General features: G+C 42.4%; 4 protein-coding genes, 3 long non-coding RNA genes and 3 pseudogenes across 13 annotated transcripts; 7 read left to right on the top strand and 3 right to left on the bottom strand.

Annotated features, from left to right (window-relative positions):
• The first annotated feature begins 5,566 nt into the window (after nucleotides 1–5,566).
• Nucleotides 5,567–18,729, top strand: LOC141509957 (immunoglobulin superfamily member 1-like). The gene is made up of 4 exons (XM_074219862.1): nucleotides 5,567–5,827; nucleotides 6,405–6,507; nucleotides 6,880–7,167; nucleotides 18,350–18,729. Exons 1-4 carry the CDS (start codon nucleotides 5,567–5,569, stop codon nucleotides 18,727–18,729), a joined length of 1,032 nt encoding a protein of 343 aa, XP_074075963.1.
• A 2,158-nt stretch (nucleotides 18,730–20,887) lies between these two features.
• LOC141510036 (uncharacterized) lies at nucleotides 20,888–21,888 on the top strand. Its single transcript, XR_012474765.1, has 3 exons — nucleotides 20,888–20,976; nucleotides 21,076–21,113; nucleotides 21,738–21,888. It is a non-coding gene; the product is annotated as an uncharacterized LOC141510036 (long non-coding RNA).
• Nucleotides 21,889–25,198: 3,310 nt separating this feature from the next.
• Nucleotides 25,199–34,959, top strand: LOC141509952 (serine-threonine kinase receptor-associated protein-like; annotated as a pseudogene).
• A 12,041-nt stretch (nucleotides 34,960–47,000) lies between these two features.
• Nucleotides 47,001–52,234, top strand: LOC141510026 (T-cell-interacting, activating receptor on myeloid cells protein 1-like). Of its 3 annotated transcripts, XM_074219993.1 has the most exons (7): nucleotides 47,001–47,643; nucleotides 48,032–48,319; nucleotides 49,109–49,934; nucleotides 50,039–50,066; nucleotides 50,552–50,625; nucleotides 50,725–50,762; nucleotides 51,387–52,234. In XM_074219993.1, the coding sequence occupies exons 1-3, from the start codon at nucleotides 47,253–47,255 to the stop codon at nucleotides 49,339–49,341; spliced, it is 912 nt and encodes a 303-aa protein (XP_074076094.1). In that variant the 5' UTR covers nucleotides 47,001–47,252; the 3' UTR covers nucleotides 49,342–49,934; nucleotides 50,039–50,066; nucleotides 50,552–50,625; nucleotides 50,725–50,762; nucleotides 51,387–52,234. The 3 variants fall into 3 exon arrangements, with proteins under 3 accessions (XP_074076094.1, XP_074076093.1, XP_074076092.1); XM_074219992.1 differs by having other exon boundaries at nucleotides 50,039–50,625; XM_074219991.1 differs by having other exon boundaries at nucleotides 49,109–50,625.
• Nucleotides 52,235–61,861: 9,627 nt separating this feature from the next.
• Nucleotides 61,862–65,138, top strand: LOC141510032 (uncharacterized). Its single transcript, XR_012474762.1, has 4 exons — nucleotides 61,862–62,008; nucleotides 62,319–62,374; nucleotides 62,477–62,514; nucleotides 63,328–65,138. It is a non-coding gene; the product is annotated as an uncharacterized LOC141510032 (long non-coding RNA).
• An 8,291-nt stretch (nucleotides 65,139–73,429) lies between these two features.
• On the top strand, nucleotides 73,430–78,479 carry LOC141510035 (uncharacterized). The gene is made up of 3 exons (XR_012474764.1): nucleotides 73,430–74,317; nucleotides 76,983–77,058; nucleotides 77,403–78,479. It is a non-coding gene; the product is annotated as an uncharacterized LOC141510035 (long non-coding RNA).
• A 4,513-nt stretch (nucleotides 78,480–82,992) lies between these two features.
• LOC141509942 (phosphoglycerate kinase 1-like) lies at nucleotides 82,993–85,621 on the top strand (annotated as a pseudogene).
• A 3,659-nt stretch (nucleotides 85,622–89,280) lies between these two features.
• Nucleotides 89,281–97,352, bottom strand: LOC141510016 (T-cell-interacting, activating receptor on myeloid cells protein 1-like). 5 transcript variants are annotated; one of them, XM_074219960.1, is made up of 9 exons: nucleotides 97,275–97,352; nucleotides 97,012–97,047; nucleotides 94,466–94,753; nucleotides 93,689–93,988; nucleotides 93,013–93,300; nucleotides 91,639–91,668; nucleotides 91,392–91,487; nucleotides 91,040–91,092; nucleotides 89,281–89,801 (listed from the first exon to the last, which is right to left on the bottom strand). In XM_074219960.1, the coding sequence occupies exons 1-9, from the start codon at nucleotides 97,294–97,296 to the stop codon at nucleotides 89,694–89,696; spliced, it is 1,221 nt and encodes a 406-aa protein (XP_074076061.1). In that variant the 5' UTR covers nucleotides 97,297–97,352; the 3' UTR covers nucleotides 89,281–89,693. The 5 variants fall into 5 exon arrangements, with proteins under 5 accessions (XP_074076061.1, XP_074076063.1, XP_074076062.1 ...); XM_074219961.1 differs by having other exon boundaries at nucleotides 89,726–90,614; XM_074219963.1 differs by lacking the exon at nucleotides 89,281–89,801 and adding an exon at nucleotides 90,540–90,779.
• Nucleotides 97,353–102,178: 4,826 nt separating this feature from the next.
• LOC141509935 (3-phosphoinositide-dependent protein kinase 1-like) lies at nucleotides 102,179–111,704 on the bottom strand. The gene is given in 3 exon segments (XM_074219830.1): nucleotides 102,179–102,250; nucleotides 105,017–105,211; nucleotides 110,616–111,704. Coding segments are annotated over 3 exon segments (1,356 nt in total).
• A 22,691-nt stretch (nucleotides 111,705–134,395) lies between these two features.
• On the bottom strand, nucleotides 134,396–135,406 carry LOC141509926 (putative 3-phosphoinositide-dependent protein kinase 2 pseudogene; annotated as a pseudogene).
• Nucleotides 135,407–143,280: the final 7,874 nt, after the last annotated feature.

Raw genomic sequence — 143,280 nt, 5'->3', positions numbered from 1 at the left:
GGGGAGGAAACAAAAACTCTGGCCACCACATCCTGGGGTTGTCCTGTGACTCTGGTCTATCTCTCCCCTTCTTGTTGCTGAGGCGACTAAGGTCATATTGGAGCTGAGGGTTCAACATGCACCCCACAAGTACAGTCCTCCTCTGCCTTGGTGAGTCAGGGGAGGGGGGATGCAGTCCTGAATGAAGGGAAGGGATTTGGAAAAGCCTAAGACCAGAGTAGTCTAGGACCCTGGGGGGACAGTGTTGAATCTAGCGGAATCAGATCCAGGAACCTGTGTGTTGTCCAGTCTGCTTAGGGATAAAATCACTGGTGCACAGGGGACTAAAGTAGTTTCCGAAGGAAGTCTCTCACGCTGATCTCATTATAGGATTGTGTCTGCACCAGGAGATCCAGACACAGAAAGGTGAGTCCTTTCCCCCAAATGACCCTGACCTTCCTTCCAGTTCATTGTAGACTGTTGCTTGCCATGATATCTGGGTTGGGAGAGTTCTGTCTGGGATAGAGCAGTAGGCTAATAGGCTCGTAGGCTAATGCTTAGAGAGATTTTGAAGGGGCAAATGGGGGTAATAGGCAAACACTGAGACCCTCCAGAGACCACATCTCTTATTTCCTTCTAGCTACACTCCCCAGATCTTGCTTCTGGCATTAGCCTAGCTCTGAGCTCCTCCTGGGGTCATCTGAATCCCTGTAGGAGGCCAGGGTTCTCTAGATGGCCAGTGGTTCTGTCTCTGTAAGGACTCACATGTTGGCAGGAGGCAGAGAAGTCTGTAGCAGTTGGGGAGCCCAGGACACACAAGGTCCCAAGTAACATCATAGCTGAGGGATTCTACGGCATCTCCCCTCCTAGATCTCCCTATATTTGTACTATAAATGCCTTTCATGTACATGGAAGCTGGAAGGATGAACCCTCCACTAGAATGAAAGTTCCTTAAGGGCAGGGGCCATATGTCTTCTCTTCACCACAATTATTATAGTTTACTGATTTATGGCTTCATAGAGGGCTCGGTAGTTTCCTATAGTGGGTGATGATGGATGAGGGGCAATCAGTCCAGAACTAGTCCTATGAGTTAAAGGAAAGGGCTCTGTTCTTTGCTGCTGTCCCTCCATGACATCTGGGCTCCTTATGTAACCTGCTTTCCTTTCCCAGAGCAGATCTCTGTGATCTCTTAGAGACAAACATAAGGCTACAGCTTTTCCTTTAATCCTCTATGAATTTATTTCCCCACATGAAGAAAATCCCCTCATTCTGTACTTCCCAGAGTGCCCTTGGTCCTGGACCAAGCTATGACAGGACAGTGACTCTGGAGATCAAGGGAACTTTAGAGTTATAAGCTCAACATAATTAGGGAAATAATTTGAGCATGGTTACCCATTGTTAGAAAGTGTTGGAGTTAGGAGTTGAACCCAAGTCTTCTCTTTCAAAACCCAATGATCTTTCAGATGTCAGTAATTTGTTTAATGAGGAGGTTTTGTCCTTCAGCCTCCGAACTCTGTGAAGAAGAATGGGATTCACAGACAATCACTGACCCATTCTATCAGTTTTCATTTCATTTGAGCCAAAAGGTAGACTGGCCGCTGGGGGTAAATAAAAGGGTGACATTGTCTCTGTCTTCATCCAGAAAGATGAAGCATGTATTGGAGAGAGGCAGCAGGGAAGTGAGTTCAGCTCTAGATAGCCCCAGGGATAGGTTGCATAGCTCCAAACCAGGAGATTTCCAAGATTTTTCCAGGGGGCAGTGGACCTGTGAATCTGTTTGATGTCAGGAGACCATGGTTCTGAGTAGATACTAACTTTTGTTCAATCACAAGTTAGAGAGCCTCTTCAGACCTCAGTGCCTCATTTGTCAGATGAGAATAATGATTCTTGAGCTAGTTACTGTGAGGAAAGTATGTTTTTACATTTCAAAATGACATAAAAATGTGGTTGGTTATTATCCTCCTTTTCCTCATCTTCATCAAATTAAGACCAGAGATTTAAAGCAGGGGTGGGGAACATCCATCCTCAGGCCAGAAACCATTTGGTTTGGCACTGCCACAGCAATCACAAGTGGGACTGGAAATTCAATGAATCTGGCAGCTTTTTTGATCAAATAAGGCAGACTAATTTTTAAGTTGATTATTTTGTATGGTCCACAAATGATGTTTAATATATATATAAAATACAGATATACACACACAAATGGTGCTTGGCAGAAAAGAGGTGCCCCATGCCTGTTGCAAAGCCAGGTGGTCAGTAATCAGAGCAGACAAGACATAGGGGCAGACTGAGAAACTTTTGAGGAACTGGGAAATGGAGTATCTTGTTCATAGAACATCACTGGGTTGAATAAGATGTGTTGGGAAATAAAGTCTAAGAAGACTGGAAAGGCAGCACGGAGGTTTTGCTGATGAGTACCAAACAGAGCATTTCAGATTTCCTCATAAAGGAAATCAAAAATCAATAGAGTTTATTGAGTTTGGAGTGTGATATCATCAGGCCTGAAATTTAATTTAGTTGCTGAGTAGAGAATGGATTAGAGTGAGGAGAAATTGGAGGCAGACAGACCTCCCCCCATCTCTCAACCCCAGCAGGGTATTGCAAGAGTTCAGGTGCAAAGTAATAAGGGTCTGAACCAGGGGTGGTAGCAGCATTAGAGGAGAGAATTATTGCAGGAATACCCCTACCACCATGCTTCACTTCATTTCCTCCTCTCTGGTCACCCCCTTCACAACCACCTTTCAACGAATTCCAACTGACACCATGCCTTGCCCCTCTTTCTTCCTGTTGTGGAACTGAAGAAATACTGCAAAGGTGAAAACATCAGATCTTGTGAACAGCTTTGTTGGGTGGTGGTGGGAAAGATAATGAGGAATCCAGGATAGCTCCTGGAGTGTGAGCCCAAAAGACTGGGAAGGTGATGGTGCCCTTGCCAGCAACAGGGAAGGTGGAGGATTTGGAGGGAGGGTAATGAATTCGGTTGGGTGTGAGATATCTACTGGATGTTCAGTTTCAGATATACCATAAAGCAGCTAAGGATGCGAAATGGGAGGTCAGCAGAGAGGACAGTGTAGTTTAGGTAGATTTAAGAATTATTATCATAGAGATGGTCATTAAATGTGTGGCAGATGCTTATTGAGATAAAAAGAAGGGAATTTCAGGGAAGAGGGCTCAGAATGTCCATCTATGAAGATAGTAAGATGGTGGAGAAGCAGCCCATCTTTGATTCTGGAATTCTTAGTGGAGGGAAGTGAGATCAAAAGCTCTATTTTTCAATCCCCTTCTTTCCTGGAAATTCTACTCATTTCCCTGTGATAAGTAGTACAGTCAGTTTTTTTTTTAAAAATTACATTTATTTACACATTACTAAAATAGTCTTGTAATCCCCTTCCACCCACAAAGATAAAGAAACCTCATGAAAAATAATGTGAGAGAAAAAGAAAAAAATGTACTTCAGGCTGTTCAGATACCATTAGCTGTGACTCTGGTGTGGTTTGCATGCTCTATCATAAGTCCATCAAAGAAGTTGCTTCAATATTTTTTCCTACAGTTGCTATTGTTAATTGTGTTTCCTTCCATCCATTTCTCCCCACTCCCATTTATTCTCTTCTCTCTCACTTTTCACTTTGTCCCTCCTCAAAAGTGTGTTGTGGGACAGCCAATGGACAGCGGACACAGTGCCAGCCCTGGGACCAGGAGGACCCAAGCCCAAATCCAACCCCAGACATACACCACCACCCAACCTTGTGATCCAGGGCAAGTCACCCAACCCTACTGCCTTGCAAAAAAAAGGGTGCTGTATCTGACTACTCTCTCCCACAATCTCCTCTATTATCAACCCCTCCTCCCATCCCCTTTCTCTCCTTTTTTCCTTTAGAGTAAGGTAGATTTCTACACCCTGGTGAGAGTGTATGTTCTTTCCTCTCTGAGTCATTTCCAATGAGAATGAAGGCTCCCTCATTCTCCCTCACCCCTTCCACTCTGTTGCAAAAGCTCTTTTTTTGACTCTTTTACATGAAATATATTATCCCATTCTACCTCTTCTTCCCTTTTCTTCCAGTACATTCCTTTCCCCCCATTGACTCCATCTTTATGATATAGTATACATTCACATTCATATTTGCCTTGTCTATATATGCTCTTCTAACTAGTCTAAGAAATGAGAAGGCTCATATGAGCTATCACTATCATCTTTCCATGCAGGAATACATGCAGTTCACCATCATTAAATCTTTCATCATTTGCCCTTCCCATTCACCCTCTCTATGCTTCCCCCAAGTCCTGCACTTGGAGATGAAACTTCCTGTTCACCTGTGGGCATTTCAACAGGAAAGTCTGAAATTCCCCTATTTCATTGAATGTCCATCTTTTCCCCCTGAAAGAGGATGTTCAGTTTTTCAGCCAGATTTTTAAAGAGTTGCCCACAGGGAGGTTCCAGGATTCTTTCATCTGAGGCAAACACACAAATGTAGAAACTGGTAAAAAACACAATCAAGGAGAAAGAATTCTGCCACAGCAGAACCAAAGTCATTGGAAGAACATGAAGAAACATTTAATAGGTGGTTTCTAGGTCCCAAGGACTAAGAATATAGAAGAGAAGCAAATACTTGGCCTGCCCAAAAGGAACTTACTTTCTAATGGGGAAGACAACAAATACAGAGTAATGATGGGGACAGGGAAATCACATTTAGTCCAGAAGGCTACAGGGATGGTGAGTGGGGCCATAAATGAACCAACCAGGAACAATGTCGGAGGTGATTTGTTCATGGTTCCCAGTTCTACCACAGGAGGAAGGAGGGACAAGGCATAGTGTTGGTTTGGAATCTGTTGAAAGGTAGTTGTAAAGGGGGTTACTGGAGAGGAGAAAGCAAAGTGAGTTATGGTAGCAGGGGCATTCCTGCAATGATGGTCTAAGAGAGGCAGTCACCCATCAGGAGAAGGTTCCAGGTCAGAAGTTCCTCAGGGCACAGTGTATGGGGTGGGTTGTTGAGAAGGAGGGTGTAGAGGAAAGATATGAACATGAAGAAATGGGAAGATGGTGCTGGAGAGCAGTGGTGTGGACTGGAAGGAGGACAGGGATGGAAGGGCTTGGAGACCAAGAACCTCAGGAGCTCACAGTTCTTGTCAGGAGAGTTCTAGTCAACCGGGAGGCTTGTTCAAGATGGTCAAGATCCATGTCTCTGATAAGGAAGTGAGTTCTTAGGTACAGAAATAAGAATGAAGGGACAGTCAGGTGCAAAAGACCCAAGGGAATGCTGCCCAATCCCCTCCCTCTTCTCAATGATAACCCAAGATCCCACAATCACCCATAACACTTCTTAGCCTGTGGGTTAGACCCAGCTCTGTTTCAAAGACACAGAAAGATCTGGTAGAATGGAAGTCACAGAAGGGCCCTGCATTACTCTTCCCATCCTGGACCTGTGTCTTGATATTCTGAATTTGAGGGTAATGACCTATTTGACTTGCTGGTCTCCTCTCTCAAGAAACCCTTAGCAAACCTACAATCTTGGCTAAACCAAGCCCTGTAGTTGTGCCAGGGACTGATGTGACTCTCCATTGCTGGATGGCACAAGCAGCATCCGAAGAGATGACATTCACCCTGTTGAAGTCAGGAGTGCCTGTTAATGAGCAACAGGCAGAAAAAGAGGCTTCGTTTTTCCTGCCTTCTGTGAGTATCATAAATGCTGGAAGCTACAGTTGTTTTTATTCTGACAAGATGGACCCAAAGAAGAAGTCAGTGGCCAGCGATGCCCTGGATTTGGTGGCGACAGGTAAGAAGATGAGGCCTTTGAGGGATTCTGGGTTCAAATCTACCCCTTCCTTCCCTAACATCAGTGACCCAATAGAGGTAAAAGCAGTGTGTACAGAGATATTCAGCTAAGTTCTGGTCTCCCTCCAAGATTGGGGGCTGAAGGAGATGAAGGTGCCCTGTTCCCATCTGGCATATAGGGATAGGAAATGAGACTGGAAATTTGATTGGGGGCTAGAGTAGTATCAGAGAAGTTCAGGTCCTTACAGTTTACTCCAAGTTCATCCATCATAAAGAAATGAAATGAGTCTCAGAGCAGTGGACAAGACTGACCAAGGCTGCAGAGCAAAGAATTTGGACTCAGATAGGAACAAGGTCATTCTCCAGATTAAACAGTTGAGTAGCAAGAGAGATGCACCTTCAACTCAGGTCTCCTGTCTGATGGGGTTTTGTTTATTTTGTTTTTTTTTCTTTCCCAGGTTCTCTCTCCAAACCCACTTTCTTTGCCCTCCCCAGCCCTAAGGTGGCCTTAGAGGGAAGTGTGATCCTTAGGTGTGTCCTGAAACCTGCAACCTCAACCATGAAAAGTATAATATTTATTTTACTGAAGAAAGGAAACCCAGAACCTATCCGTCAATCTAAAACTTCAAAGAGATGGGTTGAATTTCCCCTCCAGTCTGTGAGAGTCCAGGATGCAGGGCTCTATACATGTATTTACTATGAGAACTCTGTGCCTAAGGCTTCTGAACCCAGTGAGTCCCTGAATATCTGTCTGACAGGTGAGGACATCAGGTTCCAGGACCCAGGGTAGAGAAGTTGGGAGTCACAAAAGAAAGACTCTAGGAGGGGGCATTATAAGGGGCTAGTGTCCCAAGTATCCTCCAGGGATGGAGTTGGGGCAGAGGCCTACTGAGGAGCTACAGGGAGATCTCAGTTGCTATCCCATCACTCAGAGTCCCAGGGATCCCTTGTAGGCTCTTTTTCCTCTGTGAATTCCAGTGAAAGTGAATTTCTAGAAGGGAATTGCCAAGGGAGGAGATAGGAATAGAGACTTAGAAAATGACCTGGGGGATTTTTTCTTGGTGTCAGTCCCAATCCCTTGTATTGACCTCTATGAGACTCCAGCCTATGGTTTTTTCTTTGACTTCCAGACTTCCTGACCAAACCCTCCTTGACTGTCCAACCCAACTCCAATGTGTCTCTGGGAGGGAACATGTCATTCCATTGCCAGACTTCTGCCTGTGGCACCAGATTCACTCTGTACAAGGAGGGAGAGGTGATAGCTGTGGGGATAGTCAATTCCACCCAGAACAAGGTTGAATTCCTCATCAATCCTGTGACCAAAAACCATTCTGGGAGCTACAAGTGTCACTATCACACTGGTGGGCACAACTCCATCCCATCCATGTTCAGTGATCCCTTGGAGCTTTTAGTGACTGGTGAGGAGGGACTGCTTGATAGAGCCATAGAATGGGGAAATAGGATGTGGGAGCAGAGTGTGTGTGTGTGTGTGGGGGGGGTGCTGAGACATTTCTGTAGTGTTGAATTCTGTCATGTCTTCAGGTCTGAGCCAATAGTTAGAAACCCAGGCAACACAACAGATTCCTCTTGGCCCACAATAAGTGATCATTGGTTGACTTATTTGCATTTAATGTGGTTTCTAGGTGAAAGTGATTCATCTTTTCTGGGAACAGGTAAGATTGATGGCAGTGGATGGTTCCTGGTTCCTGATGGTTTTGGATCTTGGTATAACTTTTCATCTAGACCATGTGAGGAGAATGGCAATGGAACATTTCCAAGGATTCCTTTGACAAGAGTATACCTAAAGCCTACAGTCTGAAAATTCCCCATTATTGCTTCAAAATTCTTTCTTCTATTTTCCCCTTTAAAACATTGGAAAAGCTTTGGGAAAAGAAACATTAAGAATACCATTCAGCTGAGAATTGGTCTAAGCCTCCTATAAAATTGTTTCAAATTATGAGAGAAAAGTCAAGAACTGTTCACTTCTTTTGAACCAGCCCAACATCTATACCCCAAAGAGACCAATCCATAAAGAAACATCAAATATGGAGGAAGTTATTCATAGTGGCACCCACCTAGGAGTAAGCTTCCCCCCCTCCCCACTTGGCATAGTGCAATCCTTTTGATCCATAATGCATGATTGTTGGTTTTCTTATCCACATTTAATCTGGTTTCTAGGTGAAAGAGATTCATCTTTTCCGGGAACAGGTAAATATTGATGGCAGTGGATGGAGTTTGGGAAAGACCTGGTTTCTCATGGTTTTGGATCCTGGTATAACTTCTCCTCTATGCTGTGTGAGAAGAGTGACAAATCCTTCCAAGGATTCCTTCATCATGAGCATATGTATGACCCACTGCCTGAAAATTCCCCAGGCCTACCTCAGAATTCTCTCTTCTGTTCTTTCCCTTTAATTAATATTTAAAGTGCTTTGGGAAAGAGACACTATACTATATCTGATAGCTGAGACATGATATAAACCTCATATAACACTGTTTGGAATTATGAGAGAAAAATCAAGAGCTGTTCATGTGCTTAAGTCCTTTGACAGAAATAGCTCAATAAGGTCAAATCATAAAGAAACATAGAACATGGGAGAAGTTATTCATAGTGGAACCCTCTTAGGTGTTAAAAAACCTCCAGATAACATATTGTATTATTTTTGAAAAAGTATGATTGTTATTTTATCCATTATTTAGTTTGGCTTCTGGGTGAAAGGAATTCATATTTTCTAGGAATAGGTAAGATTGATGGCAGTGGTTCTTCATGTTTTTGGATCCTGGTAGAGATTTTCCTGTAAACTGTGGGAGGAGAGCAGTAATAGGCACATTCTGGTGAAGGAGGGTCACTGAGGATTCCACTTTCAGACAATGGAAGTGTAAAATTGAAGTTTTTCTCAATCTCAGGAACATCATTAACCTCTGGAAACATTCTCATCATATGCCTGTGCTGTGTCAGCATCCTTCTCTTCTTGGTCTTACTAAGCTACTGTCTCAATCACAACAGTGAGTATTGGGGGAAGGGTGAAATCCCCTGGGGGGGTGAGTGAGAAACCAGGTAGATTTGAACTGAATCCCCTGAACAGTATCTGTTCTTTTTCTCTTTAAAGTGGCTGCTCATGGAGAGATATCAAAAAGGTAGAGAGAGATTCAGTTCATCTTCCCAAACTATCAGGAACCTATTCCCCCAAATGACAACTTTAACTTTCATCACTGGATCCTGGTACAAATTTTCCTCTAGACTGTGGGAGAAGAGTGTCCATGGGCATATTCTTGGTGAAGGGCCAATGAGAAGATCACTTTTGAACAATGGCAGTGGAAAATTGAAGTGCTTCTCAGTCTCAGGAACATTCTCACACTCTGAAAACTCTCTCGTCAAAATACTTGTAGTAACTCTTGTCGAGAAAAGCCTGTAATGGTGATTAGGATTAACATGTCCCTGATTTTCTCTTTCTACATAGGGACCGAAGACACCAACATCAACACTGGTCTCTCCATTCCATTCATTCTAGATCACCCCAAGAAGAAGTCACTTGTAAGTGGTCTGAATAACAAGGGGCATGGATCCTGGGAGTGTGGGGAGGTCTAATATTGGAAGTTTATAAGGACTTATGATAATTTCTCTTTTATTATAGATGAAGAAGTGAGCAAGATGGGAAAGACTAAAACAGTTGTGAGTCCTTTCTACTTTTTCCCCTGTACCCCACTGGCAGGCTCTTTCAAATAAAATGTAAGGGAGTCTGGAAGTTCCTAGGTGGGCATTCAGTGGGGCTCCATTTCCCACACCTGAGCCCATACTTACTCTCCTGTCCTTGTTCCCTTCCCTTGGTCATCCCTGACTGGACACTGAATCCCATCCTCATACTTGCTAGAGGGAATCCGGATTGTTCTTTGCCCTCTGACCATTAGACCCACTTCTGGATCTCTAATGGTAGTGGATCACTCATGGGGGGCAAAATCCCTGCTGCATCCCAAAGACTCCCAAAGATCTTGTTTTGTAGCTGAAACCTGACCACTTCTTGATCTTTCCATCTGTCCTGCAATTGAAATCTCAAGCATATGCTGCCTATACCAGTTTGGGTCTGAGCTCCCAGAGAGCAGAAACTCTGTTTCTCTTTATGTTGTCCGTTCTTAGCACCATCCTCTTAATAAATCTTAATCAATGCTTCATTAATCCACCTCTTCCTTGGGAACCTCTGCCCCAGTCTTCATACCAAACACTCAATTCTATATGCCTCCAAATCCATGATTCTCATACCTGATCAATCCCTCCCTCTTTATCTCCCTCTAATGACATTCACCAAGTCATTCATCTTTCTCTCAGATTTCCAAGGCTAAGGATTCTCAGGAAGTGATATATACTCAGCCAAAAATATCTACTGGATCTGAAAAGAATAGAACCAACATCAAGAAAGTTCCAGAGACCGGCCTTTATGCCACCATAGAAAAGCCTAAGAAGGGAGCAAAGAAGTCACAGTCTCATTTGAAAGGTCAAAGAGATTCACTGGAAAGACACAAAGGAACAAGAATCTGAGAAAAAAAATGGGTTAAGAATTCCACATTCAAATTCAACATTCCATATTCAAAAATTGAGTTTTGCTGTATGAATGAGCACGGGCCTCTAGATGCCCCATAGTCTTTCAGCTGCTTCTTCCTCATGTAGCCCATTCTTTATCTTAACAGGATCTTCTGGTAACTAGACCCCTTCTAGATCTCAGACTAAATGCTTCTGGCCCAAGCCTTGTTTTGTCGGCGCACTGGCTTAGGAAGAGCCACTGATCTTGTGGAAGCCCAAATATGCTAAAAGTGATTGATATCTTCCTTAGTATTGATTTGCTTAGTACCCATAATCCTAAGTGCACTTTGTCCTGTGTCTGAGTGCTAATGAAAAAGAGTTGAAGATACAAATGGAGTCTATCGTCTGTTCAGTGAGCTCCTCTTCTGCAATCTGTCTGCAGTCATTCCTCTCCTTCTCCCTCCTTTGGACACCAAAGGATCTATTCCTGCTTATTTGGGCTGCCACAGTGATTTCTACAGGATTGCTCCTTTCTCTCTTGCCATTTTGTTATGAACAGACCACTTGAGACCTTCTCCCCATGCCCGACTCTGATCATCTTCCTTTTTGTCTCCTCCTAGCCCAATAGTCATAACTCCTAGAGTAACCCTTCAGTGATGTGTTAGACTAAATTGCTGCTGAGGGCCCTTGTAAATATAACGCTGGTACCTTGCTGTCCACAGTCTGAAGGACAGGTATGTTACATTCTCACATCTCCCCAGGGCTCTCCAGTGCCCCTAAGAGAGGGAGAGGTATCAAATTCCAGCTCCCACTGATGGGATTCCTTCCATGGTGGATGATGAATGCCCTGCATCCCAGTACCTCTTCCTACCCTATCCTTGATTCTACTGAAAATAGGTATTTGCCAGTCCCATTTGTTTCTTGGGGAAGGATAATATGGGGAAGAGGAGAGTTTGTTATTTTTCTTTCCAGACCCCAAGTAATATCACTCTAGACTTTGGAGCAAGAAGGGGAGGTCCAGCATGTGTTCAAATAACTCTTACAATGTCACACAACTGATGCATCCTAAGTTTGCAATTTGCTGAAATGCCCATCTTTTTTCAAACAAAATGTTTTGCAACTGTGCCTTTCTCATTTGGTTTGTGTGAAATGGATTTCTCCAACCAAAGGGTTAGACTTTACATTGACTGCAATTCTCAGATTCACTCAAAGTTCTAATTTAAAACTCAACATTTATTTTCCCTCAAAACTCAAAACACCCAATATCTTTCAGGCCCTAGTGTTCACCTTCCACCTTGAGGGGGGTCTCCTGATTTAGAAAACCACCATCAATTGTTCCATTTCAGTCACTGAGTAAAAGGTCAAGACTAACAGTATGAGTCTGAGGAGTGTTCTGTCCAAATTGAGAGCAAACCCTTCATGATCACTTTTGTGGATGAAGTCATTTTAGTAGTGGACTCAAATAGCAGGCATTCATAGGAAAGCTTTGATTTCTACTTCACTTTGGGATCTCATTTAATCCTCACAACAAGCCTGGGAGCAGGTCATATTATAAAACATTCTTTGAAATTGCTTTATGATTTCAAAAATAAAGAAACTGAGGCAGAAAGGGGTGAGGTGAACTGCCACAAGTCACACAGTTGTGGGAATCTGAATAGGGATGGACCTCAGATCTTCCTGATTCTCTTCCTGCACACTGTCTCCACGATGACCCCTAACAAGAAACACCTAGGCAAGAGATGTGTGAACAGTGAGAACAGGAGGATGAAGAAAGGGCACTATTTCACTTGAAAGACAAGTCAATCTCAGTCAAATCTTTTCTCTTCTCCAATGGTTTGGAAGTAGAAAACTGTAGAAGTTGAGCAACTGGCCCAAGGACAAGTGACTTGCCCATGTGGATTCTACCTCTCATTTTACAACTCTAAAAACTCAGCCCTACTAAGTGCTTCTGAGTTGATCCCAAAATGACCAAATAAAAGAATGTGGCAGAAGGAACAAGGAAAGAAAGGCACCTCTGAAAGAATAGTTGATGAAAGTAAAAAATATTCCAAATCTCATAGTTATTTAATTGTCAGGGGTGGTGGTGGTGGTGGTGGTGGAAAAAAAAGCTCTGGCCACCACATCCTGGGCTTGGCCCCTGGCTCTGGTCCTTCCTCCCCTTCTTGTCACTGAAGCTAATAAGCTCATAGTGGAGCTGAGGGTCCAACATGCACTCCCCAATGATAGTCCTTCTTTGCCTTGGTGAGTTTGTGGGGGTCACAACTCTGAAGGAAGGAGAGGGATTTGGGAAAGCCTGTGACCAGGAAGTCTAGGATCCTGGGGAAAATAGACAATGTTGAATACAGACTGTCTAAGGAGAGTCAGCTCTAGAGAGCTGGATGTCAAAGGAGAAACCTCTCACACTGATCTCTGTTCTAGGACTATGTCTGTACCAGGAGATCAAGGCACAGATGGGTGAGTCTTTTCCACCAAATACCCCTGACCCTCCTTCCAGTTCATTCTAGACTGTTGCTTGCCATGAGGTTATCTGGTTGGGAGAGGACTGTCTGGAGCTAATAGGTTCATAGACCAATGCTTAGAGAGTCCTAGAAGGGGCAAATGGGATAATAGGAATATGCTGAGACCCTCCTGGAGACCACATCTCTAATTACCTTCTAGCTATTTTTTCCCAGGTCCTGCTTCTGGCATTAGCCCAGCTCTGAGATTCTTCTGGGACCATCTGAATCCCTGCAGTAGCCTGGATTCTACAAAAAAACCAATGGTCCCATCTCTGAAAGAACACATGTTTGGTTGGAGGCAGAGATATCCGTAGCAGTGGCAGAGCTCAGGGCACCCAGGGTCCAAATTAATGCCATAGGTGAGGGATTCCAGGGCATCTTCCCTCTCAGCTCTCCCAGTATTTGTACTGTATATGCCTTCCATGGTCATGGTGGCTGGCAGACAGACTCTCCCACTAGAATGAGAGCTCCTTAAGAGAAGGGGCCATGTTACATCCTTTTCTTTGTATCTACAGAACTGGAGATTTATCAGTCTCCATTGATTGGTAAATGAAATAACTTATTGACTGATTGATTGATTGAAGTTTCAATAGTTCCCTCTAACTGCTGGTGATGGGTCAGGGAGAATCAGTTCTTAACTCATAGGAGTTAAGGAAAGGGGCTTCTCTGCTCTTTGCTGCCATCTTTCCTTTCATGTTCTGGGCTCCTGATGTAACCTATTTCCTTTTCTTGGAGATCTCTATGATCCCTTAGAGACAGCCATAGGCTATAGTTTTTCCTTTAATACTCTCCGATTCTCTTTCCCTACATGAAGAAAATCCCTTCATTCTGTACTCCTTAGAGTCTCCTTAGTCCTGGCCAGCCTATGATAGGACAGTGGCTCTGGAGTTGGAAGGAATTTTAGAGTTATATGCTCAACATCAATCATTTTGTAGATAGAGAAAATGAATCTTAGGGAAATAATTTGAGCATGGTTATCCATGATTGGAAAGTGTGTGTGTGTGGGGGGGTTAGGATTTGAACCCAAGCCTTCTGGTTCAAAACCCAGGGATCTTTCAGGTGTCAGCATTTTGTTTATTGAAGAAGGTTTGTTCTTCAGCCTCCTGTCTCTATGAATATGAATGGCATTCAGAGACAATCACTCGCTCATCCCAACAGTTTTTATTTCATTTGAGTCAAGCACTAGACTAGTAACACTAGTCCCAGGACATCAGATCTCCCAGATTTTGCCAGGGGAGTGGATCTGTGAATTTGTTGTCAGGAGACCAGGGTTCCCACATGAATGGCTACGAACACCCGTGACCTTTGTTCAATCAGAACTTAAAGAGCCTCTCCAGGCCTCAGGTGGATCATTTGTCAGATGAGAATAATGATTCTTGAGCTAGTTACCAGGAGGGCTTGGTGTGAGGAAAGTGTGTTTTAAAATTTCAAAGTGCCATAAAGATGTGGTTTGTTATCCTCATTTTTCTCTTCCGAGACCGTAGATTTAAAGCAGAAGTGGGACGCATCCATCCCCAGACTTGAAACCATTTGGTTCAGCATGGCCACAGCAATCACAAGAGGGCCTTGGAATTCAATAAATCTTGGAGCTTTTTAGATCAAATACAGCAGACTATTTTTTTTTTAGTTTTTTTTTTTTTTGCAAGGCAATGGGGTTAAGTGGCTTGCCCAAGGCCACACAGCTAGGTCATTATTAAATGTCTGAGGTTGGATTTGAACCCAGGGCCTCCGGACTCCAGGTCTGGTGCTTTATCCACTGCCATCTAGCCGCCTCTAAGACTAAGTTTTAAGTTGATTATTTTGTATGACCCACAAATGATGTTATAAATATCCAAATGTCTCTTGGAGGAAACAATGTTTCCCAGCTGTGATGCAGAAGCAGAGTGGGTCAGGAGTCAGAGCAGAAAAGGCATGGATGGAGAAACGTTGGAGTTGAGAAATGGAAAGTCTTGTTCATGGAACAGCAGGAGACCACATCACTGGACTGAATAGGATGTGTTGGAAAGTAAAGTAAACAAGATTGAAAAAGAAGGAGGGGTCTAGGTTGTGAAGGACTGAATGCCAAACAAAGCATTTCATATTTACTCTTATAGGCAATCAAAAGTCAAAGTAGTTTATTGAGTACCGGGTGACAAAATTGCGTCTGAAATTTAATTAGGTGCTGAATGGAGAATGGATCAGAATGGGGAGAAAATGGAGGAGGGCAGAACCCCCCTCCTGCCCCCTCAACCCCGGTAGACTATTTCAAGAGTTCAGGTGTGAAGTAATGAGGGTCTGTAGCAGGGTGCTGACAGCATCAGAGTGGAGGAGAGAGGAGTATTGACCAAACTGCAAAGGTGACAGCCTCAGCTCTTGTAAAGAATTTGAGTAGGGATAGTGGTGGTGAATGGTATTGAGGAATCCACATAGCTCCTGGAGTGGGAACCTCAGGGACTGGGATGATGATGGTGCCCTTGCTAATAACAGGGAAGGTGGACAATTTAGGGGGAAAGACAATGAGTTCACTTAGGTTTCAGATGTTTACTTGACTGCCAGTTTGAGATATCCCATAAAGCTTTTAGGGATGTGAAAGAGGAGGTCAGCAGAGAGGAAAGTGCAGTATAGCTAATTTTGAGATTTAGTTTCATAGGGCTGATCATTAAATCCATGACAAGTGTTTGTTGAGATAAAATGAATGAACTTTTCAGTGAGAGGCTTCTGCGGCTCTGAGTGTCCATCTGTGCAGATGGTAAGATGGCGGAGAAGCATCCCAGCCCTCATTCCGGAATTCTCAGTGATGGGAAGGGAGATCAAAACCTCAACTTTTCAACTTTCTTCTTTCCTGAGAATTCTACCCATGTCCCTGTTCAACTTTTTTTAAAATTATTTTTTAAAGCAATGGGGTTCAACCTTTTTTTTTAAAATTTATATATTTAAGGCAATGCGTTATTTAACCAGTAACTTGCCAGGATGACACAACTAGGTAATTATTAAGTGTCTGATTATGGACTTGAACTCAGGTCCTCCTGACTCCAGGACTTGTGCTCTACCCACTGCGCCACCTTTTTTTATTAAAAGAGTTACCCACAGGGAGGTCCCAGAGACCTTTCATTTGTGTCAAACACATAAGCATAGAGACATATAAAAAAGGCAACCAAGGAGAAAGACAGAACTTTACCACATCAGAACGAAATCATTGGAAGACCATGTATGAATACAGATCATTTATGATGTGGTTTCTATGTGCCAAAGGCTATGAATAAAAAGAAAAACAAATTCTGTGCCTGACTCCATGGAGCTCACATTCTAATGAGGAAGTCAATACACAGAGAGAGGAGTGGGTAGGCAAGGAAATGGCATTTTAGTCCAGAAAGGGAGAGGGATGGTGAGTGGGGTCATAAAGGAATAGATGGACACAGTTCATCCAGGAACAATGGCAGAGGTGATTTGTTTATGGTCGCCAGTTACACAACATTAGGAGAGAGGGGGCAGGGCATGGTGCTGGTTTGGGGGCTGTTGAAAGTGCTTGTGAAGGGGTTAGCCAGAGAGGAGGATGTGAAAAGAAGCATGGTGGCCAAGGATTCCTGGGATGATTTTCATGGAGAGGCACCCATCAGGAGCATGGTCCAGGTGAAAAGTTCCTCAGGACCCAGATTATGGGGTAAGTGACTAAGGAGGAAATTGTGGAGAAAAGGTCTGGAGAGGAGGACATGAGAAGATGGTGCTGGAGAGCAGTGGTGTGAACTAGGCTGGAAGGGCTTGGAGACCAAGGACCTCAGGAGCTCAGGTGGCTCTTGTCAGGAGAGTTCTAGTCAACCAGGAGGCTTGTTCAAGGAATGGTCAAGATTCAGTTCTCTGATAAGGAAGTGAGTTCTTAGGTACAGAAATAAGAATGAAGAGACAGAGTCAGGCGCAAAAGACCCGAATGCTGCCCAATCCCCTCCCTCTTCTCAATGACCCAAGATCCCACAGTCACTCATAACACTTCTTAGCCTGTGTATTAGACCAAGTCTGTTACAAAGACACAGAAAGAGCTGGCAGAATGGAAGAGGGTCCCTGGGCCTCAGCATGACCCTTCCCATCCTGGACCTGTATTCCAATATTCTGAAGGTCAAGGGTGATCACCTATCTGACTTGCTGGTGTCCTTCTATCCCAGAATTCCTTAGTAAACCTACAATCTGGGCTAAACCAAGCCCTGTAGTTGTGCCAGGGACTGATGTGACTCTCCATTGCTGGATGGCACAAGCAGCATCCAAAGAGATGACATTCACCCTGTTGAAGTCAGGAGTGCCTGTTAATGAGCAACAGGCAGAAAACAAGGCTTCGTTTTTCCTGCCTTCTGTGAGTATCATAAATGCTGGAAGCTACAGTTGTTTTTATTCTGACAAGATGGACCCAAAGAAGAAGTCAGTGGCCAGTGATGCCCTGGATTTGGTGGTGACAGGTAAGAAGATGTGGCCTTTGAGGGATTCTGGGTTCAAATCGACCCCTTCCTTCCCTAACATCAGTGACCCAATAGAGGCAAAAGCAGTGTGTACAGAGATATTCAGCTAAGTTCTGGTCTCCCTCCAAGATTGGGGGCTGAAGGAGATGAAGGTGTCCTGCTCCCATCTGGCATATAGGGATAGGAAATGAGACTGGAAATTTGATTGGGGGCTAGAGTAGTATCAGAGAGGTTCAGAGATGGAAAGGTCCTTACAGTTTACATTCCAAGGTCATCAATCATCACCAAACAAAATGAGTCTCAGAGTAGTGGACAAGGTTGGCCAAGATGAAAAAAAAAGAATTTTGGATCTAGAGAGGAGCAAGGTCATTCCCCAGATCAAATAGATGTGTAGAAGCAGAAATGAGCCTTCACTCAGCTTTTCTGTCTCTTGGTCTGGTGGGGTTTTGTTTATTTTATTTGTTTTTTCTCTCCCAGGTTCTCTCCCCAAGCCCACTTTCTTTGTCCACCCTAGCCCTGAGGTGGCCCTAGGGGGAAGTGTGGTACTGAAGTGCATCCTGCCACCAAGCTCTTCCACTGAAATTATAGTGTTTCTTTTACTAAAGATGGGGAATCCAGAACCTGTCCAACTAACCAAAGAGTCAAAGAGATTGGTGGAATTTCACCTTAAGATTGTGAGAGTCCAGGATGCAGGGCTCTATAGATGCATTTACTATGAGAAGAAGGCCCTGTCCAGGGCTTCAGAACCTAGTGAGTTCCTGAATATCTGTGTGACAGGTGAGTGAGGACACCAGGCTCCAGGACCCAGGGCAGAGTGTTTGGGAGTCACAAAGGGAAGTCTGGGAGAGAGCATTATAAGGGACTATTGTCCTCAGGACCCTCCAGGGATAGAATTAGGGCAGAGTCCTACTGGGAGGTACAGGGAGATGGGAAGGAGACTTCAGTTACTGTCCCATCATTCAGAATCCAAGGATCCCTTGAAAATTCTTTTTCCTCCTTGTGAATTCCAGGGAAAGTGAGTTTCTAGGAGTAGGGAGAAGCGAGGAGACAGGAAGAGAGACTTAGAAAATGGTCTGGGAGATTCTTCCTTGGACCTTGTCAGTTCCAAATCCCTTATACTGATTTCTGTGTGACCCCAGTCTGTGGTTCGTGCTTTGGTTTCCAGGCTTCCTGACCAAACCTTCCCTGACCGTTCGACCCAGCGCCAACGTTTCTCTCGGAGGGAACGTGACATTCTATTGTCAGACATCTGCCTGTGGCACCAGATTCACTCTGCACAAGGAGGGAGAGGAGAGACCTGTTGGGACAGTCGATTCGAGCCAGAATGAGGCTGAATTTCTCATCAGTGCTGTGAGCAAAAATCACACTGGGAGCTACAGGTGTCACCATCACACTGGAGGGAGCAATTCCACCCCATCCATGTTCAGTGATGCCTTGGAGGTTTTAGTGACTGGTGAGGAGGCACTTCTTGGTAGAGCCATAGAATGGGGGAATGGGATGTGGGAGCAGTGTGAGAGGAGGCCAAGAAATGTCTGTAATGTCTGACTCTGTCATGTCTTCAGGTTAGAGCTAATTCTTCAAGTTGGTAGACAATTATGAGTTAGAACCCCAGGTAACACAATGCATTCCTCTTGGTCCATAATAAGTGATTGTTGGTTGGCTTATTCATATTAAATCTGGTTTCTAGGTGAGAGGGATTCATCTTTTCTGGATAAAGGTAAGATCAAGGACAGAGAATAGATTGAGGGAAAGCCCTCATTCCTCATGTTTTTGGATCCTGGTATAACTTTTTCTCTAGACAATGTGAGGAGAATGGCAATGGAACACTTCCAAGGGTTCCTTCAGCAAGAGCATACTTATAACCTACTACTTGCCAATTCTCCCCTAGCACCCCAAAAATTCTCTCCTCTATTCTTTCCCTTTAATCAATATTGGTAGCACTTTGAGAAAAGAGGCACCATAGATTCCACTCAGCGGAGAATTGGTCTAAGCCTCCTATAAAATAGTTTTACATTATGAGAGAAAAGTCAAGAATGGTTTATTTCCTTTGAATCAGAGGTCCTACAACTCAGCATATATATATATATATATATATATATATATATATATATATCTCAAAGAAGTCAATCCATAAAGATACAGCAAATATGAAAGAAATTATTAATAATAACACCATTTTAGCAGGTATCCCCCTCCCCCGATAGCACAATGTATTACTGTTGATCCTTGACAAATGATCATTGGTTGACTTAGCCATTTTTAATTGGGTTTCTAGGTGGAAGAGATTCATCTCTTGTTGGAACAGGTAAGATTGATGGCAGTGGATGCAGTTTGAGGAAGTCCTGGCTTCTTATCATTTTGTATCCTGGTGTTGCTTTTCTTCTATACTGTATGAGGAGAGGGGCAAACACTTCTCAGTGTTCCTTCACCATGAGCATAACTGTGATTAGTTGCCTGAAAATTCCCCATGAATACTCCAAAATGCTCTCCTTTAATCTTTCCCTTTCATTAGCATTGGAAGTGCCTTGGCAAAAGAGGCACTATAAATATAAAGTTGGTTGGAAGTATGAAAGAAAAATTAAAAACTGTTCATATCCTTTGAGCCAGAGATCATTGGCATATATACCTCAAGGAGGTCAATCCATAAAGAAACATTGAATATAGAAGACATTATTTATATTAGCACCTTCTTAGGAATAAAAAGAACCCAGCTAACATATTGCATTACCTTTGTACCATATTAAATGATTATTGGTTGGCTTATTAGTATTTAATTTGGTTTCTGGGTAAAAGGGATTCATCTTTCCTGGGAATCGATAAGATTGGTGGCAGAGGATGGAGTTGGGGGAAAGTTCTGGGTTTCTCTTGATTTGGGAGCCTAATACATTTTCCTTTAGACTGTGGGAGAAGAGTAGCAATGGGCACTTTCTGTGAAGAAGGGTCAATGAGGACCCCACTTCCAGACAATGGAAGTGGAAAATTGAAGTCTATCTCACTCTCAGGAATATCCTTAAACTCTGGAAACATTCTCATCGTAACCCTGTGCTGTGTCAGCATCCTCCTCTTCTTGGTCTTCCTAAGTTACTATCTCAATCGTATCTGTGAGTATTGAAAGGAATGGATAAATCCCCTTGGGGGCGAGTGAGGAACCAGGTAGATGAGAACTGAATCCCCTCAACAGTACTTGTTCTTTTTCTCTTTAAAGTGACCACTCATGGAGAGACACCAAGAAGGTAGAGAGATTCATTTCATCTTCCCAAACTCCTAAGAACCTATCCCCCCAGTGGCAACTTTAACTTTCATCCCTGGAACGTTGTACAGATTTTTCCTCTAGAGTGTGGGAAGAGAGTATCAATGACCATATTGTGGGTGATAAATCAATGTGGAGCTCACTTCTGGACAATGGAAATGGAAAACTGAAGTGCTTCTCAATCTCAGAAACATCCTTTCACTTTGAAAACTTTCTCATCATTAACACCTGTAATAACTCTACTTAAAAATCGCTTTTATTTATTTAAGGCTACGGGGTTAAATGATTTGCCCAAGGGCAGTTATTAAGCGTCTGAGGCTGGATTTGAACTCAGGTCCTCCTGACTCCAGGGCCAGTGCTGTATCCACTGTGCCATCTAGTTGCCCTCTTGTAGTAAGTCTTGTGGAGAAAAACCCATGATGAAGGTGATTAAGGGTAACATGCCCCCGATTTTCTCTTTCTATATAGGAATACAAGATACCAACATCAACCTTGGTCTCTCAATTTCATTCACCCTAGAACACCCCAAGAAGAAGTCACATGTATGTGTCGTCTGGGTAACAGGGGAACTGTATTCTGGGAGTGTGAGGGAGGTCTAATATTAGTTTCTTGTAAGGGCTTATGATCATTTCTCCCTTCAGATGAAGAAGTGAGCAAGATGGGACAGACTAATTCAATTGTGAGTCCTTCCTTGTCTTTTCTCTCCCCTATTGTTAGCCTTCCCTAAATGATATCTGGGAAAATCTGGAAATTCCCAGACAGGTAATCAGTGGGGCCCCATTTTCTACTGTCCTTACCAGAGTCTTCTCTAAATGTCCTATCCTTGCTCTCTTCCCTTGGTCATCTCTGGCTACACACTGAACCCCATCCTCACACAAACTAGAGGGAATCCAGAACGAACTTTGAGCTTTGATCATTAGACTCACTCCGGGTTCCCCATGGCAATGGGTCACTCATATAGGGCAATGTCCCTGCTGCATTCTAAGAAGTCCCACAGATCTTTATAGCTGAAGCCTGAACATTTCTCAATCTTTCCATCTGTCTTGAAGTTAAAATCCCAAGCATATACTGCCTATATCAGTTAGTGTCTGCACTGCTTGAGAGCAAAAGCTCCATTTCTCTTTATGTTGTCAGTGCTCAGCACCAACGTCTTAGCAAGTCTTAATAAATGCTTCATTCATCTACCTCTCCCTTGGGAGCGCCTAGTCCAGTCTTTCCAACCATTCATTTCCATATCCTCCAATTCCAGGATTCTTATGCTCAGTCATTTCTTCTTTCCCATTAATTTTCTCTTGTTTTCAAGGTTGAGGATCCCCAGAACGTGATATACACTCAACCAACAATATGTACTAGAGGCAAGGAGCAGAGAAACAACATCAAGAAAGTTCCAGAGACCTGCCTTTATGCCACCATAGAAAAACCTTCCTTGAAAGGTCAATGAGAAGCTTCAGAAAGACACAAGAGCAAAGGGATCTGGGAAAGGAAAGCACTGAGAATGTTGACATTCAAAAATTGAGTTAATGCTGTGGGGACGGGCACCGGCGGCTCCATGGACCCACAGTCTTGTGGCTGCCCCTTCCTCATGTGGCCCGACCTTTATCCCGACAGGATCTCCTGGGGTCTAGATCCCTTCTGGACTTCGGACTAAATTCTTCTGACCTAAGGCTTGCTTCATAGGCACCCTGGGTTTAGAACGACTAATTTCCTTGGAGAATTCCACTTATGCCACACTTCAGGACACATTTGATTGATTATCTCCTTAGTATTGGTTTTCTCAGCACCCAGAAAGCTTGCTTTGTCCTTTGTCTGAATGATAATGAAAAAAATAGCATCTATTGCCTGTGCAGAGAGCTCCTCTTCTGGAACCTGTCTATAATCTCCCCTCTCCTTCCCACTCCTTTGGACAGCAAGGAGCCCATTCCTGCTCACTTGGTTTGTCACAGTGATTGCTTATTTCACTCTTGCCATTTTATTTTTTTTAAAGAAAGATTTTATTTATTTTGAATTTTACAATTCCCCTCCAATCTTGCTTCCTTGCTCCCATCCCCCACAGAAGGCAGTGTGTTTTTTACATTGCTTCCATGGTATACATTGATCTAAGTTGAATGTGATGAGAGAGAAATTACATCCTGAAGGAAGAAAAATAAAGTATAAGAGAGAAAAATTGCATAAGAAGATATCAGTTTTTTTTTTAAATTAAAGGTAATAGTCTTTGGTCTTTGTTCAGACTCCACAATTCTTTCTCTGTATACGGATGGGATTCTCCATCATGGACACACCAAAATTGTCCCTGATTGTTGCACCAGTGGAATGAGCAAGTCCATCAAAGTTGATCATCACTCCCATGTTGCTCTTAGGGTGTACAAAGTTTTTCTGGTTCTCCTCATCTCACTCAGCATCACTTCATGCAAATCCCTCCAGGCTTCCCTGAATTCCCATCCCTCCTTGTTTCTAAGAGAACAAGTCATCCATCACATACATATACCACAGTTTGCTAAGCCATTCCGCAACTGAAGACTATTCCCTCAGTTTCTAATTCTTTGCCACTACAAAGAGGCCTGCTATGAACATTTTTGTAGAAGTGATGTTTTTACCCTTTTTCATGATCTCTTCAGGGTATAGACCTAGTAGTGGTACTGCAGGATTCAGAGGGTATGCACATTTTTATTGCCCTTTAGACATAATTTGAAATTTTTCTCCAGAAAGGTTGAATGAGTTCACAGCTTCATTAACAGTGTATGAATTGGTGCGGTTAGGTGGCATAGTGGATAAAACACCGGCCTCAGAGTCAGGAGTACTTGGGTTCAAATCTGGTCTCAGACACTTAATAATTACCTAGCTGTGTGGCTTTGGGCAAGCCACTTAACCCAATTATCCTCACAAAAACCTAAAAAAAAAACCCAAAACAAAACAGTGTATAATTGTCCCATGTTTCCCACATTCCTTCCTATATTGATTTTTGTTCTTTCTGATCATGTTGTCCGGTCTGAGAGGTTTGAGGTGATAATTCAGAGATGCTTTAATTTGCATTTCTCTAATAAGTGGTGATTCAGAGCAATTTTCTATATGACTATGGATTGCTTTGATTTCCTCTTGCCATTTTATTTTGAACAAGTCACTGGAGACCTTCTTCCCAAATCCATCTCTGATCATATTCTTCTTTGCCTCCTCATAGTCCAATATGCAGATATTTTGAAGTAACCCTTAGGGTGAGAGTTACACCAAATTGTTGCTGAGGGCCCTTGTGAATATAGAACACTAGTGCCTTGATACCCACTCTCTGAAATGCAGATATGTTATACTTTCAGCCGTCTCTTAGACTTCTCCAGGAGCTCTAAGGGGTTGGGATGTATCTAGCTACTGACCCTACTGATGGACTTCCATGGTAGGAAGGAGTGCACTGCATCTCAGTTCCCACTTTTTATCATAAACTTCATCCTATTGTGAGCTGACATCTACTAATCCCATTTATTTCCTTTTGAGGGATTGGAAGGAAGGGAGGGAACTCTTATCATTTTTCTTTCTATTCCCCAGGGTAGTATCATTCTAGACTTTGGAATCATTGTGGGGAAATCTAGCCCGAACTTGAAAAACTCTTAAAATGATATCAGTGGAAACATCCTAAGCTTGTACTTCAGTGAAAACTCCAACATCTTTTTTCAAACAGAATATTTTGCAACTCTGCTTTGCCCATTTGATTTGTGTGCAATGGATTTCTTGAACCAAAATACTAGAGCAATTCTTATATTCACTCAAAACTGTAATTTGACATGCAACATTAAATTCCCCTCAAAACACAAAATACTCAAGGTCTTTCAGGTCCTCGTTTTCATTCTTAGGTATGATATCCAATTCACCTTGAGGAGGTCTCCAGGTTTAGACAGCCACTATCAGTTGTCTCAACTCAGTCAATGAGGAAAAGGTCAAAGCCAATGGTAAAAGTCTGAGGAACTCAACTCTGGAGTTTCTCACTAAGTTGAGAGACATCTCTTTAAGATCAGTTTTGGGGGCTAAGTCATTGAACTGAAGTGGTCACCAGAGCAGCTATTCATGTAGGGCTTTGGGATTCACTTAACTTCATGACCTCATCTGTTCCTCACAACATTCCTGGGAGCAAGTCATTTTATCAAATGTTCTTTTTAATGGCTTTCAATCATGATTTGTAAAATGAAGAATGTGAGGCAGACAGGGGTGAGGTGAATTGCCACAAGTCACAATGATAGGAGTAAGTGAATATGGATGGATCTACGACCTTTTTGATTATTTCCACGTAACATTCCCTCCATGGTGACCCCTAGCAGGAAGCATGTAAGCAAGAACTGAGTGAAGAGTGAGAACAGAGGGCTGAGGAAAGGGCAGCATTTGGCTTAAAAGACAAATCAGTCAAATCCTGTTGTTCTGCAGTGGGTTTGGTAAAAGAGAACTGTAGAAATTGAGCCGCTGGCCCAAGAACAAATCAGAAGTTGGGTGGATTCCACACTCCATCTTATAACTCCAAAAACACAGCCCTCTCTAAGGGCTTCGGAGTGAATCCCAAAATAACTGAGTAAAAAAGAACATGACAGAAGGAACAAGGAAAGAAAGGCGCTTCTGAAAGAATAGTTCATGGAAGAAAAACTTTCCAAATCTCTCTAGTTCCTCATTGACTGGGGCGGATCTAGAAGCTCTGGCTACCACATCCTGACCTTGGGCCCCTGACTCTAGCCCCTCCTCCCCTTCTTGTCACTGAGGCTGCTAAGCTCATAGTGGAGCTGAGGGTCCATCATGCAGCCCACAAGCACAGTCCTTTTCTGCCTCGGTGAGTCTGGGGGGAGGGGGGAGGTCTGAAAGAAGGAGAGGGGTTTGGAAAAACCTGTGACCAGGGAAGTCTAGGACACTGGCGGTGGGGAAGTCAGTGTTGAATGTAGGTTGTATAGGCGGAGTTAAATCCAGAAAGCCGGATGTCATCCTGTCTGATCCATGAGGAAATCACCAGTGCAATGGGGAATAATGTAGTTTAGAAAAAGAGAATCCTTCTCTCATACTGATCTCCCTTCTAGGACTATGTCTTTACCAGGAGATCAAGGCTCAGATGGGTGAGTCCTTTCCCCTAAAATGGCCCTGGCCCTCCTTCCACTTCACTTTTGGTGCATTGCCCCAGATATTGGATGTCCATGATCTTGCCCTGACCTTATCTGCTTGGGGAGAGGGTTGTGGGACAGACCAGTAGGCCAATAAACTTATGGACAAATGGGGTAATAGTAAAACACTGAGACCCTCCTGGAGACCACATCTGGAAATCCCTGGTAGCTGCATTCCTCAGACTGTGCTTCTGTCATTAGCTCTGCTCTGAGCTCGTTCGGGGGCTGTGGGTATATGTATAGGAGCCAGGGTTCTCCAGAAAACCAAAGGTCCCAGATCTAGAAGTACACATCTTGGTAGGAGGCAGAGATATCTGCTCTGGGGGTGGGTGGCTGGGTAATCTCAGTAACACCATAACTGAGGGATTCCATGGCTTCTGCCCTCTGGGATTTCCCTATATTTGGATTGTTTATGCCTTCCATCTACATGGCGGCTGGCAGGCTGGATTCCTCACTGGAGTGTAAACTCCTTTAGGGCAAAGACCATGTGCTTCCCTTTCTTTGTAGCTATAGAATTTAATTCTGTGATTGGTAACAGTAATAACTTATTGACTCATTGAGTGAGGGTTCAGTCGTTTCCTATGGGCAATGACGATGGTTGAGGGGATTCAATCCAGGACTATTATTAATAGTTAAAGAAAATAGCTCCTTTTGCTCTTTGCTGCCCAGCGGCCCCTCCATGATATCTGGGTTTCTGATGCAACCTGCTTCCCTTTCCTGGAGTAGATCTGTGATCTCTTACAGATAGACATCAGGCTGCAGTTTTTCCTTTAATCTTTTATGAATCTATTTTTTTCCATTTTGGGATACCATCTTTGTGAAGGGGCATTGAAAAAATTAGAGTGTCCAAAGAAGGGTCCTTTCCTGTGTGAAGAAAACACTTTCTTGCTGTATTCCCCAGAGGGTCCTTCATCGCTTTCCACTCTTTGGCACAGTGGCTCTGAAGAGCACGGCAACTTTTGAGCCGTCTGGTGTAACCTCCATCACTTTGCTGATGGGGTAAATGAGATGAAGAGAAATGAAATAATTTCAGCAGGGTTCACATTCCAACAAAGTGTTAAGAGTCAGGATCTGAATCCAAGCTTTCTGCTACAAACCCGAGTGCTATTTCCAGTTTAAGAGATTTGATTTTCAGGTGTTCCCTTCAGCCTCCCTACTCTATGAAAATGTCTGGGATTAAGAGGCAATCACTTATTCTATCAGTTTCAATTTCATTTGAGTTAAACACTAGACTGGTTCCTGCTGGCAGTAAAGAAGACATAGTCCCTGCCTTCAAGGATCTTCCATTGTTCTTTTTATATTCTTGTTTTGTTTTTTAGCAAGGCAATGGAGTTAAGTGACTTGTTCAAGGTCACACAGCTAGGTAATTATTATTGTCTGAGGCTTTCCTGACTGGTTCATTATCTACTGTGCCACTAGCTGCTTGGTTCTTCCATTTTTTAGGAGTATGAAGCCAGTTTTGGAGAGAGGCAATAGGGAAGGGTGCAGAAGTCCGGATGACCCAGGGATTGGGTGCATTGCCCCAGATATTGGATGTCCATGATCTTGCCAGTCGTGGCGGACCTGTGGATTTGTTTGTTTTAAGAAGACCAGGATCCTCCATGAGTTTTGAACTAATGCTATGACATTATTTCAGTAAGAGGTGAGAGAGCCTCTGCAGGTCTCAGGTGTCTAATTTGTCCAAGGAAAATAAAAGTTCTTGGACTAATTGCCTTGGGGGGAAATTGTAAGGAAGATTCTTTTACAAATTTCATAGTGCCACAAAGACATGAGATCTCTTTTTTATTAGCCTCATTTTCCTCATTCTAGCAAAAATGAGACCATAGATGGCAATGTTTTGCTGATCTTCAAGCTTCTTGTAAAAATGAGCTAGCATCAAATATGATCATTAATCATTGTGTGAAGTCTTGGATGGTGGCAGGTTGTATGTAGGCTTCCTCCTGATACCACTTCAGATACTGCTGGAGAACAGTTTTCAAGGAATGATAGGGCTGAAAGCCAGTGTGTGGAAGGGTAAGGAGAGAACGAGAGAAGAAAAAGTGTAGGGATCTATTGTAGAAAACAGTTTTGAGGAATTTAGCTACAAAGGAGGGAAGATACAGGATGAAGGTCAGTGGGGGTGGAAGGATCAATGAAAATTTTTTCGAGGATGAGAGAGACATGGATATGTTGCTAGGCAGCAGGAAGAGAACCAAGAAAGGGAGAGAATGAAAATAAATGATAGAGGGGCTATACCAAGAATCAATAGGTTGGAGATTGGCTGTAGAGATTGGTATTCCTTGAGTGGGTAGAGTGGTTGACTTTGGTCAGTAATAAGGTCACCTCATCATATAAGAGATGGGTGAAGGAGCAGGGAGTGAGAGAAGGAACCAGGGTGTTAGGAAGTGATGAAAACAAGAACTCAAGTGAATGACTTCAATATTTTTTGTACAATGTGAAGCAAAGTTCTCAAGTTAGAGAGTGGCATAACGTCTGACCCATAGGTACTAAAGTAATGTTTGTTGAGATTAACCAAAGGATCTTTTCAAAGGGAGGCTTCGGGGACAAAGAATGTCCTTCTATTAAGATAGAAAGATGGTGGTGAAGTATATTTCCAGGCTTGATACTGGAATTCTCAGTATAGGGAAAGAGGATCAAAACTTCAACATTTCAATTCCTTTTTTACATGGGAATCCTGTCCAAATCCCTGTGCTAAACAGCTTAGCTATTTATTCACTGAATCATTCAACTTGAGGTCCTAGGTTCCTTATGTTGGAGGAAAATACACACACACACACTAGGGGCGGCTAGGTGGTGCAGTAGGTATAGCACTGGCCTTGGAGTCAGGAGTACCTGAGTTCAAATCTGACCTCAGACACTTAATAATTACCCAGCTGCGTTGCCTTGGGCAAGCCATTTAACCCCATTGCCTTGCAAACAAAACCTCAAAAAAAGACAATTAAAGAGAAAGTTTGAATTCTGACAACTCTGAACAAATCACTGAAATTATATAAATGAACAAAAAAAGCTTTAAATAGGTGCTTACTATGTGACAAGGACTAAGAATACAAATCAGAAGTGAATACAGTGCCTGCCCACAAGGAGCTTACATTCTAATGGGAAAGATCACACACTGAGAATATTCAGGGAGGGGGTGGGTAGGGAAAAGGTATTTTGGTGTAAAAGGCTACAGAGATGGCGAGTGGAGTCATACAGAAATAGATGGACACAGCCCATCCAGGAACAATGGTGGAGGTGATATATTCATGGTTCATAGTTCCCCAACAGGAAAAGGAAGGGCCAGGGTATGTTTCTGGTTTGGAGGCTATTGAAAGGTAGTTGTGAAGGGGTTGCCCAAATAGGAAGAAGTGCTGTTTTCTGCCATTATGGTCTGTGTGAGGCAATCACCACTTAGAAAAAATGGAAAGTGTAGAAGTCCTTGAGGACAGAATATGTAGTGTGGGTGGCTAAGGAGGAGTATCTGGACAAAAGGCCATAGGAAGAAGGTGCTGGAGGGCAATAATGTAGACTGGAAGGAGCACAAGTCTAGAAGCCTTGAAGACCAGGGACCTCTACAGCTCACAGGGTTTTCATCAGGAGCGTGGTAAGCAACCAGGAGGTTAATCCATGGGATGGCTATGATTCAAGTCTTTGACCAGGTTGTAAAGGCCTGTGGGATAGTGATTAGTTCCTTGGAGATGGAAATAAGTATGAAGGGGCCAGAGTCAGGGACTAAAGACTCAAAGATGGCCCCCAATCCCCACTCTTCCCAATGATGCCCCAAGTTCCCCAGAGGAGCTTTTAGCCTTGGTAAAACTCTGCCACATAGACACAGAAGATCTGTTAAATGCATGACTCATCCCATTCTGACCTGTCTCCTGAAATTCTGGGGTGGAGGGTGATCACCTACCTGACTTGCTGACCTTCTTCTCTCCCAGGACCCCTTAGGAAACCTTCAATCTGGGCTGAACCAAGCTCTGTAGTTGTGCCAGGCACTGATGTGATTCTGCATTGCTGGACAGGGCAATCAAGTCCACAGGAGGTAACATTCACCCTGTTCAAGGCAGGGATTCCTGAATATTATTCCCAGAAGTCAGCAGAAAAAGAGGCTAAGTTCCCCCTGGCATCTGTCAACATCAAGCATTCTGGGAGCTACAGCTGTGTTTACTCTGAGAAGATGGAGCCAAAGAGAAGTTCAATGGTTAGTGACACCTTGGATTTGGTGGTGACAGGTAAGAGTTATTCTGGATTCAAGGTCACCCCTTCCTTCCCCAATATCAGTGACCCAGTAGAGGCAAAAGCACTGGGTGCAGAGAGTCACCTAAATTCTAGTCATCTTTCAGGATCAGGGGCCTGTAGGGTATGAGGGTCTCCTACTGCAGTTGGAAGAAAGGGATGGGAAATGAATCAGAAAATGTGACTGGGGCCAGAGTTGAATCAGAGAGGTTCAGAGAAGGAAAGTTCCTTATAGTTACTGTCCATGTTCATGAGTGAGAAACAAATGAAATGAGTCCCAGAGAAGTGAGCAAGATTGGCTTAGGTCACAGAGCAAGGAATTTGGACCCAGATAGGAGAAAGTTAATTCTCCAGAGGAAACCTCTGAGGAGCAATAGAGATGGGTCTTCAGCTCTGGCTTTCTGTCTCCTGACCTAGTGGGTGTTGTTTTTATTAAATTTTTGTTTGTTTTCTCCTTCCCAGGTTCTCTCCCCAAACCCTCTTTCTTAGCCCACCAGAGCTCTAAGGTGACCCTAGGAGGAAGTATAATCCTAAAGTGCAGCCTGCCAGTGGACAGCTCATCCTTTGAAAGTATTAAATTTATATTACTGAAGGCTGGGAGGCCAGAACCTGTCTTTCGACTCAAAGCAGAAAAGAGATGGGTTGAATTTCCCCTCCGGTCTGTGACAGTCCAAGATGCAGGGTCCTACAGATGCATTTACTATGACAAGAAGGTTGTATCTCGGGTTTCAGAAGCCAGTGAGTCTGTGAATGTCTGTCTGACAGGTGAGTGAGGATCCCTGGCTCCAGTACCCAGGGGAGAGAGGTGGAGAGTCACACAGGGGAAATCTGGGAGAGGACAGTATAAAGGGCGAGTGTCGTGTGCATCTTCCAGGGAATGAGCTGGCAGGGAGGGTCACTGGGGAGGTACAGGGGATATAAAAAAGGATCATTTCAGTTACTTTTCCATTACTCAGAGTCTCAGGGATCCCTTAAAGATCCTTTCTTTCCTTCCTGTGAAATACAATGAAAGTGAGTTTTTTAGGAGAAGGGAATTGCCAAGGGAGGGACATAGGTTGAAAGACTTAGAAAATAGCCTGGGAGATCCTTCCTTGCCTGTCATTCCATTATATTGACTTCACGAGATTCCAGCTTGTGGTTTGTGCTTTGGCTTCCAGATGTTCTGACCAAACCGTCCTTGACTGTCCAGCCCAGCTCCCATGTTTCTGTGGGAGGGAACATGACATTCCATTGTCAGACATCTGCCTGTGGCACCAGATTCACTCTGCACAAGGAGGGAGAGGAGAGACCTGTTGGGACAGTCAATTCGAGCCAGAATGAGGCTGCATTCCTCATCAATGCTGTGACCAAAAACCATGCTGGGAGCTACAGGTGTCACCATCACACTGGAGGGAGCAACTCCACCCCATCCATGTTCAGTGATGCCCTGGAGGTTTTAGTGACTGGTGAGGAGGCACTTCTTGGTAGAGCCATAGACTTGGGCAACGGCATGTGGTTATAAGTAAGATTAATGGCATTGAATGGATTGAGGGGACAACCATAGTTCCTTATGTTTTGGGATCCTGGTAGAGCTTTTCCTCTAGATTAGGTGAAATGAGAGGTAAATCCTTCCAAATTTTCCTTCAGCATCAGCTCTCTTGTTGCCTACCATCTGGAAATTCCCCACCCCACTCTAGAATTTCCTACTCTTCTTTCCATACAGGAGACACCTGAGACTGGTCGTTATCTCCTATAAAACTCTTTGAAATTATGACTTAGAAACTACGAAGTGTTTGTGTCCTTTGAACCAGAGAACAGCAGTGTATATACTTCAATGGGGTCAATCCCTAAGGAAGCACTGAATATGGAAACCTGTTTCTTCTTAGGAGGAAAAACATTCCCAGATAACATAAGGTGTTCCTTTTGAACCACAATGAGTGGTTCATTTATCCATATTTAATCTGCTTTCTAGGTGCATAGGGTTCATCTTTTCTGGGAACAGGTAAGATTGACAGCAGAGGGTGGAGTTGGGGACAGTCCTGATTCCTCAAAATTTTGGATCTTGGTACAGATTTTCCTTTTGACAGTGGGAGGGGAGGTGAAGGGCCAATGAGGAACTTACTTCCAGACCTTGGAAATGGAAAATTGACGTCCTTCTCCATCTTAGGAACATCCCTCACCTCTGGAAACATTCTCTTCATGATTCTCAGTCGTGTCAGCATCCTTGTCCTCTTGGTTTTACTAAGTTACTATCTCCATCATTTCGGTGAGTATGGAGAAGAAAGAATAAACTCCCTGGGGGTGAGTGAGGAGCCAGGTGGATGAGAACTGAATTCCCCAAACTGTATTTCTTCTCTTTCTCTTTAAAGTGACCACTCATGGAGACACACCAAGAAGGTAGAGAGATTCATTTCATGTTCTCATACTATCAAGAACCCATCTCCCAAATGGCAACTTTAACTTTTATCACTGGACCCTGCTATAAATATTTTGATTTATATGATGACTTTTTTTTAGGTTTTTTTTGCAAGGCGATGGGGTTAAGTGGCTTGCCCAAGGCCACACAGCTAGGTCATTATTGTCTGAGACCGGACTTGAACCCAGGTACTCCTGACTCCAGGACCAGTGCTTTATCCAGTGTGCCACCTAGCCACCCCTGGACCCTGCTACAGATTTTCCTCTACTATATGGGAGGAGAGAGACAATGAATTCATGCTGGGTAAAGGACCAATGAGGAGCTCAATTCTGAACAAAGGAAATGGGAAATTGAAATGCTTCTCAATCTCAGGAACTTCAATAACCTTTGAAAACTTCATGAACAGACCATTTGTAGCAACTCTTGTAGAGAAGATGCCATGATGAAGGTCATTGGGGGTAACATGCCCCTGATTTTCTCTTTTCCCATAGGACCCCAAGAAACCAACACCACCAGTAGTCTCTCCACTCCATTCATCCTAGAACACCCCAAGAAGTCACATGTACATGTTGTGGGTAACAGGGCAGCTGGATCCTGGAAGTGTCAGGGAGGTCTAATATTTTTTTTTCTGAGCCCTTATGATAATCTGTCTCCCATAGATGAAGAAATGAGCAACACAGGACAGACTAAGTCAATTGTGAATCTTTCCTTAATTTCTACCTCTCCTAATGGGAAGTATTCCTCAAATGACATCCAGGGGAATCTGGAAGTTCCCAGACAGATGAAAATTGGGGCTCCATTTCCCACTCTCCTTTCCCAGAGTACACTCTAACTCTCCTGTCATTGGCCCCTTCCATTGGCTATTCTTGATTGGACACTGAGCCTTATCCTCACAATTTGTAGAAGGAACACAGAATGTTCTTTGCACTCTCTCCATTAGGTCCATTGCTGGTTCCCAAGGACAGTGAATCACTCATGTGGGCAATGTCCTTGCTGTCTTGCAGGGATTCCCAGAGAGCTTTTCTTACAAAAGAAACCTGAAAATTTCTGGGTCTTTCCATCTGTCCTACAGCTGAAATCCTAAGTATATTCTGCTTATGCCAGTTTAGGGCTGAGCTCCCCGAGATCAGAAATGCCATTTCTCTTTATAACCTCATTGCTTTGCACCATGCTCTTAGCAAGGCTTAATAAACATTTCTTGAGAAATTTCTGGCCCAACCTTGATCCCAACCACTTCTTTTCCTATGCCCCCATTCCACAATTCTCATGCCTTATGAGTTTTTCTTTATCCCCATTACATGACATTCACCAAGTCATCCATCTTTCTCTCATGTTTTCAACACTGAAGATCCCCAGGGAGTTACATACATTCAACCAAAAATATCTATTCAAAGTAAGAAGAAGCAGAATGACATCCTCCAGAAAGTTCCAGAGACCTGCCTTTATTCCCTATAGGAAAATCCTTAAGAAGGAAGCAGGGAAGTCTCAGTCTCAATGAAAGGTCCAAGAGAAGCTTTAAAAAGACACGAAGGGGCTCCCCTGTCCTCCTCTCCCTCCCTCCCTCACCTCCCTTCCTCCTCCTCCTCCTCTCCCTCCCTGGGCGGCCAGAGCCCACCCCGTGCTGACTCGGAGGCCACCGAGTCAGCTTCGTGCCAGCAGCCCCGGGCGGCGGCACCAGGGCCGGGGCGGCCCCCGGAGCACACCAGGAGCCCACGGCGCCTCCCTGCAAGGGCCGCTGAGGAGGAGCCGCCGCCGCCGTGGCCATGAGGCAGACCCCGCTTACCTGCTCCGGCCGCACGCGACCTGTGGCGGACCTGGCCTTCAGCGGCATCACCGCCTATGGCTATTTCCTAATTAGCGCTTCCAAAGATGGTAAACCTATGCTAGCCAAGGAGACACAGGAGACTGGATCGGAACATTTTTGGGTCATATGGGTGCTGTTTGGGGTGCTACATTGAATAAAGATGCTACAAAAGCAGCTACAGCAGCCTAAGTATGGGATGCTGTTTCAGGAGATGAACTGATGACCTTGGCTCATAAACACATTGTCACGAGTGTGGATTTCACTCAGGATAGCAACTATCTATTGACAGGTGGTCAGGATCAACTTTTACTCATTATGTGATTTGAACAAATCTGAAGCAGAACCTAAGGAAACCAGTGGTCACACCTCCGGTATAAAAAAGGCTTTATGGTGCAGGCATGATACACAGATTCTTTCAGCAGATGACAAAACTGTCCGCCTCTGGGTTAGAGCTTCAATGACAGAAGTACAGTCTCTAAATTTTAGTATGTCAGTTAGCAGTATGGAATATATTCCTGAAGGAGAGATTCTGGTAATAACCTATGGGAGATCTATTGCTTTTCATAGCGCAGCAATTCTGGAGCCAATTAAATCTTTTGAAGCTCCTGCTCCCATCAATTCTGCATCTCTTCATCCTGAGAAAGATTTTCTTGTTGCAGGTGGTGAAGATTTTAAACTTTATAAATATGATTATAATAGTGGACAAGAGCTAGAATCCTCCAAAGGGCACTTGGGTCCTATTCACTGTGTAAGGTTTAGTGCTGATGGAGAGCTATATGCTAGTGCTTCTGAGGATGGGACGTTGAGACTATGGCAGACTGTGGTAGGGAAAACATATGGCCTTTGGACATGGGTGCTTCCTGAAGACGAGGGTGGAGTACTAACAAAACCGACGATCAGTTTTCCAGAAACAACAGAAGAAGAACTAGAAGATCTTGGCTTAGAACACTCAGATTCCATCTATAGTTCCACTCCTGAAGTGAAGGCCTGAGCACCTGAAAATGCCACGGATGTTCTGCCACATGTGGACTAAAACAGGCAGCAATTAGCAGAAGCCTTACTGAGTTACTCTCTCCATAAGGCAAACATAGGCAATACATGATAGGGAATGTGATAGCTCCATTGTTGGAACTAGCTCGGTGTTGTGTCTAAGTGAAAACTTGAGACTATCCTAAAATGGCGGCTAGAATTGTGCTCATTTAGTCCACTATCCTACTGCCTTTTTGAATGAACACGTGCAAGCCAACATCCAATTTCTCCTATTTCAATTAGATTTCTTGTAGCCATTTTACTTTATTATGGAGAAAAAAAATGTAATGGCCTATTTTACTTTTTTTCTGAAAGCAGACTTTTGCTTTAGTTGTAAAGAAGGGAGTACATGATAAAGTATTTGGTTTGATTTCTCTCATTGTACACTGCTTCTGAACATCTAATTGTTTTCAGTTGTCTAAATAAAATGCCTCTTAAATGGTAAAAAAAAAAGCACATGAAGGAACAAGGATCTGGGAAAAGAAACGTATTGAGAATATCAACATTCAAAAATTGTGTGAATATGGTAGGCATGGCCACACTGGCAGTTGAATGTATTCACAGGCTTGCAGCTGCCCCCCCCCCCCATATAATCCCTCTTTTAGCCCAACAGGATATTCTGGCATCTAGACCCATTCTGGGCCTCAGATCAAATGCTTCCAATCCAAGACTTGCTTTGTAGCCACCCTGTCCCAGGAAGAACCACCGATCTCCCTGGAGAAGCCCAATTATGGCAAGACTTTGGCAGACATTTGATTACCTCCTGAGTGTTGGTGTTCTCAGTACCCGCAGTCCCAGAGAGCATACATTGTTCTATCTGTCTGAGTGATAATGGAAAGAGCTGAAGAGACAAATAGCATGTATTGCCCATGTGAAGAGTTCCTCTTCTGGAATCTGTCTGCCATATCCCCTTTCCTTCCCACTCCTTAGGGAACCCACCCGTCCCCTCCTGATCACTTGTGCTGCCCAAGGGATTTCCTTGATGTCGTGGCTTTCTCTCTTGCCATTTTACTTTCCTTCGTCCATCTCTGGTAATGTTCGTCTTTGCTTCCTCATGATCCAAGATGCATAATTCCTGGAATAATCCTTCTAAGATGGGTTAGACCCAACTTGTGCTTAGGGTCTTTGTACATGAAATCCTGGTACTTTGGATAGGTTTGGAGGATGGGTTTGTTACCTTATCAGTCCCTCCCTTAGCGAGTTTTAGGACCTGTAAGGGGGTAGAAGCTGCAGTCCCATCTGATGGGGTTCCTTCTATGGTAGGTGGTGGGTGCCTCCATCCCACCTCCCTTTGCCAACCATTACCGTGATTCCATTATAAGTAGCTGCTCCCCAGCCCCATTTGTTTTCTGGAGAAGGACTGCATAGGGAAGAGGCAAGTCTATCATTTTTCTTCCTAGTCCCCAAGATAGCATCATTCTACACTTGGCAGCAAGGAATCATTATGGGGAAGTCTAGCATGACTTTGGGAAACCTAAAATATTCCACAGTGGAAATACCTTTAGCTTGCAATTCACTGAAACCACCACATTTTTTCAACTGTGCCATTCCTATGTGGTTTGTGTGAATTGAATTTCTTGTACCCAAGATTGATTGCAGTTCTTATATTCACTCAGAACTCAAATTTAAAACTCAACACTGATTTCCACACAAAATTCAAAGCACTCAAGGCCATTTCATCCCTCATTTTCATACTTCAAGTGTGTTATCCGTTGCACCTTGAAGTCTCCACATGTAGAAGGCCACCATCAATTTTTCCATCTAAATCACTTAGAAAAAGGGTCATGTGTAACCGTAAACATCCAAGGAGCCCCTCTATGCAGAGTTCTTTCCACATTGTGAGCAAAACCTTCATGATCACTTGTTAAATTTTTTTTTTCTTTCTTTAAGGCAATGGGGTGTAAGTGACTTGCTCAAAGTCACAAAGCTAGGCAAGTGTTAAGTGTCTGAGCCCAGATTTGAACTCTTGCCCTCCTGATTCCAGGCCTGGTTCTCCTTCCTCTGTGACACCTAGCTGCCCCATGGATCACTTTTGTGGGTGAAGTCATTGTACTAATCTGGAACCCTCTGTATTGGACTCAAATGGTCACAATAGTAGGCATCCATACAGGGCTTTGGGATTCACTTCACTTCATGTTCTCATCTGATTTTCACAGCATTCCTGGGAGCAAGTCATTTTTATCAAATGTTCTTTTAAACTGCTTTAAATCATGATTTCTAAAATGAAGAATCTGAGGCAGAGAGGGGTGAGGTGAATTGTCACAAGTGACACTGATGGGGGTATCTGAATATCCATGGACCTTAGATCTTTCTGATTCTTTCCATGTAACATTCTCTCCATGGTGACCCCTAGCAGGAAGCATGTAAGCAAGAGGTGAGTGAAGAGTGAGAACAGGAGGGTGAGGAAGGGGCAGCATTCGACTTAAAAGACAAATCAGTCAAATCCTGCTTGTTCTACAGTGGGTTTGGTCAAAGAGAACTGACTGGCCCAAGAATATATATAGGAAGTTGGTTGGCCCCATGTGGATGCCACCCCTCCATTTTATAGCTCCACAAACACAGCCCTCTCTACTAAGTGCTTCTGAGTTAATCCCCAAATGACTGAATTAAGGAAGGTGGCAGAAGGAATAAGGAAAGAAAGGCACCTGTGAAAGAGTCATAAGTAGAAGTAAAAAATATTCCAAATGTTCCTAGTTCCTCATTGTCTGAGGGCTGGAATTCTCAGTGCAGGGAAGGAAGAACAAACTCCAACATTTACATCCCCTTTTTACCTGGGAATCCAGTCCCGATCCCTGTGCTGAGCAGTTCAGCCATTTATTCATAGGTCCCAGGTTCCATTTTTCAGAGGCAAACACACAAACACTTGAAAAAATGCGATTAAGGAGAAAGTCTGAATTCTAACAACTCTGAACAAAAATCACTGGAATTATATAAAAGAACATAAAAACTTTTAATGAGTGGTTACCACGTGACAAGTATTAGGAATAAAAATCAGAAATGAATACTGTCCATGTCCACAAAAACCTTACATTGTAATGGGAAAGACAAAATACAGAGAAGATGGCGGGTGGGGGGGGCAGGGAAAAGGTATTTTGGTTCAGAAGGCTACAGAGATGGTGAGTGTGACCATAAAGAAATAGATGGACACAACCCATCCAGGAACAATGGCAGAGGTGATTTGTTCACAGTTTGCAGCTCCCCAACAGGAGGAGGGAGGGCAGGGAGGGCATGGTGCTGGTTTGGAGGCTATTGAGGTGTAGTTGTGAAGGGGTTGCCCAAATAGGAAGAAGTGTAGTTTTCTGTAGTTATGATGTGTGTGAAGCAATCAGCACTTAGGAAAAAGGCAAAGGCGAGAAGTCCTTGAGGACAGAGTATCTATTGTGGGTGGCTGAGGAGAAGTATCTGGAGAAAAAGCCATGGGAAGATTGTGCTGGAAGGCAGTAGTGTAGACTGGAATGAGTACAGGAAGAGAAGCCTTGAAGACTATGGACCTCGACAGCTCATATGCTTTGCATCAGGAGTGTGCCAAGCAACCAGGAGGTTTATCCACGAGATGTTTATGATCCAAGTCTTTGACCAGGTAGTGAAGGCCTCTGGGGCAGAGCTTGGTTCCTTGGAAATAGAAATAAGTATGAAGAGGGCAGAGTCAGGGGCAAGAGACTCAAAGATGGCTCCCAATCTCCACTCTCCCCATTGATGACCCAAGTTTCCCAGAGGAGCTTTTAATGTAGGCCAAGGTCTGCCACATAGACGCAGAAAGATCTCTTAAAGTGGAAAAAGAGGTCCAAGAAGGGCCCTGCATGACTCATCCCATACTGAGCTGTCTCCTGATATTCTAGGGTGGAGGGTCATCACTCACCTGACTTGCTGTCCTCCTTCCCTCCCAGGACCCCTTATCAAAGCTGTGAGGGAGGTCTAATATTTGTTTTTTTGTGAGAGCTTATGATAATGTCTCTCTACAATAGATGAAGAAGTGAGCAACACAGGGCAGACTAAGTCAGTTGTGAGTCTTTCCTTATTTTCTCCCTCCCCCTATTGGCAGGATTCGCTAAATAACATCCAGGGGAGTCTGGAAATTCCCAGACTGGTGGCCAGCTGGGGCTTCATTTCCCACTCTCCTGTCACAGTCCACTCTAACTCTCCTGTCCTTGTCCCCTTGCATTGGCTATTCTCGGTTGGACACTGAACCCTATCTTGACACTTTCTAGAGGGAATACAGAATGTTCTTTGCACTCTCTCCATTAGGCCCATTGCTGGTTCCCAAGGACAGTGAATCACTCATGTGGGCAGTTCTTGCTGTCTCCCAGGGAATCACACAGAGCTTTTCTTATAACTGAAACCTGAAGATTCTGGATCTTTCCATCTGTCCTGCAACTGAAATCCCAAGCATATGCTGCCTATACCAGTTTGGGTCTGAGCTCTTGGAAAGTAGAAACTCTATTTCTCTTTATATCCTCAATGCTTAGCACCATGCTGTTAGCAAGCCTTAATAACTTCTTCTTGAGGAACTTCTGTCCCAACCTTGATCCCAACCACGTATTTTCCTGTGCCCCATTCCACAATTCTCATGCCCGATCAATCAGTTTGCCTTTATACCAATGAATTCACCAAGTCATTCATCTTTCTCTCATGTTTTCTAGGCTGAAGACCCCCAGGGAGTGATCTACATTCAACCAAAAATATCTGTTCAAAGTAAGAAGCAGAATGATAACCTCCAGAAATTCCAGAGACCTTCCTTTATGCCATCATAGGAAAACCTTAAGAAGGAAGCAGGGAAGTCTCAGTCTCAATGAAAGGTCCAAGAGAAGCTTTAAAAAGACACACAGGATCAAGAATCTGGGAAAAGAAATGTATTTCAGAATGTCAGCATTCAAAAATTGTGTTAATGCTGTGGGGATGAACACTGGCAGATGGATGTAATCACAGGCTTACAGCTGCCCCTTCCTCATGTAGTCCTTCCTTCATCCCATCAGGATATTCTGGCATCTAGATCCCTTCTGGAGTCAGATCAAATGCTTTTAATCAAAGGCTTGCTTTGTAGCCACCCAGTCCCAGGAAGAACCACCAATCTCCTTGGGGAAACCCAATTATGCCAAGACTTTGGCAGATATTTGATTACATGCTGAGTATTGGTGCCCTCAGTACCCACAGTCCCAGAGAGCATACATTGTTTTATGTGTCTGAGTGATGATGGAAAGAGTTGGAGAGACAAATAGCATGTATTGCCTGTGTGAAGCGTTCCTCTTCTGGAATCTGTCTGTCATCTCCCCTTTCCTTCCCACTCCCTACCTACAACACCAACCAGTCCACTCCTGATCACTTGTGAAGTCCAAGGGATTTCCTTGATGTCGTGGCTTTCTCTCCTGCCATTTTACTTTCCTAGGTCCATGTCTGGTCATGTTCGTCTTTGCTTCCCCATGATCCAAGATGCATAATTCCCGGAATAGTCCTTCTAAGATGGGTTGGACCCAACTTGTGCTTAGGGTCCTTGTAAATATAATATTAGAAGTTTGGCGCCTTAAGGATAGTTTTGCTCCATTGACAACCACACCCCGAGGGATTTTTTCATACCAGTCAGTCCCACTTGATGGGGTTCTTTCCATGGTAGGTGGTGGGTGCCTCCATCCCACTTCCTTCTTCCTACTAATACCTTGATTCTATTATAAGCAGATGCTCCCCAGCCTCATTTATTTTCCGGGGAAGGATTCCATGGGGAAGAGGGAAGTCTATCATCGTTCTTCCTAGTCTCCAAGATAGTATCATTCTAAACTTTGCAGCCACGTACCATTAAGGGAAGGTCTAGCATGAGTTTGGACAACTTAAAATACCACACAATGGAAACATCTCAAGCTTGTTATTCAGTGCAACTCCCACTTTTTGTAAAAGAAAAGAATTTGCATCTATGCCTTTCCTGTATTGCTTGTGTGAAATGAATTTCTTGTCCCCAAGATTGATTGCAATTCTTATATTCACTCAAAACTGCAATTGAAAACGTAACACTCAAAACACTGAACACCTTTGAGTCCTTAGTTTTCATACTTCAGATGTGTTATCTCTTGCACCTTGAAGTCGACAGATGTGGAAGGCAACCATCAATTTTTCCATCTCAATCCCAGAGAAAAAGGGTCAGGAGGAACAGTAAGTATTTGAGGAGCTCTCTCTGCAGGGTTCTGTCCAAGTTGTGAGCAAATCCTTCATGATCACTTTATTTTAAAAAAAATTTTGATTTATGTATGGGGTTTGAGCGACGTGCCCAAGGTCACAGAGCCAGGCAATTATTAAATGTCTGAGCGCAGATTTGAAGTCCAATCCTCCTGAGTCCAGGCTTGGTGCTCTACCCTCTGTGATACCTAGCTGCCCCATGATCACTTTTGTGGCTGAAGTCATTGTATTAATGTGGTACCTTCGTACTGGACTCAAATGGTCATGATAGCAGGCATTCATGTAAGAGCTTTGAGATACACTTCACTTCAAAATCTCATCTGATCCTCACAACGTTTCTGAGAGGAAGTTATTTCATCAAATGTTCTTTTAAATTGCTTTAAATCATGCTTTGAAAAAATGAAGAATTTGAGGCTGACAAGGCTGAGCTGAACTCATGGGGGTATCTGAATATGGATGCACTGCAAGTCTTCCTCATTTGTTTCATGGAATATTCTCTCCATGGTGACACCCAGCAGGAAGCATGTAGGACAGAGGTGATTGTAGAGTGAGAGCAGCAGGATGAAGAAAGGGCAGCATTTGACTTAAAAGACAAATCAATAAAATCCTCCCTGTTATACATTGGGTCTGGTAACAGAACTGTTGAAAGTGAGCAACTGGTCCAAGAACAGTCAGGTAGTTGGTTGCCACCATGAACATTCCACCCCCCCCCCTTTTAACTCCAAAAGCTTAGCCCTCTCCACTAAGTGTTTTTGAGTTAATCCCAAAATGACTGCATAAAAGAATATGGCAGAAGGGACAAGAAAAGAAAGGCACCTCTGAAAGAGCATTTCTTGGAAGTAAAAACCATTCCAAATCTCTCTAGTTCCTCATTGACTGGGGCGGATCTAGAAGCTCTAGTTACCACATCCTGGCCTTGGCCCCTGACTGTAGCCCCTCCTCCCCTTCTTGTCACTGAAGCTAATAAGCTCATAGTGGAGCTGAGGGTCCAACATGCACTCCCCGATGGTAGTCCTTCTTTGCCTTGGTGAGTTTGTGGGGGTCACAACTCTGAAGGAAGGAGAGGGATTTGGGAAAGCCTGTGACCAGGAAGTCTAGGATGCTGGGGAAAATAGACAATGTTGAATATAGACTGTCTAAGGAGAGTCAGCTCTAGAGAGCTGGATGTCAAAGGAGCAACCTCTCACACTGATCTCCGTTCTAGGACTATGTCTGTACCAGGAGATCAAGGCACAGATGGGTGAGTCTTTTCCACCAAATACCCCTGACCCTCCTTCCAGTTCATTCTAGACTGTTGCTTGCCATAAGGTTATCTGGTTGGGAGAGGACTGTCTGGAGCTAATAGGTTCATAGACCAATGCTTAGAGAGTCCTAGAAGAGGCAAATGGGATAATAGGAATATGCTGAGACCCTCCTGGAGACCACATCTCTAATTACCTTCTAGCTATTTTTTCCCAGGTCCTACTTCTGGCATTAGCCCAGCTCTGAGATTCTTCTGGGACCATCTGAATCCCTGCAGTAGCCTGGATTCTACCAAAAAAACCAATGGTCCCATCTCTGAAAGAACACATGTTTGGTTGGAGGCAGAGATATCCGTAGCAGTGGCAGAGCTCAGGGCACCCAGGGTCCAAATTAATGCCATAGGTGAGGGATTCCAGGGCATCTTCCCTCTCAGCTCTCCCAGTATTTGTACTGTATATGCCTTCCATGGTCATGGTGGCTGGCAGACTGACTCTCCCACTAGAATGAGAGCTCCTTAAGAGAAGGGGCCATGTTACATCCTTTTCTTTGTATCTACAGAACTGGAGATTTATCAGTCTCCATTGATTGGTAAATGAAATAACTTATTGACTGATTGATTGATTGAAGTTTCAATAGTTCCCTCTAACTGCTGGTGATGGGTCAGGGAGAATCAGTTCTTAACTCATAGGAGTTAAGGAAAGGGGCTTCTCTGCTCTTTGCTGCCATCTTTCCTTTCATGTTCTGGGCTCCTGATGTAACCTATTTCCTTTTCTTGGAGATTTCTATGATCCCTTAGAGACAGCCATAAGGCTATGGTTTTTCCTTTAATACTCTCCAATTCTCTTTCCCTACATGAAGAAAATCCCCTCATTCTGTACTCCTTAGAGTCTCCTTAGTCCTGGCCAGCCTATGATAGGACAGTGGCTCTGGAGATGGAGGGAATTTTAGAGTTGTACGCTCAACATCACTCATTTTGTAGATAGAGAAAATGAATCTTAGGGAAATAATTTGAGCATGGTTATCCATGATTTGAAACTGTGGGGGGTTAGGATTTGAACTCAAGCATTTTGGTTCAAAACCCAGGGATCTTTCAGGTGTCAGCATTTTGTTCATTGAAGAAGGTTTGTTCTTCAGCCTCCTGTCTCTATGAATATGAATGGCATTCAGAGACAATCACTCGCTCATCCCAACAGTTTTTATTTCATTTGAGTCAACCACTAGACTAGTAACACTAGTCCCAGGACATCAGATTTCCCAGATTTTGCCAGGGGAGTGGATCTGTGAATTTGTTGTCAGGAGACCAGGGTTCCCACATGAATGGCTACGAACACCCGTGACCTTTGTTCAATCAGAACTTAAAGAGCCTCTCCAGGCCTCAGGTGGATCCTTTGTCAGATGAGAATAATGATTCTTGAGCTAGTTACCAGGAGGGCTTGGAGTGAGGAAAGTGTGTTTTAAAATTTCAAAGTGCCATAAAGATGTGGTTTGTTACCCTCATTTTTCTCTTCTGAGACCGTAGATTTAAAGCAGAAGTGGGACGCATCCATCCCCAGACATGAAACCATTTGGTTCAGCATGGCCACAGCAATCACAAGAGGGCCTTGGAATTCAATAAATCTTGGAGCATTTTAGATAAAATACAGCAGACTATTTTTTTTTAGGTTTTTTTTTTTTTTTTTTTGCAAGGCAATGGGGTTAAGTGGCTTGTCCAAGGCCACACAGCTAGGTCATTATTAAATGTCTGAGGTTGGATTTGAAGCCAGGGCCTCCTGACTCCAGGGCTGGTGCTTTATCCACTGCCATCTAGCTGCCTCTAAGACTAAGTTTTAAGTTGAATATTTTGTATGACCCACAAATGACGTTATAAATATCCAAATGTCTCTTGGAAGAAACAATGTTTCCCAGCTGTGCTGCAGAAGCAGAGTGGGTCAGGAGTCAGAGCAGAAAAGGCATGGATGGAGAAACGTTGCAGTTGAGAAATGGAATGTCTTGTTCATGGAACAGCAGGAGACCACGTCACTGGACTGAATAGGATGTGTTGGAAAGTAAAGTAAACAAGATTGAAAAAGAAGGAGGGGTCTAGGTTGTGAAGGACTGAATGCCAAACAAAGCATTTCATATTTACTCTTATAGGCAATCAAAAGTCAAAGTAGTTTATTGAGTACCGGGTGATAAAATTGCATCGGAAATTAGATTAGGTGCTGAATGGAGAAAGGATCAGAATGGGGAGAAAATGGAGGAGGGCAGAACCCCCCTCCTGTCCCCTCAACCCCAGTAGACTATTACAAGAGTTCAGGTGTGAAGTAATGAGGGTCTGTAGCAGGGTGCTGACAGCATCAGAGTGGAGGAGAGAGGAGTATTGACCAAACTGCAAAGGTGAAAGCCTCAGCTCTTGTAAAGAATTTGAGTAGGGATAGTGGTGGTGAATGGTACTGAGGAATCCACATAGCTCTTGGAGTGGGAACCTCAGGGACTGGGATGATGATGGTGCCCTTGCTAATAACAGGGAAGGTGGACAATTTAGGGGGAAAGATCATGAGTTCACTTAGGTTTCAGATGTTTACTTGACTGCCAGTTTGAGATATCCCATAAAGCCTTTAGGGATGTGAAAGAGGAGGTCAGCAGAGAGGAAAGTGCAGTATAGCTAATTTTGAGATTTAGTTTCATAGGGCTGATCATTAAATCCATGACAAGCGTTTGTTGAGATAAAATGAATGAACTTTTCAGTGAGAGGCTTCTGGGGCTCTGAGTGTCCATCTATGCAGATGGTAAGATGGCGGAGAAGCATCCCAGCCCTCATTCCGGAATTCTCAGTGATGGGAAGGGAGATCAAAACCTCAACTGTTCAACTTCCTTCTTTCCTGAGAATTCTACCCATGTCCCTGTTCAACTTTTTTTAAAATTATTTTTTAAGGCAATGGGGTTCAACCTTTTTTTTAAAATTTATATATTTAAGGCAATGGGTTATTTAACCAGCAACTTGCCAGGATGACACAACTAGGTAATTATTAAGTGTCTGAGTATGGACTTGAACTCAGGTTCTCCTGACTCCAGGACTTGTGCTCTACCCACTGTGCCACCTTTTTTTTTTAAAAGAGTTACCCACAGGGAGGTCCCAGAGACCTTTCATTTGTGTCAAACACATAAGCATAGAGACATATAAAAAAGGCAACCAAGGAGAAAGACAGAACTTTACCGAATCAGAACCAAATCATTGGAAGACCATGTATGAACACAGATCATTTATTATGTGGTTTCTATGTGCCAAAGTCTATGAATACAAAAGAGAAACAAATTCTGTGCCTGACTCCATGGAGCTCACATTTTAATGGGGAAGTCAATACACAGAGAGAGGAGTGGGTAGGCAAGGAAATGGCATTTTAGTCCAGAAAGGGAGAGGGATGGTGAGTGGGGTCATAAAGGAATAGATGGACACAGTTCATCCAGGAACAATGGCAGAGGTGATTTGTTTATGGTCGGCAGTTACACAACATTAGGAGAGAGGGGCAGGGCATGGTGCTGGTTTGGGGGCTGTTGAAAGTACTTGTGAAGGGGTTAGCCAGAGAGGAGGATGTGAAAAGAGGCATGGTGGCCAAGGATTCCTGGGATGATTTTCATGGAGAGGCACCCATCAGGAGCATGGCCCAGGTGAAAAGTTCCTCAGGACCCAGATTATGGTGTAAGTGACTAAGGAGGAAATTGTGGAGAAAAGGTCTGGAGAGGAGGACATGAGAAGATGGTGCTGGAGAGCAGTGGTGTGAACTAGGCTGGAAGGGCTTGGAGACCAAGGACCTCAGGAGCTCATGTGGCTCTTGTCAGGAGAGTTCTAGTCAACCAGGAGGCTTGTTCAAGGGATGGTCAAGATTCAGTTCTCTGATAAGGAAGTGAGTTCTTAGGTACAGAAATAAGAATGAAGAGACAGAGTCAGGCGCAAAAGACCCGAATGCTGCCCAATCCCCTGCCTCTTCTCAATGACCCAAGATCCCGCAGTCACCTATAACACTTCTTAGCCTGTGTATTAGACCAAGTCTGTTACAAAGACACAGAAAGAGCTGGCAGAATGGAAGAGGGGGCCCTGGGCCTCAGCATGACCCTTCCCATCCTGGACCTGTATTCCAATATTCTGAAGTTCACGGGTGATCACCTATCTGACTTGCTGGTGTCCTTCTATCCCAGAATTCCTTAGTAAACCTACAATCTGGGCTAAACCAAGCCCTGTAGTTGTGCCAGGGACTGATGTGACTCTCCATTGCTGGATGGGACAAGCAACATCCAAAGAGATGACATTCGCTCTGTTGAAGTCAGGAATGCTTGTTAATGAGCAACAGGCAGAAAACAAGGCTTCGTTTTTCCTGCCTTCTGTGAGTATCGAAAATGCTGGAAGCTATAGTTGTGGTTATTCTGAGAAGGTGGAACCAAAGAAGAAGTCTGTGGTCAGTGATACCCTGGATTTGGTGGTGACAGGTAAGAAGATGAGGCCTTTGAGGGATTCTGGGTTCAAATCGACCCCTTCCTTCCCTAACATCAGTGACCCAATAGAAGCAAAAGCAGTGTGTACAGAGATATTCAGCTAAGTTCTGGTCTCCCTTCAAGATTGGGGGCTGAAGGAGATGAAGGTGCCCTGTTCCCATCTGGCATATAGGGATAGGAAATGAGACTGGAAATTTGACTGGGGGCTAGAGTAGTATCAGAGAGGTTCAGAGATGGAAAGGTCCTTACAGTTTACATTCCAAGGTCATCAATCATCACCAAACAAAATGAGTCTCAGAGTAGTGGACAAGGTTGGCCAAGATCAAAAAGCAAAGAATTTCGGATCTAGACAGGAACAAGGTCATTCCCCAGATCAAATAGATGTGTAGAAGCAGAAATGAGCCTTCACTCAGCTTTTCTGTCTCTTGGGCTGGTGGGGTTTTGTTTATTTTATTTGTTTTTTCTCTCCCAGGTTGTCTTCCCAAGCCCGCTTTCTTTGTCCACCCTAGCCCTGAGGTGGCTCTAGGGGGAAGTGTGATACTGAAGTGCATCCTGCCACCAAGCTCTTCCATTGAAATTATAGTGTTTCTTTTACTAAAGACAGGGAATCCAGAACCTGTCCAACTAAGCAAAGAGTCAAAGAGATTGGTGGAATTTCACCTTAAGATTGTGAGAGTCCAGGATGCAGGGCTCTATAGATGCATTTACTATGAGAAGAAGGCCCTGTCCAGGGCTTCAGAACCTAGTGAGTTCCTGAATATCTGTGTGACAGGTGAGTGAGGACACCAGGCTCCAGGACCCAGGGCAGAGTGTTTGGGAGTCACAAAGGGAAGTCTGGGAGAGAGTATTATAAGGGACTATTGTCCTCAGGACCCTCCAGGGATAGAATTAGGGTAGAGTCCTACTGGGAGGTACAGGGAGATGGGAAGGAGACTTCAGTCACTGTCCCATCATTCAGAATCCAAGGATCCCTTGAAAATTCTTTTTCCTCCTTGTGAATTCCAGGGAAAGTGAGGTTTTAGGAGTAGGGAGAAGCGAGGAGACAGGAAGAGAGACTTAGAAAATGGTCTGGGAGATTCTTCCTTGGACCTTGTCAGTTCCAAATCCCTTATGCTGATTTCTGTGTGACCCCCGTCTGTGGTTCATGCTTTGGTTTCCAGGCTTCGTGAGCAAACCCTCCCTGACCGTTCGACCCAGTGCCAATGTTTCTCTCAGAGGGAACGTGACGTTCCATTGTCAGACATCTGCCTGTGGCACCAGATTCACTCTGCACAAGGAGGGAGAGGAGAGACCTGTTGGGACAGTCGATTCGAGCCAGAATGAGGCTGAATTTCTCATCAGTGCTGTGAGCAAAAATCACACTGGGAGCTACAGGTGTCACCATCACAATGGAGGGAGCAACTCCACCCCATCCATGTTCAGTGATGCCTTGGAGGTTTTAGTGATTGGTGAGGAGGCACTTCTTGGTAGAGCCATAGAATGGGGGAATGGGATGTGGGAGCAGTGTGAGAGGAGGCCAAGAAATGTCTGTAATGTCTTCCTTTGTCATGTCTTCAGGTTAGAGCTAATTCTTCAAGTTTGTAGCCAATTATGAGTTAGAACCCCAGGTAACACAATGCATTCCTCGTGGTCCATAATAAGTGATTGTTGGTTCCTTATTCATATTAAATCTGGTTTCTAGGTGAGAGGGATTCATCTTTTTTGGATAAAGGTAAGATCAAGGACAGAGAATAGACTGAGGGAAAGCCCTCATTCCTCATGTTTTTCGATCCTGGTATAACTTTTTCTCTAGACAATGTGAGGAGAATGGCAATGGAACACTTCCAAGGGTTCCTTCAGCAAGAGCATACTTATAACCTACTACTTGCCAATTCTCCCCTAGCACCCCCAAAATTGTCTCCTCTATTCTTTCCCTTTAATCAATATTGGTAGCACTTTGAGAAAAGAGGCACCATGGATTCCACTCAGCTGAGAATTGGTCTAAGCCTCCTATAAAATAGTTTTACATTATGAGAGAAAAGTCAAGAATGGTTCATTTCCTTTGAATTAGAGGTCCCACAACTCAGCATATATATATCTCAAAGAAGTCAATCCATAACGATACATCAAATATGAAAGAAATAATTAATAATAACACCATTTTAGCAGTTACCCCCCTCCCGATAGCACAATGTATTACTGTTGATCCTTGACAAATGATCATTGGTTGACTTAACCATTTTTAATCGGGTTTCTAGGTGGAAGAGATTCATCTCCTCTTGGAACAGGTAAGATTGATGGCAGTGGATGCAGTTTGAGGAAGTCCTGGCTTCTTATCATTTTGTATCCTGGTGTTGCTTTTCTTCTATACTGTATGAGGAGAGGGGCAAACACTTCTCAGTGTTCCTTCACCATGAGCATAAATGTGATTAGTTGCCTGAAAATTCCCCATGAATACTCCAAAATGCTCTCCTTTAATCTTTCCCTTTAATTAGCATTGGAAGTGCCTTGGCAAAAGAGGCACTATAAATATGAATTTTGTTGGAAGTATGAAAGAAAAATTAAAAACTGTTCATATCCTTTGAGCCAGAGATCAATGGCATATATACCTCAAGGAGGTCAATCCATAAAGAAATATTGAATATAGAAGACATTATTTATATTAGCACCTTACTAGGAATAAAAAGAACCCAGCTAACATATTGCATTACCTTCGCACCATATTAAATGATTATTGGTTGGCTTATTAATATTTAATTTGGTTTCTGGGTAAAAGGGATTCATCTTTCCTGGGAATCGATAAGATTGGTGGCAGAGGATGGAGTTGGGGGAAAGTTCTGGCTTTCTCTTGATTTTGGAGCCTAATACATTTTCCTTTAGACTGTGGGAGAAGAGTAGCAATGGGCACTTTCTGTGAAGAAGGGTCAATGAGGACCCCACTTCCAGACAATGGAAGTGGAAAATTGAAGTCTATCTGACTCTCATGGATTTTCCTTAAACTCTGGAAACATTCTCATCGTAACCCTGTGCTGTGTCAGCATCCTCTTCTTCTTGGTCTTCCAAGTTACTATCTCAATCGTATCTGTGAGTATTGAAAGGAATGGATAAATCCCTTTGGGGGCGAGTGAGGAACCAGGTAGATGAGAACTGAATCCCCTCAACAGTACTTGTTCTTTTTCTCTTTAAAGTGACCACTCATGGAGAGACACCAAGAAGGTAGAGAGATTCATTTCATCTTCCCAAACTACTAAGAACCTATCCCCCCAGTGGCAACTTTAACTTCCATCCCTGGAACGTTGTAGAGATTTTTCCTCTAGAGTGTGTGAGGAGAGCGTCAATGACCATATTCTGGGTGATAAATCAATGTGGAGCTCACTTCTGGACAATGGAAATGGAAAACTGAAGTGCTTCTCAATCTCAGAAACATCCTTTCACTTTGAAAACTTTCTCATCATTAACACCTGTAATAACTCGTCTTAAAAATTGCTTTTATTTATTTAAGGCTACGGGGTTAAATGATTTGCCCAAGGGCAGTTATTAAGTGTCTGCGGCTGGATTTGAACTCAGGTCCTCCTGACTCCAGGGCCAGTGCTGTATCCACTGTGCCATCTAGTTGCCCTCTTGTAGTAAATCTTGTGGAGAAAAACCCATGATGAAGGTGATTAAGGGTAACATGCCCCCGATTTTCTCTTTCTATATAGGAATACAAGATACCAACATCAACCTTGGTCGCTCAATTTCATTCACCCTAGAACACCCCAAGAAGAAGTCACATGTATGTGTCGTCTGGGTAACAGGGGAACGGTATTCTGGGAGTGTGAGGGAGGTCTAATATTAGTTTCTTGTAAGGGCTTATGATAATTTCTCCCTTCAGATGAAGAAGTGAGCAAGATGGGACAGACTAAGTCAATTGTGAGTCCTTCCTTATCTTCTCTCTCCCCTATTGTTAGGCTTCCCTAAATGATATTTGGGAAAATTGGGAAATTCCCAGACAGGTAATCAGTGGGGCGCCATTTTCCACTGTCCTTACCAGAGTCTTCTCTAAATCTCCTATCCTTGCTCTCTTCCCTTGGTCATCCCTGGCTAGACACTGAACCCCATCCTCACACAAACTAGAGGGAATCCAGAACGAACTTTGAGCTTTGATCATTAGACTCACTCCTGGTTCCCCATGGCAATGGGTCACTCATATAGGGCAATGTCCCTGCTGCATTCCAAGAAGTCCCAGAGATCTTTATAGCTGAAGCCTGAACATTTCTCAATCTTTCCATCTGTCTTGAAGTTGAAATCCCAAGCATATACTGCCTATATCAGTTAGTGTCTGCACTGCTTGAGAGCAAAAGCTCCATTTCTCTTTATGTTGTCAGTGCTTAGCACCAACCTCTTAGCAAGTCTTAATAAATGCTTCATTCATCCACCTCTCCCTTGGGAGCGCCTAGTCCAGTCTTTCCAACCATTCATTTCCATATCCCCCAATTCCAGGATTCTTATGCTCAGTCATTTCTTCTTTCCCATTAATTTTCTCTTGTTTTCAAGGTTGAGGATCCCCAGAAAGTGATATACACTCAACCAACAATATGTACTAGAGGCAAGAAGCAGAGAAACAACATCAAGAAAGTTCCAGAGACCTGCCTTTATGCCACCATAGAAAAACCTTCTTTGAAAGGTCAATGAGAAGCTTCAGAAAGACACAAGAGCAAAGGGATCTGGGAAAGGAAAGGACTGAGAATGTTGACATTCAAAAATTAGTTAATGCTGTGGGGATGGGCACCGGTGGCTCCATGGACCCATAGTCTTGTGGCTGCCCCTTCCTCATGTGGCCCGACCTTTATCCTGACAGGATCTCCTGGGGTCTAGATCCCTTCTGGACTTCGGACTAAATTCTTCTGACCTAAGGCTTGCTTCATTGGCACCCTGAGTGGAGAACGACTAATTTCCTTGGAGAATTCCGCTTATGCCACACTTCAGGACACATTTGATTGATTATCTCCTTAGTATTGGTTTTCTCAGCACCCAGAAAGCTTGCTTTGTTCTTTGTCTGAATGATAATGAAAAAAATAGCATCTATTGCCTGTGCACAGAGCTCCTCTTCTGGAACCTGTCTATAATCTCCCCTCTCCTTCCCACTCCTTTGGACAGCAAGGAGCCAATTCCTGCTCACTTGGGTTGTCACAGTGATTGTTTATTTCACTCTTGCCATTTTATTTTTTTAAAGAAAGATTTTATTTATTTTGAATTTTACAATTCCCCTCCAATCTTGCTTTCTTGCTCCCATCCCCCACAGAAGGCAGTCTGTTTTTTACATTGCTTCCATGGTATACATTGATCTATGTTGAATGGGATGAGAGAGAAATTACATCCTTAAGGAAGAAAAATAAAGTATAAGAGAGCCAAATTGCATAAGAAGATATCAGGTTTTTTTAAAATTAAAGGTAATAGTCTTTGGTCTTTGTTCAGACTCCACAATTCTTTCTCTGGATACAGATGGGATTCTCCATCATAGAGACACCAAAATTGTCCCTGATTGTTGCACCAGTGGAATGAGCAAGTCCATCAAAGTTGATCATCACTCCCATGTTGCTGTTAGGGTGTACAAGGCTTTTCTGGTTCTGCTCATCTCACTCAGCATCAGTTCATGCAAATCCCTCCAGGCTTCCCTGAATTCCCATCCCTCCTCGTTTCTAAGAGAACAAGTGGTCCATCACATTCATATACCACAGTTTGCTAAGCCATTCCACAACTGAAGAGCATTCCCTCAGTTTCTAATTCTTTGCCACCACAAACAGGGCTGCTATGAACATTTTTGTACAAGTGATGTTTTTACCCTTTTTCATGATGTCTTCAGGGTATAGACCTAGTAGTGGTATTGCAGGATTCAGAGGATATGCACATTTTTATTGCCCTTTGGACATAATTTCAAATTGTTCTCCAGAAAGGTTGAATGAGTTCACAGCTTCATTAACAGTGTATGAATTGGGGAGGTTAGGTGGCATAGTGGATAAAACACTGGCCTCGGGGAGTCAGGAGTACTTGGGTTCAAATCCGGTCTCAGACACGTAATAATTACCTAGCTGTGGGGCCTTGGGCAAGCCACTTAACCCAATTTGCCTCACAAAAACCTAAAAAAAACCCAAAACAAAACAGTGTATGAGTGTCCCATGTTTCCCACATTCCTTCCAATATTGATTTTTGTTCTTTCTGATCATATTTTCTGGTCTGAGAGGTTTGAGATGATAATTCAGAGATGCTTTAATTTGCATTTCTCTAATAAGTGGTGATTCAGAGCAATTTTCTATATGACTATGGATCGCTTTGATTTCCTCTTGCCATTTTATTTTGAACAAGTCACTGGAGACCTTCTTCCCAAGTCCATCTCTGATCATATTCTTCTTTGCCTCCTCATAGTCCAATATGCAGATATTTTGAAGTAACCCTTAGGGGGAGAGTTACACCAAATTGTTGCTGAGGGCCCTTGTGAATATAGAACACTAGTGCCTTGGTACCCACTCTCTGAAACGCAGACATGTTATACTTTCAGCCCTCTCTTAGACTTCTCCAAGAGCTCTAAGGGGTTGGGAAGTATCTAGCTACTGCCCCTACTGATGGACTTCCATGGTAGGAAGGAGTGCACTGCATCTCAGTTCCCACTTTTTATCACAAACTTCATCCTATTGTGAGCTGACATCTACCAATCCCATTTATTTCCTTTTGAGGGATTGGAAAAAAGGGAAGGAACTCTTATCATTTTTCTTTCTATTCCCCAGGGTAGTATCACTCTAGACTTTGGAATCATTGTGGGGAAATCTAGCACGAACTTGAAAAACTCTTAAAATGATATCAGTGGAAACATCCTAAGCTTGTACTTCACTGAAAACTCCAACATCTTTTTTCAAACAGAATATTTTGCAACTCTGCTTTGCCCATTTGATTTGTGTGCAATGGATTTCTTGAACCAAAATACTAGAGCAATTCTTATATTCACTCAAAACTGTAATTTAAAATGCCACATTAAATTCCCCTCAAAACACAAAGTACTCAAGGTCTTTCAGGTCCTCGTTTTCATTCTTCAGGTATGATATCCAATTCACCTTGAGGAGGTCTCCAGGTTTAGATAGCTACTATCAGTTGTCTCAACTCAGTGAATGAGGAAAAGCTCAAAGCCAATGGTAAAAGTCTGAGGAATTCAACTCTGCAGTTTCTCACTAAGTTGAGAGACATCTCTTTAAGATCAGTTTTGGGGGCTAAGTCATTGAACTGAAGTGGTCACCAGAGTAGGTATTCATGTAGGGCTCTGGGATTCACTTAACTTCATGACCTCATCTGTTCCTCACAACATTCCTGGGAGCAAGTCATTTTATCAAATGTTCTTTTTAATGGCTTTCAATCATGATTTGTAAAACGAAGAATGCGAGGCAGACAAGGGTGAGGTGAATTGCCACAAGTCACACTGATAGGAGTAACTGAATATGGATCGATCTAAGACCTTCTTGATTCTTTCCACATAACATTCCCTCCATGGTGACCCCTAGCAGGAAGCATGTAAGCAAGAACTGAGTGAAGAGTGAGGACAGAAGGCTGAGGAAAGGGCAGCATTTGGCTTAAAAGACAAATCAGTCAAATCCTGTTGTTCTGCAGTGGGTTTGGTAAAAGAGAACTGTAGAAATTGAGCGGCTGGCCCAAGAACAAATCAGAAGTTGGGTGGATTCCACACTCCATTTTATAACTCCAAAAACACAGCCCTCTCTAAGGGCTTCGGAGTGAATCCCAAAATAACTGAGTGAAAAAGAACATGACAGAAGGAACAAGGAAAGAAAGGCCCTTCTGAAAGAATAGTTCATGGAAGAAAAACTTTCCAAATCTCTCTAGTTCCTCATTGACTGGGGCGGATCTAGAAGCTCTGGCTACCACATCCTGACCTTGGGCCCCTGACTCTAGCCCCTCCTCCCCTTCTTGTCACTGAGGCTGCTAAGCTCATAGTGGAGCTGAGGGTCCATCATGCAGCCCACAAGCACAGTCCTTTTCTGCCTCGGTGAGTCTGGGGGGAGGGGGGAGGTCTGAAAGAAGGAGAGGGGTTTGGAAAAACCTGTGACCAGGGAAGTCTAGGACACTGGCTGTGGGGAAGTCAGTGTTGAATGTAGGTTGTATAGGCGGAGTTAAATCCAGAAAGCCGGATGTTATCCTGTCTGATCCATGAGGAAATCACCAGTGCAATGGGGAATAATGTAGTTTAGAAAAAGAGAATCCTTCTCTCATACTGATCTCCCTTCTAGGACTATGTCTTTACCAGGAGATCAAGGCTCAGATGGGTGAGTCCTTTCCCCTAAAATGGCCCTGACCCTCCTTCCAGTTCACTTTTGGTGAAGACTGTTGGTTGCCCTGACCTTATCTGCTTGGGGAGAAGGTTGTGGGATAGACCAGTAGGCCAATAAACTCATGGACAAATGGGGTAATAGTAAAACACTGAGACCCTCCTGGAGACCACATCTGGAAATCCCTGGTAGCTGCATTCCTCAGACTGTGCTTCTGTCATTAGCTCTGCTCTGAGATCGTTCGGGGGCTGTGGGTATACATATAGGAGCCAGGGTTCTCCAGAAAACCAAAGGTCGCAGATCTAGAAGTACACATCTTGGTAGGAGGCAGAGATATCTGCTCTGGGGGTGGGTGGCTGGGGAATCTCAGTAACACCATAACTGAGGGATTCCATGGCCTCTGCCCTCTGTGATTTCCCTATATTTGGATTGTTTATGCCTTCCATCTACATGGTGGCTGGCAGGCTGGATCCCTCACTGGAATGTAAACTCCTTTAGGGCAAAGGCCATGTGCTTCCCTTTCTTTGTAGCTAGAGAATTTAATTCTGTGACTGGTAACAGTAATAACTTATTGACTCATTGAGTTAGAGTTCAGTCGTTTCCTATGGGCAATGACGATGGTTGAGGGGATTCAATCCAGGACTATTATTAATAGTTAAAGAAAATAGCTCCTTTTGCTCTTTGCTGCCCAGCTGCCCCTCCATGATATCTGGGTTTCTGATGCAACCTGCTTCCCTTTCCTGGAGGAGATCTATGATCTCTCATGGAGAGACATCAGGCTGCAGTTTTTCCTTTAATCTTTTATGAATCTATTTTTTTTCCATTTTGGGATACCACATTTGTGAAGGGGCATTGAAAAAATTAGAGTGTCCAAAGAAGGGTCCTTTCCTGTGTGAAGAAAACACTTTCTTGCTGTATTCCCCAGAGGGTCCTTAATCGCTTTCCACGCTTTGGCACAGTGGCTCTGAAGAGCACAGCAACTTTCGAGCCATCTGGTGTAACCTCCATCACTTTGCTGATGGGGTAAATGAGATGAAGAGAAATGAAATAATTTCAGCAGGGTTCACATTCCAACAAAGTGTTAAGAGTCAGGATCTGAATCCAAGCTTGCTGCTACAAAACCCGAGTGCTATTTCCAGTGTAAGAGATTTGATTTTGAGGTGTTCCCTTCAGCCTCCCTACTCTATGAAAAAGTCCGGGATTGAGAGGCAATCACTTATTCTATCAGTTTCAATTTCATTTGAGTTAAACACTAGACTGGTTCCTGCTGGCAGTAAAGAAGACATAGTCCCTGTCTTCAAGGATCTTCCATTGTTCTTTTTATATTCTTGTTTTGTTTTTTTGCAAGGCAATGGAGTTAAGTGACTTGCTCAAGGTCACACAGCTAGGTAATTATTATTAAGTGTCTGAGGCTCTCCTGACTGGTTCATTATCTACTGCTCCACTAGCTGCTTGGTTCTTCCATGTTTTAGGAGTATGAAGCCAGTTTTGGAGCGAGGCAATAGGGAAGGGTGCACAAGTCCAGATGACCCAGGGATTGGGTGCATTGCCCCAGATATTGGATGTCCATTATCTTGCCAGTGGTGGTGGAGCTGTGGATTTGTTTGTTTTAAGAAGACCAGGATCCTCCATGAGTTTTGAACTAATGCTATGACATTATTTCAGTAAGAGGTGAGAGAGCCTCTGCAGGTCTCAGGTGTCTAATTTGTCCAAGGAAAATAAAAGTTCTTGGACTAATTGCCTTGGGGGGAAATTGTAAGGAAGATTCTTTTACAAATTTCATAGTGCCACAAAAACATGAGATCTCTTTTTTATTAGCCTCATTTTCCTCATTCTAGCAAAAATGAGACCATAGATGGCAATGTTTTTGCTGATCTTCAAGCTTCTTGTAAAAATGAGCTAGCATCAAATATGATCATTAATCATTGTGTGAAGTCTTGGATGGTGGCAGGTTGTATGTAGGCTTCCTCCTGATACCACTTCAGATACTGCTGGAGAACAGTTTTCATGGAATGATAGGGTTGAAAGCCAGTGTGTGGAAGGGTAAGGAGAGAACGAGAGAAGAAAAAGTGTAGGGATCTATTGTAGAAAACAGTTTTGAGGAATTTAGCTACAAAGGAGGGAAGATACAGGATGAAGGTCAGTGGGGATGGTAGGATCAATGAAAATTCTTTCGAGGATGAGAGAGACATGGATATGTTGCTAGGCAGCAGGAAGAGAACCAAGAAAGGGAGAGAATGAAAATAAATGATAGAGGGGCTATACCAAGAATCAATAGGTTGGAGATTGGCTGTAGAGATTGGTATTCCTTGAGTGGGTAGAGTGGTTGACTTTGGTCAGTAATAAGGTCACCTCATCATATAAGAGATGGGTGAAGGAGCAGGGAGTGAGAGAAGGAACCAGGGTGTTAGGAAGTGATGAAGACAAGAACTCCAGTGAATGACTTCAATGTTTTTTGTACAATGTGAAGCAAAGTTTTCAAGTGAGAGAGTGGCATAACGCCTGACCCATAGGTACTAAAGTAATGTTTGTTGAGATTAACCAAAGGATCTTTTCAGGGGGAGGCTTCGGGGACAAAGAATGTCCTTCTATTAAGATAGAAAGATGGTGGTGAAGTATCATGTTTCCAGGCTTGATACTGGAATTCTCAGTATAGGGAAAGAGGATCAAAACTTCAACATTTCAATTCCTTTTTTACATGGGAATCCTGTCCAAATCCCTGTGCTAAACAGCTTAGCTATTTATTCCCTGAGTCATTCAACTTGAGGTTCCAGGTTCCTTATGTTGGAGGAAAATACACACACAGACACTAGGGGCGGCTAGGTGGTGCAGTAGATATAGCACTGGCCCTGGATTCGGGAGTACCTGAGTTCAAATCTGACCTCAGACACTTAATAATTACCCAGCTGGGTTGCCTTGGGCAAGCCATTTAACCCCATCGCCTTGCAAACAAAACCTCCAAAAAAGACAATTAAAGAGAAAGTTTGAATTCTGACAACTCTGAACAAATCACTGAAATTATATAAATGAACAAAAAAAGCTTTAAATAGGTGCTTACTATGTGACAAGAACTAAGAATACAAATCAGAAATGAATACAGTGTCTGCCCACAAGGACCTTACATTCTAATGGGAAAGATCACACACTGAGAATATTCAGGGGCGGGGTGGGTAGGGAAAAGGTATTTTGGTTCAAAAGGCTACAGAGATGGCGAGTGGAGTCATACAGAAATAGATGGACACAGCCCATCCCGGAACAATGGTGGAGGTGATATATTCATGGTTCATAGTTCCCCAACAGGAAAAGGGAGGGCCAGGGCATGTTTCTGGTTTGGAGGCTATTGAAAGGTAGTTGTGAAGGGGTTGCCCAAATAGGAAGAAGTGCTATTTTCTGCCGTTATGGTCTGTTTGAGGCAATCACCACTTAGAAAAAATGGAAAGTGTAGAAGTCCTTGAGGACAGAATATGTAGTGTGGGTGGCTAAGGAGGAGTATCTGGACAAAAGGCCATAGGAAGAAGGTGCTGGAGGGCAATAATGTAGACTGGAAGGAGCACAAGTCTAGAAGCCTTGAAGACCAGGGACCTCTACAGCTCACAGGGTTTTCATCAGGAGCGTGGTAAGTAACCAGGAGGTTAATCCGTGGGATGGCTATGACTCAAGTCTTCGACCAGGTTGTAAAGGACTGTGGGGTAGTGATTAGTTCCTTGGAGATGGAAATAAGTATGAAGGGGGCAGAGTCAGGGACTAAAGACTCAAAGATGGCGCCCATTCCCCACTCTTCCCAATGATGCCCCAAGTTCCCCAGATGAGCTTTTAGCCTTGGTAAAACTGCCACATAGACACAGAAGATCTGTTAAATGCATGACTCATCATAATCTGACCTGTCTCCTGAAATTCTGGGGTGGAGGGTGATCACCCACCTGACTTGCTGACCTTCTTCTCTCCCAGGACCCCTTAGCAAACCTTCAATCTGGGCTGAACCAAGCTCTGTAGTTGTGCCAGGCACTGATGTGATTCTGCATTGCTGGGCAGGGCAATCAAGTCCTCAGGAGGTAACATTCACCCTGTTCAAGGCAGGGATTCCTGAATATTATTTCCAGAAGTCAGCAGAAAAAGAGGCTAAGTTCCCCCTGGCATCTGTCAACATCAAGCATTCTGGGAGCTACAGCTGTGTTTACTCTGAGAAGATGGAGCCAAAGAGAAGTTCAATGGTTAGTGACACCTTGGATTTGGTGGTGACAGGTAAGAGTTATTCTGGATTCAAGGTCACCCCTTCCTTCCCCAATATCAGTGACCCAGTAGAGGCAAAAGCACTGGGTGCAGAGAGTCACCTAAATTCTAGTCATCTTTCAGGATCAGGGGCCTGTAGGGTATGAGGGTCTCCTACTGCAGTTGGAAGAAAGGGATGGGAAATGAATCAGAAAATGTGACTGGGGCTAGAGTTGAATCAGAGAGGTTCAGAGAAGGAAAGTTCCTTATAGTTATTGTCCATGTTCATGAGTGAGAAACAAATGAAATGAGTCCCAGACAAGTGAACAAGATTGGCCGAGGTCACAGAGCAAGGAATTTGGACCCAGATAAGAGAAAGTTAATTCTCCAGATGAAAGCTCTGAGGAGCAATAGAGATGGGTCTTCAGCTCTGGCTTTCTGTCTCCTGACCTAGTGGGTGTTGTTTTTATTAAATTTTTGTTTGTTTTCTCCTTCCCAGGTTCTCTCCCCAAACCCTCTTTCTTAGCCCACCAGAGCTCTAAGGTGACCCTAGGAGGAAGTATAATCCTAAAGTGCAGCCTGCCAGTGGACAGCTCATCCTTTGAAAGTATTAAATTTATATTACCGAAGGCTGGGAGGCCAGAACCTGTCTTTCGACTCAAAGCAGAAAAGAGATGGGTTGAATTTCCCCTCCGGTCTGTGACAGTCCAAGATGCAGGGTCCTACAGATGCATTTACTATGACAAGAAGGTTGTATCTCGGGTTTCAGAAGCCAGTGAGTCTGTGAATGTCTGTCTGACAGGTGAGTGAGGATCCCTGGCTCCAGTACCCAGGGGAGAGAGGTGGAGAGTCACACAGGGGAAATCTGGGAGAGGACAGGATAAAGGGCGAGTGTCGTGTGCATCTTCCAGGGAATGAGCTGGCAGGGAGGGTCACTGGGGAGGTACAGGGGATATAAAAAGGGATCATCTCAGTTACTTTTCCATTACTCAGAGTCTCAGGGATCCTTTAAAAATCCTTTCTTTCCTTCCTGTGAAATACAATGAAAGTGAGTTTTTTAGGAGAAGGGAATTGCCAAGGGAGGGACATAGGTTGAAAGACTTAGAAAATAGCCTGGGAGATCCTTCCTTGCCTGTCATTCCATTATATTGACTTCAGGAGATTCCAGCTTGTGGTTTGTGCTTTGGCTTCCAGATGTTCTGACCAAACCGTCCTTGACTGTCCAGCCCAGCTCCCATGTTTCTGTGGGAGGGAACATGGAATTCCATTGTCAGACTCCATCCTGTAGCACGAGATTCACTCTGCACAAGGAGGGAGAGGAGAGACCTTTTGGGACAGTGAATTCGAGCCAGAATGCAGCTGCATTCCTCATCAATGCTGTGACCAAAAACCATGCTGGGAGCTACAGGTGTCGCCATCACACTGGAGGGAGCAACTCCACCCCATCCATGTTCAGTGATGCCTTGGAGGTTTTAGTGACTGGTGAGGAGGCACTTCTTGGTAGAGCCATAGACTTGGGCAACGGCATGTGGTTATAAGTAAGATTAATGGCATTGAATGGATTGAGGGGACAACCATAGTTCCTCATGTTTTGGGATCCTGGTGGAGCTTTTCCTCTAGATTAGGTGAAATGAGAGGTAAATCCTTCCGAAGTTTTCTTCAGCATCAACTCTCTTGTTGCCTACCGTCTGGAAATTCCCCACCCCACTCTAGAATTTCCTACTCTGTTCTTTCCCTTTACCTAGCAGTGGAAGTACCTTGGAAAGATAGGCACAGGAATTCATGAGACAACTGAGATTGGTCTTTATCTCCTATTTAACTGTTTGAATTTATGAGTAAAAAAATAAGAACTTGAGGCAGCTAGGCAAGGCAGTGGATAGAGCACTGGCCCTGGAGTCAGGAGTACCTGAGTTCAAATCCGGCCTCAGACACTTAATAATTACCTAGCTGTGTGGCCTTGGGCAAGCCACTTAACCCCACTGCCTTGCAAAAACCTAAAAAAAAATTAAGACCTTTTCATGGCCTTTGAGCTAGAGATCATCAGCTTATATGCGTCAAAGAGGTCAGTCCATAAAGAACCATCAAATATGAAAATTATTCATAGCAACAACCTCTTAGGAGTAAAAAAAGTCCCAGATAACACATTGTATTTCTTACGAACCATAAGTGATTGTAGATTGGCTTTTCCATATTTCATCTGGTTTCTAGGTGAAAAGGGTTCATCTTTTCTGGGAACAGGTAAGATTGACAGCAGTGTGAAGTTAGGGGGATAGTCCTGATTCCTTATACTTTTGGATCCTGGTACAGATTTTCTCTTTGACTCTGGGAGGGGCAGGACTCTGGGGAAGGGCCAATGAGGACCCTATTTCCAGTCCTAGGAAATGGGAAATTGAAGTCCTTCTCAATCTTAGGAACATCCTTAAGCTCTGGAAGCATTCTCATCCTAATTTCCAGCTGTGTGAGCATCCTTATCTTCTTGGTCTTAGTAAGCTACTATCTCAATCATCTCAGTGAGTATTGAGAGGAAAGGAGAAACTCCCTGGGGGTGAGTGGGGACCCAGGCAGATGTGAATTGAGTTTCCTGAACTGTTTTGTTCTTTTTCTCTTTATAGTGACTGCTCATGGAGACACAACAAGAAGGTAGAGAGATTATTTTTATCTTCTCAAACTACCAGGAACCTAGTTCCTAAATGGCGATTTTAACTTTTATTACTGGTCCCTGGTACATATTTTCCGGAGGAGAGAGACAATGGGTTCATTTTGGGTAAAGGGCCAATGAGGAGCTCAATTCTGAACAATGGAAAAGTGAAATGGGAAATTGCAATGCTTCTCAGTGTCAGGAACACCCTTGAAAACTTTATTGCCATAACACGTAGTAACTGTTTTAGAGAAGATCCCATGCTGAAGGCCATTAGGGGTAACATGCCCCTAATTTTCTCTTTTCACATAGGACCCCAAGAAACCAACAGTCCAATCATCCTAGAACACCCCAAGAAGAAGTCACATGTAAGTATTGTGGGTAACAAGGCAACTGGATCCTGGGAGTGTCAGGGAGGTCTGATATTTGGTTTTTCTGAGCACTTATGATAATTTCTCTCTCTCCCATAGATGAAGAAGTGAGCAACACAGGACAGACTAAGTCATTTGTGAGTTTTCCCTTATTTTCTCCCTCCCCCTATTGGCAGGATTCCTCATGTGACATCTAGGGGAGTCTGGAAATTCCCAGACAGAAGAAAAGTAGGGCTCCATTTCCCACTCTCCTGTCCCAGAGTTCACTCTAACTCTCCTGTCCTTACCCCCTTCCATTGGCTATTCTTGGTTGGACACTGAGCCCTAACCTCACACTTTCTAGAGGGAATACAGAATGTTCTTTGCACTCTCTCCATTAGGCCCATTGCTGGTTCCCAAGGACAGTGAGTCACTCATGTGGGCAAAGTCCTTGCTGTCTCCCAAGGAATCCCAGAGAGCTTTGCTTTTAACTGAAACCTGAAGATTTCTGGGTCTTTCCATCTGTCCTACAGCTGAAATCCCAAGCACATGCTGCCTATACCAGTTTGGGGCTGAGCTCCCCGAGATCAGAAATGCAATTTCTCTTTATAACCTCAATTCTTAGCACCATGCTCTTAGCAAGCCTTAATAAATACTTTTTAAAAAGGTTTTTGCAAGGCAAATGGGGTTAAGTGGCTTGCCCAAGGCCACACAGCTAGGTCATTATTAAGTGTCTGAGACTGGATTTGAACCCAGGCACTCCTGACTCCAGGGCTGGGGCTTTATGCACTATGCCACCTAGCCACCCCCTTAATAAATACTTCTTGAGGAATTTCTGTCCAAACCTTGATCCCAAACGCTTATTTTCCTATGCCCCTATTCCACAATTCTCATGCCCGATCAATCAGTTTTTCTTTATTCCCATCCAATGACATTCACCAAGTCATCCATCTTTCTCTCATGTTTTCAAGGCTGAAGATCCCCAGGGAATGATCTACATTCAACCAAAAATATCTATGAAAAGTAAGAAGCAGAATGACAACCTCCTGAAAGTTCCAGAGACCTGCCATTATGCCACCATAGGAAAACCTTAAGAAGGAAGCAGGGAAGTCTCAGTCTCCATGAAAGGTCCAAGAGAAGCTTTAAAAAGACACAAAGGATCAAGGATCTCGGAAAAGAAACATATTGAGAATGAAATCATTCAAAAATTGAGTTAATGCTGTGGGGATGAACACTGGCAGATGGATGTAATCACAGGCTTACAGCTGCCCCTTCCTCATGTAGTCCTTCCTTCATCCCATCAGGATATTCTGGCATCTAGATCCCTTCTGGAGTCAGATCAAATGCTTTTAATCAAAGGCTTGCTTTGTAGGCACCCTGTCCCAGGAAGAACCACCGATCTCCTTGGGGAAACCCAATTATGCCAAGACTTAGGCAGATATCTGATTACCTGCTGAGTGTTGGTGCCCTCAGTACCCACAGTCCCAGAGAGCATACACTGTTCTATGTGTCTGAGTGATAATGGAAAGAGCTGGAGGGACAAATAGCATGTATTGCCTGTGTGAAGTGTTCCTCTTCTGGAATCTGTCTGCCATCTCCCCTTTCCTTCCCACTCCTTAGGACACCAACCAGTCCACTCCTGATCACTTGTGCTGTCCAAGGGATTTCCTTGATGTCGTGGCTTTCTCTCTTGCCATTTTACTTTTCTCCGTCCATCTCTGGTCATGTTCGTCTTTGCTTTCTCATGATCCAAGATGCATAATTCCTGGAATAATCCTTCTAAGTATGGGTTAGACCCAACTTGTGCTTAGGGTCCTTGTACATGTAATCCTGGTGCTTTGGATAGGTTTGGAGGATGGGTTTGTTACATTAACAGCCCCTCCTCCAGGGATTTTTAATACCTGTAAGTGGGTAGAAGGTATTGAGGTCCGGTCCCATCTGATGGGGTTCCTTCCATGATCAGTGGTGGTTACCTCCATCCCACTTCCCTTTGCCTACCATTACCTTGATTCCATTATATGTAGCTGCTCCCCAGCCCTATTTGTTTTCTGGGGAAGGATTGCATGGGGAAGAGGGAAGTCTATCGTTTTTCTTCCACGTCCCCAAGATAGTATCACTCTGAATTTTGCAGTAAGGAATCATTACAGGGAAGTCTAGCATGAGTTTGGATAACTTAAAACACCCCACAGTGGAAACATCTTAAGCTTGCAATTTACTGAAACTCCCACTTTCTTTTTTTCAAAGACACTATTTTGCATCTGTGCCTTTCCTATATGGTTTGTGCGAAATTAATTTCTTGTACCTAAGACTGATTGCAATTCTTATATTCACTCAAAACTCGAATTTAAAACTCAACACTGATTTCCACACAAAACTCAAAACACTCAAGGCATTTTAGTCCATAGTTTTCATATTTCAGGCGTGTTATCCCTTGCACCTTGATGTCTGCAGATGTAGAAGGTCACCATCAATTTTTCCATCTAAGTCACTGAGAAAAAGGGTCAGGAGTAACAGCAACCATCAGAGGAGCTCCTCTCTGCAGGGTTCTGTCCATGTTGTGAGCAAAACCTTCAGGATCACTTTTGTTGGTGAGGTTATTGTACTAGGCTGGAACCTGCTGGTCTGAACTCCAATGGTCACAATCGCAAGCTTTGAGCTCCATTTCTCTCTGTGATCTCATCTGATTCTCACAACAAGCCTAGAAGTAGGTCATATGATAAAATGTCCTTTTAAATGACTTTAAATTATGATTTCAAAAATGAAGAAACTGAGGCAGACAGGGTAAAGGGTCTTGCCACAAGTTACACGGATGCTGCTATTTGAATAGGAATGGATCCCAGATCTTCCTGATTCTCTTCTGGCAGCACTCCATGGTGACTCCTGGCAGGTAGCAAACAGACAAGAAGTATGTGAAGAGTGAGGGCCGAAGGCTGAAGAAAGGGCAGCCATTGACTTAAAAGATAAGTCAACCTTTGTCAAATCCTTCTTTTTAGGCAGTGAGTTTGGAAACAGAAATGTGTGGAAGTTGACTGGCTGGCCCATGGTCATTCAACAAGCTGATGGAACTATGTGGATTCCAGCTTCCATTTAACAATTCCAAAAGCTCAGCCCTCTTGACTACATGCTTCTGAGTTACCCCTAGAATACTCCTAGAATATGGCAGAAGAAATATGGGAAGAAAGGCACCTCTGGAAGTAAAAACATTCCAAATCTCATTATCTGGGGGTAGAAATAGCTCTGGCCACCAAATCCTGGGCTTGGCCCCTCCTCCCTTTCTTGTCACTGAGTCTACTAAGCTCATATTGGATCTGAGGGTCCATCAACACCCCAGAAGGACAGTTTTCTTTATCTTGGTGGGTCTGGGGCAGGGTGCACAGGCTTGAAGGAAAGAGAGGGATTTTGAAAAGACCCGTGACTAAGGTAGCCTAGGACCCTGGGGGGACGATCAGTGTTTACTGTAGGCTGAATGGGGGAGTGAGATCCAGGAACTTGGATGTTGTCCTGTCTGATCAAAGATAAAATCACTAGTGCTGTGGCAAAGCCTTCTCTTGTACTGTTCTTCATTATAGGGATGTGATCAAGGCACAGAAGGGTGATTCTTTTACCCCAAATGCCCCTGATCCTCCTTCGGTATTAGGAGAGACTGTTGGTTGTCATGATATTATCTGAATTGGGAGAGGTATGTTTGGGATAGACCAGGAGGTTAATAGACTCTCAGTCCAATACTTTGAGAGACCTAGAAGGAACAAATGGGATCACAGGAAAATACTGTGACCCCCTGGAGAGCACATATGTAATTCTCTTCTGGTTAATTTTCCCTGATCTTGCTTCTGGCATTAGCACCAGCTCTGAACTCCATCTAGGGTCATTTGAATCCCTGTGGGATCCTGGGTTCTCCAGAAGACAAGCATGTTGGCAGGAGGCAGATATGTCCTTAGCAATGGGGGAGCTCAGGACACACAAGGTCCTAGTAATACCATAGGTGAGGGATACCATGGCAACTTCCCTCTGGGATCTCCCATAATGTATTGTATATGCCTTCCACATACATGGAAGCTTGTAGGCTGAATCCTCCACTACAAAGAAAGCTCCTTAAGGGAGGGGTCATGTGATTTCTCTTTCTTAGTATCTCCAGCATTTAGCATCATGACTCCCACTTGGTAATATATTTATGAATGCTTACTGACTAATTGGTTGAGGTCTCCATAATCCTATGTAGTTGGTGATGATGGGTGAGAGTTAGTGGGGGTAATCAATTCAGGACTAGTCCTAGGAGTTAAGGGAAATAGTTCCTTCTGCTCTTTGCTGCCAGCTGCCCCTCCATGACATCTGGGCTCCTGATGCAAGTTGTGCCCCCTTTGTAGAGGAGATCCCCTTGTTCTCTTAGGGAAAGACACATAGCTAGTTTTTCACTTAATCCTGTCTGAATCGATTTTGTTTTCAGTTCTGGATGCCACATTTGGGAGGAGCCATTGAAAAAATAAGAGAATATTCAAAGAAGGATATTTCCCTAGGTGAAGAAAATGCCCTCCTTCCAGAGGACCCAGAGGGTCCCTAATTCCTTTCCACCTTTGGTACAGTGGATCAGAAGATCAGGGCAACTTTAGAGCCATCTGGTCAACCCTCTATCACTTTGCAGAGAGAAGAAATGAGATTTAGAGAAATGAAATAATTTGAGCAGTGTTCACATTGTAAGAAAGTGTTGGAGTCAGGATTTGAACCCAACTCTTCTGATTCAAAATTCAGTGACCTTTCAAGTGTCAGTAATTTTTTTTTTATTGAGGAGGGTTTGCCCTTCAGCCTCCCCTCTCTATGAACAAGCCCGGGATTCAGAGACATCACTTGTTTACTCTGTCAGTTACTTATTTCATTCACACTAGATTGACTACTGAGGGTAAATGAAAGGGTGACATAGTCCTTGACTTCAAGGACCTTCCATTCTTTTAAAAAGATGAGACATGTATTGGAGAGAGACAGATGACTCTAGGGATTGGGTGCAGAGCCCCAGGAATTAGATTTCCATAATCTTACCAGTAGCAATAGACTTGAGGATTTGCTCTCAGGAGACCAGGGTTCCCACTTTGTGTTGGAACTAACACTGTGACATCCTCTCTGTCAGATGTTCGAGAGTCTCTGCAGGTCTCAGGTGCCTCTTGTCAAATGAGAATAACAATTCTTTGGTGAGTTACCCTGAGGGGATGTTGTCAGGAAAGTGCTTTTGTAAATTTTAAAGCTCCACAAAGATGTGGCACCTCTGGGTTATTTGTCTTGTTTTTCTTATCCCCAACAAAATGGGACCATAGATGCCAAGTCTTTTGCAGACCTTCAACCTTCATGTAAAAGTGAGCAAGCCTCAGATATCATCATTGCCCACTGTCTGAACAAAGATGGGGGTAGGGTGATGCAGCACTTTGGAGAGTACTGGTGAGCTGGTCCAGAGCATCTCCAAGGCTCCTTCCCTTTCCCTCCACTGATCTGGATTCCATGAACTTAGAGTAAAAACCAAAAACTCTACATAATCATTTTCCTTTAAAGTTCAGTTTTGTTCTGGGGGTGGCTAGGTGGCACAATGGATAGAGCACTGGCCCTGGAGTCAGGAGGACCTGAGTTCAAATTTGACCTCAGACACTTAATAATTGCCCAGCTGTGTGACTTTGGGCAAGTCACTTAACCCCATTGTCTTAAATAAATAAAAAAAAAGTTCTGTTTTGTTCTAATTTAAGCATTTTAAATCATGATTCTGAGAAGGTGCCATAAGTTTTACTAGACTTGCTGGCGAAAGGGACCCATGAAATGCAGAAAAAAATTGGAGGACCCCTGCTCTGGAACTTCTGATCCTAAATTGTTGATTTGTACTCATGCTTAGTATGTTGGTGCTGAGGGATCTAAATGAATTTGTTTTCTCCATCATTACCACCAGAAGAAGGTTATAATTGAAGAAAAGTGGGCCGACAGGTGTCTTTCCAAAGGTACTGAGAGGGAGGCTTTGTCACCCTGTCTCCACTCCTGATGATATGGAGATTGCTCTACACAGTTCTATTAGCTGTCTTCTGGTGTGTCTCTGGGGAATTGGGATGTGATGTAGCAATGGAAGCTGAGTGGTATAACTGAATGAAGACTGTGTGTGGGGGCAGACCACCTACCCACTTCCCAAAGGTGGGGTCAAATTTAAAATACTGGAACCATGGAAATTGTTACCTTCATCATCACCATCATCATCACCACCACCACCACCATCATCATCATCATCATCATCATCATCATCATCATCATCATCATCATCATCATCATCATTCTCCCTAATCTTGTGCCTGTTCAGGAATTCATGGTAGGTGAAGACAGAACCTGATTCTTTTAGCAATGGTTAGGGAAGAAGTAAGATGGTGGGAAAGAGGGGGTGTTGAGTCCACTAGGAGACAAACGCAGACAAGCACCAATGTGGTGAATAAGCTGGTTTGTTTATTGATCACAGGATACATACTTTTATACTCTCCACTTACATAATCACTTACATAAGCGTTTTAGCAAGCACTTTTCACATGCATACCATACATTTCCTTGTGTTTGTCTTAGGTAAATGTTTTGAGAACCAAGCAGTGTTTTGAGAACCAAAGTGCAGAATGTTTTGAGAACCGAAGTGCAGAATGTTTTGAGAACAGTGCAGAAGGTTTTTTCTCAGAATGTGCTTTCTTATCTGAGCCCTGGAGTACATCTTGTTTGCTCAGACATGTAGCTACTCCCTTATCTAAGCTCTGAAGTACATCTTGCTTGTTAAGGCATGTAACTATTTCTGTGTTAACCCTTCATAACCCTTGGCCTGAAGCACATAAGATGCCACAAGGGGGACCATCTTCTTTATCATCATATAGAGGGCAGGGGTTGTTCAGTTCTTGATATTCCCACTTGCGGGGGTCCAGCCTCCGCGGAGTCCTTGGAACCTGACAGGAGGGATAGAGTCGGCAAAATGAGTTGAGTCAACAAGTGGGTATAGGCAGGAGCAGGTTGACTGACTGTCAGCTGCTTGGATTTATTTTTTATAGTTTCAGAATCCTGTATGTTTCAAGCAAGCAAGCAAGCTGAGATCATTTCCTTGCTTGCAAGAGTGTACAATTTTCATCATCAATCATATAGTTCATATGGTTACAAGTTTTAATCATGTGATTACAAGTTTAAGCAATAATCATATAGTTAATTGATTTCTTATCCCTACTTGGACCACAATGACCTTAACCTGTCTGTTACCTTTTTTATTCCAACATTGTATGATTGTTGATTCATTTAAAGTTATTAATTAAGCAATTCTTTTAATGGAAAGTTTTTTATATTTTTTGTGTAGGTAATGTTTTTCGATACACTTCCTTAACCATCTGTAGTGAGGGTCTTTATGCTTGTCCACCCATCCGTTAACTCTTACAATAACCAATTTTTCTTTCTAGCCCAGTTGGTAGAAGCCACAGTTTCTGTGACTATTTTATTCTTTCCCATGAAACTAAGGCTGCTGGAGGTCACATATCAGTCACCTGTACTAACTATTTTCTCACCATCTTTTTCATATATTCCTCTGTATGGTAAGGGGGGAAAAACTATTAATTTCCCTGGAATTCTATCTGACCCATCTTGTATCTTTTCCCTATATATATTCTGGTATCTCCTTGGAATTCCCAGTGCTGGGTTTTCCAGAGATTTCATAATGTTGAAGCCTTTTGTATGCCTCAGGAAGAGGCAGTCCTGTTAAATTTGGACAGAGTTCACAAGCTCTTTTATTCAAGGAATTTTTCTGAAATCCTTGTTTTATAGTCATTTCAGTATTAGGGTGAGTAAATATTGTAATCAATAATAAACCTAGAAATATTGGTATCCATGAAATCCCTATATGTATTGAAGAAGGAAATGTTGTTCCATCAGGCAGTGTGACTGCCTTGAGTCTCCTTGCTGCGACTGTGTCAAACAGCTTACAGACCCTGGCTCCCAACACCCACTCAAATGATTAATCAGAAATCATTGCATTGCATCTATTTTTTTTTTTTTTAGGCTTTTGCAAGGCAAGTGGGGTTAAGTGGCTTGCCCAAGGCCATATAGCGAGGTCATTATTAAGTGTCTGAGGCCAATTTGAACTCAGGTATTCCGGACTCCAGGGCCAGTGCTCTATCCACTGTGCCACCTAGCCACCACCATTGCATCTATTTTTGTTTCCAAAATTTTAAAAATGCAAAAAAGGCATGAACTCAAGGAAATTGCAATCTAATAGGGAAAATAAGATGCAAATAAATAATACAAAGTAAGTTATGCACAGGGTAATTAGGAAATAATAAAAAAGGAAAACACTGAATTAAGGGGACTTAGGGAAGACTTCCAGTGGAAGGTAGAATTTTAATACTGTTTCAGGAGGCCAGAGAGATCAGTAGTCAGAGCAGATGAGGTAGATCACCCTAGACATGCTGGCCAACCCAAGAAAATGGAAGGAGCTGAGAAATGGAGCACCACATAACAGCAGGAGGCTAGTCTCACTGGCCTGGATTGAAGAGTATGTGTTAGGAAGTAAAGCGTAAAAAATGACTTGGAAAGGTAGGAGGGGTCTGAAGGGCTTTGCATGCCAAACAGAGCATTTCATATTTGCTCCTGGAGACCACAGAAAGCCGTATGATCAGACCTGTGCTTTAGGAAAATTACTTTATTGACTGAATGGGAACTGAATTGGAGTGGGGGGCACTGGAGGCACTCAGACCCTTCCTGCAGGTTATGATCAGAATTCAGGAGTGATGTAATGGAAGCCTCTGGCAAGGTGGTGGCACCATCAGAGGAGAGAATGATATGTGAGAGATATTGCAAAGTGAAATCATCAGATCCTGCCAACAACTTAACCATGGGGGCTGGTGTTGGGGAAAGATAGTGAGGAATCTAGGAAAGCTTTTAGCATGAGAGCCCGAGGAAGTGGGAAGATAGTGGTGTCCTTGATAGTGATAGCGAAGGTGGGGGATGGGGTTTAGGAGGAACGACAATGAGCTCAGTTAAGTTGCAGAACATCCACTTTGAGATACCAAGCAGCTAGAGATCTGAAATGGGATAGCAGAGAGGCTGAGGAAGGACAGATAGACCTGAGAATTGTAGTCGAAGAGATGATTGTTAAAGCCACCCAAGTTGTTGAGATCATCCAGTGATCTATATAGAAAGAGAAGAGAAAAAATTCCAGCATAGAGCCTGTGGCACACCTAAGAGAGGTGGGAAGAGATTGAGAAGGGAAATGTTTGTGTGCGTGTGTGTGTGTGTGTGTGTGCGCGCGCGCGAGAGAGAGAGAGAGAGAGAGAGAGAGAGAGAGAGAGAGAGAAAAACAGAGGCACAGACACCAAGAGAGACAGAGACACACAGAGACAGAGACAGAGAGAGACACACAGACAGACAGAAAGAGACAGAGAAACAGAGACAGAGACACACACACACAGACAGAGACAGAGAGACAAATATACAGAGAAACAGAGAAATAGAGAGCCACACAGAGACAGAGAGACAGAGACAGAGAGACAGAAAGAGACACAGAGAGAGAGAGAGACAGACACACACACACAGACAGAGTCACTGAGGGGAGAGAGAGTGATAAGACACAGACAGAGACAGAGAGACAGAGACAGAGACAGATAGACACAGAGACAGACAGATGGAGAGACAGAGGAGACAGATACAGAGACAGAGAGGAAAGAGAGGAGAGGTTGGGAGAAAGAGGAGAGAGGAAGACAGAGACACTGTGACAGATCCAGAGAGACAAAGAGACACAAAGAGAGAGACACACACAAAGAGACAGATCCAAAAGTCTACAGAGGAAACAGAAGAGAATGATCATCAACACTTTCAAAGGTTGCAGAATGATCAAGGAGCATGAGGAGAGGGGAAAGGACTATAGATCTGGCAACTTGGAGATCCTTAGTGACTTTGGAGAGAGCAGTTTTGGTAAGTGATAATGTTGGAAGCCAGATTAGAAGGGGTTAAGAAGAGAATGAGAGGAGAGAAGGGGGGGGGGGTGTTATCTATTGCAGCAGGCATCTTTGAGAAGTTTAGGAGCAAAGGACAGAGGAAACAAAGGATGAGTTAGTGGAGATAGAAGGATCAAGTGAGAATTTTCTTGAAGATGAGGGAGACGTGGCTATGTTTCTAGGGGAGGAACCAAAGAGAGGGAGAGAATGAAAATAAATGGCAGAGTGGGGATGTCAGGAGTCAATTGGTTAGAGGAAATTGGCTAGAAAGAATGGCATTGCAGGAGCAGATAGAGTTGGCTTTTGTCAGCCATGTGAGAGAGGGTTGAAGGGGCAGGAAGTGACAGAAGGCATCCGAGTGGTAGGAAGTGAAGAAGATAAAAGAAGAAGCTCTTGTGGATGACCTCAATGGGTTTTATGGTATAATATGAAGCAAATACCTCACCTGAGAGGAAAACACAGTATTTGGCACATAGGTAAATAATTCTTAAATAACTCTTGTTGAGATAAACTGAAAGGACTTGTTGTAAGAGACTTGTGGGGCTTAGAATGACCCTCTATGAAGGAAGGAAGTTGGTGGACAAGATCCCATTCCTATTCCTGATTCTGAAATTCTCAATGGGAGGGAAGGGAGATCAAGTCCCCAACTTTTCAACATCCTCCTTTTTTTGGGGGGGGAATCCTACAGAGATCCCTGTGATAAGTTGCTTAGTCATTTCTATAAAGAGATGCCCATAAGGATGTCACAGGTTTCTTTTTTTCTTAGGTAGACACACACACACACACACACACACACACACACACACACACACACACACAAATACATGCAAAAAAGGCAATTAAGGAGAAAGATGAAATTCTGCTACCTCAGAACTAAAATAATTGGAAGAACATAGAGAAATGAAAAACCTTTTAATAGATTACTATATGCCAAGGACTATAAATACAAAACATAAGTCAATACAATGTCTAGTCACATGGAGTTTACATAGTAATGGGGAAGATAATGCATTCAGAGGAGTGGGGGAGGGCAGGAAAAGGGCATTTTGGTCCAGAAGGCTCCAAGGATGGTGAGTGGGGCATAAAGAAATAGTTGGACACAGTCCATTCGGAACAGTGGCTGAGATGATTTGTTCCTGGTGTTTAGTTCCACATCAGGAGAAGGGAGGGGCAGGTCATGCTGCTGGTTTGGGGGTTGCTGAAAGGAAGTTGTGAAGGAGCTGATCAGAGAGGAGGAAGTGAAGGTGGCGGGAACATTTCTGCAATGATGGTGTAGGTGAGACAGTCACCAATCAGGAGAAGGGCATAGGATGGAAGTTCCTGAGGTCTCAGTCTGATGGAGGAGGAGGCTGTGGAGGAAATGTTTGGAGAGGAGTCCATGGGAAGGTGTTGCTGGAGGGAAGCGGTGAGGACTGGAAGAAGAACAGGGTTTGAAGGGCTTGAGGATCAAGGACCTCAGGATGTCACAGGGATCATGTCAGGGGAGTGCTAGGCAACCAGGAAGTTTACTCATGGAATCATTATGATCCATGTCTCTGACAAGGAAGTGAAGACCTGTGGGGGCAGAGCTTCGGTCCTTGGAGACAGAAATAAGTATGAAGGGGCAGAGTTAGGAGCAAGACACTCAAAGCTGATGTTGCCCCATTCTCTTTCTCTCTTCCCATCAATGACCCAAGTTCCTATGATCACCCAGAACATTTCTATTACACACAGAAACATCTGGTAGAGGGAGCATGACTCTTCTCATCCTGATATTCTGGTGTGGAGGGTGATCACCCATCTGACTTACTGACTAGTTTCTCTTCCAGGAACCTTTAAAAAACTTCAATCTGGGCAAAACCATGCTCTGTAGTTGTGCCAAGCACTGATATGACTCTCCATTACTGGGCGGTACAATCAAGTTGCCAGGAGATAACATTCACTCTGTTGAAGACAGGGACAACTGAATATTATTCTCAGAATTCTGCAGTGAAAGAAACTGTTTTCCCTTCCATTTGTGAGTCTGAAACATGCTGGGAGCTAAACTGTATTTACTTTAAGAAGATAGACTGAAAGAGGAAGTCAGAGGCTAGTGATACCCTGGATTTGGTAGTGACATCAGGGACCCATCAAAGATAAAAGCACTCTGTGGAGAGAGTCTGCACTTTAGTCTTCCTTCAAGGTGTGAGAGGACCTGAAGGAAATGAGATTCTCTTACTCCAGTCTGGAACATAGGAATGGGAAATGAGACTGAACATGTGTTTGGGGACTGCAGTAGAGTCATTGGGGTTCGGAGTTAGAAAGGTCCTTACCATTTACATGTCATATTCATCAGTCATAAACAAACAAAATGAGATTCCAAGCAGTGGATAAGGTTGGCAGAGACCATAGAGCAAGCATTGGACTAAGGGCCCTTGACTTCCAAACTATTCTCTGACCCTTAGTCTTAGGATGGATTTCAGGTCTATCTCTGGTTCCCTAGATATAAGATGGGAATAAAGGAAGGGCAGGTGAATACTCAGAATTGACCTTCCCCCCACCCCCGAGTTCTCATATGTGAGAAACAGGAAGGTGGGGAAGGCCTTGAAACAGAAGGGTCTCTTTCTTAGATTTATACTATCAGAGTTTGAAGGGACCTTGGTGGTAATCTTTCAATCGCCTCCTTTCAAAATCAGAAACTGAAGATTTAATCCAGGTCATAGCACAGGTGACAAAGACTGGCATTCAACCCAGATATTCTCCTTCCAAGCAAGTGTTTTCCCCATAGCACCAGTCTTAAGGCTGGGTGGGATTGTGCCTTGGTTAGTCTAACTGGATCATTTGAGACATGATGAGAAATTTGGGCCCAGAGAGGGGAAGGGTCATTTTCTAGAACCCATGACTGAGTGTAGCAAAAAATATGAGCCTTCAGCTCTGGTATTCTGTCTCTTGGTCTGGCTAGGTTTTATATATTTCAGTTTTTTTTCTCTTCCCCAGGTTCTCTTCCCAAGCCCTCCTTCTTGGCTCACCCAAATCTTGAAGTGGGACTGGTGGGAAGTGTGAGTCTGAGGTGCAACCTGCCACCATCAGGCTCATCCCTGGAAAGTATGATGTTTATTTTGTTGAAGGCTGGGAGTCCAGAACCTGTCTGGCCTCCCAAACCAACAAAGATGTCAGCTGAATTTTCCCTCCAGTCTGTGAGAGTCCAGGATGTAGTCCAGATGCTTTAGATGCATCTACTATGAGAAAAAGATCCTGCCTAGGCCTCCATACCCAGTGAGTCCCTGAGAATCTGTCTGATAGAGGGAACCAGGGCTCCAACATCATGAGCAGAGAGATCAAAATTCACTAAGATATGATTGGAAAGGGGCATTATAAGGGGCTAGTGTGTGCAGCATCCTCCAGGATGAAGCTGACCTGAAGGGCAACTGGGGAGCCACATGGGAAATGTGAAAGAGATAATCTCATTCAACATCCCAAAACTCAGAGTTCCAGGGATTCCTTGAATCTTTCCTTTTCTGTCAGTGATATCCAGTGAAAATGAGTTACCCAGAGAAGGGAATTTCCAAGGTGGGCCGGTATGAAAAGAGACTTAGAAACTGGTTTGGGAGATCTTCTCTGGTTGCCATCCCTAGATCCCTTATAGTGATCAGCCTGTGGTTTATACTTTGACTTCCAGATTACCTGACCAAACCTTTCCTTATGATCCAGTCTGACTCCATGATATCTCTGGAAGGGAATGTGGTATTTATTGTCAGACAACCACCTGTGACACCAGATTCACTCTATGCAAGGAGAAAGAGGAGATATTTGTTAAGACAGTCAATTCTACCCAGGACAAGGGTGACTGTTTCATCACTGCCATGACCAAAACCCATGCTGGGAGCCATAGGTGTAACTATCACCCTGGATGGAGTAACTCCATCCCTTCAGAATTCAGTGGTCCTTTGGAATCTTTAGTGACTGGTGAGGAGGAATTGATTGATAGAGCCTCAAGGGGGAGAGAAATTTCTGTAGTGACTGATGCTGTTATGTTTACAGGTCAGAACCAATTCTTCACATTGGTCCCTAGTACAGAGCCAGTTGCCCTTCAGTACTTTCTCAGGTTCCTTCAGGATGAACATATGTGTGACCTGTTGCTTGGAAATCCCCCCTACCCCAAATTCTGAGCTTGATTCTTTGCCTTTTACTCATGTTGGGAGTGCTTTGGGAGAAGAGGTAGCATAATACAGCAATAAGAAAATTTATTGAAATTATGAGAGAAAAGTCAACAACTTTTTAATATCCTTTGAGACAGAGATTTCATGACCAGGCATATATATATATATATATATATATATATATATATATATATATATATATATATATATATAAAATGTCAATCCATAAAGAAAAATCCTAAATGGAAGAAATAGTTCATAACTGCACTGTCTTAATAGTTAAAAATACCCCAGATAACACAATCTATTCCTTTCGATGCATAATGCATGGTTGTTGGTTGGCTTATAGACATCCAATCTGGTTTCCAGGTGAAAGTGATTCATTTTTTTTTTGGAAAAAGGTAGGCTAGATGGTCTTGGATGGAGAGGTGAGGAAACTCTAGTTCTTCATGTTTTGGGATTCTGGGACAACTCTTGAGGAGAAATGTCCATGATGAAGGTTCATATGAGGTAATATGCTTCTCATTTTCTCATTCCACTAAGTGACATAACCCAAACTCCAACCTCGACCTTGATCTCTCCATTCCAAACCTTCGACCATCCAAAGAAGAAGTCACATGTAAGCGGTCTGAGTTGAAAGGAAACTGGATCCTGGGGGGTTGGGGCTAATACGGGAGCTTGTGAGAGTTTATGACATTTAGTCTTGATCATAGGATAAGTGATAGTGAGTGGCACCCAGGTCAGATGTTCTCCCTCCAAAGACAGTGTTTTTCCCATAGCACCATTCTTCAAGCTGCCTTGGTTAGTCCAACTGTGTCATTTAAGACAGGATGAGGAATTTGGACCCAAAGAGGGGAAGGGTCATTCACTGAGTAGCAACAGAGATAAACCTTCAACTCAGGTATTCTATCTCTTGGTCTGGTGGGGTTTTGTTCATTTGTTTATTTTGTTTTTCTTTCCTAGATTCTCTCCCTAGGTCCTCCTTCTTGGCCCTCCCTAGTGCTGAGGTGGCCCTTGGGAGAAGTGTGGGGCTGAGGTGCATTATGCTACCAGTAAACTCATCCCTGGGAAGTATGTTTATTTTGCTGAAGGCAGGAAGTCTAGAACCTGTCAATTCCCCAAACCAGCAAAGAAACCAGCAGAATTTCCTCTCCAGTCTATTGAGAATACAAGATGCAGGGTACTAAAGATGCATTTACTATGAGAAGACCCCACTTAAGGCCTCAAAGACCAGTGAACCCCTAAATATCTGCTTCACAGGTAAGTGAGGGAACCAGGCTCCAATGTTGAGAGTCACTAAAGGAGGCTTGGGAGGAGGCATTATAAAGGTTGCATTTATACAGGATCCTCTACGGATGCAACCTGCATGGAGAATTACAGGGAAGATGTAGGAAGTGATCAACTCAGTTACTGTCCCATCACTACAAGTTCCAAGAATCTCTTGAAGGCTTTCTTTTCTCCCTGTGAAATCCTGTGGAAGTGAGTGTGGGGGAGGGAGCTAGAAAGAGAGACATTAACAGGTCTAGGGAATCTTTCCCTGGTTGTCAGTCCTGAATCCCTTAGATGGACCTTTGTGAGAACCCAGCCTGTGGTTTGTGCTTTGCTTTCCAGACTACCTGACAAAACCCTTTCTGATGGTCCAGCCCAGCTCCATCATTTCTCTAGGAGAGAATGTGATATTCTATTGTCAGACAGCAACTTGTGGCACCAGATTCATTCTATATAAGGAGGAAGAGGAGATGCTTATTAAGTCAGTCAATTCTCCCCAAGACAAGGGTAAATTCCTCATCACCACTGTGACCAAAATCCATGCTGGGAGCTACAGGTGTTTCTATCACACTGGAAGGACCAACTCTACCCCATCTGAGTTCAGTGATCCCTTGGAGCTTTTAGTGATCGGTTAGGGAGAATTGCTTGCTAGAACCTCAGGATAGAGTAATGAAATACGGGAGGAATGTGGTAGGAGTAAGGTAGAGACTTTTCTCTAGTCTGTGGGAGGAGATGACAATGAGCTTGTTTTGGATAAGGAGGCCCCTTCTAGACCCTAGAACAGGAAAATCAAAGTTCTTCTCAACCTCAGGAACATCTTTAACCTCTGAAACCATCTTCATCATAACCCTCAGTTGTGTCATCGTCCTTCTCTTCCTGGTCTTCCTAAGCTACTTTCTCAATTGTTTCAATGAATATTGAAAGAAAGGGATAAACCCCCTGGGGTGAGTGAGGAACCAGGTAGGCGAGGACAGAATTCCCTGAACTAATTTTATTCTTTTTCTCTTTAAAGTGGTTGCTCATGGAAAGACTCCAAGAAGGTAAAGAGACTCATTTCATCCTCTCAGACTACCAGGAGCCTAACCCTGAGAAGTCAATCTAAGCTTTCATCACTGGATGGAGTAACCCTTGTGGAGAAAAATCTATGATGAAGTTAATTACAGGGTAACATGTCCCTGATTTTTCTCTTTCCATATAGGGACCTTAGACCTTGGATTTTCTATTCCATTCAACCTAGAACACCCCAAGAAGAAGTCACATGTAAGTGGTCTGGGGAACAAAGGGACAGGCACAAAAAAGATAAGGAAGGAAGGAGAGATAGAGGATAATGAAATTCACCAAATGAAAGACAGTGATCTGAGAGCCCATAAAACACCATATCCTGATGAACGTCCAATCTAACTTCCTCTTATGTCTTGGATGAAAGTAAAATGAATTTTTTAAATTATGAGAATATGGTCTCATATCTCAGGTCAAAGCCTTATGAGTGGGTCCCAGAATGTTCTGGGTGATTGGTGGGAATGGTACTGGACTACAAGGTCATGGTTCCCTTAGTTAAGTTTGCCTGGACAATTATGATGACAGGGACATAGAACTGACCATATTTCTTCATCTCAGGGAATTTGAGTTTAGGAGGAAACAATATATTATAAACAATAGAGAATATAGACAAGAAGAGAGACCAGGTCTAAGGAATCTCTGAGAAAATCAATGCTCATTCTTTCCCCCCACCTCTGTTCTCTGACCTCTAGATATATTCATCAGGCAACAGGGACCTTGGGGAAGGATTCAACCTTCCTGCATTTATGATCAAAAAAGATCCCTGTGTTGGGATCAAGAATTTTGTATCAAACCCAGGAACCTTCCTCACAAGTCCCCTAAAGAAACTTGTGTGGACCACCTGATTTTCTAGATTCAGTGATTTCAAGATTTTCTATGGCAGGGTCAAGGTTTTCTCTATGCAAAGAGATAGGAGAACCCCATGGGAACAAGAAGTATCATCTAGATTGATGATGAATTCTCCACGACCAATGTGACACTAGACCCTCTGAGGATTAGTGTTTGATTCTATCACCTTGAAACCAGCAGTCCCACAAAGACACAGTCAGAGATCCTTCAGGGCTTGTACTGAAAGGGGAAATGCATGCAAGCCTCCTTAAAAGGGGAAGCATCTTGTTCTCAAAGTAGGGGAAGTAACTCCCAAGACTTTGCTTTGACTAGTGAAATAGCAAGATTAAAGATAGCAGAGATTTCTTCTCCCCATTCTCTTCCATTATCCTGTGATCTTGTTGGCCATTTATGGGTCCCTGTACATGTATATTAACCTGGGAGAATCCTGTCAGAACTTTTTTTTTATAACATGCATTTTTCCATGCATGTTTCAGAGAGAAACATCTCTGGGTACATGTAAAACTAGGAGGAAAAATTCAGATTCGCAGAGATGGGTTGCTGCCATCTTGTACCTGAACAGTACTTATGTAGGTGGATGATGGTCATAATAGCCGAGGAAGGTGTCATATCAAGGGTTACATCAGGATATTAGGTCACATCAGAAATATCTCTTCACAACTCAATGATCATAAGACTTTTAATGCTGAGCTTGGAAGCAGATCTCTGATACTAACAGTGTTATCTGAGGCACTCGAGCTAGCTCAACCTTAGTTTTTTTAACTCTAAAATCAGGATATAATTGTTTCCAGGATTATTGTGATGATCAAATCAAATGAGGTAATATATTAAACAGTGGTCAAAGTTTTTTGCAAACCTTAAAGCTCTATAGAAATACCAACTATTATTTTCTTTTTATTTATTTTTCTTTTTTTAAAATTTATTTTTATTAAAGATATTATTTGAGTTTTACAATCCCCCTCCCTCAATCTTACTTCCACCCCACCCCACGGAAAGCAATCTGTCAATCTTTACTTTGTTTCCGTGTTGTACCTTGATCCAAATTGGGTGTGATGAGAGAGAAATCATATCCTTAAAGCCAACTATCACCTTCTCACAAGCAATTTGGTAGTGTCAAATTGATATTTCCATAATATTTAGCATTCCTTTGACTATATCCATTTCAAGCATTGGCACTGAATTATGGTCCAACATGACCCACAATGCATGATACATGTGAGTTCCCTTTGGAGAGAGCAGCAGAAGATGATGGACAGCACTGTTGATAAATCATTTGGACAACACTCTATTTGAGAAAGCCTGCTCAGTCCACTAGATGCCTCTGATAGAGCATATTAGTTGTCACTTTGTGTCAAGTACCCTCTATTGGCTATCTAATAAACTCTACTTTCTAAGTATATTTTCTATTGGCTATACTTTCTATATTAACTAAGCTATCTAATTATTTAGTTAGCTGAGTAATTAATTAGTTAGGTACCAATCTGCTTCTCTAGGGGCTTACAGAAAACATCTGTTGTGCTAAATATGGGCTGCCCCTCCAGGCATCCTCTAGGACATATATACAGATTAGATTCGTGTGCACTCTCTATCACTGTCATAAACAGAAAAACACATATTCCTTATGGAACCTATCTGTGTTAAAAAATTCCATTCCTGTTGAGGATCCTCTGAATGATCTCATCCAAAGACAAAAGTTTTGAGGTCATCATCAATGACACTATCTAAAAACAATCTAAGATTCTGTGGAAGCTATGAAATCATGAGGTTGAGAGAGACTCTTCTCCTCTCATGGAGCCTTTTGGAGGCAGCATCCTGAGTGAGAATAATTGGGATAACATGCCAGAGTGCACAGGAAAGAGGTTTCTAGTAATAGATTGCCAAAATGGAGGGGAGGTAAGTTACTTTTCCTCTTGTTGAAGCATATTTTGGGTCCTGAAGCAGAAGTCTTATTTAGACCCATATACATGAATAGACCTGAGGTTTATGGAAATCACTTTAGTGAATGAATGGAGGGTGGATTTGAATTAGCAGAGACTGGAGACAGATTGACCCACCAGCAGCTATTATGATAGTTCAGGCATAAGAAGATGAGATTCTGCACCAGGGTGGGAGTAGTGTCAGAGGAGAGAAGGGTGTATATTCAAGAAATCTTACACACATGAAATCCATAGGCCTTGGTACCATATTGGATATGGTGGGTGAGAGTGAGGAATTCAGAATGATTCCTAGTTTGGGAGCCTGAGGGACTGGGGGGTTGGTGCCTTTCTCAACAGCAATATGGAAGGTAGGACAGGCAAAGAGCTTAGGGTAAAAGATGAGTTCTATTCTGGATATGTTGGATTTCAGACATTTTCTAGCTATCCATTTAGAGATGTCTAAAAGGCAATGGGAGATGTGAGACTAGAGGGGTTAAACACCAAGTGAAAATATGTGGTCTATTCTTGTGGAAGGAACAGAAAGAAGGTCAGTGTGCTTGGATATTTGAGTATGTGGAGGAGTCAGTTGTGTCAGAAATAAGGTTTATTCATTTGGGGCCTGGCTTTGGGGATAAGAAGAGGAGTTGATTCCTATCACTACCTCCTAACTGCAGACTAAGGGCTTCCTCAGTTCTTCTTTTCATCCATCCAAGACTTGGTTACTTAATACAGAATTGAGAGTCCCATTTGTCCATATTCACTACCTTTCTCTGCCTTGGTAAGACTAGCTTGGAAGGGGGAGAACATCATTTGTCTCACATATAAGGACAAGGAATGTGGTAAGAACTGGAATGTGCTCCATGGAGTGTCCTTATGTGGCAAAAGGGAGGCAGAAGAGATATCTTTAGTTTCTTCTCCCCCCCCCCCCCCCCCGCCTTCTTCATGAGAAACCTGATTCCTTTTTAGGAGAAGCAGGCAATTGGGGCCACAAGCTCAGCCACTTTGCTCTCTTCAGAGCGAGGGGATATAGAAATAGCAATGTAACTGTCAGTTCTCTTAAATATTGTTAGTCTAGGAGATATGGTTTCAAGTTCATGCTAACTTCTTGTCATTGTTTCATTAATTGGTAGGAAGCAGAACCCTGAGTTTTGTCCCTAAGGCTGTACTCTTCCCATCAATTACTATTTCCTTAGTAAGCATACATAGCAATCATCAAAGGATTTATCCAATAGATTTGTCTAACCAATTTATCCAATCTATATATCTAATTCATAATAAAAACAGAAATCAGAGAAAGTTTGCATAGCAATGTGCTGACCAATACAAAGTGAGGGAGTTCTCTCATTGGTATTGAAATAACTTAGCTCAAATAAGAGCAAAAGAAAGAAGAAATAGGGAAATTTTCCCAAAAGAAAAATTCCCTGAATTCTGTAATTTAACAATCTAAGGATACGTACGTGATGGAGACAGTGAGACCCTTTCATGTCTGTATCCTCCCAGAAGATACTTGAAGTATCAACCTGAAGTACCCTCTCTCTCGAAGCTGGAAGTCTGAAGAGATTTGAACAACTCAAACGCTCTAAAGGACTCTCTTTTCTTGCCTCCAGCCACAGGACATGTGTTGCAGAGCTGCTCGGGTGAGTCTGGGTGAAAGATCAGTTTATGACTTAAAGCCCAGGCTTAGGTGACCCTTGAGCTGAAGGCTCTCCATGGAATTCTGCTGTGATAACACAATTGTGTCATCCATGGCCTCACTTATGTGATAGCCCTGTATCCCAATGTTTTGGCCTGGGTTACATCCTGCTAGGTTACATCCCGTGCAAGATATGTCATTGCTTTATCTTGTATGCTAATTTTGTGGTTTTCTGCCATAAAGAACTGTTTGATACTGTGAATAAAGGGCTCTGGCTCTGCTAGCTGTCCTTCTAGCATCCCCACCCAAGTGCACATGTGTTTCATTTCTCTCCTGAGCCGAATTAATCCCCTGCAGGTCAGGGGAACTCAACAGACCTCCACCAAGAACCAGAGGTTCTATGCCAATGGGCTTTGGGTTAAAGAAATAATTAGGGCTGGCCTGAGTTCAGTATGTTTAAGGAGAGCAAGGGCCAGGTCACAGTTCTCTCTTCCGAAGCATGGGAAGCATTAAGATTCTTGCTCCTGTCTCCATCACAGCCATTTTCTGACTCACATAAATTTTTGTTAATGCAATATCAGCCAATCCTAGTGTCCCTGTAGGGCCCTGATTTGATGATATAGGCAGTGGATGCAGAGAGATCAGAAATTTTCCCGCATGGGTACACAAGAACACATGGGTACATAAACCCCTATAGAGCTTCAGGCAGGCATAGTCCTGCAAATTCTTCACTGTTTAAGTTTACTTTGCTAGGGTTTGGGGCTGAGGAATGAGAATGTCAATCTCTGTTGTCCACCACGAGGGAATTTTAATGGGGGAGAATAAAGAAAAGAATAAGAAAGCTTTATAAACTGTACTGATCCCCCCAACCTTGTCCTCTCCTGGATGTTGGCTCAATTCTTATACAGTTGTGCTTGCCCAGATCTTAGGGGAAATTGCCCAGCTTCAGGAAGAAGTCATTTCCCAGATGGATTGACTGGTCCTGGGAAAAGTATTAAGCCATCATCCCTGCTCAGTCCCATTTGCCCCTTTGCCTGAGATCTACGGATAGCCTTCCCTCATGCTCCATTATCTTTTCCTGTTTATTCCCCTTGTAACTTCTCCTTGTGTCCAGGACAGATAATGTCATTTGTTCTATCAATGGATCCCAACACTTCTAAAGATAAAGAGTGGATATTCTTTATAGATTATACTTCCTTCTGTGCTTGGTCAACAGTATTCTTTGACAATGCAAATATTTTTGGACTATCCTGACCATGACGATCTAGCCTCCTCCCCACCCCTGCCATTTTTTCCCTAAGTGACTTAACAAGCTGTTGAGGGAGGTATGGGTCGACAAATCAATGTCCTCTGAATCACTAGACTTCTCAACACATCATTTCCCCAATCTGTGCAATTATCCTCAGATTCTGAGTGGACCCCTCCACCTCTTATTCAGTTTTCTGACCTCTTCTCCCCTGAGGGCCTTCAGAAGGCCTGTTTAGTAGAGCTAAAGGAAGTCAATAATATCCTTTTATCCCATTCTCCCTTCACCATCCTCAGTGTCAAGATCCAGACTGCCAACATTTGAAAGAAAGAGTGCTGGATTTTTTTTGTTAGGGGATTGGATTTAAATCCTGGCTTTTCCTGCTACTGTTTGTATGAGTTTGCTTAATATTGATTATAATAAGGGTTGGCATTTATATATAAACTAATACCTGAAAATACTTTACATATATTAATTCATTTACTGTCCATAATGATGCTGGAAGGCAAGTACTATTACTATTTCCACTTTGCAGATGAGGGATAAGGAGACAACCTTATCAGAGAATCAAGGCTGCTGTTCCTAACATCAGTTACTGCTTGGACTGTGGTACCAAGGCCATTGTTCTGATGAGCCACTCGGAACAACCTGTTGATATTCCCATACTTGACAAATTCTTCTTGGAGAATCAAATCCTTCCTGGGCAAAGATATTCAATTCCTGAAGGATTGTGTTGAGAAAACCCACACTAATTCACCTGAGAGTTGTGTCATTTTGCTGGAGAATCTTCACTACAATGTAGAAGAGGAAGAATAAGAAGGAAAAGGCAAAGATACTTCTGGGAACAAGATCAAAGCTGAGCCAGCCAAAGTAGAAGCCTTCCAAACACCCCTCTTTAAGCTGGGGAATGTCTATGTCAGTGATGCTTTTGGTACTACCCATAGCTCCATGGTAAAAATGAATCTGCCTCAGAAGGCATCTGCTTTTCTCCTGAGCAAGGAGCTAACTTACTTTGCCAAGGCCCTGGAGAACCCAGAGAGGCCTCTCTTGGTCATCTTGGGCAGAGCTAAATTTGCTGACAAAATCCAGTTGAACAACAATACGCTAGACAAAGTCAATGATCATTGATTGTGGAATGAGTTTCATTTTTCTCAAGGTGCTCAACGACACGGAGATCAAACTCGATAGCCAAGACTGAGAAGAATGGTGTCATGAAAAGTGGACAGATCTGATGAGCACGTCGGGACCGGCCAAGCCTCATCGGCCTTTGACATTTCTGCTGGATTTGGACTGGGATCTCGAGAGCAGCAAGAAGTGCACAGAAGCTTTGACCTAGGCCAAATAGATGGTGTGAAATGGACCTGTTGGAGTACTTGAATGTGAAACATTTGTTGGGAGATCCCATGAGCTAATGAACAATGGGGTGGAGGTCACCAAGAGGGGCTGCATCACTAAAATGGGTGGTGCTGATACTACCCCTCGCTGTGCCAAATGGAACAAGGAGGACAAAGTCAGGTTATGTAAGCACTGAGGGTGGTGCCAGTCTAGAGATTCTTCCCTTGGGGGCATCCCTGAGCAATGTCTAATGAATGCCTCTTTTCTGGTTCTTGTGCACAACCCTTCCGGAATGACTCTGAAGTGCTTCCTATCCCTTTTCTTAGCATTGGACAAATTTCTCCCTCAAGACTCAACCAGAAAATAGAGCCCTGCATTTCCTGGTTGGGTCTGTTGTCAGATGTCACTTGAACTTATTTAGTGTCGAAACAAATCATTGCTGTGATCTGTAGAGGACAACAATGTATATAGACACACATGTGCATGTACAATGTACACACATGTACATATGTTTATATACATTGTTGTATTATATACATGTTTGTAAACACATGTATATATGTATACATATATTTATATTTTGCCTTTCGAAAGAAAAAAGTTAAAACTCCTTAGTCATATACTCTTGAAATAGTTTTTTTTTGAACTTTGTCAGCAGCTGTTATTGTCATCCTTACACAGCTGGAAACAAGAAGAACCTCTATTTGGTGTGGGAGTGTGAGGTTGACCTATTAAATAAACATTTCATAAACTACCAGCTCAAAAAAACATTGGTTAATGACTGTCCATTTTAACTGGTCTTCAGTAAACATTACTTGGTTGTATTTCTTCCTATGTCTTCTCTGACCCTAAACTTGGAATCTCTGCTGATGTTTTTGGCCTTTATTTCCCACCTCATCACTGCATTATACCTACAATGAATTCGTTTCTTTTCCTCTTCTCTTATTCGGAGCTAGACATCATCTCCAAGAAGGATTGTGACTGATCCCATGGTTTGAGTAAGTGATCCCCCTTGGTCTTGGATGAAACTTTGCTTGTTATTATCAGTTTTCTCATTTTTTCTTGAACTCAATTGTAGATTCGTAGATTTTTGTTTCCTTTTCTGTGGTATAATGTAAAATTTGTTCCATGGTATTGTTATAGAATCCTAATTTTATTGTATTTTAATTAGAAAATCTAACAGCCCCCCACTCCCCACCAATTTTACCCTTTAATCTTTAAGATTTGATATGTCCTAGTGGGTAATTAAGTATAGTCTAGGTATCATGTGCCACTCAGTTCTTTCCAAAATCAACTAATCAATCCGCCAGCTCTTAATATAAGCAAGACAACAGGATGAGTGTTAGGAATGCAAAGAAAAAAAAATTGCCTCATCCACTAGAAGCTTACGGTGGAATGACAAAGAAAACCATGCACATGAATAAGCTTTAAGGAAGCTGTAGAATCCAACAAAACATTGCAAATACTAGAAGTAAACTAGGTATGGCATTTACTAAATAGAACTGCTAAAAATGTACATATTTTCAGGACCACGTGGAGCCTTCACAAAAATGGATTATGTAGGAAGGCACAGAAAAATAAAAAGTATCTGTAAAAAAATAAGCTCTAAACATCCTTATAGACAAGAGGTCCAAACCAATCATCATTCAAGGATGACTAAAATGGAAGAGATTAAGTATCATTCATTACTGGAACAGATTAAGTATCAAAAAGAAGCAAAGAAATATAGCATGGTATTTGATAAACTCAAGATTGAAATAAATGAGGGAGAGGCGGCTAGGTGGCACAGAGGATAGAGCACCGGCCCTGGAGTCAGAAGGACCTGAGTTCAAATCTGACCTCATACACTTAATAATGACCTAGCTGTGTGGCCTTGGGCAAGCCACTTAACTCCACTGCGTTTCAAAAATCTAAAAAGATAAAAAAAAAATAAATGAGGGAATGATTCATTATTTAACAAGAAATTGCAGAGAAACTCAGAAACCACTCTGTCAGAAATTAGTTTTGGACTAATACTTCATACCATACATGAAGATAAGTTCCAAATAGATGCACAATCTAATTGTAACAAAGTTATATAATAAGTGAGTCAACAGAACAAGGAAAAAAAATTGACTTTCAGATCTATGGGCCAGATCAGAATAAATGACCAAGCAGGATAGACAGAATCATGGAAAATGAAAATCAACGACATGGATTGCCTCACATGGAATTTTTTTTTTTTAGGTTTTTTGCAAGGCAAACCGGGTTAAGTGGCTTGCCCAAGGACACACAGCTAAGTCATTATTAAGTGTCTGAGACTGGATTTGAACCCAGGTCCTCCTGACTCCAGGGCTGGTGCTTTATCCACTACTACACCTAGCTGCTGGAACATGGAAAATTTTTTGAACAAACAAACAAACAAATGTATCTAACAGAAATATAATAGGTAGGTGGGGCAAATCTTTGCAGCCTGTTTTGATGATATGACACTATTACGATTGGAGTACTTATGCCAGAAGCTTTGAGTTTCTCAGAAAAAAGGGTATGGTATTCTTTGGCTTCTATATGCTTTGTATTTAATTTATTCCACTGATTGACTCTTCTATTTTTAACAAGCACCACATAGATTTGATTTCTGCTTTGTAGTATAATTTGAGGTCTGATATTGTTAGACCTGCTTCCTTCCTCTCTTTTCATTATTTCCCTCATTATTCTCAGTGTATTTTTCTCTATATGATTTTATTATTTTTTTTACAACTATATAAAGTAGGTAGTAGTTTATTGGTGTGGCATCCAGTTAATTTAGGTGACCTTGTCTTTCTTTATTATCCTGCCCTTCCCCTGAGCAATTGATATTTTTCTCATTATTTAAATTTCACCCCCCCCACCCCCGTAGAGTCTATTTTATAATGGAATTCAGATTGTTTCTGTGAACATCTTGGAAGATAGACTTCCAAATATTTTACCCATTCTCTAGTTGTTTTAAAAAGAAATTCTCTTTAAATGTCTTCCTGACAGGTTTTGTAGGTAGTGCATGATACTGATTTGTTTGATTTATTTTTTATGATTTCTGTTAATTTGCTTGCTGATTATTTAAATAAACCATAATATCATTTGCAGAAAGTGATAATTTTGTTTCTCCTTGACCTATGCTTACTTCCTTAATTAATTTTTCTTTTCTTATGGTTATACCGAGTATTTCTAGCACTGGATAAACTAATAGTAACGATCATGGACTTTGTTGATTTGCCTCTAATTTAATTGGAAAGTTTAATATTTTCTGCCCCTTTATCTGAGATATTAGTTTAATTAGATCTTGTTTATGATATAAAAGACAGATGCCTCCATTTTTATGCTTTCCAATATTCATAACAAGAATTTTTCTTGTATTTTATCTAAAATTTTTTCTGCATCTATCGACATGAACATATAATTTTTCTAGTTCTTGATTTGAGTATTATCTACTGTGTTTAGTGACTCCAATTAGTATACTTTCCAAAAAACTATTTTTAGCATAAACAAACATTTTTTTTGTAATTGTTATCCCTTTATTATACACTTTTTCCTTACATCAAATTTAATGTGTCCAGAAAACAATATGATGTGTTTCTTCTGAGAGTCCTACAAAGAAACTGGACTATTGATATTTCTTTAAAATACACAGTAAAAATGTATGACATTGTATCACCTAAATTATGTTTTACATTATCAGTGCATTTCTAGCAATAAGATAATGGTGGATCCAAAGATTTCTGACCTCTGAAGGAATTTCAAAAGTTCAGGGCTCCAGTTACTTTGATTTTAGTCATGCTTGTGAGAAATAAATCACTCATACATATTAAATAAAAAAGGTAAACATGTTTTTTCAATGACTTTTTGCCCTATATCTAGTGACAGAAACAGATGGAATTTATTATTTAAGCCATAAATGTTATAGTTTTATAAGTTGTCAGTAGTGATCTAGTCTAACCCATGCCTGAAGGGCTATTCCAGGTATTATAAATAATAAGCCATGATGAAACAAAGAGGAACATAACTAGAACTGGATTTGGGGAGGATGTCTCTGGAGCTTTCTGCAAAACAAAATGATGGGAGAGAGGTCTAGTTCTGTGCAAAATAGAATGATTTTTTACTTGATCTTGTTAAAGAGTCTGCTAGCCTCTAGTGAGGCTCTGTTTTCTCTGGTTCCTAGTGTGTACATGACTAACTTTGCCCAGAGGGAGATATCTGAATCTTTCTTAGTGGTTGCTTTCTTCTTTTTCCATTGGGAATGTATTTTCAGAGAGATGCATGTTCAAAAGTATGTCACTCCCTGGGGGCCCTCAGCTTTAGAGAACTGAAGGTAAGAGAAATGGATGGGGGAAATGCCATTGAAGGGTGTACAAGGAATAACTGATGGGTCAAAATATGAGAATCCTGTGAAATGGGGGAACAAATATATTTGCGAGACTTCGGATCAAGAATGGGTCGAGGCTACTCAGGATGAGTTTGAATGAATGATTTCATGAAGGAATAAAGAAAATATTTATTAATTACCATTTGGCAAACTTTGAGTTAAGTACTTAGCCTCTAAACATAAAAAATACAGCTCTTGTTCGTGAGAAGTTTACACAATTCATATAGGCAATGTGGGAATGAGAGTTCAATTGTAGGACAAATGGAAAAGTCTAGAAGTCTTAAGGTTTCAGGTGCAGAGAAATAAGATGGATCTTAGGATCCATCAAGGTATTTGTTCAACAGGAGTGTCCCACTACCATTGAGAGGAAGGGGCTAAGTGTCTCTAATGGTCAAAGTGAAGAGGAAATTGTGAATTCCCTCTGAAAAGATCTGTTCTGGCCAGGAAACATAAAGGAGAAGTGGGGTTGATAGAAGGGATGTATTGGATTCTGGTGTGGAAGAGAGAGAAATTAGATCTTCTTGGTCACTAGTTCTCAGTGGTGCCTTCCAAGGTTTTCCCCCTTCCCGTTAGAGTTTGAGGCAACTTTCCAGCAAAAACAGGAAGACAAGGTGGGAAGACTGACAAATGTCCTAGTCCTTCTAGGTCACTTTACCTGTGGGAAAAACTCTCATCAGGCTCCCAAGAAACTAAGATTAAACTTCTTGGGTAGCTAGGTGGCATAGTGGATAGAGCAATGGCCCTGGAGTCAGGAGTACCTGAGTTCAAATCTAGCCTCAGACATTTAATAATGACCTAGCTGTGTGGCCTTGGGCAAGCCACTTAACCCCATTTGCCTTGCAAAAACCTAAAAAAAAAGATTAGACCTCTCTCTCTCACTCACAGGATCCAATCCAGCTTTGCCAGACTACTTACATGTGGTTTTCTCTTTGGATGCTCTAGAATGACAGGAATGGAGATATTGCTACCTATATGGAGAGAAAAGATGAGAGATATGAGTAACTCAGGATGCAACCTCATTATCATTCCTTCCCCAGGATGGTCCCCATCCAGTGATGAAAGTTTCAGTTTGCAACTGGGTGGTGAGACTGTAGGAATTTGGAAAACTGATTGAGTCTCCTTATTGTCCTGAGGTCTCTTCATGACTAGCCTCTTCAGAGAGAGAGAAAGACATAAAGAGTACAAGTTCAAACCTGCAGATTCAGGCTTCAGTGCACTGGTTATTAATTTTCACCTAGAGACTTCAGTCCATTATCCCCATACTCACCAAAATGAATGAGACAGTTTCCTAGTGACACCAAAAAGAAGAGAAGGATAATGGCACAACTGAGGATAATGCAGTGTATATTTCTAAAAATGGAGACTGAAAAGGACAAGATTCAGCCAATTCCTCATGTCCATTCTCCCACCCATTTCCAGGATTGCTATAGATATGGGGTGGATGGTGTACTACAACCCAAAAGTATGAGGATCTAGGTATTTCTCCCACCTCTATGCACTACCCTCAATCTTACCTGTTTCCAGAGAAGATGAATCCCTTTCACCTAGAATTATATGACAATAAATCAATGAACAGTCATTTATAATGCATCAAAAGGAATGTATGACATTGTCTGAGTGTTTTATTTTACTACTAAGAAGGTGAAGCTATAAATAATTTCTTCCATATATGATGTTTCCTTGTTGATTGACCTCTCTGAGGTCCATATGTCTGGTCATGAGATATCTGACTCAGGGGAAAGGAACAGTTCTTGGCTTTTCTCTCATAATTTCCAACAGCTTTTAAGGAGGTTTAGACCAATTCTTAGGCATCTGGTACATTATGGTGCCTCTTTTTCCAAAGCACTTCCAATGTTAATCAAAAGGAAAGAATAGAGGAGAGAAATCTGGAGTAGTGGTGGGGAATTTCCAGGTAGCAGGATATAAATAATATATTCAAGTTGAAGGCAGCTTGGGAAGTATTCCATTGCCACTCTTCTCATATAGTCTAGAAGAAAAAGCTATACCAGGATCCAAAAACCATGAGGAACCTGTTTCCAGAATGTATCCCTTTCATATCGAAACCAGATTAAATGTGGACAAGTCAACCAACAATCATTTAAGGTTCAAAAGGAAAACATTGTGTTATCTGGGGTTTTTTTTTTACTACTAAGGGTGTGCTACTATGAATAATTTCTTCCATATTCAATGTATCTTTATGGATTGACTTCTTTGACATATATATATATATATGTATGTATGTATGTATGTATGAATGTATATATATGCTGAGTTGTGGGACCTCTGATTCAAAGGAAATGAACGATTCTTGACTTTTCTCTCATAATGTAAAACTATTTTATAGGAGGCTTAGACCAATTCTCAGCTGAGTGGAATCTATGGTGCCTCTTTTCTCAAAGTGCTACCAATACTAATTAAAGAGAAAGAATGGAGGAGAGAATTTTGGGGGTGCTAGGGGAGAATTGGCAAGCAGTAGGCTACAAGTATGCTCTTGCTGAAGGAACCCTTGGAAGTGTTCCATTGCCATTCTCTTCACACAGTCTAGAGGAAAAGCTATACCAGGATCCAAAAACATGAGGAATGAGGGCTTTCCCTCAATCTATTCTCTGTCCTTGATCTTATGCCTTTATCCAGAAAAGATGAATCCGTCTCACCTAGAAACCAGATTTAATATGAATAAGCCAACCAACAATCACTTATTATGGACCAAGAGGAATGCATTGTGTTACCTGGGGTTCTAACTCATAATTGGCTACCAACTTGAAGAATTAGCTCTAACCTGAAGACATGACAGAGTCAGACATTACAGACATTTCTTGGCCTCCTCTCACACTGCTCCCACATCCCATTCCCCCATTCTATGGCTCTACCAAGAAGTGCCCCCTCACCAGTCACTAAGACCTCCAAGGCCTCACTGAACATGGATGGGGTGGAATTGCTCCCTCCAGTGTGATGGTGACACCTGTAGCTCCCAGTGTGATTTTTGCTCACAGCACTGATGAGAAATTCAGCCTCATTCTGGCTCGAATCGACTGTCCCAACAGGTCTCTCCTCTCCCTCCTTGTGCAGAGTGAATCTGGTGCCACAGGCAGATGTCTGACAATGGAACGTCACGTTCCCTCCGAGAGAAACATTGGCGCTGGGTCGAACGGTCAGGGAGGGTTTGGTCAGGAAGCCTGGAAACCAAAGCACGAACCACAGACTGGGGTCACACAGAAATCAGTATAAGGGATTTGGAACTGACAAGGTCCAAGGAAGAATCTCCCAGACCATTTCCTAAGTCTCTCTTCCTGTCTCCTCGCTTCTCCCTACTCCTAGAAACTCACTTTCCCTGGAATTCACAAGGAGGAAAAAGAATTTTCAAGGGATCCTTGGATTCTGAATGATGGGACAGTAACTGAAGTCTCCTTCCCATCTCCCTGTACCTCCCAGTAGGACTCTGCCCTAATTCTATCCCTGGAGGGTCCTGAGGACAATAGTCCCTTATAATGCTCTCTCCCAGACTTCCCTTTGTGACTCCCAAACACTCTGCCCTGGGTCCTGGAGCCTGGTGTCCTCACTCACCTGTCACACAGATATTCAGGAACTCACTAGGTTCTGAAGCCCTGGACAGGGCCTTCTTCTCATAGTAAATGCATCTATAGAGCCCTGCATCCTGGACTCTCACAATCTTAAGGTGAAAGTCCACCAATCTCTTTGACTCTTTGGTTAGTTGGACAGGTTCTGGATTCCCCGTCTTTAGTAAAAGAAACACTATAATTTCAGTGGAAGAGCTTGGTGGCAGGATGCACTTCAGTATCACACTTCCCCCTAGGGCCACCTCAGGGCTAGGGTGGACAAAGAAAGTGGGCTTGGGGAGAGAACCTGGGAGAGAAAAAACAAATAAAATAAACAAAACCCCACCAGACCAAGAGACAGAAAAGCTGAGTGAAGGCTCCTTTCTGCTTCTACACATCTATTTGATCTGGGGAATGACCTTGCTCCTCTCTAGATCCAAAATTCTTTTTTTTTGATCTTGGCCAACATTGTCCACTACTCTGAGACTCATTTTGTTTGGTGATGATTGATGACCTTGGAATGTAAACTGTAAGGACCTTTCCATCTTTGAACCTCTCTGATACTACTCTAGCCCCCAATCAAATTTCCAGTCTCATTTCCTATCCCTATATGCCAGATGGGAGCAGGAGACCTTCATCTCCTTCAGCCCCCAATCTTGAAGGGAGACCAGAACTTAGCTGAATATCTCTGTACACACTGCTTTTGCCTCTATTGGGTCACTGATGTTAGGGAAGGAAGGGGTCGATTTGAACCCAGAATCCCTCAAAGGCCACATCTTCTTACCTGTCACCACCAAATCCAGGGCATCACTGGCCACTGACTTCTTCTTTGGGTCCATCTTGTCAGAATAACCACAACTGTAGCTTCCAGCATTTATGATACTCACAGAAGGCAGGGAAAACTTAGCCTCTTTTTCTGCCTGTTGCTCATTAACAGGCACTCCTGACTTCAACAGGGTGAATGTCATCTCTTTGGATGTTGCTTGTCCCATCCAGCAATGGAGAGTCACATCAGTCCCTGGCACAACTACAGGGCTTGGTTTAGCCCAGATTGTAGGTTTACTAAGGAATTCTGGGATAGAAGGACACCAGCAAGTCAGATAGGTGATCACCCTTGACCTTCAGAATATTGGAATACAGGTCCAGGATGGGAAGGGTCATCCTGGGGTCCAGGGCCCCCTCTTCCATTTTACCAGATCTTTTTGTGTTTGTGCCCACAGATTAAAAGCAACTCTGGATGACCGTGGGGACTTGGGTCATACTTGGGGAGAGAGAGGAGGTTGGGCAGCATCATCTTTGAGTCTCTTGTACCTGACTTTGCCTTTTATACTTATTTCTCTCTCCAAGGACCCAAGCTCAGCCCCTTCAGGCCTTCACTTTCTTGTCAGAGAGATAGATCTTAAGCACCCTTGAATAAGTCTCCCAGTTGACTAGAATTCTCTTGACAAGAACCATAGGAGCTCCTGAAGTCCTTGATCTCCAAGCCCTTCTAGCCCTGTGCTCCTTCCAGTCCACACCACTGTCCTCCAGCACCAATTTCCCATGGTCTCCTCTCCAGACTTTTCTTCCACAATCTCCTTCTCAGCCCCCCTTACCAGAGATTGTGTCCCAAGGAACTTCTGACTGGTCCCTTCTCCTGATGTGTGAATGGCTCTCCTAAACCCTCATTGCAGGAATGCCCCTGCCACCATGCTTCACTTTACCTCCTCCTCTCTGGTCACTTCCTTCACAATTACCTGCCTCCAAAGCAGCAACATGCCCTGCGCCTCTCTCTTCCTGCTGTGGAACTGTGAACCATGAACAAATCACCTCTGCCATAGTTACTGGGTGGATTGTGTCCATCTATTCCTTTATGGCTCCATACACCACCCCTGCAGCCTTCTGGATCAAAATACCCTGACCCCGAATCCAAACTCTTCTGTATGTGTTGTCTTCCCCATTAGAATGTAAACTCCATTTGTTTAGGCAGAGTATTTGCTTCTGTCTTATATTCTTCTGCTACAAATTACTTAATAATTGATTTTCTGGAGTGGCTAGGTGGCACAGTGTATAAAGCACCGGCCCTGGAGTCAGGAGTACCTGGGTTCAAATCCTGTCTAAGACACTTAATAATTACCTGTTGTGTGGCCTTGGGAAAGCCACTTAACCCTATTTGCCTTGCAAAAAAAACCCTAAAAAAAAATTGATTTTCCATTTCCATTAATGTTCTTACAGGGATATGTGAGCTAAGATGAGAGAGGGATGTGTGTGTGTGTGTGTGTGTGTGTGTGTGTGTGTGTGTGTGTGTATTCTAAAAGAAATTTGACAACTCCTTCTGGGCAGTTCTGTGAAGACTTGCCCAAGTCACTCACTAGCTGGTTCAGGGCAGATCTCCAGGGAAAGTGGAAGGTCATAGACTTTGGGTCTTTACTTGGTTCCTTTCACTGTGAATTTTCAGAGTCAGGACTGGAATTGAGAGACTTCTTCCTTTTTTTCCCCTGTTCTACCCCTACTTTGATTCCTTTCCCTTTCCTAGACTGCTGGAAATGAGGAAGCTTAACTCCATTTGTTTCCTTGGCTGTTTTCATGCATGTGAGTCTATGTTCAGTGACATGTGCCTGGGGCCCCCCCTCCCAGCAATGTTGCACAGAAATACCAAGGCTGCTCTTCAGCAGGATCTGGGTATGAGACAAGGGAGGAAGGAAGGAAGGCAGAGTTTAAGTCTTCACTTCAGACATTTCCTAGCTATGTAACCCAGGACAAGTCATTTATCTGCCATTAAATTTCTTGGTTTCCTCAGTTGAGTATCAACATGGGGCTGTTGGAATCATATTTCTAAATTGGTTAGTAATCATAATAAACAGCTATTGTTCAAACTGAACCAAATAGTTACAGATATCAGCTCATTTGATTCTCTCAACTATCCTGGATATTAGGAGTCATTGGTATCCCTGTTTTACAGATGAGGAAACTGAGGCAAACGGCTCAAGTTGAGCTAATAGTTAAATCTGACCTCATTTCTTCCTGGTCTGAGCCCAATGCTGTGCTCACTGTGCCCTAATCTGCCTGCGTATTGTCCTTCTGCCCTCATTCAGCAGATTTTAACCGTTAGCTCTGTGCTCAATGATCTCAGTAATATCTGTTGCCCCCCAGATTAGGGGCAGATGGATCTGTGCAGATGTCACCAAATCAGGACCAGAGGCACCAGAGCAAGAGTCCTCATCTTTTTTTGACCTGGACCACAGATACCTTATACTCTTTTGCTTCCATTTTCTGTCCCCAGGATCAATGCAAGCAGCTGTCTATGTTGAGCTGGAAGAAGAGTCAGTGGCATTGTGGCAGAGGACTTACCCATTTGTGCCTTGATTCCCTGGTCCACATACAGCCCTGTAGGAGAGACTAGTGTGAAAGAAGCTTCCCTTCTGTAGTTTCATTTGCCCCTGCTCCACTGAACATTTCATTTTTCTCATCCTTCATCTGATGGTAAAAATCACCTTCCTGGATCCTGCTGTCTGTGGTCAGCCCCTTTCAGTTCCTAATGGACCCACCATTCCCAGGGTATGTTGTTCAAATGCTTTCCCCAAATCCCTTCAGGCCTGACCTCCCAGACTCACAGAGTAAGAGAAAGGACATCATTGTGGCTGGGATGACAGGATGTCAATGCGAGTCTGCTGACTGGTCTCAACTGTAAGAGCAGGACTGTCCAGAGCCAGGGGCCAAGTCCAGGATGTGGCGGCCAGACCTTCAGTCTCCACCCCCTCGTGAATGAAGTCTCAAGTTCCACAAAAAGAACTGGCAAGATTTGTAATGTTTTCACTTCCTCAAATGTTCTGACTCTCAGAGATGTCTCTTTCCTTGTTCTTTCCTCCACATTCTTTTTTCTCAGCTATTCTGAGATTATCACATATGTCCTTACTAGACAGGACTGTACATTTGGAATTAGAATAGGGGTTAGTATCCAGGCTGTGCCATCAACTGCTGTATGACCTTGGTCCAGTCCCTTCACTTTTACAGCTTTATGTATAAGGTATAACAGGCAGGTTTTGTCTGGTTGGTATTTTTTTTTTAGGTTTTTTGCAAGGCAAATGGGGTTAAGTGGCTTGCCCAAGGCTACACAACTAGATAATTATTAAGTGTCTGAGGCCAGATTTGAACTCAGGTCCTCCTGACTCCGGGGCTGGTTCTCTATCCACTGTGTCACCTAGCTGCCCCACTTGGATTATTTTTTGAAAAATGAAGTCTAGACTCTTTTCCTGGTCATGACTTTCAGGCAGTCCAACAATTTTTAAATTATCTCTTCTGGATCTGTTTTTCTAGGTCAGTTGTTTTTCCAATGAGATGTTTCACATTTTTTCCCTGTTTTTAAGTCTTTTGGTTTAGTTTTATTATTTCTTGACTTCTCACAAAGTCATCAGCTTTCCTCACCTCCATTTATATTTGAAGGAATTATTTTCTTCAGAGTTTTTGTATCTCCTTTTCTGTCTGGTCAATTCTGCTTTTTAAGGAATTCTTCTCCTCTTGGACTTTTTAGACTGCTTTATCCATTGGACCGAAACTGAGTTTTTAAGATGTTATTTTCTTCAGCATTTTTTTTGCTATTTCTTTAACCAAGATGCTGACTTGGTTTTCATGATTTTCCCATATCACTCTCATTTCTCTTCCCAAGTTTTCCTCTACCTCTCTTATTTGATTTTCAAAATCTTTTTTGAGCTCTTCCATAGCCTGAGACCAATTCACATTATTCTTGGAGGCTTTGTATACAGAAGTTTTGAATTTTATCTTCTTCTGAGTGTGTATTTGATCCTCCATAGGATCAAAGTAATTATCTATGGTTGAATTCTTTTTTCTTCTGTTGTTTGCTCATTTCCCTTAGACTATGACTTGATTTTAAATCTTTGTTAAGGTGGTGCTCTGCTTCCAGAGTGGAGGATGCACTGTCCCAAGCTTTTGAGAGTTTTTGCAACTGTTTTCAGGGACTGCTCTCCTGGCCTGTACTCTGGTCTGGGGACGAACAGGGAGGAGAGGCCCTACTCCACTATGGCAGTAAAGCTCCTTTTCCTGAGACTGGGGAACCAGGTTGTGACCCAGATCTGAGTACAGGCAAAGCAACCACGTCCTGACTCAGAGATAGCAAAGAGACCTCTGCAATCTCCTCTGAATCTCTTACCATCCATGGACCAAGCCCTAGGGAAATAACTACCACATGACTCCTGCTGGGGTTCTCCCCAGACTTATTCCTGGTTCTCGGGGGCCAGGTCTGCACTGAGACTTGTGCTGGACTGGACTCCCCTCTCATTCTGATGTGACAGAGTTGTTCTTAGCAATTCCTGGGCTGAGAGATCTGGAAATCACCACTGTTGTCATGGACTCAGGTACCCCCAGGGACCCAGGCACCTGAGGGCTGTTTCTGGATGGCTGGGACCCATTTGCTGTAGCATGGCCCAGGCTCCACTTTAACCCTTTCTAATCCTAGTGCCACTCTAGAATTTTCCTGTGAGTTCTGTCACTCTAGAATTTGGCTGGAGTCATGATTTAAAGATAATTAGAGTGGTCTGGGGGAGAGTTCCCAGGAGTTCCTGTCTTCAGTCTGCCATCTTGGCTCTGTCCCCTCTTGCAAGTTTTCTCAGCTAAGAATCCAAAAAAATTCAAACTCCTCCACCTTGTCCACATAACCCACTCTCATTTTACAAATACAACATGGTAATGAACTACTACTTAACTGAAACCTTCTAGTCTAGTAGAGATTCTCAGGACTATTCCTTTATTAGCACGTCCCCTCATCTCAACTCCAAGGTTTGGTTTTCTGATCTTTTCTGGGACTGCCCTTCTCACTTCCTATTTGGTACTGCAGTTTTTCACTTTACTTCTCAAGTAGAGAGGTAAGTAGATGGAATGCAGTCGGTAAGCTTGGAAGACAACAGAATACCCCTTTAAAGAGACATTTAAAGTCCCTGGGATCCTGTCTGATGCTGATTGATATCACCTTTTTTTTTTGCACCTAATGTTTACCTCTGGCTCCAAAAACCTGTAGACTACATAAGAGTCATACCATCTAGGCAGAGGTTAAGAGTAATTACCAGGTTTTGGACCCATTGGTGAGTTGCAGAGAGGATCTATTCCACTCATGTGAAGACTTCCCCTGGTGGAATGGGCAAAACAATTTTTTCCAGTGACCATGAGGGAATCTGAAATAGACACTGTGGAACCCTACCCCCAGGTCAGAATATAATGATAAATTATCCCTGAGAGGAGACCCTGAATTGTAGAGGGGTATTTCCCCCATTCTCATTCTATTTTCTCCAGAATTTCAACTATCATAGAGGAGGGGCCAGCTGAGAGCCTACCCTATTCTTTCCCCAGCTTTAGTGACTTACTGAATTTAGAGAATGACTGAAAGGCAGGAATCAATTACTATGTCCTTTGCCCTACACCAAGCTCTGAGGATAAAAATAAAAGGACCAAATTGTTCCTATCCTCAAGGAGCTTACATTCTGATGGAATAGATAACTCTTAAAGGAGAAAGATGGTCAGAAGTGGGTGTGACACTCTGGGAAGCCACAAAAGACTGAGGGGTATCACCAGACAGTCAATAGATGGAAGACAGTGGTATTCATTTGATAAAAGTTCACAGAGCAGGAGGCAGAAATTATGGGGGAAAGGCAAAGTCAGCCCCAGGGAGGGGGGAAAAAGAGACTAGTGAAGAAGAGGCTTCCTGGCCTTAGTGAGTACCCAGTCATTTGGACAGGAATACTTCTTAAGACGTTCACAAACCACTTCCCTCCCACAGTCTTGGTAGTCCTTAGAGGCATTTTTAACTCTCTTTTACAAAGAAGGAAACCCAACCTTGAACCCTGCTCACATAGACTGGAGCTGAAGGGGAAACCGCCCTTGATCTCTGCTGGGCTCTGAGGTTTCTCCCCCTGACCTGATGATCTTTCAGGACCATGTGTAGCTCATGGGTCCTGCTATTTGGGTTGAATCAGCCCCTCCACATAGGAGTCAATATAGGGCATAAATGGACCACCAGCTTTCACATACTCTTCCATTGAGTAACACAGTGATGGGGGAGAGATTATACACAACCAGGGAGCCTGACTGGATTAATTCCTAATTAAGAGTAGAGGCTGACATAAGGAGTGCAGGAATCAGAGCTGGATTTTTTCCCTAAGGTAGAGATGGGTTGTCACATTTGGGGACTAGAGAGCTGAAGAGTTTGGCTGGAGAGGAGACCAAAATATTGTGGAATCCTAAACCTGGATCCCATTAAGAATCTGCTATCTTTTTCCGATCCACTGGTGTTAAGGCCTGTCTATCCTCTCTTACAGCTTTGAAACTGATTTTTTTTAACCTCAGCTTCACATACTTGTATTTATTTATAATATATTCTATGGCAAGAGAATATATTATATTATAGTTATTTTCCTATAATTTTAACACAAAATACAAATGTTTAATAATATATAGTTTTTATATGTTATATAACATAATATTTGATACAAATAATCTTTATATTCCTCTTAAAATAATTTCATTTGACCCAGCAATTTATAATTTGAATATTCTAGGCCATTGAAATTTATATTTTTATATGCATTATATATATAAATATATTATAGCATAAATGTTTAATACATAAATATATTCCAAAATTTGTAAATATATATATAAATATGTTTAGCACCTTGTCTCAGACATTTCCTTCCTTAGCCTTATTCTAAAACCCCTCACAGTTCAACACCCACTGTAGATTTGAAAATGTTTTTTAATGAATTTATTTCACTAAAGGACTGTATACTAAACATGTGATTTCAGTGATAGAAGGACCTCATGAATCCAGGTGAGGAAAGTCCCACCACTGGTGTAGATTGTCAACTTCTTCATCTCAGAGAGCTGCTTAAAGCCTGCCCATGGTCAGAGAGGCAGTACATGTGAGAGGGGAGACTGGAATCCAGATCTTGAAAGCTTCCAGGAAAGATTTCTAGCCTCTGTGCCAGGCTGATTCTCTAAACTGTTGAGGAGACTAGGGAAGCTCAAAAACCTGGTCTTTTTTGGAGACCATTCTTGAAGCTCACCTGCCCACTGGGTGGGCTTCACACCTCCAATTACCTTATTAAATAGTCCACCTTCCTTATTTAAGAACAGAGCAGGGAGACCTTGTCAAAAACATGGTCAGTTCTCTCTGCATCATTGTTCTACTCTTTATCTAGTCCAAATGGGAGATAATAGGCAAGTGATGACCAGATTACAATCATGAAACCAGAGCTATTCCAAGGTCTCTGCATATGGTGGCAGACTGGTCAGTGTATTGCCTCCGCCTGGGAAGACCCTAGCTGCAAATGGGAAAATGGGGCTGCCTGCCATTGAGGAGGATGTCAACAATGGTCTTATTTGCCAACAATATAACACTTTGCATCAGTGTCTTTCAGCCAATCTTGTTTTTTATTTATTTAGTTTTGCAAGCAGTGCAAAATGTGATGAGCAGAAAGACTTGGGAGCAGGAGGTAGGGCAACAGAGTGATTAAGGCACTGCACTCAGGACCAGGAGGACCCAGCACAAGATCTGCATCTGATCCCTCTTGACTGTGTCACCCTGAACCCAGCCCAGGGTAAAGTCTCCAGGGGCCAGGCTACTCTCCAAGATTTGGGTGTCCCACCTTTTGCCTCTTTTGGGTCCCATCATCCAACAAAAACTTGTCAAAGATTGCATATAAAATTTAATATTTATTTATCACTACAATGTTACCCATATTAGCAATGAGTATTATAATAATAAAATTTAATAATGTAAAATGTAATAATAAAAGAGCAATAAACTATAACTACAAAAATAACTAAAATAAAAGATTTATCTTTTTCAATGGAAAAGAAGAAATTGTCATTTTTAATGTGAACACTGAGTCTGCTTTTTTATTTCAGTGCCTCTATATTTGGTTTGATAGAGATTGTAGTGACATGAAGACTATTTTCAAGATACACATCTGAAAGTTACATACTAGCAAACTCCACAAAAGATGTCAGGAACAGGACATGTTCATGAGATGCTATATATTTTTCTTTAGGTAGGAATAATTTATAATGGTCCAATGAAGATACCTGAATCAATTGTCTTTAAGTTGCATTATCTGATTGCAACTTTCAAGTCTACTGTCCAAGTGTTGATGTCAACTGAGAATGGAATGGCAAATATACTGAAATAAAGTTGGTGTTTCTAAAATCTTGAAATTTATTCTCAAAGTCTTGCACCAAAATAGCAATTAATGCTGCAAATTTTTCACTGTTTTCCTTGCTGTGTCAGACTGTTTCAAATTAAATGAAGGTGTTGTTCTTCACCTGAGATTGTCACAATTTCAGTTTCATTTCAATGCTGTCACTGTTTGAAACATAGCATTTATTCATTGATTTGATTTTCGCCTCAGAGATGCATGTTTAGTTCATTTAATTGAGCAGTGATGTACACTAAAAATGCTAAATCAGTCATCTGATCCTCATTTTTAAATTCAGGTGCAGATTTTCCTTTATTTTTTAGGTTTTTGAAAGGCAAATGGGGTTAAGTGGCTTGCCCAAGGCCACACAGTTAGGTAATTATTAAGTGTCTGAGACCGGATTTGAACCCAGGTCCTCCTGACTCCAGGGCCGGTGCTCTATTCACTGTGTCACCTAGCTGCCCCCAGATTTTCCTTTGAAGTCCTTAAAACACTTCATTTCATTTCTCAAATGGGAGAAAAATTTAAGCATTTTACCACTATCTTATGGCAGTAAAATTCAGATGTCTCCATAGCTGGTTTCCAAAATATTCAGAAACTCATAAAATGGGCAGATGTTTTATCTTTTCATTCTTATAAAAGTTATTATTTTAATGACAATGTTTATATTTTCATGTTGTTGCACACAAGCTATCGATGCAGTGAAACAGCACAAATCACAAATTACCAATCTTTTTTGCATCTTCTTCTATTAGTCCTTCCTTCTTTCCAACCATAACTGGCACAGTGCCAGAGACTATCCCAGATACTGTCAATGGTTAAAGAAAATTCTGCTAATTTTGCCATCACTGTTTCATATAAACCAAGAGTCTTAGTCATGTCCTTCAAGGTAACTAAGAAAGTCAGTTCTTGGGGAAGCTAGGTGACACAGTGAATAGAGCACCGGCCCTGGAGTCAGGAGGACCTGGGTTCAAATCCGGTCTCAGACACTTAATAATTAGCTAGCAGTGTGTCCATGGGCAAGCCACTTAACCCCATTGCCTTTGAAAAAAACCCTAAAAAAATTTAAAAGAAAAAGGAACTCAGTTCTTCAGACATACTAAAATAGTTGCTGTTACATCGAATAAATATGACCAGTTGGACTGTACCTTTGGCATCAGAGCTTTCATGGAAAGCTATTGAATAAAACTTGAGATTTCAAACACTTTCCACTGCATTTCACTATATCTTACACCTAATGATTGTTTAATATGATCAACTTATTTTACAAAAATCAGATTTTATTTTCAGGTCAAATTATGTCTGGTACACTTTCAATATATATTTTATTTTATTTTATTTTATTATTATTTTTTTAGTTTTTGCAAGGCAATGGGGTTAAGTGGCTTGCCCAAGGCCACACAGCTAGTGTCTGAGGCCAGTGTCTGAGCTCAGGTACTCCTGATTCCAGGGCCAGGGCTCTATGCACTGTGCCACATAGCCGCTGCCAAGATATATTTTAAATAAATTCACTGTCAATAAATGGCTATGATTTTTTAACTTACCCTTAACTTGACTAATGATTTTGCTTCAGAGTTCATTTTACAGATTAGTGTTCCATCATCACCAGATCACAGTCTGAGGTGCATCTCCTTCAATCCACCTTCAGACTCCGCAGCAATTGACTGTCTGTGACTATGGTTTCGAGTGGTGAGGTGTTAGTGAACTGATGTATTATATCCCTTCTAGATAACACGTTTTAGAACCAACTAAAATAGATATGAACTGAATCTAAGTTCTATGACAGAATGGAAGCTTCTTGAGAGCAGAGAAGGCTTTGACTCTCATTAGAACCTAAATTCTTGGAAGATAGAGGTTGTGGTGTTTCTTTGTTTTACTTCTGTAGGTGTTCGGCACAACAGTTTTTCAGAAAGGTTGGCATCTAGGAATACCTTAATGGGCCCTTGCTCCCTTGAGGTTCCTCCCTCAGTTTTAAGAGGCTTCAATGAGAATGCAATACAGCAGATCTAGGAGCAATCTAACACATTTACTTTGTTCAAGGGACAAACCTATACTGGATCTTATACAGATGCATTCATGAAATCTTATCAAGAAGAAGGAGGGTAAATAACTTATCAGGACCACCTCAGACTATAAAAATAACAAGGACAAACATGTTCTTCCTGGGAAAGAAATATTTTCAGTATTAAATGATTGTTTACAAACTGATGCCATAGGTTCCCAAGAGCCTCCTTCTCTTCTTCTAATAATAGTCTTTTCTCTTCTTCAGAAAATTCTAGGTCCAGCTTCAAAGACTTTTCATCCAGTTGATGAACGTAACCACATGATCAGTTGGAGTGAATTTGGCTCTGCTGCAGCCAAGGAATGGGAAGAAGATGATGGTGCAATTAGTTTTGGAGAATGTCCAGATTTCCAAAGTCATTTTCATCTTCAAATGTAAAGGCTAAGGATCCAGTGACCCGTGGAGCTGTCTAGAGATGCAGATCATCCCAAGTGATGTTTTCAAAGAATGAATGACCTTTCAAGGCTCCCCATTTCTTCACAGTCTAATCTGTTTGTGAAAGCTATAACCAGAAGTTTTCTCACAAGGTCCTTTAGTTTGGCGAGAATTGTTCTGGGAAATTAGATGTTAGCTTGACGATCTCAAGGAATATAAGCCACTCATTTCCAACTTGGAACATGCACCCTAGAACCACATGTCTGAATTCTTTTTTTATTGTTCGTTTGAATTTTACAATTCTCCCCCATCTTGCTTCTCTCCCCCCACCCCCACAGAAGACAGTCTGTTAGTCTTTACATTGTTTCCATGGTATACACTGATCAAAATTGAATGTGATGAGAGAGAAATCATGTCCTTAAGGAAGAAAATAAAATATAAGAGATAGAAAAATTACATGAAAAGATAACTTTTGTAAAAAAATTAAAGGTCTTTGATCTTTGTTTAAACACCACAGTTCTTTCTCTGGATTACAGATGATATTCTCCATTGCAGATACCCCAAATTGTCCCTGGTTGTTGTATTGATGAAATGAGCAAGTTCATTCAGGTTGATCATCACCCCCATGTCGCTGTTAGGGTGTACAGTGTTCTTCTGGTTCTGCTCATCTTGCTCAGCATCAGTTCATGCAAATCCCTCCAGGCTTCTCTGAATTCCCAACCCTCCTGGCTTCTAATAGAACAAATGGTGTTCCATAAGATATGTATATCACAATTTGTTCAGTCATTCCCCAATTGATAGACATTCACTAAATTTATAATTCTTTGTCACCACAAACAGGGCTCCTATGAGTATTTTTGTACAAGTGATGTTTTTACCCTTTTTTAAATGATCTCTTCAGGGTATATACCCAGGAGTGGTATTGCTGGATCAAAGGGGATGCACATTTTTATTGTCCTTTAGACATAATTCCAAATTGCTCTCCAGAAAGGTTGGATGAGTTCACAGATCCACCAACAATGCATTAGTGTCCGAGATCTCCCACAGCCCATCCAACATTGATCATTGTCTTTTCTGGTTATATTGGCCAGTCTGAGAGGTGTGAGGTGGTACTTCAGAGATGACTTAATTTGCATTTATCCAATCAGTAATGATTTAGAGCAGTTTTTCATATGACTATGGATCTCTTTGATTCACACCTCTGAATTCTAACGTGCAACTATGCCCAGGAGGAGTTCCAGGACATGTCATTGGCTCTACCTATGAAGGAATTCGTCCTGGCAATATTTTGGCCGATACAAAACCTGCAAATTGAATGTTCTTGATGTCTTTTAAAAGGATGTTTTGGGATTTCAGGTCCCTGTGAATAATGTCCTGGGTCGTGCAGGTATTCCAGAGTTGCCCCTATCTCTGCAGAATAAAAGCAGGCAGCAAGGTTCTTGCAAAGGCCCCACTTTCTCCCCAAAGCTCGGGAGAGCACTATTTTTGGTGTAACTGAGAACAAAATACACTTTCTCCTGGTCCTGACAAGTGAAGAAAAGCTTGATAAAGAGGGCATGGTCCAAGTAGGCCAAGAATTCAAGTTCACTGGCAGTATATCGTTCCTCCTCTTTAATGAGTTGCTTTTTTTTCCCTCCCGGACTTTAATTTCCTAGTCCCTGGAAATTGCCACCTCCTGGCCCAAGACCATGGAGGAAAAAGCTCCTTCCCCCAGGACTTTGTCCAAAGCGAAGTCTTCGGGCTTCTTGCTTCAGTGTTGGGTCGGATGCAGGTCTTCCCGAGGGGTGCTGGGCCCAGCCTTGTCGGTAGTGGAGTCCGTGGGAGGTCCCCACAGGTGTTGTTCGAGCGTCAGACTGCATGGTTAGGCAAGGAGATGTGAAGACTGACAGGCTCTAGCTTCTAGCTGAGCACTGGGACAAGACTGCCTCCTGGACCTGCTGGCCAGTCTGCCTCCACAGGTACCACTCTCGAAGTCTTCCCTCTTTCCAAGTTGGAGAGTTCGAAGCCCGAGATCCTCAAGACTATGAGGCTGTCAGAGATTGGCCCCAATCCCCCAGCTCCACGGATTATTTAACTATAGTAGTTTAGTCTAACCTCTCCTTTTCCTTCCCTTTCTGCTTTCCCTTTTTGTTCCTTCCCTTGTGCTGCCCCACACCTCAGGTGTCTGACCTGCAGTAGAGCATTCCGAACTTGTTTGGTTTGATCAGACACAATCGGACACACTACAGCTTGAATCTAACATAGTGAAGTCATTTTGTCCTTTTTTCAGAACCAAGGACAGCAACCAACTAACCAACTATTCACGACCAAATGAACCAGCTCACTCCAGGCTTGTTGAATGAGCAGGTGAATAGATGTCTGACCACCCCTATCACCATCCAGTCTCATTTGTCAGACTAGTTTTTATTTTTTGGTCCGGAGATCTGATTGTGTTTGAGAAGGTAATTGCCCCAAAGGATTTCCTTTCCCTAAGGCGAAAAAGCGCCTCCATCATCTTCTTAAGTTTTTGACAGCTCCTGAGGCATGAGGTCGGAGGCGTTATTCCATCCTCTTTTTGCTTCTGTCTCTCCTGGAACTATCACAGGCCTGGCACACAGTACACAGATACTTAATTTAATAAATGTTTGCCAACCAACTGATGGATACATTTTCTTCCAGGGTAGAAAGTTACCTCCACCTGAAGCAACTTTTCAAAGGCTTTGTCTTTCAAATTCAGAGAGAGGTGCCCCCAGTGTTTGCTGACTGGACAAAGAGAATGAAAGTTTCTTACAGACACCAAAAGCTTCTGAAGATTTTGCTTTTCTCCTGGGTACCTAGTAGTCTAGAGCTTAGCATCAACTAAGGATTTAATTTATTTTACTAATTTATTAATTAATATTTGTTCATTTATTAATAATTATTATCCCATTTGACCATCACCACAACTCTGGGAGATAAGGTGTTATTATTATGCCCAATTTGTAGAAGAGAAAGCTGAAGTAGACAGAGGAAGATATTTGCTCTGGTTCACAGCTGAGTCCAAGTTATTTCTTGGTTCACAAGTTAGACTTAGCTCATATCTTCCTGTCACCAGGCCCAGTACTCTTATCTAGCAGGGCCTCTTACCCATATTTGGGTCTTGGACCCCAACTTCTTTGACAGTCTGGGCAAGTCCCTTCTTAGAATTAGTTTTCAAAACTTAAAAGAGACAATTGCAAAAGAAATTTTATATATCTATATCTATATCTATCTATCTATCTATATGATCAAAATGTTTTTTTAAAACCCAAGATTGTGTATCCAGGTTCAAAAACCATGGGAAAATCACCCAGTGAACCATAGTAGTGACATAGTGACATGATGATTTCCTTCACTTTCTAAAGAAGACCATGACATCAGGAGGTGATGCCCTGAAGAGCCTCTGAATAGGATTTGAGTGAGGAGGGTACTAAATCAACAGCCTCACTTTCTCCTGCAGAGTAATCTGTATCTAGAGGCCAGATAGGAATGAGGACTAATGGAGAGAGCCCTGGATTGGAGGCAATCAGGGTTAAGTGACTTGCCCAAGAGTGTCTGAGGCTGGGTTTGAACTCAGATCTTTCTATCATCCGGGCTGGAGTTCTATCCACTGTGTCCTCTTACCTGCCATAGTAGAAACAGCTTGAACACAGCCAAGAAAATGTTTCCTGGAGAAGCTTAAGTGGAATGAGTGGGAGGCCCATCTCTTGGTTTGAGATCCTGTCTTCATTTCTTCCTTGTGCCCTTAGGTGCCTCCCTGGAGTTCCCTTTTTTCATTAGACAGACTTGATTATTCATCATGTCCCTTTTAGCCCTAAGGCTCCAGGAAAAGCCTTACTTAAGTGGCATCTGTGAAGGAGACAATCAACCTTGGGATAGGTGGGGAAGGAGGCCTTCCACCCATTGCTTTGGCGCTTCTATTCCCCAAGCTAAGTACCTCTCTCCCTTTTACTTTGCCATCCATACCTATGCTGCCACCCTCATCCCTTCAATCTACCTTCAGACTCCTTACCCCTTAATTTCCAGTAAGGGTGTTAACAAGTGGAGAGGTATTATCCTTTCCAGATGACATGCTTTAAAAGCAGCTAAAATAGATATGGATTGATAATAAAGTTTTGTGACAGAGTGAAATCTTCCTGAGGGCAGGGAATGCTTTGACTTTCATAATTATACAAACTCTTGGAAGGTAGAGGCTGTGGAATTTTGTTGCTATTGTTTTGTTTCTGCAGAGGCTTAGTCCATTAGTGTTTCAGAAAGGCTGGCATTTAGGAAACCCTTAAAATGGGCTCCTTGTTCCCTGGAGTCCCTCCCTCAGTTTTAAGAGGCATGTAGTTTGTTCAAGGGGCTGTGTTAAATGATGAGGATATGAGAGGTTAAAACTGTATTGGAGTTTGGTTCTTGTCCTTTATTATAGAAGAATACCAAAAAGGACATCACTATGTTTGAGACAAATGACTGTGTCTACTGTGACTGAACAGCTCACAGGTCAAGTACAAAGAGTCCATGGGAACACCTGGAGTGGGTACTTTCAACTTAAGTAAATGTCATATTTCCTTTGAATTTCTTCAATTCTGTGTTCCTCAGAGAGTACGGCTCTCACTGTTGAGGGCACACCATGCTGGGTGGTCTTGTGCCACCTATGCTGTACAACCAGTTCCAAATTACTGGAGCTTAGAATCTAATGGAAAACTCAATCGCCAACTTTAGAGAGTTATATATGCCAATTATTACTGGATGAATACATTCATGAAATCTTATGGAGAAGGATGAGGGAAGATAACTTAGGAGGAGCACCTCAGACTCATAATAACAAGAAACAAGGTAGAAGGCAAAAGTTTATTTCTTTCTGACACACACATATAATAGGTAGAACAGGAATAAAATAACAAAATAAAAACCAACCTTCAAGGACACCTCAAATAATCCCCAGGCTTCAATCATCGAGATAGAGACTGATGGAGGATGAGGTATAGGAAGGACAAAAGCATCTCTTCCTAATGTTCTTGACTTTGGGCAGTTGTGGGCACCAAGGTTTTTCTCCTTTCTAAACTTTGCTGAGAGCAGCCACATAATAGAGGTGAGAGACTGCAAGGAGAAGCAACTGATGACTACAAGCAAACATGACCTTCCTGGTAAACAGGCCTTTCCTTCAAAGAAGCCCTTCAGTTTGTGAACTGGTCCTATTTGTCAATATTAAATGATTGCTTACACCTAAAAGCATGGATTTTCAGTAAACTCCTTTTCCAGTATGAGTCTTTTCTTTAGAACACGCCTGATATACAGTTCCAAAGACTTTTCATCCAGTTCAGGAATGTAGCCAGACAACCTGGTGACCGCTGGGGTGAGCTTGGCTCTCCTCCAAACAAGGAATGAGAAGTTGAAAGTGGAATTAGGCTCTGCAAACTGTCCAAGTCATTTTCATCTTCAGAGGTGAAGACCAAGGATCCAGCGACTCGTGGAGGTGTCTGGAGATGCAGGTTGTCCCAGGGGATGTTTGCAAAGAATGGATGGCTTTTCAAGGCTCCATAGCTCCCCATTTCTTCACAGCCTAATCGCTTTGTGGGATCTGTGACCAGAAGCTTTCTCACAAGGTCTTTTGCGTTTGGTGAGCATTGTTCTGGGAAGTCATATGCTAGCTTGAGGATCCTATGGAAAGTCAGAAGCAGATTTCGAGCTTGGAAAGCATGCAGCCCTGCTACCAGGTAGTAGATGACACACCCCAGGGCCCACAGGTCCGAACTCTTGCACGCACTTTCCTCCATGAGGATTTCCGGAGACATATAATGAGCCGTACCCACGAAGGAGTTGGTCTTGACTTTCTTACCACGGGAATGCAATCTTTTGGCCAATCCAAAGCCTGCAATTTGAATGTGCATGTCGCCATTTAAAAGGATATTTCGGGGTTTCAAGTCCCTGTGAATAATATTCAGGCCGTGCAGGTATTCCAGAGCCGACACCATCTCTGCAGAATAAAACCGGGCGCAGGCCTCGTCCAAAGGCCCCACTTTCTCCACAAAGCTCTCGAGATCTCCATTCCGGGCGTAGTTGAGGACAAAATACACTTTTTCCTTGTCCTGAAAAGAGTAGTAGAGTTTGACACAGAAGGGGTGATCCAAGAGGGCCAGGATATCCCGTTCCCTGGCGACACAGCGGACTGTCTTCTTTTTGATTTGCTTTTTCTCCAGAACTTTAATTGCGTAATCCTTGGAAGCTGCCACCTCCGGGCGCAAGACCACGGTGCCGAACGCTCCTTTACCCAGAACTTGGCCCAAAGTGAGGTTTTCCGGCTCTTTGCTCCAGTGTTGGGTGGGATGGAGGTCCTCTCTAGGGGTGCTGTGCCCAGCCTTGTCGGCTGTAGTGGGGTCCAAGGGAGGCCTGGAGGGCGGTGCTCGATGATCAGGCTGCATGGCCGGTCTAGGAGATCCGCACGCTAGCTTTGAAATGAGTACCGGGATAGCACTGGGTGGGGGACCTCCAGGCCATGCTAAGCCATTCTTGAAGTCTTTCCCCTCTCTCAGTTCAGCTGCTCCAAAGCCGAGATGCTCAAACTTTCGAGGCTGTCCAAGAATCTCCTCCAGTCCCAGGGCTTATTTAAGTCTGGAAACTTGGCCCAGCCCTTTCCTTTCCCACCCGGTTTCCTCCTTTCCCTTTGGATCCCTCCCCACCCGCTTCACGCAGTTTCCTCGGCCCTCCCACCTCCAGTCCTCTGTCGCTGACCGACCTGTCATCTCCAGCTTTGCACACCTCCGAAGTTCACACCTCAGTTGTTCCCAAGGACTGTTTGTGCCAGACCGCTGAGAGACCTTTGGGAGCTCCTATTGGTCTGATTAGTCACAGAAAGACAGACTGTAACCTGCCTCTGCCATAGAGATGCCCTTTTGGTCTTCTTCCATAAGGAAGGACAAGAAGCAATCAAAGTCTCTTCCTAAAACCAATCAGACCCAACTCAGTAAAGGCATGTTTAGGTCATTTTAACGTGGAAAGAGCGGGAGAGAGCGAGAGAGAGAGAGAGAGAGAGAGACAGAGAGAGACAGAGAGAGACAGAGAGAGAGAGACAGAGAGAGAGAGAGACAGAGAGAGAGAGAGAGAGAGAGAGAGAGAGAGAGAGAGAGAGAGAGAGAGAGAGAGAGAGAGAGAGAGAGAGAGAGAGAGAGAGGAGACACAGGGCAACAAATGCAATAGAATTTTAAAAGGAAGCAGATGTTTATTAACTTGTCCCTAGTAGGGACAGGGCACAGACCAAGGAAGGAGCCCCCTATCCCAACCAGAGTCTTCCGACTCTCATCCTGGAACTCATTTCCTTGAACTCCTGGGATAGGGAGTGGGGTCCGGTCTGCTAAGAGCTCTAGGAAATGGTATTGGTCCTAGCCAGATGTCGCAAAGGGACGGGGAGGTAAACAGGAGAAATGGGTTGGATTGCTGGGAAATGGTAAAAATCACTGAGTCATTGAACTAAGTTGTAGAAACCCAGACCAATAGGAAGACAAGCAAACAACCAGAAACTGTCAATATTCTTTTGCATTTTTTTCCTGTAAGGGTTCCCTTGTAAAATGAGGAAAAAATGACGTTCACTTAGAGAACAGAAGGGAGGGTGTAGATAAGGGACCCTCAGAGCACTTTAGTCCACCCTTTCTTTTCTAGAGAAACTGAAGCTCCGAGGGGGAAGGGGAATTAATCTTTTCAACATCACAAAGTTCTTTCGTATAAAGTCAATGGGACTCTTTCCACCCTGTCACACTCCCTCAAGACAGCTACGACCTGGGGCAGACAGAGAACAATTGTGCTAAAGCTGCTCAGTGCTGATGACATTATTCTCCTCCACCACTCCCTTCTCCTCCAACAAACCGGAAGAACTCCGGGGACCACTATTACCTCCAAGAGAAAATTCAACAGCTTTTCTTGAACTTTTAAAGTCATTCCTAATCCAACCCTTTTTTTTTAAATCTTTCCAGCCCCCCTTTTTCAATGGTTCAGGGATGCTGACAGTCTTATTCTCCACCCAGGACATTGTTTCCTCCTTTTAGACACCTTTTCACAACTGACTCCAGAGTTGGGAATGCTTCCCCTCCCCCACTCTTCCCTCTGGTTTTCTTCAAGATTCAAATACCACTTTCTACAAAAAGCCTTTCCTGGTAACCCTTCATGCTGGTACCTGCCTTCTGAGATCAGGTTCCCTTGGGTAGCTAGATGGCACAGGACACAGAGCACTGGTTTTAAAGTCAGGACGATCTGAGTTCAAATCCGACCTCAGATACTTACTAGCGATTTGACCTTGGGCAAGTCACTTAACCCTGATTGTCTCGAATTCAGGATTATATCCAGTGATCTTGTCTCCTATCAGGCAACCAGGCTCAGATAGCTCTGGAAGAGAAAGTGAAATTGATGACTCTGTATAGGATCCTCCCCCCTCCCCCCTTCCAATCCATGTACATGTCTTGGCATCACCTCCCTGATGTTGTATTCTTCTTTGAAACAAAAAGTTATTTTCACCATAGACTTCTCTCCAAGCTAAATATTCATATCCAAGGGAAGCAGAAGTCTGAAGGTCAAATGACTTCCTTAAGAATTAATGTCCAGGGCGCTAGGTGGCGCAGTGGATAAAGCACCAGCCCTGGAGTCAGGAGTACCTGGGTTCAAATCCGGTCTCAGACACTTAATAATGACCTAGCTGTGTGGCCTTGGGCAAGCCACTTAACCTCATTTGCCTTGCAAAAACCTAAACAAATAAAACCAAAGAATTAATGTCCAGAGATTAGAACACTTCTCTGAGTGGGCACAATTTGTTGCTAACCATATGGAATCTTGAGCCAAAGCAGAATTGATAACAGTGAAGCAAAAAAAGGAGTAACTTTCAGAGACTTGTTGCACAGCCCTGAATTTGTATATCTGGGTCAAAACACTGGCAAACATCAAGAATGGTTTGATGAAAATGATAGGGAGATAGAGAACTTGCTAAATGCAAAAGAACATTTCAGGTGGTTTACCAGCAGGATAGTTCATCCATCTCTAAGTCAGAATTTTATTCCATCAAAAGTAAAGTACAAGTGAAGCTTAGAGAAATACAGGATTCTTGATTCAGTAAGAAAGCAGATGAAATTTGTATTATGCTGATAGTAACAATCTAGATGGTTTTTATGATACTCTGAAGGCTATTTATGGACCAAGGACATATGATGCATCTCTATTACTCAATACTGATGGAACCATATGAATTAATAATAGGGATATGATCTTAGAAAGAGCAACTGAACACTTTCATAGTGTTCCTGACAGACCATCATCACACAATGGAGAAGCCATTGATTGTTTACCTCAATTTGAAGTCAATCTATCCCTAGCTGAAGTTTCAACTGAAGCAAAGGTTTTGAATGCCATTAAGCTCCTTCAATGTGGCAAAGCACCTGGTGTTGATTCTGTCCCACCTGAGATTTATAAGATGAGAGGTCCATTGCTCATCCAAAAGCTGACTGAAATTTTCTAAGTTATATGACATGAGGAGGTTATTCTCAAGGAATTCAAGGATGCCTCCACTGTCCATTTCTATAAAGGGAAGGAGAATAGATTATCCTGTGACAATCACAATCTCTTAATCATTGCTGACAAGATTTCTGCCAGAGTCCTCAGTAGACTGATCTTCATTTGGAAGATTGTCACCTACCTAAAAGCCAGTATGTCTTCAGAAAGAACCAAGGAACTGTTGACCTGGTTTTTGCTGTCCAAACTACTGTAGGAGAAATACCAAGAGTAGAACATAAGTCTGAATCAAACATTTGTAGATGCGATGAAGCCTTTGAGGCATCAGTAGTGAGAGTTTATGGGAAATTATGTCAAATGTGGTTGTCTAGAGAGGTTTGTCTGTACTCAAAGTCAATTCCATGACCACATGTTTGTGAAATCACTAATGGAGTGAAACAAAACTGGGTCCTTGCTCACATGCTCTTTAGCATGATGTTTTCAGTCATGCTATCAGATAACTTCACTAAGGAAAATGGGTTCAGAACAAATGAAAGGGAGCATGGAGAGACACTGCAAGGCAATAAATCTGGAAGACTGATCACCACCACAACCTGCCTTTGCTGTCACCAATCTCATCCACACTCTCTAATCTATCTCTTTCCTCTTTCATCTCCTTGTCTCCTTCCAGAAGACTCCGAAATCTCACTGGTGCTAACAATGCCAAACCTCTCCTCTCTTAACCAGTCTGTGGCTGTCAATATAAGAAGGAAAAAACTGGAGAATACATCAGTAGGTCAAGAGTACATCTGTGGGCTCACCAATAAAAGCTTGATACAATAGATAAGGCAGATGTCCTCCCACCACTGAAGGAACCTGTGGGATCTGGTGGATGGCAGGTATCACTGAAGGGGCTTGGTAAATTGCAGAGGGCTCTAGGTGAGGACAGGATGCAGGGTAAGGAACTCTGAGGATCCGCTGCTACCTGGACTCTGAGCAGTCTTAGGCTACGGACCTCTCTATGCTCATTAGAAAGGAGGAAGTGCCTACAGACTTATGAAATTACTTCACAGAAGGTAACATTTGAAATAGAAGGGAAGCATGCTAGGGGGTGGATGATGGAGAAAGAAACTGAGATCCTTGAGTATCAGAACTTCTTTCCCACCTCTACTTCAGCCCCTAGCTACTGGTTTTTGCAAAGAAATGGTTTATCTTTCTTCCCCTTTTGTCAGATTGGGGAGAAGAAGACACAGGTCTCTTTGGTGCCAATGACCTTTGAGAGTCCTTTGGGAGTGGTTCATCCTGCATAAAATGAAAGAAAAAAAAACAGTAAAAGAGGACCCTGAGATGTCAAGACTTAGAATCACCCGTATCCAGTTTAGCAGGAACAGAGGAGTTTGAAGTATGTCAAATGTGCATTGCTCTGATGCCCTCTGCTGCCTTTAGAAAAACTTTATTTTTTTTTTCCCCAGAGGGGTTCTGTTTTCATTGGAGCCCAGATCAACTATAAGTTTACACTTATCCAGGCAGTGAGGCAGGGAAACTTTCTGGTTTAGATGGTGGATATGAGAGAGGGGGAAGTGTGTTGTCCAGAGGGTTGGATTCTGCTGCCCCTCCCTATAGCCTTAAGGCCAGTAGCCCCTCCCCAAAGGAATGTCAGATAAAGGGTCATACCTTTTTCTCCTAGCTTTGGATTATGAAATGGAGTCCCTGATCACAGTTCATTCTACTCCATCTTCTTTCTGCAGTTCAGAGTATCAGTGCCTCATTCAAGGGGCACTTTCCACTAGACAGCTAGGGGAACCCTTGCCTTTATAAATGGCTTAGAAAGGGGATGAATCAGCAGAAAATAAAGGCGATAATTTGCTTGTTGGTCCTTAGAGAAAACCAGGAGCATTTGGGAGCAGGGCAGAGGCAGGTGCATCAGGTGGTCAGTCTAGATCTACTAAAAATTGGAACACTCTCATGGATAGATAAGGACATACTGAGGGAGAATGATGAGGTAGTTGGGGATACTGAAGGTCAGTGGGTGAAGAAGGCGTTGTGGACTGATGGACATGGGATGCCTAGTCCTCTGCTTTGCTGTACCTGGTTAATTAAAACTCAAATCAAACCAGCTGCTTTTCACCTTTCAATTTTTCCTCATCTGTGATTGAGTCCCAAGGTCAATTTGGTTTATGTTGCCATTAGCTTCCCTGCCTATCCTACAGACCCTTTAACTATCTTGGAATGCTTAGCCTGCTGCCAATTGCTGCTAAGGCTTAACATGCCTCAACTAATGCTAGCTGCAATAGGAGCGATTAGGAGTACTAAAGGAGAATAATTCCAGTTGAATCAATGGAACCAAGTTAGGCATGTCCTGCCCAGTAGACCTCCCCACCCCCTAAAACTGCAACTTGTCATTGGAACTACTGGTGGGAGCCACTTTCACAGGCTGATTTTGAACTGGGAGAGGAATCCCAGCAAATTCCACTTTGGACATTCTAGGAGTATAGGACATGAATAGCATTAATGATAGCAGGCTGCCCTCTGGATATCCATATCCAGTAGGAGACCTGTGATGTGTGTTGATTTGATGGACTTGGGTGAGCTAGAGGACACCAGACCTGGGTCAAGCAGGGTTAGAGATAGGAGGAGTATTTGGCCCTCAAAGTCCTCTTAGCCTGGGTCTTTTGCCTGACTCTCAGGGTCCAAACACTAAGGTCAGGAAGGAAAAGTCATCCAAGAACATAAATTATTATTTGAATGTCATGTGTCACTAGAACCCTAATTTCTGAGCTCCCAATGGGAAATAATTCAGTTGCTTGAGTAGAGGCCCCTGCAGAGAGATGAAGGTTTCACCTTATCTGAGCACTTTTTCAGCAAGTAAAAAATTGTTACCCAAGAACTTCCTGTGTATAAGACAGCTCACCAGTTTTGGGGTGTGAAAGACAGACCTTGCCTTCGGGAAACTTAAGATCTGATTCTAGGAGGATGACCTATACACACGACTCATCATTTGTTAAACACTATCACTAGAGCTTTAATAAGACCTAGGCCTTGTTCACAAAGTTTATATGTATCAGGGGAGAGTGAAGAAAAGTGGAATAAGGAAGTGGGGAAAGTTTTATTTCTTCCAGGAGGGTGGCAGGCCTATTGAGCCTTAAAGAAAAAGAATACTTCTGGGGTGGCTAGGTGGCACAGTGGATAGAGCACCGGCCTTGGAGTCAGGAGGACCTGAGTTCAAAGCCGGCCTCAGACACATAATAATTACCTAGCTGTGTGGCCTTGGGCAAGCCACTTAACCCCACTGCCTTGCAAAAATAAAAAGAATAAAAAGAATATTTCTAAATTCTTTTGAAAGGGGGAGGTTTGAGGGCAGAGTATGGCAGGTAACATGAGTTCAGGAAGGTAAGTGATACAGTCTGCTGGGTGAAGGGCAACCATGTGAGGAGAGACTATGGAGGAAGAGAAGCTGGAGCCAGCTTCCTTTAGAGTTCCAGTGACCAAATCCATGGAATCAGAGGCTTAGATGTGAAGGCCAATCAGAACTCTTTCACCCTCTAGAGAAAGAGTCCCCAGTAGACGCCATGACTCCTCCACTAAAAGTGGTGTCAAGGAAATCGCCCATGGAGCTAGGGAAACCTCCCTATAATCATTCTTATTATGAGTGAGTGAGCCAGTGTGAAATAGGAAGGAAGAAACGAAGCTTCAAGTTAACGCCTGTGACTCATCAGTGCGGGAGGATCTCGTAAGGATTGGAGGAGAGAAATTCGAAGGACACACATGACTTAGCACACAGTGAACTACCATTATGTAGGTGGAGATTGTGGGGGAGTGTGGAAGAGGGTGAGAACTCACCCGGGAGAGGTTCAAATAAGGATTCAATGATGACTCCAGCTTGGAGATTTTAGAGGGTGATAGAAAAACTTGCCTTGTGATAGAGGGTATTGGGGGAAAATAGGTCAAATTTCTGAGAGGAGCTTTTCTATGGGCTGAATTTCAAAGGAAGAGTCTTTGTTTTCAAAGAACACCATGATATCAGGGAGGTGATGCTCTGACATGCAAGTGAATTAGATTTGAGTGGGGGGGGGGGCTCTGCAGTGTCACCAGTTTCACTTTTTCTCCTAGAGCTATCTGGGTTTAGTGGCTGGATATAAATCAGGATCACTGGAGGTTGCCCCAAATGCAAGGCAATCAGGGTTACATGACTTTTCCAAGTTCATATAGTAAGTGTCAAGAATCTGAGGTCAGAGGGGCAGCTAGGTGGTACAGTGGATAGAGCACCGGCCCTGGAGTCAGGAGTACTGGAGTTCAAATCCAGCCTCAGACACTTAATAATTACCTAGTTGTATGGCCTTGGGCAAGCCACTTAACCCCATTGCCTTGCAAAACCTAAAAAAAAATTTGAGGTCAGATTTGAACTTAGGTCTTCCAGACTCCAGGCTGGTACTCTATCTCCTGAACCATTTAACTGCCTCCAGGGTAGCAATAGGGATAAAACTAAAGAGGAAGAACTTCTCACTTGGGCGTCAGATTTTTGGGGAGAAGCCAGGTTAACTGACTTGCAGGGTCAACCAGCTGGTTGTCTGAGGGCAGACTTGAACTCAGGTCCTTCTGACTCCAGTTTATATTCCCTATCCACTGTAGCACTTTTCTGCCCCATGGTGGGGGTGGGACAGAGAATCACATCTTGACAAGGATTTCTAAACCATGTAACTTCATGAGGACTGACAAAGCCAGAAGCAGCCCTACAGCTTGCTCAGTGTATGAAACAAACCTTCATCAAAAGTGTTGCTCTACTGAGTATAATTGTTGGAACCCTATTGAGATTGTGATTTCTCACTATTTCACCAGTTCCCTTTAGTCCTCCAGTTATGGGAATGCTTTGAACTTGCAAAAAAAAAAGCCAAAACCCTCTTCTCATTTCCAAAGGAACTTGAATCTTTCTCTCCCCACTTTGAGTTTCAGGATGGTAGTGAAGAATAAATATAACTTTAAGGAGAATGATGAAGACGGAGGACACAGCTGTCATGGTTGTATTCAATTATTTGGGGGCTTGCACTTGAGAGGTGAGCAGGTGTTCTGCTTCTAAACCCTGTACTCTCCACTATCCCTTTCTGTCTCTATTCCTGGCTCTTATCTCACCCCACCTCCCTGGAGGGCCAACAAACCAGTACTCATAGAGCTCTCTGTAAGAATCTCCAAATCATCAGTAGGGGAGAGAGGAGATGGAGGTCACTATTTTGTCACCTCTCTGAAGGCTCCTGTCCTATGGATCTCCTTCAGCATTTTTAAATCTTGTGATTTGTGCAAGGAAACATCAATGATCAGTTATTTCCTTTGCTCCCAAGGCAATGAATCTGGGGAGGTGCCATCCATTTAAATTCAGATGCTTCAGAACAGGTGCCTTTTTTGCCTGGCACATTGACACTTTTGTCAGTCTAGACCAACTGGTACTATCTTACTTCTATTTTCTGTCCACAGCATCAAGCAAGCAAATATCTTTATTGAACTGGATGAAGGATCAGGGGCATTGGGGCAAAGGACTCACCCTTTTGCTCCTTCATTCCTTAGTCTCGATGCCACCTTGTAGGAGAGACTAGTGTGAGAGAAGGCTGCCCTTCTGTAGCTTACATTCATCCTTACTTCTCAAACATTACATTATTTTATCCTTCCGTCAGTCAATAGAGCCACCTTCTTGGATCCAAATCTCTGTGGTAAATCTGCTTTCAGCTCCTAATGAGCCCACAGTTCCCAGAGGAGGTTATCCAAAGGGTTTCCCCAAATCTCTGTCTTCCCTTCAGGCCTGACCCTCCCAGAATCATGAAGTAAGGACATCTTTGTGTGTGGGATGGCAGATATCAGGGCTGGTCTGAGGTGACTGGTTTCCTCTGTAGGACAGTCAAGAGCCAGGGTTCAAGTCCAGGATGTTGAGGCCAGATCTTCAGTCTCCACCCCTTGGAGAATGAGTTCTCAAGGCCTGCAAAGAGAACTAGTGAGATTCGGGATGTTTTTACTTCCACAAACTCTTCTGACTCTCAGTTTCTCTTTCCTTGTTCCTTCCCCCACATTCTTTTCCTCAGGCATCGTGGTCTCATCTCAGAAGTACTGAGTAGAGAGAAATGTGCATTTGGAATTAGGAAATAGGCATTCAAGCTATGCCACCAACTTTCTGGATGACCTTGGACCAGTGCCTTTACTTCTACAAGTTTATGTATAAGGTATAACAGGAAGGGTTTGCCTGGGTGGTCTCTAAGGTTGACTTAATTTATTTCACTGATTGACTCGTCGATGTTTGAGAAGTACCACCTAGGTTTTATTTGTTTTGTGCTATAGTTTGAGATCTGTCATTGTTAGGCCTACTTCCTCCTCTTTTAATTATTTCCCTCTTGATGGATTTTTCTCTATTAAAATTTCATTTTTATTTTTGTAGCCCTAGTTTATTGACATGGCATTCAGTTAATTTAGGTGGCCTTGTCTTTTGATTATCCTGCTCTCCCATGATCAACGAATATTTTGACTCCAGTGTGAATTATGGTATGCCTTTTCCTCATGGCAGTCTCATCCTTTAGGCCTCCTGTTTGGAGCTACTATGTGTCACTGTGGACAGAAGTTTGTACTTGGAGTCAGGGAGATCTGAGTTCAAATATGGTCCAGACAGTTAGCAGCTATGTGGCCCTAGGCAAGTCCCCTATACCCTGCTTGCCTCAATTTCTAATTTTTTTAAGTGGGGGTATAGGGTCAGTTAGATCTCTTAGGGTTGTTGTGATGATTCAATGAGATAATGTCTGTGATTTGTGAACCTTCATGCTCTTGAGAGCTGACAACTAGTTTGACTATCTCAATTTCCATTCAGGAGATTCAGAACTAAGACAATGATTTTTTCTCAAGAATGGTCATGAATGGTTTGATTTTAGCTTGGACAGAGGCTGCAGAGGACTTCCCCTGACATCTATCCTTTGGCCCCAGGCTGCTGTCCCTCTTCATCAAGGACTGCAATGGAGAATACCAGCTGTATCCAGAGAAAGAATTGTGGAGTTTGAACAAAGACCAAAGACTTTCTATGTACCTTTCATTTAAAAAAAATTGTCTTATGATGTAATTCTGCTATATCTCATACTATATGTTTATCCCTTAAGGATCTGATTTCTCTCTCATCACACTCAACTTAGATCAATGTATACCATGGAAACAATATATAGACTAACAAACTGCCTTCTGTGGGGGGTGAGGGGAGGGAAGCAAGATTGGGGGAAAAATTGTAAAACTCAAAATAAATAAAACCTTTCTAAAATAAAAAAAAAGCTCCTTGGATTCAGGCATGATATTTGCTTCCATTTTATATTCTTTTATTGTAAAATATTTAATAAATGATTTTTCATTTTCATTGATCTTTCAGGGGTACATGAGCTATGATGATAGAGTTCTGTGTGTGTGTGTGTGTGTGTTTTGAAAGGAATCTAGGAATTCCTTTGGCCAGTACAGGGAAAACATATCCTAGTCATTCATCAGCTGGATCAGGGGAGAATTCCAGGGAAAGAAGGAGATCACAGACCTTAGGTCTTTATCTCTGTTCCCTTTGTGGGGCATCCTCAGAATCAGAACTGAAATTAAAGTATTTTATTTATTTATAAAAATGCTTTTTCTACCCCCCCCCCATTCTACCCCTATTGCTATCCCTTTCCTTTTCCAAGGCTTTTGGAAATGAGGGCTGAATTCCATGTGTGACCTTGGCTGTTTTCATGCATGTGAATCTGTCTGTTCAGTGAAAGGAGTCTGGGGCCCTCCTCCTAGTAATGTTGCCCAGAAATAACAGGCCTGTCCCTCAGCGAGATCTGGGAATGAGACTGGGAAGACCCCAGGGAAAGGAAGGCAGAGTTTGAGTCTTCACTTCAGACATTTCCTAGCTATGTGACCCTGGGTAAGTCACTTATCTGCAGTCTCCTTTCCTTGGCTGTAACTATCTCATGGGGTTGTTGGAAGTATCGAATGACATATTTCTAAAGTGGTTAGTAATCATAATAATAATACAGTTTACAAATATTATCTTATTTGATTCTCTCAATAATTCTGGATGTTGCTATAAATGGCTGGTAATTTTAAATACTTAGTCCAGAGTGACTAAAATAGTTTTTATTAATAAACTCTGCAGAGAGTCATTTCTCCTAGTGAGGAAAAAGTCCGCAATTGTGACAATGTCCAGTTTGAAAGGCTTGTTCCTCTCTTTTGTGCCAATCATTGGTCACAGTTACAATCTAATTGATACCCCCTACAGGTTTTCCCCACCCTGTTCATTATACTAATGAGCAGAGGGGGGTGAACAGTAATATGCATGAACCTCCTCAAGCAGGCACATGTGTAAAGAAAAGGACCCTAGGTCAACCCATGGAGCAGACCTTATCTAACTTCAGGTCTGCTCAGGTTGGGGGAAATTCTTTGTCTTACACTCATATATCTGTATGTAGGCACAACCTTAGGCAGACCCCAGTTTTTGAAATACATATGTATAATATTTAAACTAACAATCTTCTCTTATATTCTGTGGAAGCCAAACACCCTCTATTCCTCACAAGTGCCATTGTTATTTTATAGATGAGGAAACTCAGGCAAACAGGTCAAACCCAGCTAATAGTTAGACCTGACCTCATTTCTTCCTGATCTGAGTCCAAAGTTCTACTCACAATACACCCTATCTGCCTGTGTGGTGTCCTCCTAATCTCATTCAGCAGCATCTAACCTTGTGCTCTGTGCTCAATGAGCTCAGTAATTTCCCTTGCCCCCAAGGCAATGAATCTGGGCAGGTGTTCCCACTTTAGGACCAGCTACTCCAAATCAGTGGTCATCATATTGTTTTGTCCTGGGCCATGGATACCTTTGTCAATGTAGTCCAACTTGCACTCCTGCTTCCTTTTTCTATCTGAAGCTCATCTTCAGATAGAAACTGGGGAAAAAAGTAAGCAGCATTGTGGGGAAAGGACTCACCATTTTCTGCTTTGATTCCCTGGCCCAGGTATAGCCCTCTAGGAGAGACTAGCGTGAGAGAAGCTTCTCTTCTGTAGCTACATTTGTCCCCACTCCACAAAGATTTCATTTTTACATCCTTCATCAGACAGTAGAGTCACCTTCCTGGATCCTGCTCTCTGTGGTCAGCCTGTTTTCACCTCCCAGTGGGCCCATAGTTCCCAGAGTAGGTTGTCCAAAGGGTTTCCCCAAATCTCTGTCTTCCCTTCAGGCCTGACCCTCCCAGACTCACAAAGAGAAAGGACATCCTTGTGTGTGTGGGATGGCAGGATGTCATTGCTGGTCTTGAGCCATCTTGTCTCTATTGTAAGAACAGCATGACAATCCAGAGTCAGGGTTTAAGCCCAGGATGTTGAGACTAGATCTTCAGTCTCCACCCCCTGAGAAAAAGGTTTCCAGGTCTGCAAAAAGAACCGGGGAGATTTGCAATGTTTTCACGTCCATAAATTCTTCTGACTCTCAGAGGTTTCTCTTCCCTTGTTCCTTTCTCCACATACATAGTCTCACAGAAACCTGGGATTCATCCCGGTAAATAGGGTCTGCTATTACTCCTATATTACAAATGAAGAAACTGAGGCAGGGAGAAGTTAAGTGGCTCACTCAGGGTTATCCAGTTTGTTTTTGAGGCCAGCTGTCAGCTCAGGTCTTCCTGACTTCAGATTTGGTGCCCTATCCACTGTACTGCAATTCACTGCCTCTAATCATCCATATAGGTCAGAGTTGAGTGAATCAGGTGGACTCCCCAGGTGGATGAACATTCCTGAGAAGACCTCAGCAAGCCCCAAGCAAGCCCTCCCTGAACACACCTTAGATCTTTAAGACAAGACACAAGGATCCAACAATGCTGTGTACTAGTTCACAAGTTTTCTTAGGAATTGGGAAAAATTCAAATCTGCCTTCATTTTACAAATACATCACGATCATGAACTGCCTAACTGAAACCTTCTAGTCTAGTGGAAATTCCCAGGACTATTCCTCTATCAGGACATCCCCTCATCTTAATTCCAAGGTTTGGTTTCCTGACCTTTTCTGGGACTCCCCCTCTCACTCCCTATTCAATAATATAAATTTTCACTTTAGTACTCAAGTAAGGAAATAAGTGAGCTGCATACAGACTTGGAAGATAGGGTATGGGGACAATAACCCAGCAGGTACAGAGGAGTTAAAGTCCCAGGAATCTCTTCTGATGCTGCTTGTCATCACATTTCTTTTCTGTACCCAACTTTTACCTCTGGCTCCAAGAACTTCTAGAAAGAATTTGAAGGCAATAACCTGGTGGAATGGGCAAAGCAATTTCTTCCAAAGGCCATGAAGGCATCTGAAGCAGGTACTATGGGTTCTAAGAACTGGGACAGCATTCTAACCCTGGGACATGGCCAGTCATCTCAACTTTTGTCCTGCCACTGAACTTCAATGACCCAGGAAGAGAGGGAGCCTGATAACTTTGTTAGACTCTTGTTTCAATCCAATTCACTTGTGAGACAAGACTCACCCTCTGATGTCACTGGCCCTCTTGGAAAATGCAGAACTAAGAGCAATTTTGTGTAAATTCTGGGGTCACTTCTTCAGGCAAGTAAACCCTATCCCCATCATCCTAACCCCCATGACTATTTCTCCGGGTCCACCCCTCCAATAATGATGAATTATCTCAGAAAGGAGACCCTGAAATTTAGAGGGAAATGTCCTCCATTTTCATCCAATTTCCTCCTGGATTTCAGTTGTGATAGAGGCAGGGCCAGCTGAGAGTCCACTCTCTTCTTTCCCTGGCTTTAGTGGATGAATGACTGATGGAATTTAGAGAATGACTGAAAGGCAGGAATCATGTGCTATGTCCTCTGCCCATCATCAAGCTCTGAGGATAAAAATAAAATGGCCAGATTGTTCCTGTGCTCTTGGAGCTTATATTCTGATGTAAAGGGAAATGATAGTTACTCTCTGGGGAGAGGTAGGCTGAGGGGAGTCCCAGGGTAGTCCATGGAGGGAGGACAGTGGGGTTCAGTTGATGAAAGTTCACTGAGCAGGAGGCAGAACTTATGGGGAAGGGGCAGAGAGTGGGGAAGTCTACCCCAGGCAGGGAGGAGAAGAGCCTAATGAAAAGAAGGTTTCCTAGCCCCAGTGAGCACCCAGCTAGCTGGACAGGAATAACTCTTAGAGGTTCACAAACCACTTCCCTGTTATAGTCTGAGACAACTCCCGCAGACATTTTAATGTTCATTTATAGAGAAGGAAACAGCCTCAAGCCCTGACTGCATAGACTGGAGCTGAGGTAACAGGGGAAACTACCCTTGGCTTCTGCTGGGCTATGAGGTTTCTCCCTTGACCTGATGAACTTTCAGGACCATATGTAGTTCATGGGTGCGACTGTTGGGGCTGAACCAGTCCCTCCACAGAAGGGCCAATATAGGCTGTAAATGGACCACCAGTTTTCACATACTCTTTCATTGAGCAACATAGGGATGGAAGGATCATCCATAACCAGGGAGCCAGGAAAAGTCTGAGTGGACTAAGTCCTAAGTAAGAGAAGAGGCTGGCATGAGGAGGGTGATCAGTGAAAGAATAAAGGATGTTCTTTTTATGAGACAGAGATGGGATGTCACATTTGGGAAACTGGAGAGCTGGGAGGTTTAACTGAAGAGGAGCCCATCACACTGTAGAATCCTACTTGGTTTGAATGCTGCCATGTTTGTCTAACCCACTGGTTCTGGGGCCTGATTATCCTCTCTTGCAATTTTAAAACCGAATCTTTTAACTTAAACTTCATATTCTATGATATGAGATATATGATATTAAAGTTGTATTCTTACAATTATAATATATAATGAAAATGCTTAATATTTCTTACATGTGACAGTAAATATAATCCTGATTTTCCTCTTAAAATAGTTTTATTTGACCCAACAACTCATAATTTGAATATTCTGATCCATTGAAATCTATATTTATATATGCATTATATATTATATTTAAATGTTTCATACATAAATATATTCCAACATTTCTAAATATATACACAATTAATATGTTTAGCACTCTGCTTCAAAAATATTAATTTATTTCCTGACTTATCTAGTATTATAAAACCCTTCACAACAGAACACCAACTGCAGATTTGATAAAGCTATCAGGTATACCCTTGTCTAAAGGACTGAAATTTAGACATTTCATGGTAGAGGGATCTCATGAGTCCTGGTGAGGAAACTTCACTGGTGCAGGTGATCAACTTCTTAGTCTCAGAGAGCTCCCTAAAGTCTGTCCAGGGACAGAGAGGCAATGCATCTGAGAAGGGAGACTCAAACCCAGGTCTTTGGGGCTTCCAGGTCAGATTTCCAGCCTCTGGGCCAGGCTGATTCTCTAGATCATTGAGGAGATTACAGAAGCTCAACCTCATCAGACCAGTGATGGTTTACCCTTCCACTGGGTGGTCTGCACTTCCCCAACTGCCCTATTGTATAATTTACCCTACTAATCCTAGGGCAGAGCAGGGAGACCTTGCATAAAATCTTAGTCAATTTTCTCTGCATCGTTATTCTGGCCTTTGTCTAGTGGCCCCTTCCAAATGGGACATAATAGCCAACCAATAGCCAGATTACACAGTTAACCCAGGACTTCTAGTGCTGGTATCCACAGGACCCCTGACACCTTGTTGCTCTCTGAATCTGTTTCCTCCTCTGTGAAATGAGGGTGGGGGCCAGAGCTCATTTCCAGCACTGAACCTTAGGCATTACTGTATTCCCTCCTTCTCGGAGGGTCCTGACTGCAAATGGGCAAGTGAAGCAAAGACAGAGCTAGTACTGAGGAGGTCAACAATGGCCTTATTTGGCAACTAGAACACTTTTCAGTCAGGTCTTTTTTCTCAGTTCATCTTATTATTTATTTATTAAATTTTGCAAGAAGTGCAGGCCCTGATAAACAGGAAGACAGGGCAGCAGAATGGGTAAGGCGCTGCCTCAGGGTCAGAAACACCTGATCTCTCTTGGCTGTGCCTCCCTCAGTTCAGCTCTCTAAGGCATGAGTGTCAGACCTTTTACATCTTCTTGGCCCCATCACCCAATAAAAACTCATCAAGGGCTGCAAATAAAATGTAATATTTATTTATGACAACAATGTTATGCATAGTACCAATGAGTATAATAATAAAATGTAATAAAATACAATAAATTAGAACAACAAAATATTAAGTACAATCATAAAACTTACTTTTTTACACAAAAAATAAGAACCTACCATTTTTAATGTGAATACTGAGCCTGCTTTTTCGATTCCAATGCATCTGTCTGGTTGGATATGAAGTGATATGAAGAATATTTTTAAGTTGCTGCTCTGAAATTTAAACACTATCAAGTCCCACAAAAGACATCATGGACAGGACTCATTCCTGAAATGCCAGCTATTTTTCTTTAGACAGGAGCCCTTTATAAAAGTCCGATGAAGATTTCTGAATAAACTTTACTCTGAGTTGCATATCTGATTGTAATTCTAAACTTTCCATTTGCTAGTTTGTAGTGAACGCGTTGCTGTCAACTGAGTAACAAATATACTGAAATGCAGCTGGTGTTTTCTAATCAAAGTATTGTGATAAAATAGCAATTAATGGTGCATATTTTTCACTGTTCAGTGTTTCAAAATGGCTTAAAGTTTTCTTCTTAATCTGACATTGTCACAATTTCAGTTTCATTTCAGTGCTGTCACTGTTTGAAATATATCATTTTTTCCCTTTTTAAAAAAAGATTTTATTTATTTTGAGTTTTACAATTTTTCCCCCTAATCTTGATTCCCTCCCCGCCACCTCCCACAGAAGGCAGTCTGTCAGCCTTTACATTGTTTCCATGGTATACATTGATCTCAGTTGAATGTGATGAGAGAGAAATCATAACCTTGGAAGAAACATAAAGTATAAGAGATAGCAGGATCAGACAATAAGGTATCAGTTTTTTTTCTAAATGAAAGTTAATATCCTTGGTCTTTGTTCAAACTCCACAGTTCTTTCTCTGGATACAGATGGTATTCTCCATGGCAGACAGCCCCAAATTCTGCCAGATTGTTGCACTGATGGAATAAACAAGTCCATCAAGTTTGATCATCATCCCCACGCTGCCATCACGGTGTACAGTGTTTCTCTGGTTCTGCTCATCCCACTCAGCATCAGTTCATGCAAATCCCTCCAGGCTTCCCTGAATTCCCATCCCTCCTGGTTTCTAATAGAACAATAGTGTTCCATGACACACATATACCACAGTTTGCTAAGTCATTCCCCAATTGAAGGACATTTACTTGATTTCCAGTTCTTGGCCACCACAAACAGGGCTGCTATGAATATTTTTGTACAAGTGATGTTTTTTGAAATATATCATTTATTAAATGATTTTCACCTCGGAAATGCATGTTCAGTGCATTTAAATGAGCAGTGATAATCACTAAAATGTGAAATCTGCCAACCAATCCTCATTTTTCAATTCAGGTGCAAGCTTTCTTTTTAAGTCCATAAAACACTTCATTTCATTTTTCAAATTGGAGATACATTTAAACATGTTCTCATGACTTAACCACCTTCGTACAGTGAAGTACACATTATCTCCACAGCTGGTTTCCAAAGTATTCAGGAACTAGCAGCTGCTTAATTCTTTCAATCTGATAAAATTTATTCTTTTAATGACAAAGTACTGATATTTTTACACCATTGCACACAAGCTTTCTTGGAATATTAAGCAATGATACTTCACAAAACATAAATTACTGAACATTTTTGCATCTTCTTCCATTAGTGTTGTTAGTCCTTCCTTCTTTCTAAGCCATACTAACACACTGTCAGTGAACCCGGATCTTCCCTTTTTAAAAGGGTGTTCTATTTATTCACTGTGCTTTCTACCTTCCATGGTAGAAACAGCTTCACTGAACACAGCCAAAGAGGAAGAATGTTTCCTGGGAGGTTGGAGTGGTGTATTGGAATGAATGGGAGGCTCTTTTCTTGGCTTGAGAATTATTTGTCAATAGTTAAGAAAATCTTGTCAATGCTGCTTTTATTGCTGCAAACAAATCAAGAATCCTAGTCATATTTATTCTTCAGAGTCACTAAGGAAGCCAGTTCTTCAATCATATTAATTAGTTGCTGATACTTCAAATAAATATGGCAAATTGAGCCATATCTGTTGTATCAGTACTTTCATCCAAATCTATGAAATAAAACTTGAGATTTCAATTATTTTTTCAATGTATTTCTCTATGTCATAAATGCACATAGCAATTGTTTGGTGTAATTAATTAATTTTACAAATTTTTTTTCAGGTCAAATTATATGTGTTCTACTTTCAAGACTTTTTTTTAAAAAAAATAAATTCACTGTCAATAAATGTCCTTAAAGTTTCTCTTTTGGTTTTTGAAAGGCAATGGTGTTAAGTAATTTGCCCAAGATCACACAGCTAGGTAATTATGAAGTGTCTGAGGCCAGATTTGAACTCAGGTACTCCTGACTCCAGGGCTAGTGCTCTATCCACTGTGCCATTTATTTTTTTTTAATTTGCCCCTTAATTTGTCTTGGTTAATGATCCAATTTGAGAGTTCATTTTTCAAAATAGTTTTCCATCATCACTACATTGAAAACTGAGGTGGGTCCAGTAGTTTTCTCTACATATGAAGGGCATGAGAACCCATGGGGGCCTGTGATCCTACCCAGCATAGACCTGAATCCCCAAGACTCAAACAAATCATAACCACACAATGAAATACCACATTGCCATTTCACTATCACACCCAGCCCTGCTGAGTATAGTGCAGGCAGTCCTGGAGGTGGTAGAGAAAGGTAGGCAGAAGGGCATCATGTCTTCATTGCTCACCAAAGAGATATGCACTCCCCTCTCCCCAGTTCCAGGTCAAGTCAGTTAACCCAAGGACTATGGTATAACCTAGTGATGCAGCCAGGTCAGAGGAGAGAGAAATTTCCTCTTCTCACCCACACCCAAGATTGGGTCATATGATCATGATACTCTTATGAGTTTGTGTCTAGTAACCAGGTCCATCTGCATCAAGGTGCACACACAGTTTGGTACATTTTGGAGTGTGATCTGAAACTGATTTTAGAATACTTATACCCATCCCCATGTCCATAAATGTTCATCAGTGGACCTACTCATGAGAAACAACTCTGATTTTAATAAATCTCCTTTTCTGTTGCCTTTTTCAATGAAATGAACATGAAATCTGAGAACAATCTCACACTTGAGTCCAAGTAATGTACAGTTTCACAAGGATGGATTTGAACTCAGTTCTTCCTGTCTCCTGGCTCAACATTCTTATCTAATATGGCCTCTTAGCAAGTTTGTGTCTTGGACCCCAACTCTTTTGACAGTCTAGTCAAGTCCCTTCTCAGAATTGCATTTTTCAACAATTAAAATAAAATAGAGACAAGTGCAAGAGAATCAAATAGATGATCAAAATATTTTTAAAACCCAAGCTAATGTAAACCAGATTCAGAACACATGGGAAAGTCATGGAGATAAGCATAGTAGTAATGTGATGATGTTTGTCTTTCATATCCAATTGAAGACCATGGCATCAAGGAGGTGATGCCTTGACATGTATGTAAACTGAATTTCAGTGAGGGGAGTGCTGTATTGTAACCAGACTCAATTTCCCCTGCAGAGCAATCTGGGTCTAGTGGCCAATTAGGAATCAGGACTATTGGAGAGAGCCCTGGCCTGAAGGCAATCAGGGTTAAATGACTTGTCCAAGATCACCTAGCTGATAAGTGTCTGAGGCTGCATTTGAACCATAATCTTTCTGTCATCAGGGCTATTGTTCTATTCACTGTGCTTTCTACCTTCCATGGTAAACAGCTTCACTAAACACAGCCAAAGAGGAAGAATGTTTCCTGGGAGATTGGAGTGGTGTATTGGAATGAATGGGAGGCTCTTCTCTTGGTTTGAGATCTTGCCTCCATTTCTTCCCTGTGACCTTGACTCCCTGAGCTTTCCTTTATTCACTGGACAGATTTGATTATCCCTCATGTCCCTTTCAGCCCCAAGCTCCAGAAAGAGCCTCACCTAAGTGGTATCTATGAAGGACATAGTGAAAATTGGGCAAGAAGAGGAAGTAAAATGTCATTCCATTGCCTTGTCTTCTATTCCCCAAGCTAAATTTCTCTCTTCCCCTCTTGCTTCCCCATCCATGCCTGTGCTGCCAACCTCACCCCCATATATCTACCTTCAGACTCCTCACCCCTTAGCTCCAAGTGGAGAGGTATTACTGAGCTTGTGATTAACCCTTGTTTGTAGATAATGTGCTTTAAGACCAGTTAAAATAGAAATGGATTAATTATAAACTCTGTGACCTTCAGGGTGGGGTTGTGGTTTTTTGTTTTGTTTCTACAGGGACTTAGTACATCAGTATTTATCAGAAAGTCTGGCATCTGGGAAGCACTTAATGAACTTCTTGTTCTCTTGAGTCTCCTCCCTCAGGTATAAGTCTTCATTAAGTAAATTCATATGGAGAAATAAAAAGTCAAGAATTTGCAGGGATTCAATGAAAAAAGTGCAAAAGATGGTGGCTTAGCCTTACCAGATCTAAAATTATATTATAAAGCATCAGTCATCAAAACTGTCTAGTACTGGCTAAGAAACAGGGTGGTGGACCAGTGGAATAGACTAGGTGAAATAGCAGGAAATGATTATAGTAATCTGCTGTTTGCTAAACCCAAAGAGTCCAGCTATTGGGAGAAAAAGTCTCTCTTTGATAAAAACTGCTGGGAAAATTGGAAGTTAGTATGGAAGAAACTTAGAATAGACCCACACCTCACACCCTTTACCAAGAGAAGATCCAAATGGTTACAGGACATAGACATAAAAAAACAATATCATAAGCAAACTAGAAGATCAAGGACTAGTTTACCTGTCAGATCTATGGAAAGGGAAGTGGTTTGTGACTAAGGAAGAGATGGAGAACATCACCAAAAACAAACTAGATGATTTTGATTATGTTAAATTAAAAGCTTTTGCACAGACAAAACCACTGTAACCAAGATCAAAAGAAATGTAGTAAATTGGGAAATAATCTTTACAACTAGTATTTCTGACAAAGGACTCATTTCTAAAAAATACAGAGAACTGAGTCATATTTTCAAAAAAAAAAAGCCATTCCCCAATTGACAAATGGTCAAAGGATATGCAAAGACAATTTACAGCTGAGGAGATCAAAGTGATCCATAGTCATATGAAAAATTGCTCTAAATCATCACTTATTAGAGAAATGCAAATTAAAGCTTCCCTGAGGTACCACCTCACACCTCTCAGACTGGCCAATATGACCAGAAAGGACAATGATCACTGTTGGAAGGGATGTGGGGAAATCTGGGACACTAATACATTGTTGGTGGAGCTGTAAACTCATGCAACCTTTCTGGAGAGCAATTTGGAATTATGCTTAAAGGGCAACAAAAATGTGCATACCCTTTGATCCAGCAATACCACTACTGGGTCTATACCCTGAAGAGATGATGAAAAAGGGTAAAAACATCACTTGTACAAAAATATTCATGGCAGCCCTGTTTGTGGTGGCAATGAATTGGAAATTAAATGAATGTCCTTCAATTGGGGAATGGCTTAGCAAACTGTGGTATATGTATGTCATGGAACACTATTGTTCTATTAGAAACCAGGAGGGATGGGAATTCAGGGAAGCCTGGAGGAATTTGCATGAATTGATGCTGAGTGAGATGAGCAGAACCAGAGAAACACTGTACACCCTGACAGCAGCCTGGAGATGATGATCAACCTTGATGGACTTGTTCATTCCTTTAGTGCAACAACCAGGGACAATTTTGGGCTATCCGCAATGGAGAATACTATCTGTAGCCAGAGAAAGAATTGTGGAGTTTGAACAAAGACCAAAGACTATTACCTTCAATTTAAGGGGGGAAAAAACCTGTTATCTTATTAACTTTGCTATCTCTTTTACTCTATTTTTCTTCTTTAAGGATATGATTTCTCTCTTATCACATTCAATGTATACCAGGGAAACATGTAAGGACTAACAGACTGCCTTCTGTGGGGGATGGGGGTAGGGAAACAAGATTAGGGGAAAAATTGTAAAACTCAAAAATAAACAGTCTTCCTAAATTAAAAAAAATTGTAAAAGCAATTAGTTTGTTCAGGTGCTGAGCATGTGACAAAAGTCAAATTTGCATTAATTTTTCAGGAGTTTGTAGTCTAATAGAAAGCCCATTGCCAAGAGTTATAAACACCAATTATTTTATTTTACTTTAGTTTAGTTTAGTTTTTGCAAGGCAATGGGGCTTAGTGGCTTGCCCAAAGCCACACAACTAGGTAATTGTTAAGTGTCTGAGGTCAGATTTGAAATCAGGTTCTCCAGACTCCAGGGCCGGTGCTCTATCCACTGCCCACTGTGCCACTTAGTGGCCCTGATACCAGTTATTTTAAATGCATTCAGGAAATCTTATGTAGAAAGATGAGGGAAGATAACTTAGGAGAAGCACCACAGACACATAAAATAACAAGAAGCAAGGTAGAAGTCAAAAGAAGTTTATTTTTTCTCTCTCACACATAACAGTCAACCATCAAAAATACATTAAATAATCCCCAGGCTTCAATCATCATTGAGACAGAGGTGGATTTAGTCTCTGGAGAATTTCTAGTCATTTTTTGTCTTCAGATGTAAAGACCAAGGATCCAGTGACCTGTGGAGGTGTCTGGAGATGCAGATTGTCTCAGGTGATGTTTTCAAAGAATGGGTGCTCCTTCAAGGCCTCATAGCTCCCCATTTCTTCACAGCCTAGTCTATTTGTGAGATCTAGAACCAGAAGCTTTCTCACAAGGTCTTTTGCTTTTGAGAATTCTTCTGGGAAGTCATATGCGAGGCTGAGAATCTTAGAGAATGCAAGATTCACATGTTGGGTTTGGAAAGGGTGTAACCCTGCTACCAGGTGATAGATCACACACCCCAGAGCCCACAGGTCTGAACTTTTGCTTGTGCTTTCCCCCATGAGGAGTTCTGGGGACATAAAAAGGGTCATGCCCATGACAGAGTTTGTCATGGCTTGCTTATCACAGGAGGGCAATCTTTTGGCTGATCCAAAGTCTGCAATTTGAATGTGCATGTCACCATTTAAAAGGATGTTTGGGGGTTTCAGGTCCCTGTGAATAATACCCTGGCTGTGCAGGTATTCCAGAGCCAACACTATCTCTGCAGAATAAAAACTGGCACAGGCCTCGTTCAAAGGCCCCACTTTCTCCACAAAGCTTTGGAGATCTCCATTACTGGTGTAGCTGAGGACAAAATACACTTTCTTCTTGTCCTGGAAGGAGCGGTAAAGCTTGATACAGAAGGGGTGATCCAAGCTGGTCAAGATATCCAGTTCTCTGGTGACATAGTGCACCTGCTTCTTTTTAATTATTTTCTTTTTCTCAAAGATTTTAATCGCATAGTCCTTGGAAGTTGCCACCTCCCGGCCCAAGGCCACAGTGCCGAACTCTCCTTCCCCTAGGACTTTTCTCAAAATGAAATCTTCGGGCTTCTTGCTCCAGCATTGGGTTGGATGCAAGTCCTGCCCAGGAGTGCTGTGCCCAGTCTTGACTACAGGAGCCAGGTCTGTGGGAGCCCTGGAAGGCGATGTTCGAGGATCAGGGTACCTGACTGGGCTAGCCATGTGGTAATGTGGCGATTGGCACACTAGCTTGGAGGTGAGAGCCCCACGATAGGATTAGCTGAGGGAGCTCCTGGCCAGGCTAGGCCTCCACGGTTGCCACTCTTGAAGTCTTTCCCCTCTAAGAGTTTGGCAACTCCACAACCTAGATCCTCAAACCTGAGGTGGTCAGAGAGTCTCCTCCAGACTCATCCCCAGGGCTTGTTTAACTATTGAAAGTTTGTACAGCCCTTTCAGTTCCCTGACCCTTTCCTCCTTTTTTCTTTTGGTTCCTTTTGGCCCACTTTAGCCTTAACCCACCCATTCTGGTACTCTCTACCCTAACCACCCATGTCCAACCTTTTGCTGCCCCACCCATAATCATCAATTTTGCTCATCTCAGATGATCACATCCCAGGTGTTCACAAGGATTATTTGTGCCAGACCTGTGGTAGAGCTTTGGGAGCTCCTACTGGTTGGAGCAGCCACAGCTGAACACACCGTACCTTGGGTCTACCACAGCAATGACTTTTGGGTCAGGAAAAACAAGAATCAACCAATCGAATTCTCTCGCTAAATTCAATTAGACCCAACTGACCAAAGGCATCTTCAGGTTGTTTTACCAAGGGGAAAAAAAAAGAAAGCCTGGGCAACAAATATAATAGAAGTAAAAAAAAGAAGCAGATTTTTACTAACATAAAAAAAAGACTGAGTAGAGACTAAGGAAGGAGCCTCCTATCCTAACCAGTCCTCTGACTCTCATCCTGGAGCCCATTTCCCTGGACTCCTGGGGTGGAGGTGGGGTCCTGTTTACCAGGAGGTTGGTAATGCCTGAGGAGCTCTACAGATGGGCTTGGTCCTGGCTAAGTGTTTCAAATAGATTAGGAGCTGAGTCCAGAGTTAAACTGGAGAGGAAACAGGCAGGAATACTTTTGGAAAACAGCAAAATTCATTGAATGAATGAAGTAACTTCTAGAAACCCAGGTCAACTGAAAAACATGCAGATTATAAACTGTCAATATTCCTCAGCTGTTTTTTCTGTTACCATCATGGATATACTTGTGAGAAGGGAAAAAAAATGAGCTTCACATGGAAGACAGAGGGAAGGGTGTAGTTTAGAGACCTCCAGGATACCTTAACCCACCCTTTGTTTTCCAGAGAAAGAAACTGAAGCTCAGGGAGGGACAGGTAATTAATCTTTTCAAAGTGACAATACTTTTTATTATAATAAAGTTAATCTAGATCCTCAGGGTCAGAGTGGTGATTTGATCCCATGACTTTTGACTCTATTTTAGATGGGTTCTTCCCACTTTGCCACAACCCCTCCAAGACAGCTACGACCCAGAGCAGACACAAAAGAAAAACTTTCAATGAGTCCAGAGCTGATGATATCCTTCTCTAACTGCCCCCCCCATTACCACCAAGAGGAAATCCAACAGCTTTTCTTCAGCTCTTACAGTCGTTCCTAACCAACTCTTAATTATCCTTCCAGATTTTTACACTCATCTCTCAGCCCCCATTCCATCATTGTTACAGCGAAGTTGACTTCCTTGTTTTCCCTTTTAGATATATTTTCACAACTGGTTCTGGGGCTTGGAATGCTTAATACCACCTTCTACCAAAAAAAGCTTTTCTGGTTACCCTTAATCCGTGTGCCTATCATCTAAGATCAGATTTCATTGGGTAAATAGATGACACAGTGGGTAGACCCTGAAGTCAGGAGTAACCCTTGTTCAAATCTGGTCTCAGACACTTATTAGCTTCAGGACCTTGTGTAAGTCACTCAACCCTGATTGTCTCTAACTCAAGTTTATCTGCAATGATCCACTAGACTTGGAAGGCTCTAGAGGACCTTTTGACTCCCCTTCTCCCCCAATCAAATTTGGGTGCATGTCATGGCATCACCTCCCCAACATCATGTTCTTTTTTTGAGAACTAAGAACAAACATCATCATCATCACCATAGATTTATCCTCTCTAGGCTAAATATTCATATCCAAGGGAAGCAGTGTTCTGAAGGCAGAGCACTTCTCTGAGTGGGACCAGCTTGTAGCCAAGTTTTACGGAAAGTTGAGCCAACACACCCTTGATAACAGTGGAGCAAAAAAGGAGTAGGCAACTTTCAGAGGTTTGCTGTTCAGCCCTGAATTTGCACACCCGGGTCAGAACATTGGCAAACATCAAGACTAGTTTGATGAAAATGGTGATATTTGTCTTTCACTCTCAAAGAAGACCAAGACATCAATGAAGTGGTGCCATATGAATGTGATTTGAGTGAAGAGGGGAAGAGTGCTGTACTAAGTCACCAGTCTTACTTCTCCTCCAGAGTCATCTGGGTTCAGTGACCAGATATGAATCATACCAATATGACTGGAATACTCTATCACTGGTTGGGCACAGATGGTCCATGTGAACTTATGTATGTCACATTTCCTTTGAGCTGCTTTCATTCTGCCTTCCTCAAAGAGTGCAGTACCCTCCACTGATGAGGGCATGTCATGCTGGATTGTCCTGTGCCAGTGTTTCCCATTCTATACAATCAATTCTAAAGTTCTTTAATGAGACTTTCAGGGTGTCTTGGCATCTCTTGTTCTGACCCTCTTGTGATCCCACAGTGTATTTTCCAGAGAGGTATATACATGTATATATATATATATATATATATATATATATATATATATATATATATATATATATATGTATGTATGTATATTGATGATTAGGTTGACACAAGCACTGCCAGAGCTACCTCAGAATATGGGAGGCTCCAAAATCAAGTGTGGGAGAGAAGAGGTATTTGAATGACTACCAAAGTGAAGGTCTACTGAGTCTTTGTGATGATCTCATTAATGCATTTCTGTTAAACCTGAACAATTTGCCAGCACCATGTCAGGAAACTGAATCCTATCCATTTAAATTCTTACAGAAATTCTGAAGATCAGTTGTAGCATAAGGCACCAGATACTGAGATCTTTTTATTCAGTTAAACTGTCCAGCAGTGAAACCTTACTGCAGAGAGGGTTAACCATGTTGATTGAATGCCAAGTGTATGCTTGCCAAAAAGAGTGTTTTATGGAGAACTTACACAGGGCAAGCACTCACAGGGGAGTTAGAAGAAAAGTTACCCTGAAGGTATCTCTTAAGAGCTTTGGAATTAATTGTGACAGCATAGTGTGTCCTCATCAGAGAGAGTGCTGTGCTTATGAGCAAGGCAGAATCGAAGCAGTTCAAAGGAAACGTGAGATGTTCAAATTTAGAATAACCACCTTAGCTGTTCACATGGACTATTTGTGCTAGACCTGTGGTAGAGCTTTATGAGCTGGTGTTGGTCTGTTCCGTCACAGTCGGACACACTGTAACTCATTTCTAATATTGTAGAGTCATTTTGGTCTTCTTTGGTAAGAAGGACAAGAACCAACAACTAACTAGTAAACCAGATTTCTTCCTTTTTGTACTTCCTGTTTATGCACTTAGACTATTTATCACCTGGAGAATAACACACACACAAACCTACACACACACACACACACACACACACACACACACATATGTATGTACATACCACTTTCACAAATATTGAAAATGAGACCTTTATCAGAAGAATTTTTTTTGCCCCAGATTATTAATTTATGCAATCAAAATTATCCTTCTCATCTTTTATGATATAGTCTGTTCCTTGATTGATAGTGGACTTTTTTGTTTTCCATATATTTGATAAATAATTTACTCCTTATTTCTCTAATTTATTTATGATGTGACTTTTTTATATAGGTCAAATTCATTATTTTTTCATTAGGAAGATTTTATATAAACGTAATTTTTTTCCACAGTGCTAACCAATTTTCTCAGGAAGTCTAGTTGGGAATCCTTTTCACTTTAGCTGGGATCTTTGTTTTTATTGAATATTAGGGTATTAGATGCAATTGCTTCTACATATTATCTATTCAATCTCTCCCCCTGGACTATTCTCTCTAAAATTAATATCAAATGACTTTAATCATTATAGCTGTGTAGTATAATTTTCGATTGAGCACTGCTAAGCTCCCTTTATTCCTATTTCTTTTAATTAATTCTCTTAGGAGTTTTGACCTTTTCTGCCATATAAATTTCATTATTATTTTTTCTGGAGCTATAAAATAATTCTTTGGTATTGTAGTATGACATCAAATAGGTGAATTTAGATCCCTTTGTGGTTATTATCATATTGGATCATCCTACTCATGAAGTATTAATTCTTCTATTTTTTATAGATGTCTTAATTTCTACAAATGGTGGTTTGCAGTTGTATCTATATAGTTCCCTTGTGTATTTTGGAAAGGAAATTCTTGAGTATTTTATATATTATGTAGTTTTTTAAAATGGATTCTGCTGGATCTTTTTTGTATTACTCAGAAATGCTTGTGATTTGTATGGGTTTATTTTTTAATTTTACTTTTGCTTCGTTGAAGTTATTTCAGATAACTTTAAATAGACCTTAGGTTTTTTATGTAAAGAAATTTTCATCTGTAAAGAAAATGATATATTTTTTCTTTAGCTATGCTTACACCCCAAGCTTTTTCCCTTGTTCTATTGTTATAACCACTATTCCTGTTACTGGTTCAAATAGAAGGGATGACATTTGATATCTTTGCTTCACAATAATTTTATTGAAAAGGTATCTCCATTACATATAGAGGTAGCTCTTGGTTTCAGACACATACTATGATCATTTAAAAAAAAAGTCCATTTATTTTTATGTTTTTTTTTATTTATGAAGCACAGAAATGGTTGTAGTTATTTGTTAAAAAATATTCTGCCTCTATTGATAGGATCATTTAATTGTTGCTGATTTTGTTATTAATATATTTAATTCAGCTTATAGTCTTCCTAATATTAAACCAAGTCTTAATTCCTGGTATAAATCAATCTTGTTTGTTTGTTTTTTTTTTTAGGATTTTGCAAGGCAAATGGGGTTAAGTGGCTTGCCCAAGGCCACACAGCTAGGTAATTATTAAGTGTCTGAGCTGGGATTTGAACCCAGGTAGTCCTGACTCCAGGGCCGGTGCTTTATCCACTGTGCCACCTAGCCGCCCCAGTATAAATCAATCTTGATCATAGTATATCATATTTTTGACAAAAATTAGCTGTTCACTAATATTTGATTTAAAAGTGTTCCTTCTGTGTTTATTAATGATATTGGTCTAATGTTTTCTTTTATTTGCTTGGTTTGTATTTCAAGATCATTTCTGTGTTATAGAAATACTTTGGTTTGTTGTTTAGTTGAATAGCAATGTCTGACTTTGTGACCTCATTTGAGGTTTTCTTGGCAAAGATAAGAGAGTGATTTGCAGTTTTCTTCTTGAGCTGATTTTGCAGATGAAGCAACTGAGGCCTTCAGGGTTAAATGACTTCCCCAGGGCTATTGAGGTAATAAGTATTAGAGGCCGGATTTGAGCTCAGATTTCACTCTATCCATTTCATCACCTGACTCAGGAAATCAGTGGAATTCTTTATTTTCCTATTTAAAAATAATTTATGTAATTTTATAATGAATTACTCCTTGAATATTCGATAGACTTCTTTGTTGAATCTACCTAGCCTTGAAATTTTTCTTTGGAAATTCACTTATGGCTTGCTCAGTTTAATTCTCTGAAATTAGGTTGTTTGAATCCTCTAATTCCTATTCAGCTAGATTGCTATTTTATATTTTCTATAAATATTTATTTCATTGTAATTTATTTCTCAAAAACCTGATTAACAAAAAGTAAAAGAATAGATCAATGAAATGGGAATGCAAGTAAAAGTAATAGGAAATCAAGAAATGGTTAAAACTAACCATAAAAATATATTTATGAAAATTAAAAATTAACAAAGCACAAATGAACATTTTCATTGAAATAAAATAATTAATAAGTGAAACAAGCTTTAAAAAAATCAATTAAGTAGATAAACTCAGCCAATGTGATGAAAAAAAAAAGAAAAACAAATTATAACCAGTATCATCAATGAAAAAAGAGAATAAAGGAACTGAAGAAGAAACAAAGGATATTGCTAGAAATGATCTTGCTTTAAAAAAAAGAAATTAGCTTGTTGAACTCTTTTAAACCATTAAAACCAATATAAATTCAATACACCACCTTCCTGAATCCAGGATGTCACAGTGGGAAGGAAAATGGATTCCAAATAAATGAAAGGGAGCATAAAGGGACACTTCAGGGCAATAAATTTGGAGGACTGATCACCTTCACATCTTGCTTTCAAAGTCACCATCCTCATCCAACAATACCGGACCTCTCCTCTCTTAACCTGCCTACTGCTGTCAGTTTAAGAAGGAAAAACAGAATACAACAGTGGGTCAGGGAATACCTGTGGGCTCAGCATTAGAGGTTTGATATGAAGAGATAAGACAGCTGTCCTTCCATTGAATGGATCTGTGGGTGCTTGTATCAATAAAGAGACCCAGTGAATTGCAGAGGCCTCTAAGTGAGGTCAGGATTCAGAGTAAGGAACTCTGAGGACCAGCAGCTGCCATCCTTGACTCTGAGCAATCTTAGGCTATGGAGCTCTCTATGTTCATTAGACAGAAAGGAGGAGGTCTCTACAGACTGCATATGAAATTACTTCATACAAGGAATTATATAAAATAGGAAAGAATCTTCCTATGGGATGGATGATAGAGGGAAAGACAGAGGACCTTGGGTGCCAGAATTTCTTTCCCACCTCTACTCTTGCCCCCAAGTATTGGTTACTGTAAGGAAATTTTTTTTTTCTGGGTTCCTCTGTCAGATTGGGGAGAAGATGAGGACATTGTTTCTTTGGTGCCAATGACCTTTGAGAGCCCTTTGGAGATGGTTCATTCCAAATAAAATGAAAGAAAAAAAAACAGTAAAAGAGGACACTGAGAACACAAGGAAGACTTGGGAGCAACAATTTCTAGCTAGTGCAGAAGTAAAGCAGTATGTCAAATGTACGTTCCTCTGATGCCCTCTGCTGCTTTCAGGAGAACTTGCTATTTCTCCTCTGGTTGGGAGCATTTTTTTTACTCGCTGAAAATGCTCTCACATAAGGGGAATTCTCCATCTCTCTGCAGCGTCCTCTACTCAGGCAATTGAATTGTTTCCTATTTGGAACTCAGAAATAGAGTGATCAGTTGTAGGATCCCATTGATTCAGGTAGTAAGGCAGGGAACCCATTTGGTTTCAAAAGTGGAGATGGGTTGTTGAGTTTAAACAAAGACCAAAAATTATTACCTTCAATTTTTTTTAAAAAATTGTCTTATGCACTACATAATTTTGCTATCGCTAATATTTTAGTCTTCCTCGAGGATATGTTTTTTTCTCTCTCAACACATTCAACTCTGACCAGTTCGTAGCATGGAAACAATGTAAAGACTATCAGATTGCCTTCTGTGGAGGAGGGGGAGGGAAGGGAGGGTGGGGGGATGATTTGTAAATTTGTAAAATTCAAAACTTACAAAAAGATGACCAGTAGAAACTACTAAGGTCTATAATTGGATAAAATATATAATAAATAAATAAAAATTTTAAAAAAGAGAATGAAGGATAAACATCATCAGATCATCATTACTTTGGAATACCTAAGTGTGGTAGGAGTGTCATTAAGCTTCTGGGTAATAAAATATCTAATATGCATTCTGAGAATTGCATTTTTTTCCTGGGTAACTGAAAAGTTGGCGTTATTTTTTTCTGAATAGCATTTTACATCCTGGTAAGATGTTCCTCCATGAAAGAAATCTCTCCCTGAAAAGGAGGGCTGCTACTGGTCAAATACACTAAAAATGCTTAAAAGGGGAGCTGTTATTTGCTTAGGAAGAGAAGTAGGATCATTATATGTAATGAAATGTCTACTTCAGGATTGAGGAATTGATCACTGATGCTTAATTATACCTATCTGCCCAA

This window comes from Macrotis lagotis, chromosome 1 (assembly GCF_037893015.1).
Source record: "Macrotis lagotis isolate mMagLag1 chromosome 1, bilby.v1.9.chrom.fasta, whole genome shotgun sequence".
NCBI classification, from domain to species: domain Eukaryota; kingdom Metazoa; phylum Chordata; class Mammalia; order Peramelemorphia; family Peramelidae; genus Macrotis; species Macrotis lagotis.
The sequence above is the reverse complement of the archived record's forward strand: the minus strand, read 5'-3'. Positions and strand labels throughout refer to the sequence as shown.

Coding starts and splice junctions, on each gene's coding strand:
- LOC141509957 (XM_074219862.1), top strand. CDS start 5,567: ATGACATTCACCCTGTTGAAGTCAGGAGTGCCTGTTAATGAGCAACAG. Junction 5,828..6,404: donor ACATCAGTGACCCAATAGAG/GTAAAAGCAGTG, acceptor TTTCCCCTCCAG/TCTGTGAGAGTCCAGGATGC. Junction 7,168..18,349: donor CTTGGAGCTTTTAGTGACTG/GTGAGGAGGGAC, acceptor TTTGGTTTCCAG/GCTTCCTGACCAAACCTTCC.
- LOC141510026 (XM_074219993.1), top strand. CDS start 47,253: ATGTGTAGAAGCAGAAATGAGCCTTCACTCAGCTTTTCTGTCTCTTGG. Junction 47,644..48,031: donor CCTGAATATCTGTGTGACAG/GTGAGTGAGGAC, acceptor TTTGGTTTCCAG/GCTTCGTGAGCAAACCCTCC. Junction 48,320..49,108: donor CTTGGAGGTTTTAGTGATTG/GTGAGGAGGCAC, acceptor TCGGGTTTCTAG/GTGGAAGAGATTCATCTCCT.
- LOC141510016 (XM_074219960.1), bottom strand. CDS start 97,296: ATGATGTCCTTTCTCTTACTCT. Junction 93,301..93,688: donor CCTGAATATCTGTGTGACAG/GTGAGTGAGGAC, acceptor TTTGGTTTCCAG/GCTTCCTGACCAAACCCTCC. Junction 89,802..91,039: donor ATCCAAAGAGAAAACCACAT/GTAAGTAGTCTG, acceptor TTTGTTTTGCAG/AAAGCTCCAGAGACATCCTC.